We start from the raw sequence: 110,711 nt of genomic DNA on the forward strand, positions 1-110,711 counted from the left end.
ATGTACTTGCTGCCATCTAGTGGTCTAAACAAGCTATTATGTTCCTGCTGCCATCTAGTGGTCTAAACAACCTATAACGTCCCTGCTGCATTATAGTGTTTAAAACCATCTTTCTCTACTCTGACTCCTAGTGGAAAGTTTTGGATGTTATGGTGCTGTGATTGTTCTTAAAAGGATATTAAACAGTAAATAAATTATAGATATTTGTGCAAATGTGCACTGGTATTACAAGTTGAGCGCAATTCGAATGCAACCTCACATTCACATTGCATGGAAGCTTTAGACTCCAATGTGAGCCTCGTTCTGATGCCAACATACACGGCACAGAACCTAGCGCAGTGAAAGGAGTAAGTCATGCAGTGATGGACAGCACATTTAAGATATATATGTATAGACACATATTAACACATAAATATATAGGTATATAAGCATATACATATAAATGTGCAGTTTTATCAGAGTCCCCATAGACCACTATGCTTTGTGCAGTTATGCACTTCTAATGGCTGGTTATTTATTGTGCGCCTATAAACGGATGAATTTGCCCATTTATGGGCACGCTATAAATTAGAGCTCCACTTGTAATCTAGCCCTAAGTCTTTTTACTACACATAACTAAATGTTTTATATTATAATGTCAAACTATTTAGTGTCCCTTTAACTTTTATTTCATCTTGTTTTTCTATATTACAAGGAACCATTAAACAATTACACTCGCCATGTGGCTCCTGAGACGCAGTAGGCTCCAGTCAATCATTAGCTGAAACCTGCAAGCAGAGCTTACCCGCAATATTGTTACTGTGACCCTGCAACTCTACTCACTCACCTTGCATCTGATTGTTTTCATCTTGTCTGGGACTCGCACAACTGCTGGCGTGCGTTAGAGCAGACTGCCCTGGCATTCAGACGATGCTGCTGCAGAAGAACTCTTGCAGGAAGTACTGAGGAAGCCCCTCGCTAACTGATTATCTTCCTCTCTGAATGTACTAAGCTTTATATAATAAAACATTGTAAAAGGAGAAGCTAATATGAGGGTAACTACCCTGCTGGCTGATTTGCTTCTGATGAGTGATCACACAGGGATGCTTGTGCTTTTTATTCTGTATGTTTGTCAACTTACTGACAAGTTTAGTCAAGTTATAGTAAATTGATTCTGGCTGGACTTATAGCATCATCATCACTTAATCCACTAGTTTAGCGAACAGTGACCCATCTGTGTTACAGAACAACAAGAGATGTGGCAGAAATATTCACATAACTTAAAGGGACCCTAAACTTTTCTATCAAGCAAACGAAAGAGCTTTATTAATAGAGATATTTTTAGCATGAAAGAAAAATAATACAAGAAAGCTGTTTATTTTCAGCAAGTGTGTGTTTGTGCAGAGGGATAGAAGCTGATTGGCTGATAAGCAGAAGTCCCATAGCGCTACTGGTAGACTGTGACACGCCTCTAAGCATCCATTTAAAAAAAATGTTTCAGACACCATCTTTTAGATGCAAAAAATACTTTGACTACGGGATTTGTCCCTAAAATATAATAATGCTACAGCACTAACAACCTATAGGCTTAATTACAATAGATGATACAATTTTATAGTTTTGTAAATCTGTAGTGGATTTCTGGGCCAAACACTGCTCTGTATACAGGTTAGTCTAGCAAGACATTTCTTCCAAAATAGCATCTGAAAAAAAATATTTTTAAAAAGTCTGCTGGATTGAAATTGGTGAAGTCTTTGATACCAGTAGACTTGGCAAAACCAGGAATTTCAGGGCTATAAGAATGAGGGGTATTCCAAATTAAATAGGCACCTTCAGACTGTAAATTGTTCTCATGGAGATTGGGCCTTTGTTGTTTTGGGGGGGAATATGGAGCTCGGCATCAGTGTCACTTATTTCTTTGCTGTCTGTATTAGGAATGTAATTCTGATTGAGAGGGGCCAATATCAGAGTCTGTATCATTTACAGTTTAGTATTTCTCATCAACATTAAACAATCTTTTTGCCATATCTAACGTATATATCTTGCCTCAAGAAAAAACAAAAGCTGGTAGTATAATATAGAAAGATACCACAATATAAACCTAACATTGTGTAAAGCAGGTGCACCAGTGATAAGTCTCTAAACTAAATAACGTGCACAGGGCAAAATATGCAAATAATGTGTATAAAAATACGTGATGAGCAGTCAGAATATGCCTGTGTGAATGTGAAAAAGTGAAAGAAAATCATATTCTGCAATGAAAACTAAAATAAAACTTTAGTGATAAGTCCAAACTCAGTAATGCAGATCCTTGTGAGTCCATATAACAGTAAATGACGGCAGGCAGCACTCCTAAAGTGAACAATTAGCAACGATGTCCTAAAAGACAAGATGAAAGAGGCGCCTCATGGTGTGATATCGTAGGGAATAAGGTAAGTGTGGTGAGTAAAAATGACAGAATACTCACGTTCTTGCACATCCAGTGCAATAAAATGCAAGCCGAGACTTCAGAGCCGTTCGACCCACTCAAACACGCCAGCTGGAACACAAGGCCACGGTGAAAATCGTCACGAGTGACGTCTCAAATGGAGGAGAACCAACCAATCCGAAGGAACCTACAATGAGTCCATGTAGTTCAAGCAGCCAGGCAAATCTCTCATAGATGGCAAAGGCAGAGCAGGGTACAATATAAAAGTGGTTTTATTAAAACATTTGTCCAAAAAAACACAGCAACGCGTTTCTCTGCACCAGTTGCCATTTCATCAAGCTAGTATAATATAGTACAGACAACTTCTGAGCTCTTTCCACTAAGAAATATAAAATCTTACAAAAAATACTTACAATTAAAATAAAAAGCTTATTTTTTTTATTTATTATTTTTTGCTTCCCTTAGTGAGTCAGCCAATTACTGGCCAATAACAGGAAACAGCGGGATTCCCACTGGTACAATAATAACAGTAAATTTATAGGTGACAAGTAATAAATCTATAAACAATTATCAATATATACTGTTATATCAGAAATAAACTTATAAAATAGCTTTGATAAATTATTTGTTGCCAATTTATAGGTGCCTTGATGGCAATATAAGGTATGCTCAGTAGATAAAAAAAAATATATATATACAGTATATATATCAGAAAAAAAATCAAATAGCTTTTGGTTTAGTGATGCTACAAATAATAATAAATTAGCTTTGAAAAAGCTGTTGGGTTATTGATGGGTTATCAATAGCTTACAGAAAAGCTTTTCTGCCACAGAGTAACAATCTTACCTAACTGGAAGTTAAATTGCAACTGGGCAATTGTCAGGAAGGAATAGTTACTTTATTTTTTATTGTATTACATTTTAGCCCATGTGATCACTGCAATAACCTATTGCAGTGATCACATGACAAGGAACCACTATTACTGGTTGCTATACACACACCCTGCCGAGAAACATATCTTTATTTTCATCCTACAGGCCCCTCTCCCTTGAAACCCACTGTGCTATAGTGTAGGGGTCTCCCTCCCCCTATATTTAATTGGGCCGATCGCTGTGCCATAGTTTTGGGGCCTCCCTCCTCCTTTATGTTTATTTGGCCACATAGGCCTGATCCTAATATAACCTCTCCCACTTCACACATACCTCAGTCTTTACTTTGCCTCTGTTGGAGGTGGTTGAACAATGAAGATGTGTGTTTGATTCTTGAGAGAGAGGGGTTCTCAGTCTATATTGAGGCCCAGTACAGTGTCTGAGAGATGTATATGGGGTATGGTTTGTGATTCCTTTTTCAATTCATGTGAAATTTTTCATAAACCTTCCATATTTGGTCGCAGAGACTTGTCTTTTGCCTCCCTTTAGGTTTACTTGCGTCGCAGCTGTGCACGTCGGGTTAACACTGATCGGTTTAGCGCACATCGCTTTATTCTTTCTATAGTTCTTACATGCGTCGGCTGGTTTACGCACATCGGGTTAGCGCACGTTCGTCCTTGGCTATGCTCACATCGGGTTTTTGGAGAGCTAAATTCCTTATTGCTGTTTTTTTTTTGTTTTATAGGGCTCCTCTTTTTTTTTTGTTTTTTTTTTTTTAAATCTTTGCCTCCTCCTAGTGGTAGAGAAGAGTAATTCCCAGGAGTAATGGATGGTGTTCTCTAACCACCATGAAATAAATTAATTTATCAGGTAGGTATAAATTGTTATTTTACCAAAAAATCATTAGATATGTACAGATTTTTTTAAAAAACAGGTGGTGAGAGGCCACGATCCATTACTCATGGGAATTGCTCTTCTCTACCACTAGGAGGAGGCAAAGATTCCCAAACCCCAAGAGTCAGTGTGTGCGTATACATCACGTGATCTAACTGCTATCCATTTATTATACTAAAGTGACACCTCTGTTCAGTGTCACTGGCGTACGTGTGTCACTGGCGTACGTACTGAGATACGTATAGTGTGTGCGTATACAGCACGTGATCTGCTATCAGTTTATTAGACTAAAGTGACACCTATCTCTACAGTGCCACTGGCGTAAGTACTGAGATACGTATAGTGTGGGCATATACATCATCTGATCTAACTGCTATCAGTTTATTAGACTAAAGTGACACCTCTCTTCAGCGCCACCAGCGTACGTACTGAGATATGTATAATGTGTGCGTATACATCACGTGATCTGCTATTAGTTTATTAGACTAAAGTGACACATCTCTCCAGTGTCACTGGCGTAAGTACTGAGATACATATAGTGTGTGCGTATACATCATGTGATCTAACTGCTATCAGTTTATTTGATTAAAATGACATCTCTATCTTCAGCGTTACCGGCGTAAGTACTGAGATACGTATAGTGTGTGCGTATACATCCTGTGATCTTACTGCTAACAGTTTATTAGACTAAAATGACACCTATCTCTACAGTGCCACCGGCGTAAGTACTGACATACGTATAGTGTGTGCGTATACATCACGTGATCTAACTGCTATCAGTTTATTAAAGTGACATCTCTCTCTTCAGCGCCACCGGCATACGTACTAAGATACTGTAAAGGACACTGGCTACCCGATTAGGTAGTTCCGCCAAGAGGGTCCTTCTTATACCTGGAACCTGTAGCTGTAGAGCTGGAAGAAGTGATTATAGCAGAGCCCACCCAAATTACCAGACAAAACCAGTATTCAGGTGGAACCAGAACATACTTATTATGAAAACACACACACTTATATACACCCAGCTCACCTTGGTAAGGGTCTTATCAGACCCCCAGATCTCCCACCATTCCCGCCCCTCCAGCCAAGCTGGCGCCCGTCCATAGTCTTATAGAGTCCCAGGGATATAGAGGTGGTGGTTTCTGTTTGATCCCGGGGAGCAGCAACACTTCCAGGGTGTCTTTGGAAAGCCCTAGGCCCCCATATGCTACAGTCCAAAAAGCAGACTAAACCAACTGTTGGTACACTGGCGTGTCCAACTCTAAGGGGCGCTTAGGAAGCTAGATAATATAATAAATGTATATAAACAGATGTATAGGCTACTGTTATTGCTACAGCTGTATAGTAAAAAAATACTCAATATAACTAATATGGTGATATAGAAATACACTATGTAGTGCTAAAATTCACAATATGCAGTTAAGCAAATTAAAGAAAGTCTTAGCTGAGTCCTTATTGAGAACACAGAATGGGTCAAGTGAATCCCAGAGTGGTCGTCTATGATGGTGTAGTCGCGCTCCAGCGAAAAGAGTCAATGCTGTAGTCTCGGCAGCTCCTCTCTAAACAGAAAGTAAGGAATCTGGATATCACAAAAAAGAATGCACCTCCTAGTGTACTACTGCAAGTTAAACCAACAGTAGCAGATCTTGAGAGAGAAAATATACTCACAAAATGAGCAGCACCAATGTGCTAAATGACACAGGCTGAGATATCACAGTTTCCCAGCAAACTTATCTTTCTGAAGGATGTGTGGGCCCAGGGGTGCCCAAAGTAGTTGTAGTTAAGACTCTGCCTTCCAAATGATTCAGCAAACTTTTTATTAAAACCAGTTAATATAAAACCAATGGGTGTGTACAATACCCAAAGTGTCTGAAACTTTGTTTTTATACACTTTGGGTATTGTACACACCCATTGGTTTTATAACTGGTTTTAATAAAAAGTTTGCTGAATCATTTGGAAGTCTGAGTCTTACCTACACCTACTTTGGGCCCCCACATCCATCGCTGGGAAACTGTGATATCTCAGCCTGCGTCATTTAGCACATTGGTGCTGCTCATTTTGTGAGTATATTTTCTCTCTCAAGATCTGCTACCGTTGGTTTAACTTGCAGTATTACACTAGGAGGCGCCCTCTTTTTTTGTGATATCCATTCACAGATATCCGGAGTCCAAAAAGCAACATGATCTGTGGCTGGGGGCCGAAGCGGTAGCTGAGCAAACGTACACCCAGTAAGCCAAGGGGAGAGTAGGGTTGTAGAGGGGGGTCCGAAAACCCCAAGTTCCCAAGGGAGCTCCCTTCCAGTAATCACCCCACCTCTTGTCCTCCCCTCTGGGTATCAATCCCAGAAAGAGCGGAGGTCTGGGGCAAAGGGGCTGCTGGAGCGACCTGGGGTAAAGGTCAGCAGGTATTTGGGGAGGCGTGGCCGGCAAGCAGCTCCAGTAGCCCTTCCATAGAGATATGGCTGTAGTTTTTCAAGGGCCCACACCAGGGCCAGGCACTCCATCTCTACTGCTGCGTCGCCTACTTCTCTGGACAATAGTTTCCGGCTGATGTAGGTTACGGGGTGCTCGTGTCCCTCTTCATCCACCTGGCTTAGTACAGGTCCCAACCCGAACATGGAGGCATCTGTATGAACACAAAAACATTTGGACTGGTCAGGAGGGGCCAGGATGGGGGCAGAGGTTAGGGTTGTCTTGAGGCTTTGGAAGGCTGTTTCACTCTCCGGGACCATAGGACTTGTTTGGGTAAGTGTTTGCGGGTCAGGTAGGTCAGGGGTTTGGCTATGGCACTATAGTTAGGGACAAACTTGCGGTAGTAACCTGCCAACCCTAGAAAGGCTTGGACTTGGGTCTTGGTCTAGGGGGGGCAGTTGGCTACTGCCTCAATTTTGGCCGGTTCCGGCCACTGCATCCCGCAGCCCACCCGGTGCCCAAGATACTGGACGTTCAAGCGACCTATCATACACTTGTCAGGCTTGAGGGTCAGACCTGCAGCCCTGATGTGGTCTAGGACAGTACCAAGATGGACCAGGTGGTCCTCCCAGGTATTGCTATAGATTGCTATGTCATCCAAGTATGTGCAAGCATAATCCTGAAGTCCATCAATGAAGTGGTCTACCATCTTCTGGAAGGTCGCTGGAGCATTCTTCATCCCAAATGGCATGATCTTAAACTGGTATAGGCTGAATGGGGTGATGAAGGCAGACTTCGGAATAGATTCCAGCTCCAGGGGGATTTACAAATACCCCTTGCAGAGGTCTAAGGTGGTCAGGAAGTTTCCCTGGGCAATGCGGTCTAGGAGGTCATCCACCCTGGGCATGGGGTAGGCATCGGTCATGTTCCTACAATAGTCTACACAGAATGGGGTAGTTCCATCCCACTTGGGGACTAGGACCACCAGGAAAGCCCAGGGACTGTTGGACGACTCAATCATGCCTAAGTCCAGCATTTCCCTGAGCTTGCTGTGCATACTGTCTCTGACTGATTCAGGGATCCGGTACGCCAGCTGCCAGAGGGGTGCCTGCCTCTGGGTCTCCACTCAGTGCACCGCTACTGTGGTGTACCCAGGGTCAGTGGAGAACATGTCTTGTCGGCTCCCTAAGAGCTGCCTGACCGCTTTCTGCTCAGTCGCTAGCCTCTCGTCCAGCTGGATGTCCCTTACCCTGGTGGGCATCCTATTCCTCCTGGGTAGCTCTGGCATAGGTAGACACTGAGTCCTCAATTGCTGGAGCGCATATGGTGGCTATCTCCTCCTGCCTCTCCTGGTATGCCTTCAGCATGTTCACATGAAAGGTCTGGCAGACCTGTTCATTTGAGCATTTGGCTACCAGGTAGGTCATATCACAGAGTTGTTCTACCACTCGGTAGGGTCCCTGCCAGGAAGCCTGTAGCTTGTTTGTTTTTACAGGCTTCAGGGCCAGGACCTTTTACCCTATAGCTAAAGTAAGGTTAATGGCATTTTGGTCGTACCACCGCTTCTGTTTACGTCGGGCGACCTGAAGGTTCTCTCGTACCCTAGTGGCAAGGTCCTTCAGTCAATCCCGGAACTCTAGGACATACCCCACTATGGAGTGTCCTTCCTCCCCAATTGATCCTTCCCAATTGGCTCTAAGTAAGTCTAGGGGCCCCCTCACCCGCCATACACTAATTCAAAGGGGGAGAACCCAGTTGATTTCTGATTTCTGAGGCACCTCTCGGTATGCAAACAGGAGGTGTGGCAGGTAACTCTCCCAGTCTTCATGAGAGGCCGAGAATGCCCTAAGCAGTTGCCTCAGGGTTCTGTTAAACCTCTCACACAGCCCATTAGTCTGGGGGTGGTATGGAGAGCTCAGCAGGGGTCTTATCCCACAGAGCCGCCATAGTTGCTGAGTGAGCTCAGCAGTGAACTTGGTCCCTTAGTCTGAGATCACTTCCCGGGGAAAGCCCACCCTGGCAAATATCAGGAGCAGTGCATCGGCCATTGTCTCCACCTGGATATTGGACAGGGGAATTGCCTCCAGGTATCGGGTGGCATAGTCTACCACAGTCAGGTTATACTTCTTCCTTGAGGGACTGGGATGGGGCAAGGGGCCGAAAATGTCTACTGCTAACCTGCTAAAGGGTTCATCAAGGACAGGGAGGGGGTGTAGGGGGAGACCTTTGAGTGGTCTCCCATCTTGTCTACTCTCTGGCAAATGCCACAGGTCCTACAGTACTGCCTAACGTCCCCGGTGACCCCTGGTCAGAAGGAGGTATGGGTTAACCATTACCGGATCCTAGTAATCCCTAGATGTCCGGCCAGGGAAATGTTATGTCCTATGCATAGCAGGTTGTACCGGTTATTCTGGGTTACCACCATCTGCCTCCCTCCCTCCCTCCCTCCCTCTTGGTAACCCTGCATAGGAGACCCCTGTCCCACTCAAAATGTTCCCCTTCTAACCCCCCTGGGTCGGTTCCTGCCCTAGCCCGGTAGGAAGCTAGTGTGGGGTCCCTTAAGGTCTCCTAGACGAAGTCAGTGGGGGCCGGCCAGGGAGTCAGGACTGTTGTCGGGGTAGAAGTCAGGGGTTAGCAGCTTATCTGGGTCACAAGATCCTGTGTGGTGGCCTGATGTCTGGCTTGGTGACGGGTAGTAACCGGGCAAGCATCCAGGGGTCCTTCCATTAGAAAGGATGTAAGGTGCCCCAAATCATTCCCTAGTAGCACTTCTGCGGGTAGATGGCTCATTACCCCTACTTCCACGGCACGGGATCCAGCACCCCAGTCTAGGTGCACCTGTGTGGTAGGGATCCGGAGCACCTTACCCCCAGCCACACACACTGCAAGGGACCTCTGGGAGTCAGAGCTAGTGACCAGGTGTGGCTGGACAAGGGTAACTGTTGCCCCACTGTCCCGTAGACATTGTGCTTGATGGCCGTCGACCCAGACAGCCTGACGGTGGGGCAGGCGGTTGTCGCCTGTTGCTGCTTGTACAGGATCCACTTTATGCAGAACCCCAACCTCCTCTTCAACCCACTCGGCATAGTCAGCTGGGCCCTCTGATTTGAAACAGTGGGCAGTGGTTCTGTAGCCCCCCGCAGGGGCTCGGTCCATTGAGCCGGGGGGTAATTTTTGTTCTCTCCGCCGCTGGACAGTTGGATTTGAAGTGGCCCATTTGGATGCACCCATAGCACCTCCAGGGTGAGTTGGGCCCAGAGGGGCGGGCAGGTGCTGGTTGGGTCTGGGGATACCGGGGAGGCACCGGGGGGGGGTGATCGGAGGTGGTAGAGGATCGAGTCCTTAATCACAGGTCAGGGTGGGCCTGACGCTGGGCATCCAGGAACTGATTAGCCAGGACAGCAGCTTGGTCAGCTGTCTCGGGCCTATCACGGACCCATTCTCGTATCTCCGGTGGAGAGTGAGTATAAAAATGTATAAACAGGATGAGCTGGGTGGCTTCAGTCAGGGTAGTTACTTGGCATACTGTGAACCAAGAGTCCAAGGAATGGGTAAACCAGTGTGTCCACCCCGTGAAAGGCTGACCCTCTTGTCTCTTTAGTTCCCGGAACCTCAGCCGGTGAGCCTCCGGCGTGAGATCATATCGGCAAGGATGCGCTCCTTTACCCGGTCATAGTTCTTTTGGTCCCCTGAGGGGACAGCATGAAAGGCCTCTAGGGCTCATCTGGACAGCTTTCCGAGCAGTTGGGTGACTCGGTCAGCGTTGGCAACGCCCTGCAACTCACACTGTGTCTCAAACACTTAGAGGTAGCTGTCAATCTCCTCTTTGTTGTCTTTGAAGGCTCGAAAAGCCTCATGGGGTAACTTCTTTGACAGGGAAGGTGGATACAGGGGAACCAGCAGGGCTCCCCATAGACTTTTGGACCTACATCATTTTGAGCCGAGTGGTGTCGGCTATTATCTGAGTAATTACCTCCTCGGGTGGGGTGTTCTCTTAGAGAGCCAATCACCACTGGACCTCCCTCTGAATCTCGGACATTACTGTCTCCCCCTGTCGACGCTTCGCTGGGCCGCTCACTGCTCTGGTCACTATAGTACCCACCAGCCAGCTCATTAGCCCGGTCGCCTTCCATCAGCTCAGCGATGATTGCTGCCTTGGACTTGTTGCCAGCGACTTTTCCCAGAGCTTCCAACAAATCTTTGAGCATACTCTTCATGAGCTCAGCGTACTGTTGCTCCCCCTGAAGAGGGCTTCAGTTGATGGTTTCAATGTTCCAGGTAGACGGAAGCATCCCACTGCTGCCAACCAGTTGTGATGGACACTGGCTACTCCGATTGGGTAGCTCCACCAAGAGGGTCCTTCCTATAACTGGAACCTGTAGTTGTAGAGCTGGAAGAAGTGATTATAGCAGAGCCCACCCAAATAACCAGACAAAACCAGTATTCAGGTGGAACCAGAACATATTGTGAAAACACACACACTTATATAAACCCAGCTCATCTTGATAAGGGTCTTATCAGACTCCCAGATCTCCTGCCATTCCCGCCCCTCCAGACAGGCTGGCACCCCCATAGTGTCCATAGTCTTATAGAGTCCCAGGGATATAGGGGTGGTGGTATTGGGGTGATCCCAGGGGAGCGGCAGCACTTCCAAGGTGTCAATGGAAAGCCCTTGGCCCCCAGATGCTACAGTCCAAAAACCGACATGATCCATGGTTGGGGGCCATAGCAGCAGCTGATCATACACCCTGTAAGCCAAGGGGAGTAGGGTTGTAGAGTTGGGGTCCAAAATCCCAATTTCCCAAGGGAGCTCACTTCCTGTAATCACCCCACCTCTTGTCCTCCCTAGGGGGTATCAATCCCTGAAAGAGCGGAGCTCTGGGGCAAGGGGCCGCTAGAGCGACCTGGGGTAAAGGTCAGCGGGTATTCGGGGATGCACGGCCGGCAGCTCCAGGAGCCCGGCCAGCCAGCCAAAAAGAGAAGAGGTCAGGCGGCCAGAGATCAGCTCCTCTGCGAGGATGCACAGATCGCAAAACAAGCAAAACCAAGATACTGGGAGATTGCGAATGCCATGAAAATCCAATGTAAAAAGGAGTGACCTGGGTATTAGAGGGGTGGGGGTAGCCCTTGCAGCCTGGTATCAATGACAGATACGTATAGTGTGTGTGTATACATCATGTGAGCTAACTGCTATAAGTTTATTAGACAAGTGACATCTCTCTCTTCAGCGTCACCGGCGTACGTACTGAGATACGTATAGTGTGTGCATATACAGCACGTGATCTAACTGCTATCAGTTTATTAGACTAAAGTGACACCTCTCTTCAGCGCCATCGGCGTAAGTACTGAAATATGTATAGTGTGTGTGCATATACATTATGTGATCTATCTGCTATCAGTTTATTAAACTAAAGTGACACCTCTCCAGTGTCACTGGCGTAAGTACTGACATACGTATAGTGTGTGCGTATACATCATGTGATCTAACTGCTATCAGTTTATGTTTATTAGACTAAAGTGACACCTCTTTTCAGTGCCACCGGCGTACGTACTTAGCAGTTAGATCACGTGATGTATATGCCCACACTATACGTATCTATCAGTTTATTAGACTAAAGTGACATCTCTCTCTTTAGCGCTACCTGCGTACGTACTGAGATAAATATAGTGTGTGCGTATACCTCACGTGATCTAACTGCTATCAGTTTATTAGACTAAAGTGACATATCTTCAGCGCCATCGGTGTACATACTGAGATACGTATAGTGTGTGCATAGAGATGTGATCTGCTATCAGTTTATTAGACTAAAGTGACATCTCTCTCTTCAGTGTCACCGGCGTAAGTACTGAGATACGTATAGTGTGTGTGTATACAGCACGTGGTCTAACTGCTATCAGTTTATTAGACTAAAGTGACACCTCTCTCTTCAGCGCCACCGGCGTAAGTACTGAGATACGTATAGTGTGTGCATATACCTCACGTGATCTAACTGCTATCAGTTAATTAGACTAAAGTGACACTTCTCTCTTCAGTGTCACCGGCGTAAGTACTGAGATACATATAGAGTGTGTATATACATCATGTGATCTAACTGCTATCAGTTAATTAGACTAAAGTGACACCTCTCTCTTCAGTGTCACCGGCGTAAGTACTGAGATACATATAGAGTGTGTGTATACATCATGTGCTCTAACTGCTATCAGTTAATTAGACTAAAGTGACACCCTTTACATATTTCTCAAATCCAGAGGCTTGGCACACAAAGGGGTCATGCACCCATCACCAGAAGTCCCGGCTTTGTGATAAACAATTGGAGAGCATTGACATTGGATGTCATTTGCTTTACTGGGCAGAGGTCTAGTTTGCCAAGGTCGGGCTATGCCCCTGGTAAGAGAGAGTTTTCCAATGCCGTAGTTATTAGAAAGATGATATTCCCCACAAGAGTATGGAAAGGTCTCAGAGTTAATAGGCTTACAGTCAGTCGGACAGAAATTGGAGCAGAACTGGATTGTCTCACTAGAGAGAGCAAGCTGTCACTGGGTGATAATTTATAGGGGATGTATGGTCACTAAAGAGTTAAATGATGCAAGAGTCTTATACACAGGTTGTCCAGCTCTGTATTTTCCTTTATATAAATGATATCCACTTATGTACATTGTATCAGCACATATATTACACATCCACACTTTATCTGAACACTAACGTGAGAGATTTATGTCTGTGTATCATTGTGTTCCATAGATATAAAACTCGAAGTCTACTTTTATATAAAATGCTTAATTGTGTGTAGCAAAAACATATAATGTACATTTTTGTTTTGTTTTATACAGTTTAACTCTGAACATTTCAGTTTGTTCCCACTGTTGAGAAAGGCTGGAGCATCCAGCAAGATCCATATCTATGACTAGGACAGATCAGTGTAAAACTGATATCGATGTACATATGTTTAGCACTCACATTCCTGTAATTTAATTATAAGGATGATAGTTAATATGAGACATCTCAGTGGAGTTCAGAGCTGGAATTTAAAAATGAACCTTTATTGGAAATCATTAAAAAAATATTTACATACATACAAGGACAATGGTATGTATGTAAATATTTTTTTAATGATTTCCAATAAAGGTTCATTTTTAAATTCCAGCTCTGAACTCCACTGAGATGTCTCATATTAACTATCATCCTTATAATTAAATTACAGGAATGTGAGTGCTAAACATATGTACATCGATATCAGTTTTACACTGATCTGTCCTATTTGTAAGTTAAGTACATAGCACCCCTCTTTTATTTTTACCTCATAACCCAGCGATAATACATAGCTAGCTTATTCGAAGTCAATAAAATTCCTGTATCACACCAATAGTAGTGCCTTAGTAAACCTTCTCCTTTTCGTTTGATCCATATCTATGACCCTGCAATATTTCTTGATTCAGTGCTTACCTTTTCAATGATGTAGCTCATAATTAGACACAACAGAGATTTACAATTTACTAAAAATGCTTTTCAGTAGTATGTCCCTGAGCTGCAAAATTAAAAATTCACTAACAAAATAACAATCTCACTGCTTTTATATGTATCTTGTATGTAGTTGCTTTTCATATACTTTTTAGTTACTCACATATACCACGCTTTTAAAATAAAAATAAGTGCAATGCAGCTTTAATGGGATAAATACACTTTAGTTTCAAGACTTTTCTTTTATCCTGGAATAAATGAATGTACTGGCTAAGAGCTAGATTACGAGTGGCGTACTAACAGTTATGCGTGAGTGATAAGGGGTTAATTGCAGAAGTTTGCGCTTGTCTGATTTTTCACTCATATTACAAGTTGAAAGTAAACGTGAACTATTGAGCACAATTTAAATTAACGCGCTTCGGGTTAGCGTGACTTCAAAGCTCTGGTAACTGTTAGGCAAAACAAAAAAAGTGTCACAAAACGCATCAAAAATATATATAGGGTTGCACCGATACCATTTTTTTTATGACTGAGTACAAGTACCGATACTTGTTTTCAAATACTCTCCGATACCAATTACTGATACTTTTTTTTTATATGTCATGTGACAGTTTACCAAGCACAATACAGACTAATTATTTAAGATTCCTTCTTTATAATTATAAAGGACTGTAATTCAAAAGACATTATGAAATAATAAAACAGTTTTATTTGTCACAAAGTTCCCTGAACATGTTCATAAATAAAAAATATTACAATAAAATATTACATTTAAAGGGGTGATACAATTGGGTTGTAGGGCTATTATATAACATCAATCTGACATTTGTATGGAGGTTCGACTCTAAGTTGAACAGTCTTTCACTTTCCACACTACTGCATGGGGCAGAAAGATATTTTTGGGCCATTTTAGCCAGAGCTGGAAATCTGTTTATTAAAGGGACATTATACACTAATTTTTTCTTTGCATAAATGTTTTGTAGATGATCTATTTATATAGCCCATAAAGTTGTTTTTTTTAATTAATGTATAGTTTTGCTTATTTTTAAATAACATTGCTCTGATTTTCAGACTCCTAACCAAGCCCCAAAGTTTTATGTGAATACGCTCGACTACCTACTCCAGCTTGCTCCTGTTTGTGTAAAGGGTCTTTTCATATGCAAAAGAAGGGGGAGGGGGGGAGTGTCTTATTTGCCACTTGCAGTGGGCTTTCCAGCTACCTTTTCAACAGAGCCAAAGTGACAGCTTCTAAGTAAGTTTTTAAACAGTTTTATACTGGATTTTTATATCAGTATCTGTGCATATTATTCTTTATAGTAGTGTCTATTACATGCAGTTATATGAAAATGAGTGTATACTGTCCCTTTAACTGTCCAGTACTTCAGGGGTTTGTCTGAACGAGGTACAGTGATCTCTCCTAAAATAATACAAATAACAGCAATTTGTATTGTCAGAACAGTAGTAAACAATTTTAATTTAGTCTCCACTCCAGTTTAAAATGAAATGGGAACATGCAGTTTGAAAAAACACCACAAGATAGCATATGGGTAGGAAGTGGAGGTATCGGTTTAAGTATCGGTGCATTTGCACGAGTACAAGTACTCATGCAAATACTTGGTATCGGTACCAATACTAGTATCGGTATCTGTGCATCCCTATATATTACAAAGTTAAATTTACACTTATAATAACACTATCTAATAAAAATTATTAAAAAATATTATTAAAAAAGTTATAAGGTCTCAAACATATAAGATCTCAGGTGTTAGGGGGGAAAAAAAGCTTCAAACGGCTTTAACATAGAGATACATACATATAATGTACATGTCTTAAGAATGTGTATGTATATACTGTATGTATATATATATATATATAGATGTGTGTGCGTGTACATATGTATTTATATGTGTGTATATATGTATTTATTATTATCAGTTATTTTTAGAGCTGCAATAGATTCCATAGCACTATTTACAGACATATATACACATATGTACATATATAGACATATATATTTGTATTACCTATGCAGTTAAGTAGATGAAAGAATGAAAAATCATATTTATGCAATATTCAAATGTAATAAAGTGTTATACTGTTTATTTACTGTAATTATTTCACATTCCAATGTTCTGCACATAGCAGAATATGTTCTATGTATTTCTGAATAGATATTCCTATATATATCTCTATATATCTATATATATATATATCTATCTATCTATATACTGTATATATATATATATATATATATAAAAACATAAACATAATTTATGCTTACCTGATAAATTTATTTCCGGATATGGTGAGTCCACAACGTCATCAATTACTAGTGGGAATATCTCTTCTGTCCAGCAGGAGGCGGCAAAGAGCACCAGAGCAAAGCTGTTAAATACCACTCCACGTCCCTTCAGTCATTCGACTGAAGGGAAATGGAAAAAGGAATAATACAAAGGTGTAGAGGTGCCTGAGGTTTAGTTAAAAAATAACTGTCTTAAATATAAGGGGGGGGGGTCGTGGACTCACCATATCTGGAAATAAATACATTTATCAGGTAAGCATAAATTATGTTTTCTTTCCTAAGATATGGTGAGTCCACAACGTCATCAATTACTAGTGGGAACCAATCATACTGCAAAGCTGAGTGTTCTGAAACTCTCCTTGCAGAAGAAATGGCAACAAGAAACAAAACCTTCCAAAATAACAATTTAATATCTATGGAATGCATTGGCTCAAACGGAGCCTGATGCAAAGCCTTAAGAACAAGATTAAGACTCCAAGGAGGAGTAACCGACAAACACAGGCTTGATTCTGACCAAAGCCTGACAAAAAGATTGAACATCTGGAACGACCGCCAAACGCTTATGCAACAGAATAGATAAAGCAGAAATCTGACCTTTCAGAGTACTGACTGACAACCTGTTCTCCAGACCATCCTGGAGAAAAGACATAATTCTAGGAATCCTAAACCTATTTCAAGAGTAGCCCTAGAAAATTTTCAGAGTAATAGGCTTGCAAGCTTGAATCATGGTCTCAATGACCGATTCAGAAAAACCACGCTTAGACAAAACTAAGGGTTCAATCTCCAAGCAGTCAGTTTTAGAGAAACGAGATTTGGATGGAAGAAAGGACCCTGAGTTAGAAGGTCCTTCCTCAGAGGCAGCCTCCAAGGAGGCAAAGATGACATGTTCACTAGGTTTGCATCTGTTTGATACGAGCAATGACTCATGGAAGAAGAGCCAATGGAGGAAACGGCTAAACTAGACCGAACCCCCAAGGCACTGCCAGAGCATTTCAGAGCTGCCTGCGGATATCTTAACCTTGAACCGTACCTTGGAAGCTTGGCATTCTGCAGAGATGCCATCAGATCCAACTCTGGCACCCCCCACTTGAGGGTTAACCTGGAGAACACCTCCGGATGGAGAGCCTACTCCCCGGCATGAAATGTCTGTCTGCTCAGAAAATCCGCTACCCAATTGTCAACTCCTGGAATGTGGATTGCAGATGGACAACAATCGTGAACTTCCGCCCACTATATAATCCAAGCTACCTCCCTCATGGCTAAGGAACACCGAGTTCCTCCCTGGTGGTTGATGTAAGCCACAGAGGTGATATTGTCCGACTGAAATCTGATAAATCGGGCTAAAGCCAACTTGAGGCCAAGCTATCAGAGAATTGTAAATTGCTCTCAACTCCAAGATGTTTATGGGGAGAGCAGACTCCTCCTGAGTTAATAACACCTGCACCCTTAACAAGTCCTAGACTGCTCCCCAGCAGGCTGGCATTCATGGTCTCAATCATGAAGGTCTCCGAAAGCATGTGTCCTGAGACATATGTTTTTGAGAAAACCACCACAGAAGAGAGTCTGTTAACACGTCGAGATCTATCCTCTGGGACAGATCCAAATGGTTTCCATTCCATTGCTTGAGCATGCACAATTGCAGAGCTCTCAAATGGAATTGAGCAAAGGGAATAATGCCCATGGAAGCGACCATCCAACTAATTACTTCCATACATTGGGCTACAGATGGCCGAACAGTAGACTGAAGAGAGAGGCAAGCAGAGTGAATTTTGGATTTCCTGACCTCCGTCAGAAAAATCTTCATACATAGGGAATCTATTATAGTCCCTAAGAACACCACCCTTGTAGCTGGAACAAAGGAACTTTTTCACAGATTCACTTTCCATCCGTGGGAATGTAGAAAAATAACAAGATCTCTGTATGGGAGCTTGCTAATTGAAAAGATGGTGTCTGAACCAGAAAGTCATCTAAGTAAGGTGCTACTGCAATTCCCTGAGACCTGATCATTGCCAAGAGAGCCCCCAGAATCTTTGAGAAAATTCTGGGAGCTGTGGCAAGGCCAAATGGAAGAGTCACAAACGGAAAATGTTTGGCTAGAAAAGCGAATCTCAGAAATTTGTGATGATCCCTGTGAATAGGAACATGAAGATAATGGTCCTTCTGGTCTATGGTCGTTATGAACTGACCTTCCTGAACCAAAGAAAGAACGGACTGAATGGTCTCCATTTTGAAGGATGGCACCCTGAGAAACCTGTTTAGACACTTTAGGTCTAAAATGGGGCGAAAAGTTCCCTCTTTCTTGGGAACTACAAACAGATTTGAATAGAAGCCTATACCCTGTTCCTTTACTGGAACTGGAACAATCACTCCCAGAGAGGAAAGATCCTGAAAGCAGTTCAAGAATGCCTCTCTTTTTACCTGATCTGGAGACAACCTTGAGAGCCAAACCCTGCCCCTGGGAGGGAGAAAATTTAATTCTATCTTGTAACCCTGAGAATCAATGCCCACAGCCCAAGGATCTGGGACATCTCGTAACCTCTCCCTACTTGATCCGACTCCGGACCGAGGGCCGACCCATCATGCTGACTTATTCTCTGCTGAGGGTTTCTTAGATTGTTTCCCCTTGCTCCAGGACTGACTGGGTCTCCAATATGACTTGGATTGTTCCTGTTTGGAAGCGGAGGAGGAAGGCTTTTGACCTTTGAAATTACAAAACGATCGAACATTCCTTTGACGTCCCTTAAATCTAATCTTCTTGTCTTGCAGTAGAAAAGATACTTTTCCACCCGTAACATCAGATATTATTTCTGCCAGTTCAGGCTCATACAAAGTCTTATCCTTGTAAGGAAGTGCCAAAAGCTTAGCCTTGGAGGAAACATCAGCTGACTAAGACTTAAGCCACAAAGCCCTGCAAGCCAGAGAAACCAGACAGCTTGGATTCAAATTTAATAACTTGCATATTAGCATCAGAAATAAAAGAATTGGCTAGCTTAAGAGCCTTGATCCTATCCCAAATTTCCTCCAACAAAGTTTCCTCTAAAATAGATTCAGATAAAGCATTGCAGCAATAAGATCCTGCACTTGTCACTGTGGCAATACAAACTGCAGGTTGCCATTGAAGACCTTGATGCACATACATCTTCTTCAACTATACCTCCAGCTTCTTATCCATCGGATCCTTAAAAGAGCAACTATCCTCTATAGGGATCGTAGTTCTCTTAGCCAGAGAAGAAACAACCCCTTCTACTCTACTGTGTGCCAAGAATCCTTAATGGATTCAGCAATAGGAAACATCTTCTTAAAAACTGAATGTAGGCAAAACGAAAATTGTCCTCAGTGAGCCCGTGCTCATATAACAAGTATTCAGAACCATACGACAAGAAAAATGTCTCTGATGGGAGAGCAGTATGTTATATTCACAGTTGGCAACCGGTATGATTCGGCTTGGATGAGCTGCAAACTCAATCCCCAGGGTAAGGGAAAAAACTTACTTCCAATATCGATTGGGCACCTGGAATCCCTTCACCCAGTCTGCCGCATACACTGCTGCACACTAGGAGACAGGAGGTACCCTTCAGTCTGGAATGTTACCTCCTTAGCCTTTTGGGGAAACGGAGACCTTTCTCTTTCTGCAGCACATACTTCAGCCCAACCTCACTTCTTGCCGTTCCCGTGCCGTTAGCTGCAATTGACATTGCAAGGTAGGTGCCGGCCCATGTGACCACTGATCCACCAATGAAGAGAACTCAATACATGCAGGATCCCACAGGACAGGAAGGTGCTCAGCAACATAGGGAAAAGTTCCAATGAAAGAATATGAAAAGAAGCCGGCACAATCTTCTGTTTAAAAGTCCAAATTTTAATATATAGCTTATAAAGGAAAAACAGTAACAGCTGGGCAGAAATAGTCTAACGTTTTGGCCAGTGTGATTAAGGCCACAGGCCGAAACATGTTAGACTATTTCTGCCCAGCTGTTACTGTTTTTCCTTTTTAAGCTGTATATTAAAACTTGGACTTTTAAACAGAAGATTGTGCCGGCTTCTCTTTATATTCTTTCCTTAAAAGCTGAAGACGTGGAAAACGGAATCCCTGTTTTTTCCCATTCCTGCATAGTATTCTCCGTTATACGATCTGGAAAATGAAACAATTCCATAGAGTAAGAGACATCATAGAATCTATTAAGCTTACTAGATTTCTTAGGGTTAACTACAACAAGAGAGTCAGAATCATCAAAAGTAGCCAAAACCTCTTTTAATAAAACATGAAGTTTTGAAACAGGAACTTTACAATCTATTGTGTTTAGTTTTCCTCTTGCATTTTCCTAAAACAGGAAAAGCAGATAAAGCTGCAGATACCGCAGAAGATACTGTATCTGTGCAGCAAAATCTGCAGGCAAATATACCCCACCAGGAGGATGAGAGGAACCATAGGGCACTGCATGTGATGCCATAGAGGCTTGGGATGTTTGAGGAGAAGGCTGCGGCACTTCCTGAAAAGCATCATCCTGATAGACATTAGGCTCATAAGGCAATAATTTTTCTTTACATTGTAGCGTTCTAGCTAAACAAGTAGTACAAAATTGCAAAGGAGAAACAATTTGTGCCTCTAAACATAATAAACATTTATTAAAAACAATATCATCATTATCCATGTCCATAGCTAAGAAAAATCAGCCCCAGAAAATAAATTTGAATAAAGGACAACTGTCACTTTAAGAAAGATTAAAAAAGCAAAAAACGTTATCAAAAAAATTAAGTTTAACAACCTCTACACCTCAGCAGTACTGAGGTGCCTACCGCAATTCCAGGAGACTTGAAGAGGACACCGAGACTGACACGCATCTGCACATACACTGAGACAGACTGCAGCAACAACATAGAGATCTGTTCCAACTAAAACACAAGGATCACATGACCAGCACATTTGGCAAAGCGCAGACAAGAAAAAAAGGCGCGCAATTTGAATAAAAAAAATCATAGCAACAACCGTTACCCCATAAACAAACATTTGCCAAAAATTTTAAATTTAGCATCACAGGGGGCGTATCCGACCAGCGACCAAGATGGCTGCCTTTTAAATACTGTGGAACATTGGAGCTAATAAATCTGCTGTTTATCTCTCCTAAGGCCAGCAAATCTTGTTCTTTTCAAGATAAAGGTGACAAGAAATACTGTACTTGTAGAACGGATTTAATGGATTTATGTGACTTATACATATCAATGAGAACAGGCATATCTGATTAAAGTAGGTGCGCAGCAGAGGCCTTGTAACGACCTGGACCTTTCTCTACCCCCCACATTATTATGACATGTCAGTATAACCAGCCATTTGTGCTGAAGAATGACCAAAATTCTAGAGCAACTTGCGAGAAAATAGGTAACCTCTCTACTACGGTATATGGACTGAGATTTACTTTGCCCTATGCTAAATATCATTGCAAGTGCAATGATGCCTTTGATAAACAACCCAAGCTGCTCATATGCTTTGAAAGCTGTAGATCTTCTAGATGAATGGGAGTGATAGGCCTTACAGCTATTAGAAGACTATCTCAGTAGCTTGAAATAACAGCTGAAGAAACTCCTTCCAAAAATACCTCCACAAGGCTTCTATATTAGCCACATCATAACTATGGAGGATGCACAAATCCTATGGGGATCCGAAATGAACATGGAGAGCTGTGGCACTATGGAGCACTGGATCACACAAGTGATCCCAGCAGTCGGCGAACGAGAGGAGAAATATTTCTCGGCCTGGATAGAGCCTGAGGACTGGCATGGTGGCTCAGAGGAGGATGAAATACCATGCATGATATAGACCGCACTACTGAACATCTTTCCAGATTATGGAACACAATCACTGGTTCTGCTGCCTTTACAAACAGTGTGTATGGCATACGTATCTCATCTACTACAGTTGCTGATAGTGGAAACACACACACTGGGCCTGGAACTTTAGCTGTGGTGATCGATATCCAGCCTTAGGAATAAACTAAGAACCGGCATATGATAGACTCTCATGACGCAAGGTTTGCCTTAATATGGAAACCAGTTCATTTACTTACACGGAGCTGGGACAGCATTAACATTTATAATTTGCATCAATGCTGCTGAACTATCTAATGATCTATTAGGGCAGTTCGTTTTTTATTTGTTTGTTTTTTCCCCGTGCCACAGTGGTAACCACCCTCAGTTCACCATGCTTTTTAATAGTATGATTCCACATAAATATATATATATGATAAAAAGTATATTATTGTATCTCTGGTGCCCTATATAAGAAGTGTTGTGGAAGAGTATAAAAACCTAAAAGTTTTAGTGTATATTTTACAGTCTTTCTCCATTGCGACTCTATATGCAATAGGGCACACATCTAACCTTCCAATTAGGTACTTTGAAGCCACACTCGGCCTGACAACCTTAAGCTAGTGGTTATGCCACCTCCTAAATTTTGCTGATGCCTTACATATTTAATTCTCTTGTTAGTAGAGTTGATGCCCCTCTGTCTGCGGCCGGGGCAGCGGGACGCAACTGCTTTAGTGAGTGAGATAATTACAAAAAAGCACTTACCTGCAGTCTAGTTGTCCGGCAGGAAGACAGCTCACAAGGTGTGAAAGGACACAAACTCCTAACAGAGAACTGTGGAAAAAAGAACAGAGTAACCAACTCTGGCTTTCTACACTTAGGGCAGCAATATGTTAGGGAACAAAGTAAGCACCACCTTGCAACTTCCAAACTGCTTAAAAGCCACCACTACTCTGCGGCAGAGATTGACATGGACTACAGCTATACCCAAATCCTTGCTTGCAGGGAAAAACTATCCCCATTAAGGATTTCATCTCTTCAGACACCAAACTTCACCTCCTTCATTGACAGAGGCAAAGAGAATGACTGGGGATTATGGGAAGGGGAGTGGTATTTAACAGCTTTGCTGTGTTGCTCTTTGCCGCCTCTTGCTGGACAGGAAAGATATTCCAACTAGTAATTGATGATGCCGTGGACTCTCCATATCTTAGGAAAGAAATATATATGTATGTACAGTATATGTGTATATATATATATATATATATATATATATATATATATATATATATATTGTAGAAGTTAGTTTTTTTTTTCTCTCCATTGACTTCTATGGGAAATACATTATCACGCACACGATATTCTTAGTTCTGCTTTTTATGCCCATCGGATTAGCACACGAGCGATAACTGTTTACTTTCAACTCATAATATGCATGCAAAAAGCTCACTTCTAGCGCAGTTAATGCTCAAATGTTAAATAGCACTCCACTTGTAAACTGGCCCTTAATGTGAAAACTTCCTGAAAACATAAAGACCATTTTTGCTACAGTTGATTTTCAGTAGCATGACTTGCCTCATGAGTAAGAGCTGATCTAAACTTGTTCCTGGAGTACAGTATTCAGAGATTCACACACTCATTAAATTTACTAAAACTTATATTGTTTTGCACTATCTTATCCTATCCCCTCTGCTGAGCCTAATTAGCGGTTACGCTTGTGCATTTCCAGTTATCAGAATCTGAAAAAATTGATTTTCAAAGTTATTTTAATTACAGAAAAGGGCCAAAATAAATACTTAAAATTACTGAATAATAAAAAATATTCTATTACAATTTGATATTTCATGTCCCTGTATGTGTGTCTCCCACATGAAATAACATGGGAACTGGAGAGCCCTCTCTCACCCCTATACACTTATACACTATCCCCCCTCTGCACAGGAAATGTCCAGCATGTGTCCTGTGGTTTTTCTCTGCAGACGCTGCCCGGGGTCACTCAGCGCCACCCATATGCGTTTTTACCAAACTTGTACATCAGCCTCCTGTCCACTCGCTCCAGGATACCAGTCTTGTAGTAATGCCTGAAAGGATATACACCATGTTTATTAGTTAGGTGACAATGACACAATGTGCAGACTGGGACCTGATAGGTTAATACAGAGGGAGTTTGAATAGTCTAAACCATAGTTGACCCAAGGCCTGATGATCAACTACTCGCCAGCATGCAGAGAAATGACATTTTATTTGCACCTTATATTTTAGTATAGGAGAACCTGCATAGTGATATAAACATGCCTCAAGGTAAAGTTTGTGTTTCTAAAACTTTTTTTAGGGACCTCACCGTACTGACGAGACTGGGTGGAGACCTTTAGATCATTTTGCCTGGAGGAGAGATCTTTAGATCATCTTGTCTAGGGGGGGGGGGGAGATCTTTAGATCATCTTGCCTGGGGGGAGGGGGGAGACCTTTAGATCATTTTGCCTGGAGGAGAGATCTTTAGATCATCTTTTCTAGGGGGGGAGATCTTTAGATCATCTTGCCTGGGGGGGATCTTTAGATCATCTTGCCTGGGGGTGGAAGATCTTTAGATCATCTTACCTGGAAGGGAGATTTTTAGATCATCTTGCCGTGGGGGGGGGGGGGGAGATTTTTAGATCATCTTGCCTAGGGGGGGGGGGATATTTAGATCATCTTGTCTGGGGGGGTCTTTAGATCATCTTGTCTGGGTGGGGTCTTTAGATCATCTTGTCTGGGGGGTGGATCTTTAGATCATCTTGTCTGGGGGGGTCTTTAGATCATCTTGTCTGGGTGGGGTCTTTAGATCATCTTGTCTAGGGGTGGATCTTTAGATAATCTTGCCTGGGGGAGATCTTTAGATCATCTTGCCTTGGGGGAGATCTTTAGATCATCTTGCCTGGAGGGGAGAGCTTTAGATCCATAGAAAAATGAGTTACAAAGTCTATAACAAAAAAGAGTGCTTTACCCCTACAATTGTATATAGCTGACCCAAGGCCTGATGATCAACTACTCGCCAGCATGCAGATAAATGACATTTTATTTGCACCTTATATTTTAGTATAGGAGAACCTGCATAGTGATATAAACATGCCTCAAGGTAAAGTTTGTGTTTCTAAAACTTTTTTAGGGACCTCACCGTACTGACGAGACTGGGTGGAGACCTTTAGATCATTTTGCCTGGAGGAGAGATCTTTAGATCATCTTGTCTAGGGGGGGAGATCTTTAGATCATCTTGCCTGGGGGGAGGGGGGAGACCTTTAGATCATTTTGCCTGGAGGAGAGATCTTTAGATCATCTTGTCTAGGGGGGGAGATCTTTAGATCATCTTGCCTGGGGGGGGATCTTTAGATCATCTTGCCTGGGGGTGGAAGATCTTTAGATCATCTTACCTGGAAGGGAGATTTTTAGATCATCTTGCCGGTGGGGGGGGGGGGAGATTTGTAGATCATCTTGCCGGTGGGGGGGGGTTTGATTTTTAGATCATCTTGCCTGGGGGGGATATTTAGATCATCTTGTCTGGGGGGGGTCTTTAGATAATCTTGTCTGGTTGGGGTCTTTAGATCATCTTGTCTGGGGGGTGGATCTTTAGATCATCTTGTCTGGGGGGTCTTTAGATCATCTTGTCTGGGTGGGGTCTTTAGATCATCTTGTCTGGGGGGTGGATCTTTAGATCATCTTGTCTAGGGGTGGATCTTTAGATCATCTTGCCTGGGGGAGATCTTTAGATCATCTTGCCTTGGGGGAGATCTTTAGATCATCTTGCCTGGAGGGGAGAGCTTTAGATCCATAGAAAAATGAGTTACAAAGTCTGTAACAAAAAAGAGTGCTTTACCCCTACAATTGTATAGGAAAAATTCTAACTGAATAATACAGGAACGATTTAACTATTCATACTTTATCTTTATTGGTTTAACTATTCAATCATACATGTTTAAAAACACTTAAAATCTCTAGATATCAATATATAGCACAGGTGTGTGAATAATAACTCTGAGAAGCATGTATCTAGATGTGAAACATTGTAATTGGTTTGTATAATATCAAGCAGTCAGATTATCTTTTGTAGCTGGCTATTAATAAATTCAGAAATAATGTTGTAACAAGAGGACCTGTTAATATGTGGGATGTCAGATTGCGAGATTAAAGATATCCAGCTAATACTCTATCTGTAATTATAAAGTCATTGCTTGCACAGTTAACTTTAGCACAGCTGTTCAGTGTAATAGATTCCGTCTGCTTAAGCCCCTTCTAAAGCGGGGGGGCTAGATTAACATTTAACTGACTTGTTTCACTATCATATCATAACGTCTGATCTCAGAATATAATACACATTTACAAGCTATTGGCAAAAATTATTACAATCAACAATTATCTTACGGGTAGATTACAAGTTTTGCATTATGAGTGAAAAGACCTCATAACGCTGCTTTTTCACTACCGCTGGTATAACGAGTCTTGCAGGTATAACTGTACCGCACACTTTTTTGGCCGTAACGCAACGTAACTACCGCACCTTTCAAAAAGTCCTTTTTCAATGGGACTTCCATAGCGTCGGTATTAAGAGTTTGCCTGGGAGGCCAAAAAGTGAGCGGTACAGCCTATAACTACAAGATCTGTACCATAAACTGAAAGTCAGTAATTATGGGTTTTACGTTACAAATCTGTAGCATAAAACTCATAACTAAAGCGTTACAAAGTACACTAACACCCATAAACTACCTATTAACCCCTAAACCGAGGCCCTCCCGCATTGCAAACACTAAAATTATTAACCCCTAATCTGCCACTCCGGACATCGCCACCACTATAATAAACATATTAACCCCTAAACCACTGTACTCCCGCATAGCAAACACTAGTTAAATATTATTAACCCCCAATGTCGCCGCCACTATACTAAAGTTATTAACCCCTAAACCAAACCCTAAGTCTAACCTAACCTAACTTTAATACTAAACAAAAATTACTATCATTAACTAAATAATTCCTATTTAAAACTAAATACTTACCTGTAAAATAAACCCTAAGCTAGCTACAATATAACTAATAGTTACATTGTAGCTAGCTTAGGTTTTATTTTTATTTCCATGGTAAGTTTGTATTTATTTTAACTAGTTAGACTAGTTAGTAAATAGTTATTAACTATTTACTAACTACCTAGTTAAAATAAATACAAATTTACCTGTAAAATAAAACCTAACCTGTCTTACACTAACACCTAACATTACACTACAATTAAATCAATTACATTAATTAAATACAATTAACTAAATTACAAAAAAAAATAAACACTTAATTACACAAAATAAAAAAGAAATTATCAAATATTTAAACTAATTACACCTAATCTAATAGCCCTATCAAAATAAAAAAGCCCTCATCCCCAAAATAAAAAAAACCCTAGCCTAAACTAAACTGCCAATAGCCCTTAAAAGGGCTTTTTGCTGGGCATTGCCCCAAAGAAATCAGCTCTTTTACCTGTAAAAAAAAATACAAACAACCCCCCAACAGTAAAACCAACCCCCCCCAATAAAATCCTATCTAAAAAACCTAAGCTCCCCATTGCCCTGAAAAGGGCATTTGGATGGGCATTGCCCTTAAAAGGGCATTTAGCTCGTTTTCTGTGCCCAAATCCCTAATCTAAAAATAAAACCACCCAATAAGCCCTTAAAAAAAACTAACACTAAACCCTGAAGATCCACTTTCAGTTTTTGAAGACCGGATATCAATCCTCAACTAAGCCGGGAGAAGTCTTCATCCAAGCGACAAGAAGTCCTCAACGAAGCCGGGAGAAGTCTTCATCCAAGCGGCAAGAAGTCCTCAACGAAGCCGGGAGAAGTCTTCATCCAAGCGGCAAGAAGTGGTCCTCCAGACGGGCAGAAGTCTTCATCCAGACGGCATCTTCTATCTTCATCCTTCCGACGCAGAGCGGCTCCATCTTCAAGACATCCGGCGCGGAGCATCCTCTTCTTTCGACGGCTACTGAAGAATGAAGGTTCCTTTAAGGGATGTCAATCAAGATGGCGTCCCTTGAATTCCGATTGGCTGATAAAATTCTATCAGCCAATCGGAACTAAAGTTGAAAAAATCCTATTGGCTGATGCAATCAGCCAATAGGATTGAGCTTCAATCCTATTGGCTGATCCAATCAGCCAATAGGATTGAGCTCACATTCTATTGGCTGATTGGAACAGCCAATAGTATGCGCATTCAATCCTATTGGCTGATTGCATCACCCAATAGGATTGAAGCTCAATCCTATTGGCTGATTGCATCAGCCAATAGGATTTTTTCAACTTTAATTCCAATTGGCTGAAAGAATTCTATCAGCCAATTGGATTCAAGGGACGCCATCTTGGATGACGTCCCTTAAAGGAACCTTCATTCTTCAGTAGACGTCAACAGAAGAGGATGCTCCGCGCCGGATGTCTTCAAGATAGAGCCGCTCCGCGTCGGAAGGATGAAGATAGAAGATGCCGTCTGGATGAAGACTTCTGCCCGTCTGGAGGACCACTTCTTGCCGCTTGTATGAAGACTTCTCCCGGCTTCATTGAGGACTTCTGCCCACTTGGATGAAGACTTCTCCCGGCTTGATGAGGATGGATGTCCGGTCTTCAAAAACTGTAAGTGGATCTTCGGGGGTTAGTGTTAGGTTTTATTAAGGGTTTATTGGGTAGGTTTTATTTTTAGCTTAGGGTTTGGGCAAAGAAAAAGAGCTAAATGCCCTTTTAAGGGCAATGCCCATCCAAATGCCCTTTTCAGGGCAATGGGGAGCTTAGGTTTTTTTAGATAGGATTTTATTTGGGGGGGTTGGTTGTGAGGGTGGTGGGTTTTACTGTTGGGGGGTTGTTTGTATTTTTTTTTAACAGGTAAAAGAGCTGATTTCTTTGGGGCAATACCCTGCAAAAGGCCCTTTTAAGGGCTATTGGCAGTTTAGTTTAGGCTAGGGTTTTTTTTTATTTTGGGGGGGCTTTTTATTTTGATAGGGCTATTAGATTACGTGTAATTAGTTTAAATATTTGATCATTTCTTTTTTATTTTGTGTAATTTAGTGCTTTTTGTTTGTAATTTTTTTTTTTTTAATTCTTTTTTTATTCAAGGAGTTCTGGTACAGGACAAGCACAAATAGAGATACAGAACAGATAAATTATGGTAATGCACAATAAAATCAATCTGACAAGATATACAATATGAAAGAGTACATTATGCATAAACAGCGTTTCTTAAAATAAAGCAGAGAAGAGATAGAAATATGGGGTATATCCATCTCATTGTTTGAGAACAAAGATGCTTTTAGTTAGAATGGCACTTCTAGGATGAAAAGCAAGTGAGTTTACTGTGATATCCCTTAATACAAAGCACCTGAACTCCTTGTTTTTTCCAATAAACATAAAAACCAACAAAAAACAAACAAACAGACAAGCAAACAAACAAAAAAAAAAAAAAAAAAAAAAAAAAAACAGGAGTAGCCCATCCTTCAAAAGGTTATACTGAGAGTGAGACTTAGCATGTATAACAGATTGAGTGCATATTCTCCAAATCTACATTTGCAAAGAAGTTAGAACTATTCTAGACATAAGATGTAGGTCAACCGGGTAAGGTATTAAGCAATTTTTCTGACACTACTTATCCACTAGATATATACTATGTAAGTACATAATTACATTTTCAGGTGCTTCAAATTTTCAGCAGGAGTAAGTTAAAAGGGATTGATTTCGTAGGGAGTCTAAAAAAAAGTTAACAAGTTAAAGGATGTTGAGTGTGCATTCATGGGAGCCTGTGAATACCTTTGCAGGAGTGGGTAACTGCAATAAGAGGGTACTACTGTAAGAGTTTTAAGTATGGCTCTTACTCTGTAAGATGAAATGCCACCAGATGAAGGGCCTAAGATTTTCTATGCCGCTATACCTTAAATAATTTTCCAGTATACATGTATAAGAAGGTTATAGGTCTATAGTTACTTGAAATAGTCTCTTACTAGTCCATGGCCATCTTCAAGCGCCGCCCACCGGAAGTCCTTTTGTTTGTAATTTAGTTAATTGTATTTAATTCATGTAATTAATTAAATACAAACCAAAAAAAATAACCAAGGGCTGCATTGTATGGGAGTTTACCTATTATGGATAAATGTTGGAGCCCTAGTCTAGGTCAGAGTGCATCTGTGATATGGCACTAACGTACATGCAAAATTAATATGAGTAAAAATTTAAATATCATGATACATAACATGTTCAAAGTTAAGTGGTCTCTTGGCTAAAAGGGAAGGACCAATAGGTCTCAATTTTATAACATTAGTGCAACAAATAAAAAAAGTAAAACAACACAAATAGAACTGCAATGACAAAATCAGAATATAAGTCCTGATGGTAACGTTGAGGGGGAGAGGTAAAGGCTACCAGATCCAGCAGTTATCTAGACTCAGACAGTCTGACATATCAATATTGTGTGCTAGAGTTATTTAACAAACATTTTTAACCAGGGAAATTAACCATCATTAGCGTTGTGCAGCGATATACCTAAACTTTTGTCAGAGTATGTAAAGCTTATGATATAATGTGTAGGGCCACAATTCATCCAACTCCTGTAACTAAACGGGTATTACAATGCTTTTGCCAGTCAACCGAGACAGTTCCGTGGCATCCCAAGCCTGCTTGCCGCAAACTGAGTCTGCTCCATTTTGTTCCCGGTGTGTAGTCATGCAGATATTGTATACGGATGGTGGTCCTGCTGGTAATTATACTTAGTGATGGGCAGGTGTTGCAAGACAAATAACTCCCTTGTTATTCTTGTGGGAGTAGAAGTGCTATAAACGTCTCTCTCTTCACTGCTTTTTCCAGATGGGGTAAGCGCCAGAAGTGGCAGCAAGGGTAGCAGTGTGTTTCTCCCTAGAACTAGAGGTGGATCTATTGCAGGTTCTATCATAAGTAGACAGGGGGGAGTTTCCCTTGTCGCCGGTGTCGCCACTGCCTCTCCGATCAGTGATGGAATTGGGTCCATAAGGACACTACACGTCTACCGTGGGTAAGATGTGGTGTTGTTCGTTAGGTTCTGGAAAGCAAGGCCATATTGACTGGAGATGGTCTTTTTTTGCCGGAAAGATTGTTCCTTTAGCTTCGCTATTGCGCATAAGTCTGTGCAGGAAGATAGGAGTCGGTCTAGCCTAGGCAGAAACATGGCTCTTATTTCAGCCAGAACTTGAGCGTCAGTGTATGGTTCTTCAATAGTGGATATATCCATGGTATAGGATCAGTAATGAGCGCCGGTAATTGAATGTAAACTCTCTACCATTTGGCGGTAAAAAAATAAATAAAAAAAAAACGCGCCACAGCGCTAAACGTCCCTTTCAGCTTTGACTTGCTTCTCGGCGGCCAAGGGGTGGTGTTCCTCGATCCAGGAGAGTTCCCGGGCACAGATTTTGCCAAGGGATGTTAGGATGGCGAAATATATAGCCACTTGTTCTATGAGCTGAACAGAGCCTCAAGAATCCGTGGCCATCTTCAGGCGCCGCCCACCGGAAGTCCTTTTGTTTGTAATTTAGTTAATTGTATTTAATTAATGTAATTGATTTATTTGTAGTGTAATGTTAGGTGTTAGTGTAACTTAGGTTAGGTTTTATTTAACAGGTAAATTTGTATTTATTTTAACTAGGTAGTTAGTAAATAGTTAACTATTTGCTAACTATTCTACCTAGTTAAAATAAATACCGACTTAGCTGTGAAATAAAAATAAAACCTAAGATAGATGCAATGTAACTATTAGTTATATTGTAGCTAGTTTAGGTTTTATTATATAGGTAAGTATTTAGTTTTAAATAGGAATTATTTAGGTATTAATTGTAATTTTTATTTAGATTTATTTTAATTATGTTAAAGTTAGTGGTGTTAGGTTTAGGGGTTAATAACTTTATTATAGTGGCAGCGACCTTGGGGGCGGCAGATTAGGGGTTAATAAGTTTAGGTAGGTAGCAACGACATTGGGGGCGGCAGATTAGGGGTTAATAAGTGTAATGAAGGTAGCACCGACATTGGGGCAACAGATTAGGGGTTAATAAGTGTATTGCAGGTGGCGTCGATGTCGGGGGCAGCAGATTAGGGGTGTTTAGACTCGGGGTTTATGTTAGGGTGTTAGGTGTAAACATAAATTTTATTTCCCCATAGGAATCAATGGGGCTGCGTTACAGAGCTTTACACTCCTTTATTGCAGGTGTTAGGCTTTTTTTTTAGCCGGCTCTCCCCATTGATGTCTCTATGGGGAAATCATGCACGAGCACATAAAACCAGCTCAAAGCAGCGCTGGTATTTGTGTGCGGTATGGAGCTCAACGCTGCCATATTGCCCGCTAAAGCCAGGTTTTTGCAAACCTGTAATAGCAGAGATATTAAGGGTGAGCAGTGGAAATAACTTGCAGGTTAGTACAGAGCCGCTCATAATGCAAAATTCGTAATCTGGCTGATAGGGAGTAAGCAGTTAATAAACGAGAGTATGAACTCTCTGAAGCCAGACCCCTGAAGCTCACGCTTCCTCCCTATGATAATTGTTGATTGTAATAATTTTTGCCAATAGCTTGTAAATGTGTGTTATATTCTGAGATCAGATGTTATGCTATGATTGTGAAACAAGTCAGTTAAACGTTAATCTAGCCCCCCGATATAGAAGGGGCTTAAGCAGACAGAATCTATTACACTGAACAGCTGTGCTAAAGTTAACTGTGCAAGCAAGGACTTTATAATTACAGATAGAGTTTTAGCTAGATAGCTTTAATCTAGCAATCTGATATCCCACATATTAACCGTGGCCGGACTGTTATCCGACTGACGCTTGTCCGACGGACAATATTCCGAAAGACATTTATCCGGCTGCTGGGTGGGAATGAAGCTTAAAAATCACGGTTTTATAACATTTTTAATAGTGGACTGACAAAAGACAATTAAATCAACTTATATATAACATTTATAAAAATTTTAATAGTGGACTGACAAAAGACAATTAAATCAATTTATATATAACATTTATAACATTTTTAATAGTGGACTGACAAAAAAAAATTAAATCAACTTATATATAACATTTATAACATTTTTAATAGTGGACTGACAAAAGACAATTAAATCAATTTATATATAACATTTATAACATTTTTAATAGTGGACTGACAAAAGACAATTAAATCAATTTATATATAACATATTAATTATAATATATAATATTATAATTATAATAATTATATTATGTGTTAAAAGTACATCGTGAGGGTAGGGACCCATGGATAGGTTCCCAGAGGCGGTTGCGGCGCCCGAGTCACTGATTGTAACAGAAAATTTTGGATCGTATCTGCCCTCGGCCGAATGTATCTTGATTTATTTAAGTAAATCTTATATATTATGTGCTATTGCCTTTAAAAAGTCTAATCTTGAGTATTCACTGTATTTTTCTAAAACTTTCATTATCCTGTTGTTTATGATTTCATATTTTTTTTTTGGTTTTCTCAGTTCAACTCCAGAATTAATTTTTTCAATTGTTAACTCCCATTCTGCTTGTTCTTTTCTTATTTTTGAAACTAGTCTGCAAATGCTTGGGTGGGTAATAGACATTCGTTGGTCAAATGCTCTGTGCCATCCTTCTAGAGAGTTGTTTGTTCTAGGTAACCCTAGTTTTGTTCTTTCAAAAGTGTTCCACATCGTAATATCGAAAGTAGGTTTTCTTCTTGTACCTTGTTGTAGTTCGCCAATCCAGGTTTTTTCAAAATAATTTAAAAATTCAGATAAAATGTTACTGTTTTGTTTTTCTATTGATTTTACAAAGTCATTAAATGTTTCAACTACATCTTCCACTGGCACAAATGCTAATGCTTCTAAGCATTTTATGATCAGAGCATTTTTTTCATTATTATACCATATTTTTAAGCCCAAAGATTGTATTTTTCTCCACAGGCATTGGGAAAAATGGAAAAAGCATCCATAAATTATTGTATTTTGTAAAAAATTTGTCATGCAATTTGTTGCTGCTCTTTCAAAATCTACAGTAATTGATATAGGATTGATATCTGGATTTTTTTCTTTTATAATACTAAAAATTAAATTATAAGTTTCCTGATTTTTATTTTTTGATATGCAGTATACTAATGGTATGGCATGGTTATCTTCTATTAAACATGTATTGTATACAACTGAAAACCTAAAGGAGCTGAGTCAAATGTTCCGTCACAGAGCCAGTGTTGTTTTTTTGAAAGAAGATCTACATTTTGTTTAGTAGACAGAATGATTAAATTTTCACTTTCGTACATGATGAAATCTTCTCCTCTGGTTGTTTTTCTTAAATCATCATTTAAAATGTTTCCATTTGGTGTTGTTCGATGTCGACGTACCATTCTGGCAAGAGTTTCTTTTTTAGGTAGAGCTCCTGCTGCTTCAAGGGGGAAATTAGATGTGCAATTTTGTATTATGCTTGATGTTACTTCTTCTGAATTTTTAGCAACTTCTTTTATTTTTTCAATTGTTTTCATAGATAAAATTCTTGCTGCATTAGGTGGATGTGAATGATTTGATGCATCTTTTTCAATTATATCATTAATGGTTTTTAGCCTTCCTCCACAAAAACCATTTTTTTCACATCTCCAATATGTGATATTTTCTTTTTTTTTTGTCTACAATGTATGCATAACCTTCATATAACATTTTTCTTCCTCCTTTACACGTCTTTATGAACTCCATTTTTTTAATTTTATGTTTTTTTTAAATTTATTTATTTAAGTGTTTGTGTTGTTTTTTTACCTCAGTAGCCACAATATATATTTAAATTTTTCTGATGACAATTACGCAATTACGTGATTGCGTGATTGTGCTGTTCGGCGTGCAGTCGGAAGCAGTGTATTTCGGACATATGTCTGATGGACGAATGTGTTTCGGCATTTTGTCCGTCGGAATTTTGTCCGAGCACCATATTAACAGGTCCTCTTGTTACAACGTTATTTCTGAATGTATTAGTAACTGGCTACAAAAGATATTGTTTGTATCTAATCGCTTGATATTATACAAACCAATTACAATGTTTCACTTCTAGATACATGATTCTCAGAGTTATTATTCATACTCACATATGCTATATATTAATATCTAGAGAGTTTTAAGTGTTTTTAAACGTGTATGATTGAATAGTTAAACCAATAAAGATAAAGTATGAATGATTAGAAAATTGTTATTTTATTATTCAGTGATCATTTTTCCTATATAGTTGTAGGGGTAAAGCACATTTTTTTGTTACAGACTTTTTAACTAATTTTTCTATGAGTCTCCTTAGTGCTATATTGCTTCCCTAACAGGTGCTTCTTGATTACAAAAATATTTGTCACCTATAGGTACTTACCATTAGTTCTACTTTACCTACTATCTTGTTACTATAGAGATCTTTAGATCATCTTGCCTGGAGGGGGATCTTTAGATCATCTTGCCTGGAGGGGAGATCTTTAGATCATCTTCCCTGGAGGGGAGATCTTCAGATCATCAGGCCCCCCAGTGAGCACACAAGATCCCCTTGTTAGAGGGGCACAGAACCAGTGGAGGACTCTAATGGGGCAGAATGCAGACAGTATACTCTGTACCATTAAGTAAGACTGGCATGTCTGCAGGATGTGTGCTCCCAATAGGACATGAAAGTGTAAAAGGGAAATGCTGTAATATGTTAGAGAATGTATTATTACACTATATAGAACTATGTTATGAAGCCTGTAAATGGTTAAACACATAGATAAACTCAGCAGCAATGCACTACTGGGAACTAGCTGAACACATCTAGTGAGCCAATGACGAGGCATATATGTGCAGCTACCTATCAGTGGCCAGCTCTTAGCAATGCAGGGCTGCTCCTGAGCGTATCTAGGTATAATTTTTCAACAAAGGTTACTAATAGAACAAAGTAAATTTGATATCAGAAGTAAATTGTAAAGTCTCTTAAAATTGCTGCTCTTTCTGAACCATGGAATGCATTTAGCTTTTAACTGTTTAGTGACTTCAAGACACATAACTGGTACCATTTGTTAGGGTTCCTTACTCTGTCAGTAACAGTCTCTGTACTGAGCGATAATGACCAGAACATAACGCTGTACACCAAGTGATGAGTAATAATACTTATAATATTGAAGTAGCTCAGCAGGAAGCCCTGGCTGGGCAACAGACCTATCTAGTATACAAGGTGGTTCCCTCTTGGCAGAGTGTGGCCCCAGGAGTTTGTACTTCAGGAACCCACCTCAGAGCTCTGCTGAGTTTCTCGTAGTTCATCCGATCATTCCTTTTTCTTTGACCCCATATCCGTGCCAGAGCCTCAGAATTAACCACCCTGAAGATGCCCTTGTCATGGTCTTCCCAGTCCAGAATCCCTTCGTTGTCTTCTGGGGAGAGGAGAAGATCCCGGAGGAATTCCCACAGGTGGGAGCTTTGTGCACCTGGACACAGAAGAACAATATCAGAGAGTAAGTAGAAACTGAACGGCACAAAGCTCTTCCCAAGGGACTTTGTGTGCCCTGTAGCAAAACCTCCCCATTTGTAGCTAGAAATAATGCTAAACCTTGTATTTGTCAGATAAGTTACTCTATGCAGCTGATTCACTAAAGCTCCCACTAGCCTCTCTAATTTCACCACCCAGTTTAACCAGTTCCTATGTTAGGCCACTGGTTTTTCAAACCTGTCCTCAGGCCTCACTAAGAGGACCGATTTTGAGGATATCTGAACTAGAGCACAGGTAAAATAATCAGCTGATTAGTAACCATGGTTATTTACCTGCTCTCAGCCAAGGTAATCCTGAAAATCTGGCCTGTTGGGGAGGCACGAGGACAGGTTTGAGAACCAGTGTGTCAGGCTATATATCAGACTAAAGCATATTTGTTTCTTCAGTGTTTAGTGAATCGGTTGCATGGAATCACATAGCAATCACTGAGGCTGGATAGATTCCTTAGTGAAGGTAGCCCAGTGTTTGCTTCTGGTCGTTAAACATACAAGCTGTGAGTTCAGTAGTGAGTGCTCAGCGTTTGCACATACAGACTTACCTGACCGGCTCCTGGGGGGAGATTTGTGTCTTCTCACTGAAGGTGTTTTCACAACTTGTTTTTCATCATCTAAAGAATTGGGAAAACAAATAAAACCTGAAAAAAACTCCTCAGTTTCTTTGAATGAAGTAAAGATATTGGTAAATGTATCATTTTGTATCTATAATGAAGCACACAAAGGGTTAACCGATACTGACAAAAGACCCGCCAATTCTGGCCTGTAGCCGAGAGACACGTATTGCGCATTCTGCAAACCTCCAGCTGCATCTGTAACCCCAGACTCATTTTATCATCAAGTTAACAAATATGAGAAAACGGAACATTAAACATTAAAGTGATAATCAATCCTAGCGTTTTACCATTTTTTTACCCGTGGGCTGCTGTAGCAGCTAAGAACGGCGATCGGTTGAAACAAATAAAGGAGCTTACTACATGAAGTATCTTATACTTCATAAATGAAAGTCCCCTTTATTTATTTCAACAGTCAATCCTACCGTTTGTAAAACGCTAGAATTGACTTTCCCTTTAAGAATAACTGCAAAACACAAAGGCGCAACTAAGATCAATGTAGCATAAATCTTTTAATATCGCTTCACTCATGCAAAATAGAACTGCACTCACATAAAAGCTATAAAAACATTAATTTCAATGGGATACCTGTTTTTACCCCACATCTGAGGGGAAACTTCTGGTAAATAACGTCCACCAGACTATGGTCACAGTCTTACTGACACCTCCTTGATCCGCTCCTCTATCTGGCCGGCATCTGCTACTTACATGCGTCTCTAAATATGGTCATGAAATATACCATCTAATGGTAATTGGTGGAATTCTCCATGTTAATACTCCATGTATTCTTAAATCGAGATTAATCCGTACACAGAAAAATGCACCCTGAATGGCAACATTATATAATATTTACAAAATGTATATATTACACCTTTATAGTTTAAAATACTGTGACTTTCAGCCTCCTGTTATATACAGTATATATATGTATTACGGGTAAAGTAAGAAATCTTAAGATTACCTGGGTAAAACGGACATAACCCAAGCCCGATGTACTGTAACTCCCCATCTACACTATTTGCCTTCATCTGGGGGGTTCAAGGAAGGCCCCCCACCCAATCCTCATAAACCTCATTCCACAAATTTCACTTTGGGTGTATGCCAGAGGATTGGCAGGGTGCCTTCCTTGAACCCCCCAAGCGGAGGAAAATAAGATAGTAAGGATGGGAGAATCACAGTGCATGGTATATATGTTTGATGCGGTGACTCCGGACTCTGAGGGGATTTATGATCATACAATGGGCTTTACCCACAGCCGCTTGGCTAATGTCTGTTTTACATGGGTAATCCGAGGATTACCCAATATCTCACTTTACCCGCAACATATATATATATATATATATATATATATATATATATAATTTAGAAAAAGTAACATCAATTCATTCACATCCATTTAAAAAACTAGATAAAAGAAAATTACAAATAAAAAGATTGTTTTATAGATATCTTTCCTATGAATTAGAACTAAACTACAGTATTAATCCTATAGATTAGAACTGCATTATCATAAACTAGATCCTATTGATCGTTATGCTTGTTATATCTTTTAGAAGGAACCCACAGTTCGCCCTTATTATGTACTTGAATATATTTTATTGGAATGCTGCTAAGTCTAGATCTACATTGAGGCCATTTGGAACTAGAGTGTTTAAGTCATGTAGCCAAAAGGTCTCCCTTTGGAGTCATTGTAATAATCTATTTTTATTAGAAATTGGTATACAGTCTATAACCATAACACTAATAATAATTATTTATCAGAAGTTTCCCTCAGATGTGGGGTAAAAACGTGTATTCCGTTGAAATTAATGTTTTTATAGCTTTTATGTGAGTGTAATTCTATTTTTCGTGAGTGAAGCAATATTAAAAGATTTATGCTACCTTGAATCCTAGTTGCTCCCTTGTGTTTTGCAGTTATCCTTTTTATCTCGTTAGAACTATTGGAAGTGGATCTACCATACTTTAACCGACACTAGAATTCCAAAACCATTTGGGGCACTTATTTAAAGATTCTGATAGACATACGTGTATGTACTATTAACATTGGAAGTGGTGATTTTATGTGTACTTTCCCATTTAGCGTTACATACTAATGGTGTTTGTCCATTTTTGAGCATACGCTGAGTAGATGTGTATTTTTATATGCCTTTTTATGAACAAGATTATACATTAAGATATCTGATTTAGTTCCATTTTTGCTTTTTAAGTGCTTGAGAGTCCTTTCCTTCTCTCATTAAACTTGAAGGGCCAGATTACAAGTGGTGCACTATATAGCGAGTATTACAAGTTGAAAGTAAAATGTAAATTAAAATATTTACAGTACATACACAGTAACACACATTATTAAATATTTCAATTTATAAAAAAAATATTTTTCTTATTTCCAGGTATTTGAGTGGAAAGGGCTCTAAAGTATATACATATGTGTGCATATATATATATATATATATATATATACAGGTGGCCCTAGTTTTACAACGGTTCATTTTACACCGTTTCAGAATAACAACCTTTTTTTCCAGTCATGTGACTGCTATTGAAAAGAATTGAGAAGCAGTGCATTTATTAAAATAGCCAGTAGGTGGAGCTGTTCGCTTGTGTTGCAGCAAAGCCAAGCAAGCTGAACTTAATTAGTTTAACCAGACCAGAGCTATTGAACAGATTTCAAAGGAACAAGATCTTCCTGTCTATAAATCAGTCCAGATTGGAATGCATAGAAAGAACTGTTTGCAGAAAAATGCAAGTGAAGTCTGTGTTGTGTGATTATTTTATTAGGTTTATAATGCTGTTTAGCAAATGTTTTTGTTAATTTAACTTAGTTTAATAATATATTCTGTGTTGTGTGATTATTTCTATTAGGTTTATAATGCTGTTTAGCATTTAAAGTCTTCATTTCAAAGCTTTAAAAATAATGTATTAGGTGTTACTTATGACAATTTTGAGAGGGGCCTGGATCCTATCTCCCTCACTTACCATTGACTTACATTATAAACTGGGTTTCAATTTACAACGGTTTCAATTTACAACCATTCCTTCTGGAACCTAACCCCGGCGTAAACTGAGGGCTACCTGTATATATATATATATATATATATATATATATATATATATATATATATACAGTATATATATATATGTACATACATATATACACAGATAAACATAAATACACATGTATACACATTTATACATATGTATATATACACGCATAGACATATTTAGACATGTATGTGTGTGTGTGTGTGTATATATATATATATATATAAAAAAAATGTACATACACATACATACACACAAATTGTAGCCCTTCCATTCGGAACACCTTGTCATATACCATATACCTTTTTAAAGGGCCATAATACCCAAATGTTTAAACACTTGAAAGTGATGCAGCATAGCTGTAAAAAGCTGACTAGAAAATATCTCCTGAACATCTTTATGTAAAAAAGAAAGATATTTTACCTCAAAAGTTCCTCAGTAGCCACCTCCCATTGTAAAGGATATCTAAGCAGCATTTTAGTGTGTCTGTCCTGGGACAGCTGAAGGGAATGAGCATCGTGAACTCTCATATTATTTCACCAATCAGGTAAAGGAAGTTTACTATGAAATCTCATGAGAGATAAGTCAAATCTCATGAGATCACAGTAAGAGTTCATGACCTCAGCACTGCTGATGCTGATTGGCTGCTGTTCATTTCTTCATTTTTTTTATTTTTTTACCTGCAGCTGGGAGCAGCTGAGTATAACTTTTTACACAGAACTTACGCTGCTGAGCTGAGGAGATTGTGAGGTAAAATATCTTCCTTTTTTAGATAGAGATGCTCAGGTGAAATTTTCCTGTCAGCTTTTTACAGTTATACTGCATCAGATTCAAGTGATTTAGCATATGAGTATTATGTCCCTTTAACTTTTTTTTTATATAGATATATTTATATTAATATTTTTTTATCAGATAGTGTACATAGAAGTGTAACTGTTAAATTAATGTATTCATGTTTAATGCAACTAACCCTTTACACAAGGGGGCCGATTTATCAGTGTCTAGCAGACATGATCCTCTGTAGCGGATCATATCCGCCAGACATTGCTGTCAGCAATTTGACATTGCATTTGACATTGCACAAGCAGTTCTGGTGAACTGCTTGTGCAATGCTGCCCCTGCAGATTTGCAGCCAATCGGCCGCTAGCAGGTGATGTCAATCATACAAGATCGGGCGGATTGCAGACCACAGCCTCAGAGGAGGAATATGAGTTTAGTTCTTTACTGCTGTTTCCGGCAGTTAAAGGGACAGCTCGGCCCGACCGCGCCATAGCACTAAGTGCAGCTCGCTCCTGTCACAGGAGCGAGCTGCACTTAGTCTTATGGCGTGGTCGGGCCGGGCTGTGATTATACAGCTGGCCCGATGCGCTGACTAAATATAACAGACCCGCTCAGCAGAGAGCGGGTCTGTAAAAGCGTCATATTTTTAACAAATTAAAAGGTAAAAAATGCGTTTATAGCTATAGCACCTAAATAATGTTATATAATTCTGCACTATGTGCAGAATTATATAACATTATTTTTAAGGTTTACTGTCCCTTTAAGAAGGCTCGCGTGGAAACAGGGAGATTAGGGGCCATTCGGCCCTTGTTAAATCGGCCCCTATGTCTTCAGTCTTGCTAACCAGACAAGAGCAAATCTAGTTAACGCTTGTGCGGTCGCATTTCTGAGAATCTGAAAAGAGATTCTGAAAAGTTTTTTAATTTATCTCCTTGTAAAGATAGATTCTTCAATTTTATTAAAAAAGAGAAAATTGGTCCTGGAAAAGAAAATGATTACAATGCAATACTAAATTTAATAATTCCAATATAAATTCCCTCTCCCCTTCTGAAAATCTCATATTCATTTTTTTAAAGCTTTAGACACTGCTCCAACGCCACTAGTGTGTGTAACAGATGTATATAAATCTCCTGTATCTTTCAAATAGGTTACGGACCGTGTGACAAAGGGCATTCAAATTCTATCTAAGTAAATGGACACATTTGTCACTATAGGACGAGTATGGGTTCTATTTTGACAAATGTGTCCATTTACATAGATAGATTTTGAATGCCCTTTGTCACACGGTTCGTAACCTATTTGAAAGATATACAAGATTTATATACATCTGTTACACACACTAGTGGGGTTGGAGCAATGTCTAAAGCTTTAAAAAAAATGAATATTAGATTTTCAGAAGGGGAGAGTGAATTTATATTGGAATTATTAAATGTAGTATTACATTCTAAAAAATTTCTTTTCCAGGACCAATTTTCTCTGCAGCGTCAGAGTACCGCAATGTCGCCCCAACATATGCCAATAGTTTCATGAATATGTATGGGGAGAGGTTTGTTTACAGCATGGAAAGTGCTGGTTTCATTATATAGATTATATTTTTGGCATATGGGGGGGGGGGGCAGAAATTGATTCCTTAATGGTCTTTGTACAGGATTTAAATATAGCCACTAGATAAATTAAATTCAAATTTATTTTTTAGTGAGGAAAATATTGACTTTCTTGACACTGCAATTAAGAAGTGGCAAATCTAAAAGTATATCTATATAGAAAAGAGAGTGATAGGAATAGTTTATTGATGTATGAGAGTGCAGACCCTGAAAGTCTTATAAAGAGTTTACCAAAAAGGCAGTTAATGCATCTAAAGAAAATTGTATCTGATGAGAAAACAACAGAGATTAGGTTAAAAGAGATGGGGACCCATTTTTTGGCACGGGGTTACCCGAGCACCAGATAAAGGAAATTAGGGCGATAACTAGAGAATCTTCATTAAAAATAAACCAAAAGAAGAAAGGTCAAAAAGATAGATTAACATTTGTTTCCCAATACAACATTTTGAGTAGGCAAATAACAAAAATAATTAATGAACATTAGCATATTTTGAAAAATGTAAATCTATATATTAAAGAGACAGTCAACACCAGAATTTTTGTTGTTTAAAAAAGAAAGATGATCCCTTTATTACCCATTCCCCAGTTTTGCATAACCAACACAGTTATAAAAATATACGCTTTTACCTAAGCTTCTGCTGGCTGCCCCCTTATTTCAGTTCTTTTGACAGACATGCAGTTTAGCCAATCAGTGCTCACTCCTAGGTCACTTTACGTGCATGAGCTCAATGTTATCTATATGAAACATGTGAACTAATGCCCTCTAGTGGTCAAAATGTATTCAGATTAGAGGCAGTCTTCAAGGTCTAAGAAATTAGCATATGAACCTCCTAGTCTTAGCTTTCAACTAAGAATACCAAGAGAACAAAGCAAAATTGGTGATAAAAGTAAATTGGGAAGTTGTTTAAAATTGCATGCCCTATTTAAAACATGAAAGGTTTTTTTGGACTTGACTGTCCCTTTAAGGACTTTAGTCAAAGACCTATGCCAACATTTGAAAGAAGTAATAGATAAAATAGTGAGAGCAAACATAGGTCCAGGTAAAATGCAGAAACAAATCTTTTTTTTATCTACTCCAAAATTGTTTTCTTATCCATACCTGAATTGTAGCAACTGTATCAATATGATTAGGGAAGGGGGGATTTCTCTATCATCCCCAGACTGATAAGAAATATAAAATTGCAGGGTACTACACATGTAATACAGATTATGTGATATATCTAATGAAATGCCCCTGTTCTAAAGTGTAAACAGGTGAATAGAGTCATAGGGGCCGAATTATCAAGCTTCGAATGGAGCTTGATGCCCCATGTTTCCGTGTGAGCCGCCGGAAACAGCAGTTATTAAGCAGCGGTCTTAAGACTGCTGCTCCATAACCGGCCTGCTGTCTCTGAGGCTGCGGTCTGCAATCCGCCCGATTCTATATGATCGGGCTGATTGACACCCCCTGCTAGTGGCCGATTGGCCGCGAATCTGAAGGGGGCGGCATTGCACAAGCAGTTCACTAGAACTGCTTTTGCAATGTTAAATACGCTGTCGGCATTCAGGGATGTCTGTCGGACATGATATGCTACAGCGTATCATGTCGGACAGACATTGATAAATCGGCCCCATAGGGTCTGAGATTAGGATTATAGAACACAAGTCAAATATTAGACAAAGGGACAGACAGACAGGCCCCGGTGGCCAATCATTTTATGGAGGCAGGACAGACTATATCACAACTTAGATTCCCAGTGGCTGAACTCGTACAAAGACCAAGAAGAGGAGGAGAAAGGATTAAATTATTAAAAGGCAGGGAGACTTTTTAGATACATAGGCTACAAACAATTCCTAATAGCAAGAATAAAGATATTAATTGGAACCCTTTCTTAAGATGAGTTTCTAAAGTGAGATGGAATAGGTACAATAAGATACATTTGTAACCAATATTCCATAAATTGCAAATATAAACATGAGAATAGCTAGAATGGTTAAAGGGACATGAAACCCAATTTTTTTCTTTCATGCTTTAGCTAAAGCATGCAATTGTAAACATTTTTCTCAATTACTTCTATTATCAATTTAGCTTTATTCACTTGTTATCCTTTTTTGAAGGAGCAGTAATGCACTACTGGGAACTAGCTGAACACATCAAAAAACATACAATAAAGCTGTGCTTCTCCCCTTATTGGCGTAAATGGTATAGTGAACTGATTAATTAATGGGCAAACAAACTTTCTATCAGTTTGATACCAATATATATAAAATTCAGATGTCTCTGCCAAATGAGTGCATGAATAAACGAGATAGACAGTCAAAACAGTCCAAGTAGATATATAAATAAATAAAATCAGTTGTAGGAAGCAAAATACAAATAAAATGAAAATGAAAAATACTTCCCAACTATAGTTGAAATACGTGGGTGCTGCTCTGGTATGGATTTCAGAGCTGTGCTCCTGCTCCTAGGGACAAACTGTGAAAATACAAAAGAGAACAGAGTGCATTCCACTCTGAGTAATATTGTTTAATTAAGACACAAATGAAAAACGCAATAAGTTGCACGTACAAAATGTTAGAATTTAACAGGCACAATCACCACATCACAAAATTCTTAACCGGTTTCCGCTGGATCTGCAATCCGTCACCCTGTCCTTGCGCTCATCTGAGGGACTTCCGTATCCTCCACAGGAAAACTGCACCTGACCAGGGGATACGCCAACGTGAAGACCCGGTGTGACCAGGGACGTGGTAGAGCCGAAAAGAGAGTCTCTATGCGTTTCGTCAGGTAACGTCCTGACTTTCTCAAGAGTAGTATAAGAACGTTCACCGCTGATGCTGTTTAAAAGTCCCGGGCTTGACACATCTCCAGTGCTAAACGGCCCGTCATTGGGGAACTCAGGATAGGCTGATAAGTGTATAATACACGCAAAGTCTGCATCAGCGCTGTCACAACATAACACACATATCTTGTTCAGGCCTCCTCCTACTTGAGGGACAGGGACAGGAAGTAAAGGACACTTTTGTCGGCTGTGTAATGAAGCTTTTACTCCGCGAGCAGCGCCTCCTTTCTAAGATCAAACACAGAATTCACTTCCAGTCACTTCTTCGTTTGTCAAAGAATAAAAATCCTGCAGCGTACTTTATCCTCTGGGTTTGATGGATTCTTTCAAACACTAAAATCTGACCTCATTCATATACATTCATACATAGATATATACAGCTCCAGGACAGGGCGTGCACCATACATCACCCAATGAACTGGAGCCAATGACGGGCCGTTTAGCACTGGAGGTGTGTCAAGGCCGGGACTTTTAAACAGCAGTCAGGACGTTACCTGACGAAACGCATAGAGACTCTCTTTTCGGCTCTACCACGTCCCTGGTCACACCGGGTCTTCATGTTGGCGTATCCCCTGGTCAGGCGCAGTTTTCCTGTGGAGGTTCCGGAAGTCCCTCAGATGAGTGCAAGGACAGGGTGACGGATTGCAGATCCAGCGGAAACCGGTTAAGAACTTTGTGGTGATTGTGCCTGTTAAATTCTAACATTTTGTACGTGCAACTTATTGCGCTTTTTATTTGTGTCTTAATTAAACAATATTACTCTTAGAGTGGGATGCGCTCTGTTCTCTTTTGTATTTTAGCTGAACACATCGGCAAGCCAATCACAAGAGGCATATATTTGCAGACATCAATCAGCAGCTAGCTCCAATCTCCCGAGCCTATCTAGATATGCTTTTCATGAGATACCAACAGAATAAAGTAAACCGGAGCAAAGAAGTAGAAGATATGATTAAGGTTGTATAAATCTGTTGAATTTGCTTTAAATGCCCCACTACCCAGTGTTACCTCATTTGGAAAATTATTTTTATAAATTTGCTAAATTATTTTCATTAAGTAAGATGTGAACTTATAATTATGTGAAAGATTTATTTACAGGCAACAAGAGCACTAACTGCTTCTATAGAATACCAATATCAACAGTTATTCAATTAGCACTTACTGTATGTGCTGATGGATTCCTTCTCTTCTGTGGTTCCAAGAATGGAGACTCCTGAAAAAAATGAAATTTTGTATACAAAGTGACTGCCAGATGCCAGAACCTTAGAGTTCCTCCCTATACAAGACTTTACATACTTACTGTAGTCATCTTCCATCTAGTGTGCACTTGTGTCAGTTATGGGTCACTTGTGTCAGTTATGGGTCATGTGACTTTCCTACCTTAGAGTTCCTCCCTATATAAGACAATCCAACCCTACTGTAGTCACCTTCCTATCTGGTGTACCCTTTTGTTTGTTATAAGTCATTTGCCTTTCCTACCCTAGAGTTCCTCCCTATTCCAGACAATCCATCCCTTCTGTAGTCAACTTCCCATCTAGTGTACTGTGACCTTGTGTCAATTAAGGGTCATGTGACTCTCCTATACTAGAGTTCCTCCCCATACAAGACAATCCATCACTACTGTAGTCCTCTTCCCATCTAGTGTGCCCTTGTTTCAGTTATAGGCCATGTGACTCTCCTACCCATACAAGACAATCCATCACTACTGTAGCATTCATCCCATCTAGTGTGCCCTTGTGTCAGTTATGGGTCATCTGACTCTCATACCCTAGAGTTCATCCCCATACAAGACAATCCATCCCTACTGTAGTCATTTTTCCATATAGTGTGCACTTGTGTCAGTTATGGGTCATGTGACTCTAATACCCTAGAGTTCATCTCTATATAAGACAAATCCATCTCTACTGTAGTCATCTTCCCATCTAGTGTGCCCTTGTTTCAGTTATGGGTCATGTGACTCTCCTACCCATACAAGACAATCCATCCCTACTGTTGCATTCATCCCATCTAGTGTGCCCTTGTCTCAGTAATGGGTCATCTGACTTTCAAACCCTAGAGTTAATCTCTATAGAAGTTAACCCATCACTACTGTATTCATCTTCCCATCTAGTGTGTCCTTGTAACAATTAAGAGTCATGTTACTCTCCTACCCTAGAGTTCCTCCCCATACAAGGCAATCCATCACTACTTTAGTCATCTTCCCATCTAGTGTGCCCTTGTTTCAGTTATGGGTCATGTGACTCTCCTACCCATACAAGACAATCCATCACTATTGTAGCATTCTTCCCATCTAGTGTGCCCTTGTGTCAGTTATGGATCATCTGGCTCTCATACCCTATAGTTAATCTACATACAATACAATCCATCCCTACTGTAGTCATCTTCCCATCTAGTGTGCCCTTGTGTTCATTATGGGTCATGTAACTCTCCTACCCATACAAGACAATCCATCACTACTGTAGCATTCATCCCATCTAGTGTGCCCTTGTGTCAGTCATTTGACTCTGCAACCCTAGAGTTCATCTCCATACAAGACAATCAATCCTTTCTGTAGCCATCTTCCTATATAGTGTGTCTTTGTGTCACTACCTTAGAGTTGTACCCAGAGCCACAAGAGTGACAGTCCCTACCTATGATTGATAACCTGTAACAGACACAAAATGTGTAATATTAATATAATATTCTGTTTATATGTTTAAATTGATTAAATAAACTTTTCTGGTTTTAACCAACAGTCTAACCATGTGTGGCTTTATCTTGTTTTCTTGACAGTCCCTTCATCTCATTACATAGCTTCCTAGGGTTTATTATCCATCAGGAGAACTAAGGACCCCCAGTCACACAGAACTTTCTTTCTTAAAATACCTTTTGAATTACTGACACTTTGGACCTCTGCTGTTCCACCTTTGTCAGTAGTACCCCGTCTATTATGTAATTTTTTTTCTGACATATAAAACATTTTTCTTTAAAATCAATACACTGTTCATACCATGTGTTCGAATATCCTGCAGAAGGCTATAGAGGTGCTGACCACACACTCCTGCTGCATTTGTGAAGTCCTCTTTAGTCATCGTACACAGCTGCAAACCTGACACATCGAAGCAGGAGAAGGGAATGCAAGTGGCATCCAGTTTATAGCTGTCACAGCAATACTGAAGCCAGTCGCAAACATGATTCCTTGTCCAGTGTTCTGGGGGCACTGACGTCCAAAGAGGGGGAACACCTTGAGAATCAGAAGGAACAAAAGAAGACTAATTTGGTTGCGTTGTATCACTCATGTCAGCGGACTCTTTTTACAAGTTTATTTTATCAAATGTAGATGAAGATTTCTGAGTAAGGAGAAGGTGCAGTGAGATGTTAAATTTTAACATGTCAAAGCATTATGTTTATGCACTTGTTTTATGCAGGGGTCAAGTCCTACAAAATAATGTTGGAACTCATCAAGACTTTCACCCCCCTCACAATTAATATTGTTTTATACACACACACACACACACACACTGTATTTATATGTATATAATCTATACTCTGGTTAATGAAAGCAAATTAAAACCAATGAAGGGCTGAATAGTTGCCTTTGGGCCTGAGGATGGACACCCATGGTTACATTTTTACATGACATGGGTGAAATTTTTATTTGTAATTTAGGATCCAACTGATACTGAATACTGAGAAGCCAGACACACACTTGTTAGAACTAATGAAGGGGCATTTGTATATAGATGATGTTGAATAATAAAAAAAAACTTAGTAAAATTTTAGGAGATGTTTTTCCCTGGCTCTCAGGATGTGTAAGGCTCTGTAATGTAAACATCTGATATGATTTTGATAAGGTTTGTGTGTGCACTCATTCTGCAGTAAGAAACAATGATAATGGGATTTAAAGTAGAATTATGGTCACAAGGTGACAGAGTGTAATTTTATTTTACCATTAACACATATACCAAGTAAATGTGAAGCAATTAACACTGGCAGAGGAAGCAGGAGACATGAGGGCACAGTAACATTGAAAGCAAAACAGGTCACCTTGCACTTTGGGATGAAACTGGTAAGGTTGAGTCTGCAGCAAATTATTTTGAACAGGTCAGCATTCTGCAGAGAATCTGGCCTGCTAATGCTATTAGATTATGTATAGGGGGATGGGTAGTGCTGGGCTATTAAATTATGTATAGGAGTATGGATAGACTATGTATAGGGGATAGATAGTGCTGGGCTATTAGATTATGTATAGGGGGATAAATAATGCTGGGCTTTTAGATTATGTATAGGGGATGGATAGTGCTGGGCTATTAGATAATGTATAGGGGATAGATAGTGCTGGGCTATTAGACTATGTAAAGGGGGATGGATAGTGCTGGGCTATTAGATTATGTATGGGGGTGGATAGTGCTGGGCTATTAGATAATGTTTAGGGGATAGATAGTGCTGGGCTATTAGATTATGTATAGGGGGATGGGTAGTGCTGGGCTATTAGATTATGTATAGGGGTGAATAGTGCTGGGGTATTAGACTATGTATAGGGGATGCAAAGTGCTGGGCTATTACATTTTGTATAGGGGATAGATAGTACTGGGCTATTAGATTATTTATATGGGGATGGATAGTGCTTGGTTATTAGATTATTTATAAGTGGATGGATAGTGATGAGCTATTAGATTATGTATAGGGGGATGGATAGTGCTGGGCTATTAGATTATGTATAGGGGGATAGATAGTGATGTGCTATTAAATTATGTATAGGGGTGGATAATGCTGGGCTATTAGACTATGTATAGGAGGATCTAATAGCCCAGCACTATTCATCCCCCTATACATAATCTAATAGCCCAGCACTATTCATCCCCCTATACATACTCTAATAGCACAGCACTATCTATCCCTTATACATAGTCTAATAGCCCAGCACTATCTATCCTTCTATACATAATCTAATTGCCCAGCACTATTCACCCCTGTACATAATCTAATAGCCCAGCACTATCCATTCCCCTATACATAGTCTAATAGCCCAACACTATCTAGCCCCTATACATAATCTAATAGCCCAGCACGATCCACCCCCTCTATATAATCTAATAGCCCAGCACTATTCACCCTCTATACATAATCTAATAACCCAGCACTATCCACCCCCTTATACATAGTCTAATAGCCTAGCACTATCTATCCCCTATACATAATCTAATAGCCTAGCACTATCCATCCCCCTATATAAAATGTAATAGCGCAGCACTATGCATCCCATATACATAATCTAATAGCCTAGCACTATCCAGTATCCATCCCCCTATATAAAATAGAATAGCCGCCTAGCACTATGCATCCCCCTATACCTAAACTAATAGCCCATCGCTATATATCCCTTATACATAGTTTAATAGCCCAACACTATCTATCCCCTATACATAGTCTACTAGCCCAACACTATCCATCCCCCTATATATAATCTAATAGCTCAGCACTATCTATCCCCCTATACTTAATCTATTAGCCCAGCACTATCTATCCCCTATACATAATCTAATAGCGCAGCACTATCCACCCCCTTATATAAAATCTAATAGCCCAGCACTATCCATCCCCCTATACAAAATCTAATAGCCCATCACTATCCATCCCCCTATACATAATGTAATAGCCCAGCACTATCTGCCCCACTATACATAATCTAATAGCCCAGCACTATCTATCCCCCTTTGCATAGTCTAATAGCCCAGCATTATCTACCCCTTTACATAATCTAATAGCCCAGCACTATTCATCCCCCTATACATAATCTAATAGCCCCGCACTATCTATCCCTTATACATAATCTAATAGCCCAGCACTATTCATCCCCTATACATAATCTAATAGCCCAGCACTATTCACTATTCATATAGTGCTGGGCTATTAGCCTATGTATAGGGGGATGGATAGTGCTGGACTATTAGATTATGTATAGGGGATGAACAGTGCTGAGCTCATAGATTATGTATAGGGGATAAATAGTGCTAGGCTAATAGATTATGTATAGGGGTAGATAGTGCTGGCCTATTAGTTTATGTATAGGGGAGGGATAGTGCTGGGCTATTAGATTTTGTATAGGGGATAGATAGTGCTGGGCTATTAGATTATATATAGGGGGTAGATAGTACTGGCCTATTAGATTATGTATAGGGGATGCATAGTGCTGGGCTATACGATTATGTATAGGGGGATGAATAGTGCTGGGCTATTATATTATATATAGGAGTATATAGTGCTGGCCTATTAGAATATATATAAGGGGTGGATAGGGCTGGGTTATTAGATTATGTATAGGGATAGATAGTGCTGGCCTATTAGATTATGTATAGGGGATGATAGCGCTGGCCTATTAGATTATGTATAGGGGATGGATAGTGTTGGCCTATTAGATTATGTATAGGGGATGGATAGTGCTGGCCTATTAGATTATGTATAGGGGATAGATAGTGCTGGGCTATTAAATTATGTATAGGGGGATAAATAGTGCTGGGTTATTAGATTACACATAGGGGGATACATAGTGCTGGGCTATTAGATTATGTATAGGGGGATGAATAGTGCTGGGCTATTAGATTATACATAGGGGGTGGATAGTGCTGGACTATTAGATTATGTATAGGGGGATGAATAGTAACATAGTAACATAGTAGATAAGGTTGAAAAAAGACTGAAATCCATCGAGTTCAACCTATACAAATCTAAAATACTACAAAAAGCTCCAGTTAATCTTAAATAACCCCACTAAAAGGTGACTCATTTAATACTACCAAGCATATCCATGAATTTTGTTTATATACAGAAATGTATCCAGACTATTTTTAAATGTATCTAGGGTATTGGCATTCACTACCTCCTTTGGTAATGAGTTCCACAATTTTATTGCTCTTACAGTGAAAAAACGTTTCCGTTGCAGGAGATTAAAAAATCTCCTTTCCTCCAACCTTAAATTGTGACCTCTTTGTCAGAAACAATTTTCTTGGAATAAACAGAGCTTCTGCCATCTCTGAATATGGGCCTTGAATATATTTATATAAAGTAATCATGTCACCTCTCAAGCACCTTTTTTCTAAAGAAAACAGACCCAGTTTGGCTAGCCTCTCCTCATATGAGATTAATGGATAGTCTAATAGCCCAGCACTATCTATCCCCTATATATAGTCTAACAGCCCAGAACTATCTATCCCCCTATACATAATTTAATAGCCCAGCACTATCCATCCCATATACATAATATAATAGCCCAGCACTATCCATCCCCTATAAATAATCTAATAGCCAGCACTATCCATCCCCTATACATAATCTAATAGGCCAGCATTATCTACCCCTATATACTGTATATATCCTAATAGCCCAGCACTATATATCCCCTATACATAATCTAATAGCCCAGCACTATCCATCCCTTATACATATTCAAATAGGCCAGCACTATCTACCCCTATATATAATCTAATAGCCCAGCACTATCTACCCCTATATATAATCTAATAGCCCAGCACTATCCATCCCCCTATACATAATGTAATAGCCCAGCACTATCCACCCCCTAAATAAAATCTAATAGCCCAGCACTATTTATCCCCTATACATAATCTAATAGCCCAGCACTATCCACCCCCTATACATAATCTAATAGGCCAGCACTATCTATCCCCCTATACATATTCTAATAGCCCAGTACTATTCATCCCTTATACATAATCTAATAACCCAGCACTATTCATCCCCCTTATACATTATCTAATAGCCCAGCACTATCCACCCCCCTATACATAATCTAAAAGCCAAGCACCCCTATACATAATCTAATAGCCCAGCACTATTTACTCCTATACATAATCTAACAGCCCAGCACTATCCATCCCCCTATACATAGTCTAATAGCCCAGCACTGTCTATCCCCTAGACATAATCTAATAGCCCAGCACTATCCATCCGCTATACATAATCTAATAGCCCAGCACTATTCACCCCTATACATAATCTAATAGCCCAGCTAGCACTATCCATCCCCCTATAAATAGTCTAATAGCCCAGCACTATCTATCCCCTATACATAATCTAATAGCCCAGCACTATCCATCCCCCTATGTAAAATCTAATAGCCCAGCACTATGCATCCCCTAAACATAATCTAATAGCCCAGCACTATCCATCCCCCTATACATAATCTAATAGCCCAGCACTATCCATCCCCCTATACATAATGTAATAGCCCATCACTATCCACTCCCTAAATAAAAATCTAATAGCCCAGCACTATCCATCCCCCTATACATAATGTAATAGCCCAGCACTATCCACACCCTAAATAAAATCTAATAACCCAGCACTATTCATCCCCCTATACATAATCTAATAGCCCAGCGCTATCCATTCCCCTATACATAATCTAATAGGCCAGCACTATCTATCCCCCTATACATAATCTAATAGCCCAGTACTATTCATCCCCTATACATAATCTAATAACCCAGCACTATCCAGGGCCGAGCTGGGACTAAAAAACAGCCCTGGAAAAATATGAAGACCAGTCCTATTTTCTGTTGAGTCAGTAAAATGCACATGTTCCATTTTTCTCAAAGGGCGTTACTGGAATACCCCTTCCCCCCAAAAAAAATCAACATAAATTATATTACTTTGTATTAACTAAAAGTGCCAGATTATTGTTATTTAGGCATCCTATAATCCAATTGCATCCATTAATCTCTCCTTTAAATTGGAGCTTTCCAGCCCCAGCTGCTGCAGCCCACCGGGAAATCTCCTGGTATCCTAGTAGGCCAATCCGGCCTTGGCACTATCCATCCCCCCTAAACATTATCTAATAGCCCAGCACTATCCATCCCCCTATACATAATCTAATAGCCCAGCACTATCCATCCCCCTATACATAATTTAATTGCCCAGCATTATTCATCCCCCTATACATAGTCTAATAGTCCAGCACAATCCATCCCCTATGCATAATCTAATATCGCAGCACTATCCCTTATACATAATCTAATAGCACATTACTATCTATCCCTATACATAATCTAATAGCCCAGCACTATTCATCCCCCTATACTAATAGCCCAGCCAGCACTATTAGGGTACAATTTGTACAGTAAGGATGGATTGCACCTGAATGACATCAGTGCTGGTGTGTTGGGGGAAAGGTTGGTAGCACGTTTAGAGAACCTTTTAAACTAGGCAAAGGGGGGGGAGGGTCAGTTAGAACACAATAGAACAGAGAGATCAGTCTGTGAATATGTCACTCCCTTAATATCTCAAGGAAGGGGTGACTTAAGAAATGTCACATTAGAAAGTATAGAGGAAAGCACACCAAGTAGCAGCAGAAAGCACATGAAAATTAAATGTATGACAACAAATGCAAAAAGCATGACATGTAAAATGGGTGAGCTGACGCTCTTAGTTGCAGAAGAGGTCTATGATGTTATCAGTATAACTGAAACGTGGTGGGATGATCCACATGACTGGGCAGTTAACTTAGAGGGGTATACTTTATTTAGGAGGGACAGGAATAATAAAAGGGGTGAAGGAATCTACATGTATATTAAACCTAACCTTAAACCTACAATAAGGGAAGATATTTATGATACAAGTGACAATGTAGAGACCCTGTGGGTTGAAATAAAGAGTGGGGGGACAAATCCTAAAAAAATATTACTAGGAACATGCTACAAGCCCCCTAACATTAGTGACCTGGAGGAAACTCAACTACTAATGCAAATAGGCAAGGCTGCTAATAACAGTGCTGTAATTATGGGAGATTTTAACTACCCTGATATAAACTGGGCCAATGAAACTAGTAATTCAGATAAGGGGGATAGATTTTTAAATGTTCTCAGGGATAACTTCTTGTCACAATTAATAGAGGAGCCAACTAGGAGTAAAGCTATATTGGATTTAGTGCTATCAAACAATACAGATATAATATCAAACATAGAAGTCAAAGAACATTTGGGTAACAGTGATCATAACATGGTCACATTTGAAATCTCTTTTCATATGCAGTGTCTTAAAGGTTTAACTAAGACTTTTAACTTCAAAAAAGCAAAATTCAACAATTTAAGGAAATCATTAAATAATATAAGTTGGGACAATGTATTCTCTAATAAAAATACAGAGGATAAATGGATAATATTTAAAACTTTGTTAAATAAATATACATATCAACAAATACCAAATGGTTATAAAAATAAAAAATCAAAGCCGTTGTGGATAAATAAAAATGTGTTAAGAGAAATTTGGAAAAAAAGTAGGGCATTTAAATTATTCGAAGAAAATAGTACAGACTCAACATACCATATTTATAAGGAATGTAACAATGCATGCAAAAAAAGCAATCAAATTAGCCAAAATTGAAAATAAAAAATTAATTGCAAAGGATTCTAAGTCTAACCCTAAAACGTTCTTTAAGTACATAGATAGCAAAAAATCTAAGAAGGATAATATAGGTACATTAAAATGCGTGGAGGGTAGCATGATAAATAATGACAGGGAGAAGGCTGTGGTACTAAACCAGTTTTTTTCTTCAGTATACACAAGAGAGGAACCATTGGATGATACTTTGGAACAAAATAGAACATGCCAGTCCATACCATTAACTGGGTTATGTTTAGATGATATCAGGAAAAAAACTGGATAATATTAAGGTAAATAAAACTCCAGGCCCAGATGGAATACACCCAAGGGTGTTAAGGGAACTTAGCACTGTTATAGACAAACCTCTACTCTTAATTTTTCAAGACTCATTATCCTCAGGCATGGTACCCCAGGATTGGCGTAAAGCTGATGTGGTGCCACTCTTCAAAAAGGGAAGCAGGGATGATCCAGGAAGCTATAGACCAGTTAGTCTGACATCAATAGTGGGGAAGATATTTGAAGGGATTATAAGGGATTATATTGATGAGCATATTCATGTAAACAAGATTATGAGTTCTAATCAGCATGGTTTTAGGAGAAATAGAAAATGTCAAACTAATCTAATTAGATTCTACGAGGAAGTAAGTAAAAATATAGATAAAGGGGAATCAGTTGATGTGATATACTTAGATTTTGCAATGCATTTGATACAGTGCCACATGAGAGATTAATGCACAAAATTAAGGGACTGGGAATAGCTGAAAATGTTAGCTCATGGATAAATAACTGGATAAAAGATAGGGAGCAACGAGTAGTAGTAAATGGATCATACTCAGATTGGACAAAGGTAATCAGTGGAGTCCCCCAGGGATCAGACTTAGCCAAACAGAGGAGGAAAGGGATTTGGGCGTAGTAATAGATAACAAGCTAAAGATGGGTGCACAATGCAGGGCAGCGGCTTCAAAGGCTAATAAGATACTAGCATGTATTAAAAGAGGCATTGATTTAAGGGAGGAAAGCATACTTCTGTCACTATATAAAGCCCTGGTAAGACCTCACCTTGAGTATGGAGTGCCGTTCTGGGGACCGATCGCAAAAAAAGATATTGCAGAACTAGAAAAAGTTCAGAGAAGGGCCACAAAGCTAATAAGGGGATTGGAGAAATTAACCTATGAGATTAATGGATGCTGTTAGATTATGTATAGGGGTAAATAGTGCTGGGCTATTAGATTATGTATAGGGGTGCTTGGCTATTAGATTATGTATAGGGGGATGGATAGTACTGGGCTATTAGATAATGTATATGGGGGGATGAATAGTGCTGGGTTATTAGATTATGTATAAGGGATGAATAGTACTGGGCTATTAGAATATGTATAGGGGGATAGATAGTGCTGGCCTATTAGATTATTATAGGGGGATGGATAGTGCTGGGCTATTAGATTATGTATAGGGGGATAAATAGTGCTGGGCTATTAGATTTTATTTAGGGGGTGGATAGTGCTGGGCTATTACATTATGTATAGGGGGATGGATAGTGCTGGGCTATTAGATTATATATAGGGGTAGATAGTGCTGGGCTATTAGATTATATATAGGGGTAGATAGTGCTGGCCTATTTGAATATGTATAAGGGATGGATAGTGCTGGGCTATTAGATTATGTATAGGCGATAGATAGTGCTGGGCTATTAGGATATATACAGTATATAGGGGGTAGATAATGCTGGAAAAGGGTGTGTGTACAAGCGCTAAGGTAATCCCCAAGCTGTATCCAAACAGAGATCCTAACCAACCTCCAAAAAATATGCACAAGTAGTAAGAAGTGAATACAGCGCCAACAAGAGGCCAAGGGATAAATATACTCACAGAGAGATAAAAGAAGATTATTTAATGAACCATGTTAAAAAGCATCAGTAATAAAAGACTATATATAAAAAATGTAAAAAGCACATATAAATAAAATTACAAATACAGGAATATCTTACAGAAGCGGCTCAAAGGGCCAAAGCTGATAATTACAATAAAAACAGAGGTAATAACAGGTGATCAGTGTGAGTGGTACACCAGAATAAGAGTGTATACTGATAAAACAGAATTAGCCTAAGTACAACTGTAGCAAGTGCATCAAGCAAAAAACTAATAAACAATAATACAAACAATAGTGTTCAAAATTAGTGTTAGAAAAATAGTGTTCCAAAAAATAGAAAAATGCACTGCAGTGCAAAGAAAAAAGGGGGGTAGCAAAATAATTGTATAGATACAACCAAATAGTGAGGGAGTGCAAATGGATATAAAATGCTAGCTACTTAATCCAGTGAGGTTAAGATATAATTAAATAAAATACACAATATGCAATAACATAAAAAATAAAATACACAATATGCAATAACATAAAAAATAAAAAATAAAATATAAAATATAATCCAAAAAAGTGTTCAAAAAGTTGATCAACAAATGTTAGTGAAGAACAAAAATAAGTCAATCAAAACTAAAAAATGGAAAAAATGGGTGATGAAAAGCAAGGTGAAAGTGAGGAAATTGATTCCTTCCAATGTTAGTTACTTTAACAGATCCAAATTCCTGAGTGTGGTTGCTGAAGTAGCTGATTGGATCCTAGCACCTGTCAGCTGCTCCTATGGTATCCTAAAAAGTGTCCCTGTAAAAAAAAGAAATTCACAACATAGTGTATCCAATATGAGAATGAAGTAAAGATTAAAGTAATGCTTACCAATATGTCAACGCGTTTCTGCCCTCAAAAAAGGGCCTTTCTCAAGACTCTTGAGAAAGTGTCTTGAGAAAGGCCCTTTTTTGAGGGCAGAAACGCGTTGACATATTGGTAAGCATTACTTTAATCTTTACTTCATTCTCATATTGGATACACTATGTTGTGAATTTCTTTTTTTTACAGGGACACTTTTTAGGATACCATAGGAGCAGCTGACAGGTGCTAGGATCCAATCAGCTACTTCAGCAACCACACTCAGGAATTTGGATCTGTTAAAGTAACTAACATTGGAAGGAATCAATTTCCTCACTTTCACCTTGCTTTTCATCACCCATTTTTTCCATTTTTTAGTTTTGATTGACTTATTTTTGTTCATCACTAACATTTGTTGATCAACTTTTTGAACACTTTTTTGGATTATATTTTATATTTTATTTTTTATTTTTTATGTTATTGCATATTGTGCATTTTATTTTTTATGTTATTGCATATTGTGTATTTTATTTAATTATATCTTAACCTCACTGGATTAAGTAGCTAGCATTTTTATATCCATTTGCACTCACTCACTATTTGATTGTATCTATACAATTATTTTGCTACCCCCCTTTATTTTTTACACTGCAGTGCATTTTTCTATTTTTTGGAACACTATTTTTCTAACACTAATTTTGAACACTATTGTTTGTATTATTGTTTATTATTTTTTTGCTTGATGCACTTGCTACAGTTGTACTTAGGCTAATTCTGTTTTATCAGTATACACTCTTATTCTGGTGTACCACTCACACTGATCACCTGTTATTACCTCTGTTTTTATTTTATTGTAATTATCAGCTTTGGCCCTTTGAGCCGCTTCTGTAAGATATTCCTGTATTTGTAATTTTATTTATATGTGCTTTTTACATTTTTTATATATAGTCTTTTATTACTGATGCTTTTTAACATGGTTCATTAAATAATCTTCTTTTATCTCTCTGTGAGTATATTTATCCCTTGGCCTCTTGTTGGCGCTGTATTCACTTCTTACTACTGGTAGATAATGCTGGCCTATTAGATTATGTATAGGGGATGGATAGTGCTGGCTATTAGATTATGTATAGGGGATGGATAGTGCTGGGCTATTATATTATGTATATGGGATGGATAGTGCTGGGCTATTAAATTATGTATAGGGGGATAGATAGTTCTGGGCTATTAGACTATATATAGGGGATAGATAGTGCTGGGCTATTAGACTATGTATAGGGGATACATAGTTATGGGCTATTAGATTATGTATAGGGGGATGCATAGTGCTGGGCTATTAGATTTTATATAGGGAGATGGATAGTGCTGTGCTATTAGATTATGTATAGGGGATAGATAGTGCTGGGCTATAAAACTATGTATAGGGGATGGATAGTGGTATCTTGGCTATTAGATTATGTATAGGGGTGAATAGTGCTGGGCTATTAGATTATGTATAGCGGATGGATAGTGCTAGGCTATTAGATTATGTATAGGGGATAGATAGTGCTGGGCTATTAGACTATTTATAGGGGGATGAATAGTGCTGGGCTATTAGATTATGTATAGGGGATGAATAGTGCTGGGCTAATAGATTATGTATAGGGGGATGAATAGTGCTGGGCTATAAGATTATGTATAGGGGTATGAATAGTGCTGGGCTATTAGATTATGTATAGCGGATGGATAGTGCTAGGCTATTAGATTATGTATAGGGGGATGGATAGTGCTGGGCTATTAGATTATGAATAGTGCTGGGCTAATAATGCTGGGCTTTTAGATTATGTATATGGGATAGATAGTGCTGGGCTATTAGATTATGTATAGGGGATAGATATTGCTGGGCTATTAGATTATGTATAGGGGATGAATAGTGCTGGGCTATTGGATTATGTATATAGGGGTAGATAGTGCTGGGCTATTAGATTATGAATAGGGGATAGATAGTGCTGGGCTATTAGGCAATACATAGGGGGATAGATAGTGCTGGGCTATTAGATTATGTATATGGGGATTAATATGCTGGGCTATTAGATTATATATAGGGGATAGATAGTGCTGGGCTATTAGATTATGTATAGGAGATAGATAGTACTGGGCTATTAGATTATGTATCGGGGATATATATTGTTGGGCTATTAGATTATGTGTAGGGGATAGATAGTGCTGGGTTATTAGATTATGTTTAGGGTCTAGATAGTGCTTGGCTATTAGATTATGTATAGGGGATAGATAGTGCTGGGCTATTAGATTATGTATAGGGGGATGGATAGTGATGGGCAATTAGATTATGTATACATTGATAGTGCTGGGCTATTAGATTATACATAGGGGGTGAATAGTGCAGGGCTATTAGATTATATGTAGGGGGATGAATAGTGCTGAGCTATTAGATTATGTATAGGGGATAGATAGTGCTGGGCTATTAGGTTATGTATAGGGGATAGATAGTGCTGGGCTATTAGGTTATGTATAGGGGATAGATAGTGCTGGGCTATTAGGTTATGTATAGGGGATAGATAGTGCTGGGCTATTTGATTATGTATAGGGAGAACAGGATACCTAATAAAATATTACAATGAGTGAGTCTCCTGCCTGCACAGACCTGCACTGCTTATTTGTTTATGTGCAATAGGGAAAATTCCCAAACTGTTTTGTTGCTACAAATAGAGCAGCAGATGATTAATTTCTGATCACACCTGCGGATTTAGGGACGTGCAGGATGGGAGAGTCTGTTTATCCCAGGACATATCCTAGCAACAGTGCAGGAGTAGTGCACACATCAGGAGAACCCTGAAATCCATCTACTGGGGATCATATCATTTTTCACTCATCATGTGATGCATCCATAAAACTCATTCCGTACAGTGAGAGTGTGATTTACAATTCCAGTTCCCAGGCGTTGTGGAGGTTTAGGAGTTAATAGTACAGTGGGTACTTTGCGATGTGGAGGTGTGGTGGTTTAGGGGTTAATAGTGTAGATTTGTACTATGCGGTGAGCTATGTGATGGTTTAGGGGGTTTTGGCAATTTGGGCTAGTGCGTGAGTAAGCATGTTTGTTTTTTTCCACTTTTCTCCATTGAAGTCTATGGGGGTTATGTTAATGCGGTCGCGACATTCTAACATTTTTACTTTCAACTTCTAATATGTGGACTACCAGATGCAAACAAAGAGCCAAAGTCGAGAGTAGTTAGTGTGCAAGCTAAAGATTGCTACACTCATAATCTAGCTCTAAAACCATCTCATGCACCTCCTGCTAATCATGGTCCGCCATATTGATACTTATGTTACACTGCAGGTATGTGAAGGAGAGTTACTGCACTAAATACATCTCATGCACCTCCCGCTAATTATGGTGCTGCCATATTGGTACCTAGGTTACACTGCAGGTATGTGAAGGAGAATAAGTTCATATTATACACAAAATACATCTCATGCACCTCCCGCTAATTATGGTGCTGCCATATTAGTACCTAGGTTACACTGCAGGCATGTGAAAGAGAGTTACTGCACATTATACACTAAATACATCTCATGCACCTCCTGCTAATCATGGTGCTGACATATTAGTACCTAGGTTACACTGCAGGTATGTGAAGGAGAGTTACTGCACATACACTAAATACATCTCATGCACCTCCTGCTAATCATGGTGCTGACATATTGGTACCTAGGTTACACTGCAGGTATGTGAAGGAGAGTTACTGCACATTATACATTAAATACATCTCATGCACCTCCTGCTAATCATGGTGCTGACATATTGGTACCTAAGTTACACTGCAGGTATGTGAAGGAGAGTTACTGCACATACACTAAATACATCTCATGCACCTCCTGCTAATCATGGTGCTGACATATTGGTACCTAGGTTACACTGCAGGTATGTGCAGGAGAGTGACTGCACATTATACATTAAATACATCTCATGCACCTCCTGCTAATCATGGTGCTGACATATTGGTACCTAAGTTACACTGCAGGTATGTGAAGGAGAGTTACTGCACATTATACATTAAATACATCTCATGCACCTCCTGCTAATCATGGTGCTGACATATTAGTACCTAGGTTACACTGTAGGTATCTGAAGGAGAGTTACTGCATATTATACACAAAATACATCTCATGCACATCCTGCTAATCATGGTGCTGCCATATTAGTACCTAGGTTACACTGCAGGTATGTGCAGGAGAGTTACTGCACATTATACATTAAATACATCTCATGCACCTCCTGCTAATCATGGTGCTGACATATTGGTACCTAAGTTACACTGCAGGTATGTGAAGGAGAGTTACTGCACATTATACACTAAATACATCTCTTGCACCTCCTGCTAATCATGGTGCTGACATATTAGTACCTAGGTTACACTGCAGGTACGTGAAGGAGAGTTACTGCACATTATACACTAAATACATGTCATGCACCTCCTGCTAATCATGGTGCTGATATATTGGTACCTAAGTTACACTGCAGGTATGTGAAGGAGAGTTACTGCACATTATACACTAAATACATCTCATGAACCTCCTGCTAATCATGGTGCTGCCATATTGGTACCTAAGTTACACTGCAGGTATATGAAAGAGAGTTACTGCACATACACTAAATACATCTCATGCACCTCCTGCTAATCATGGTGCTGACATATTGGTACCTAAGTTACACTGCAGGTATGTGAAGGAGAGTTACTGCACATTATATACTAAATACATGTCATGAACCTCCTGCTAATCATGGTGCTGACATATTGGTACCTAGGTTACACTGCAGGTATGTGAAGGAGAGTTACTGCACATTATACACTAAATACATCTCATGCACCTCCTGCTAATCATAGATTTAAACATGGCGGCACCCATGACTAGAGGGAGACAGGAATAACCTCTATATTATTCTTGTAAAATGTATTTAGTGGTTAATGTCTCTTTAAGTAACAGTAGTGAAAATCATTAATATGTTGGGCTGAACTAACAGCTGCTATACCTCTGGTATATATCATTATCCCACACCTGGCATCAGTGGATTTGTGCTGCCCTAGGCATTGGGAACTCACCCCCATATGTGCCTCATATATTTCTCACCACACAGAGGGTCAGGCACCATCACTAGACATCCGGGGCTCACTGATTTGTAAGAAAATTAGTAAATAAAACAACTAGAGATTGTGCCACAAAGCTACACTTCCCAATCATTCTGCCCTAGGCACAGACCCTCATCCCGCCTGCCATAGTGCTCATACCTGGTGACAAATCATTGCTTGTTGGGTCAATGTCACTGCACAAAAATTCTGTCCAAGAGAAGTGAGCTTCAGGAAACACTGGAATCAATGTGCCGTAGGTAAAAGACTCTTTCATCTCCTGTAACAGAATATGTCACATGTAATTTCATCTGTAACAGAATAGGTCACATGTAATGTCATCTGAAACACAATATAATGTAATGTCATCTGTAACAGAATATGTCACGTGTAATGTCATCTGAAACACAATATAATGTAATGTCATCTGTAACAGAATATGTCACGTGTAATGTCATCTGAAACAATATGTCACATGTAATGTCATCTGTAACAGAATATGTCATGTGTAATGTCATCTGTAACAGAATATGTCACGTGTAATGTCATCTGAAACAATATGTCACATGTAATGTCATCTGTAACAGAATATGTCACGTGTAATGTCATCTGAAACAATATGTCACATGTAATGTCATCTGTAACAGAATATGTCACGTGTAATGTCATCTGAAACAATATGTCACATGTAATGTCATCTCTAACAGAATATGTCACGTGTAATGTCATCTGAAACAATATGTCACATGTAATGTCATCTGTAACAGAATATGTCACATGTAATGTCATCTGAAACACAATATAATGTAATGTCATCTGTAACAGAATATGTCACGTGTAATGTCACCTGTAACAGAATATATCACACGTAATGTCACCTGTAACAGAATATGTCACGTGTAATGTCATCTGAAACACAATATAATGTAATGTCATCTGTAACAGAATATGTCACGTGTAATGTCACCTGTAACAGAATATATCACACGTAATGTCATCTGTAACAGAATATGTCACGTGTAATGTCATCTGAAACACAATATAATGTAATGTCATCTGTAACAGAATATGTCACGTGTAATGTCATCTGAAACAATATGTCACATGTAATGTCATCTGTAACAGAATATGTCACTTTTAATGTCATCTGAAACACAATATAATGTAATGTCATCTCTAACAGAATATGTCACGTGTAATGTCATCTGAAACAATATGTCACATGTAATGTCATCTGTAACAGAATATGTCACTTTTAATGTCACCTGAAACACAATATATCACACATATCACCTGTAACATAATATATCACATGTAATGTCACCTGTAACAGAATATATCACACATAATGTCCCCTGTAACAGAATATGTCACATGTAATGTCCCCTTTAAACAGAATATGTCACATGATGTCACCTGTAACAAAACATGTCCCCTAAAATACAATGGGCTCAATGTATCTAGTGAAGGTGGACAGGGGCATACATATTTGCCCCTGTCTGCTCCAGCTCGACTCTGGCGGGCCACAATCTGCTGCTGGAATTTACCATTGAAACAGCACCCCCTGCCTGTCCGGACGAGAAAGGGAAGATTGAAATTTTCCACCTAAGAGGAGAAGAGGGTAGGAAGCAGCGGTCTGATAACCACTACTTGATAAATACTGGCTGCAGGTTCTCTTGTGAGAATCTGCAGTGGTAAGGGAGGAAAAGACTTGATAAATTGAGCCCAATATATCAAATGTAATGTCACCTGTAACAGAATATGTCACATGTAATGTCACCTGTAACAGAATATGTCACATGTAATGTCACCTGTAACAGAATATGTCACATGTAATGTCACCTGTAACAGAATATTTCTAACACCTGAGATCTCATATCTTTGACCCCTTATAACTTTTTTGTGCAATATTATTTTGTAATAATTTTTATTAGACAGTGTTATTATGAGTGTAACTGTATTGTGCAATGTATTTGCGAATGGTTTTGTGACACTTTTTTGTTTCTCAAAACAGTTAACCACAGCTCTGAGGATGTGCTATACCGACGAACGTTAACTTAAATTGCACTCAAGCGATCGCATTTACTTTCAACTTGTAATATGAGCGCAATTTAACTTGGGTGCAAATGAACGTGAAAACTCAATATCGTTTGCGCGCACACATTTGCGCTCCACTCGCAATCTAGTCCAATATGTCCCATGTAATATCACAATGCATATGCAACAAAATATATAACACTTTATATTACTTTTCTTGCAAACAGGTGAGAGAAATCTGTATAATGTTCCAGCTATTGATAACACAGGACCGGCAGTCATTGGATTCCATTTAATCAAAATAAAGAATGATGAGCAGCAGATGTCATATATTTGTCACTTATAAATCATCTAGTTCCCTCATCCAATACAGAGAAAGGCATAAGCCAATGTTAGCATCACATCCTCATCTTCACTCTGATTGGCTAGCTAAACATCCTTTGTAGCATAAAGACAAAAAGAAGGACAAAGGCGCCACATGTGTAGATCAATAAAAAACAGATAATCCAGATATGGACAAACACAGGGTACTCACAAATGGCAGATGGCACTCAGCTGTGATCACCTTGCTCAAGTGTAGCAGCTTTACCCACAGTCACATTTATATTTCTGGATCTTAAACTGAGAGTTCTTGTGGGTTTAATACTTGTCCCAGAAACAGCAGGCTGACTCTCTTTGCTGGGCTCTCCTGTTGACTTATTACTGCCTTTACTGGGCTCACCTGCCTGCTGATTACCCCCAGCCTATCTCACATTGCTGGGTTTGCTCAGTGAATAACAAGCAGCTGTCATTCTTTTTTACAGACACCTCTTCCAAAACAGATGTAACCAATAGGACCCTTCCTCTCCATACACGAGGACTGTGCTACATCAGCCAGCTGGTCTGATGCAGAATACCAGCCTGCCTCTACCGGCACAGCTGAGTGCCATCTCACTTGTGAGTATCCTGTGTTTGTCCATATCTGGATTATCTGGTTTTTATTGATCTACACATGTGGCGCCTTTGTCCTTCTTTTTGTCTTTATGCTACAGAGGTTCATCATTCCATCGGGTGAAGTCAGAGAGCTGCCTATTACGTTCTATGTTATTTTGTGGACATCCATTGGACTTTGATCACAACATCCAAAGACTGGTTATAATTATTATTTTCTGTTTGTGCTATATTATCATTTATATATTCAATTTTTTTATATACTATTTTATATTTTTTTTCATTGAGGTCATATATATATATATATATATTTATTACTTTAGTTTGTTTATTTTGTTTAGTGCCTCCTATAGGAGTCAGTGGTTTTAGAAGTTTTTTCTCTTTCACCGTTTTGACACTATCACTCCTTGTACACTAAACATCCTTGCATACTTTCTGCACGTGAATTGCACACTCTATCCCTGAATAGAAGCAAACAGATTTAAAATTGGTAGAACATTTTTTTAGTTTATTCCAAATATTTTCTTAGGTTTATTCAGAAGTCGTGGAGCCACAACTTTTGAAAATTGTGTGCATAAAAGGCACCAATCCCAATAAGTTGCCTGAGGAAGCAGTAAGAGACTTGCAGAAACGTCTGCCTTCCTACAGCCCCTATGATTCATCTTCATGGTCCAGCTACTAATGACATAGATGAGTCAGATAATGGTGCTAGTTGTTGATGCACCCATGTTACTGGAGATAAGAAATTATATAATCTTCTGGAAGCCAATGCTGAATCATTTCTTATTATTGCTAACCATAAGAATCTACTATCCACCAAATCCTCTAAATAGCTAAATCCTATTCAGGTTTGCTGGGTAGTGTGCTTTGTTTATTGATTTATGTTATGTTCTTATATTTCAGGTTGAAAGAATGTAAAGCAGATGCTTTGTCCAGACATGATTATAAACCTATAGATAAAGAAAAAGAAGGGCATCTCATTAGCCCACAATCCATTAACAGGAGAAATATGTGAGAGTAGGTAAAATAAAACATCACTTTTAATCATACTATGTAAAAAATATATTGATTAACATAAGGTCAATTAAAATGGTAAACTGCTAAATTAATATGCTAGGCGCTGGTGGTGTATAAAGAAATATACATTTTATCTATCATTTACTACTATATATAATTAAATATGATGTATTGTAGTGCATAGATGGAGCTCAGACCAAACATTAAATCCAATCAAATTTAATAGAACTATCAAACATAATCCATTTGCGTTCACTTGCAGCAGTCTAGGATTGGGCATGTTTGTTTGTTCTATTGACTTGATTCGATTTAATGTTTACCTGTGTTTACACAGGTGGGTTATGTCTTGAGACCTTTTAGGTGAATGTAATGGTTGAGGTTCATAGATGGAAAATATAGATTAAGCCCATTTGAATGTCCCTAAACATTAGTTCTTGCTGTGTGGTTGAAGTAACCACACAGCAAGAACTAATGTTTACAGAGAAACCACAGGATGACACACAGAGGGTCAATTTCATTACCACGTATTGCCCACAATTAAGAAACATGGGGGCAGCACTGAAACAACACTGGCATGTAATTAAGAGCGATGGATCCCTCCCGTATGAGCTATACGGACCCCCAAGAATGGCATTTACACATGGTAGGAGTCTACTTGATATGCTGGTACTAACAGACCCCCAACACTGCTACAAAAAGGACTCATGGTTACAGACCACTAAGAAGGGATCATATAGATGCCCGAGTTGTGTAACTTGCTATTCTATGATTCAGGGTAATAACTTTAAGCACCCCCATATGAATAAGCGATTCCAGATCAAACATTTCCTGACATGTACTACCCCATATGTGATCTACATGCTAAGCTGCATTTGTGAGTTATTTTATATAAGTAAAAGACCAACCGGTGGCAAGGCACTTTTTCGAGCAAGGACACACTGTGAAAGATTTACGATTCCAGTCCATTGATCATATATCTGCCCTACGTAGAGGGGGGTGATAGGAATAAACGGTTGCTGCAATTGGAAGCATGATGGATCTTTAAATTGGACACGATACATCCTAAAGGTTTGAATGCAGGAGTCGACTGGCACTGCTTCCTGTGACAGTGTATTTTTCAATGTTTTACATGGTTTCTTGTAGGTACTGTTGATGCGTATCTTGAGCTATGTGACATGGTAGTCATTGATATGTATTTTCCATTCTGGACCTATTGGTCGGGCTCACTAAAGGTGTTATGCGGCCCCATATATGCTGTGTAATATAACTGAGCGAGGCATGTTCCATTTCCTCTAGGCTTGCTAAGTCTGCGTGTATTGTGGTTGAGAGGCATATTTATACTGTTATATTTTTATATGTATAGATAAGTTGTTTTATAGGATACAGTACTACCCATGGCCCTTCCCTTGTTTGTACACATATCGCTAACATAGTACAGTACTTCTGCTATCTAGTTTCCCCAAAGAGGGCTACTGAGGATAGGCGATATATGTTATCATATGCTTAGTACTGACCAGTTCTACCTCTGATCCTGTCCCTTGTTTAGTGACATTTGCATAGGTAGACGATATGCATCACTAAGGTATATTTCCTACGCCATATATGATATTTCTATATGTACTGAAGTGTTTCAGTAGTTTACCAATGCTTGTAACACTTTAAGTTTATTGTAACAAGTTTAATAGCCACGATCACATTAGGGGCGTGGCAATGACATCATTGGGGGCGGATACTCTCCCTCTATTTGCATAAATAAAAAGAGAGAAGCGCTCAACCAGGGAACGAACAATAGCATAATAGTTTGTTCTATGGCTAGTTACCACCCAAGAAGCAGCCTCTTTTTGCTCAACATGTGCCTTTCACAGAGAAGAACTTTCCTGAAGCATATCAGTCCGATCCTGACTTCACAGTACAGTCCAGCCCCGAAATACCAGGCAATCCCTCTCTGAACGAGAGAAACAGCAAAACCACACTAGGCCAAAATGTACGTTTGGAGTTTTGACGTTCAGGGAGGGATTACCTGGTATTTCGGGGCTGAACTGCACTGTTGGGTCAAGATCAGACTGATATACTACAGGAAAGTTCTTCCCTGTGAAAGGCACATGTTGAGCAAAAAGATGCTGCTTCTTGTGTGGTAACTAGCCATAGAACAAGCTATAATGCTATTGTTCGTTCCCAGGTTGAGCGCTACTCTTTTTTATTTATGCAAATTATGACACTTAGGGAAGTCTCCCTAAGTGTGATGCGGCAATCCAGACGTGGACCCGTTGCTCAGTGTGCCTAGAGGGATATGGCTACACCTCACTGACGAGGCCCACAATAGGCTGAAACGTTCCCAGGTTGAGCGCTTCTCTCTTTTAATTTATGCAAATTATGACATTTAGGGAAGTCTCCCTAAGTGTGATGTGGGAATCCAGACGTGGACCTGTTGCTCAGTGTGCCTAGAGGGATATGGCTGCACCTCACTGACGAGGCCCACACTAGGCCAAAACGTACGTTTGGAGTTTTGCCGTTTCCCTTGTTCAGGGAGGGATTGCCTGGTATTTCGGGGCTGGACTGCACTGTTAAATCAGGATCAGACTGATATGCTACAGGAAAGTTCTTCTCTGTGAAAGGCACATGTTGAGCAAAAAGAGGCTGCTTCTTGGGTGGTAACTAGCCATAGAACAAGCGATTATGCTATTGTTCGTTCCCAGGTTGAGCGCTTCTCTCTTTTAATTTACTCTCCCTCTATTTACCTGGCAGGCTGCATGGCCCCTGTAACAGAGCCAGTGATTTTCTTGAGCTTACCAGCGTAAGTACACTACAATTATCTAATTAAGTGATTTGCTTCATTAGCCTTGCTAGTCTCTCAGTACTTGTGAGCCACTCTACATTAGGCATTAGCATGATTTAACTACATATAGGATTTTCAGCGCTAACAGTGGTGTCCTTTGCCTAATGTGCAATACAAGTAAGATTTTGATACACAGAACTGCTTTGTTTATATCCATATCTAAGACAGATTGTTGCATATTTCACTCAGCGCTAAGAATGGGTTATGTATATATTGTATATATTTTTTGTATGATACACATAGGGTATATTGATTCACCTCTACTGTACTTATTTGGTATGTGTTTTATATTTTTTAACAGGTGTTTTATTATTGGGGGTGTATGTTGCCAGGGTAACCCCTTGGCAGATTTTCTGGTAGTGGGAGGGGCCTAATGCCTTTATATTGTTTGTCACTCTATTCACTATTGTTGATGAAGGGGTGAACATCCCGAAACGTCACTGCAAATAAACTCAAGTTTGAATATATTTCAAGACCAGTGAGTGCTTTCCTCCACGTCTACTATCTACCTGCTTCTTAGCACCCTGGCATTTGAATACAGTTAGTGTGAGTGCACGTAACCTACCTCCTATATACATATATCTATATATACACACACACACACTTGGAGCCCTTTCCACTCAAATACCTTAAAAAATGAAACATATTGTTATTAAATTTTAATATTTTAAAATGTGTTTACAGTGTATTTACTGTAAATATTTTACATTTGTGTTCTTCACATAATAGAAAATCTTATTTGTATTTCAAATTATATATATATTTTACACAGCAAACATTAAGAGGAGGGGTTTGAACCCCATTCCACATGCTGCTGATCACATCTGTAACCTGCATTTTTCATTACACCACATATGGGGTGTTTGACACATAACATAAATTACCACAATCATTTTCTCACACTAACATTGCTAATAGAAAAGAACTATTTTTCTTTTAACTATAGGCTGGTTTCTATGATCAGTACATTGCAATAAGTAACTATGCAATTATTAAATCGTGTTCCCATATATTCATTCTTGCTGGCATTCAGCAAGAGTAGCGTATTTGTGTGTTTTTAATTACCAATTAACTAAAAGCCAATAGGATTACTGTATCTTTATTTTAAATAGCAGTAGCAAACACAGCACTATAGGCTATGACTACGGCTTAACACCCGAAATGCGTAAGCCCAGTGCTGCGTCTACTCTGCAAAGCTGCTGATCTCTCCATCGTTGTAACATTTTAATACAAGAATAAAAGTCAAGTTTTAATTTACTTTGGCGTGGATCGTATACTTCTTTTTGATGATCTGTATCTATATATATATATATATATATATATATATATGTTCTTTTATGTGAAGAACATTGGAATGTTAAATATTCATAACTCACGTTTTGGGTTGGTCTAATGCAGTGTTGGTTTAGTGCATGAGCGATAAGTGGGTTTTGGTTTTTTTAGAACGCGCTAAATTGAAGTCTATGGGGCAAATGTGTTAGTTGCGATATCTGAAGTCCTGAAATTAGCGCTCATCGGGTTTCATTTATGCACAAACATTTTACTTTCAACTTGTAATATGTGTACAAACATTATCCACCAAAATCAGTTATTTGTACAAACTATTTCTGCGGAATCACAATTGAATCAAAATGCCTTATCAGTAAATGGCAGATATCAGCTATTTCTACAACATACTAATTATCAATAAATGGCAGATATCAGCTATTCCTCTAACATACTAATTATCAATTAATGGCATACATCAGATATTCTTGTAAAATGTACTAATTATCAATAACTAGCAAATAGCTATTCCTAGAATATGTAATAATTATCAATAACTGGCAGATATCAGCTATTCCTATAACGTACTGATTATCAATAACTGGCAGATATCAGATATTCCTATAACATACTAATTATCAATAACTGGCAGATATCATATATTCCTATAACATATACTAATTATCAATAACTGGCAGATATCAGCTATTCCTATAACATACTAATTATGCAATGTTAGTTTAGTGCATGAGCGATAAGTGTTTTTTTTTCTTTCAGAACGCGCTAAATTGAAGTCTATGAGGCAAATGTTTTAGTCACGATATCCGAAGTCCTGAAATTAGCGCTCATCGGGTTTTGTTCATGCACAAACATTTTACTTTCAACTTGTAATATGTGCGCAAACATTATCCAACACAATCAGTTATTTGTACAAACTATTTCTGTGGAATCCCAATTGAATCAAAATGCCTTATCAATAACTGGCAGATATCAGCTATTCCTATAACATACTAATTATCAATAAATTGCAGATATCAGATATTCCTATAACAAACTAATTATCAATAACTGCCAGATATCAGCTTTTCTTGTAACACGTACTGATTATCAATAACAGGCAGATATCAGGTATTCCTATAATATGTACTAATTATCAATAACTGGCAGATATTAGCTGTTCCTATAACATGTACTGATTATCAGTAACTGGCAGATGTCAGCTATTCCTATAATATCAATAACTGGCAGATATCAGCTATTCCTATAACATGTACTGATTATCAATAACTGGCAGATGTCAGCTGATCCTATAACATGTACTGATTATCAATAACTGGCAGATATCAGCTTTTCCTATAACAGGTACTGATTATCAATAACTGGCAGATATCAGCTATTCCTATAACATGTACTGATTATCAATAACTGGCAGGTATCAGCTATTCCTATAACATATACTGATTATCAATAACTGGCAAATATCAGCTATTCATGTAACATATACTGATTATCATTAACTGGCAAATAGCTATTCCTGGAACATATAATGATTATCAATAACTGTCAGATATCAGCTATTGATTTAATGTACTGATTATCCATTACTGGCAGATATCAGCTATTGCTATAATGTACTGATTATCAATAATTGTCAGATATCAGCTATTGCTATAATGTACTGATTATCAATAACTTGCAGATATCAGCTTTTCCTTTAATGTACTGATTATCAATAACTGCCCAAATACAAGAGGACAACACCCGTAATTTATAATTAGACCACATGCTGCCAGGTCTGGCACAGCCTCACATGACATATGTAGGGCCTGTTTCCTTAAAATTCACAGACCCTATGTGCTGTCCCCATAGAAAGTAATGACGCTCACTACCTGGGTTGATGGTTGGAGCCAAAGAAGCAAAGGAGATGCATAGCAGGAATTTTGCACTCCACTCGTAATCTGGCCCTTAATGTATTAGCAGCTCATATTAAACCTCTGCATACATATACACATACATATCACATATGCCTTTAACACATATATGCCTTTAAGAGTTAAGACTTGTTTGTCTTTAAAAAATGTTACTTTTGTTTTCACTCTGCTGAAGCAGATGTTCAAGAAATAGGAGGATGTGAAATTCTAGTGACTGATAGTGCTAGGCACTAACATGAGAATATTTGCTTGTTATGAGAAACACTCTTATTTTGCTAAAACCCTTGCTAAATGAAATGATATGATTGACATAACGTTAGACACGACTTATAAACTTAAAAAAAAATAGGTTTATTTGGGTAACACTTGGAAAAAAGTCTCATATACAGCTCCTGTGGAATGTTCCACTGAATGAAGACTCTCAGCGCATGCATGCTATTACCTTATACCAAAATAAGTAATGCGTTTATAGTTTATTCACTGCCTTGTGTTACTATATTTTAATTACTCAGTGGTGATACATTTATAAGATGATTACTGATTTGTGTTATTGCAATAAGTTCATGATAAACACTGTTATTATTATACTGTATTTTGTGTGATTTTCCCTTTTCTAGTAATATAGGGGCCAATTTATCATGGCCCAAATAGGGCCAGATACATCTTTTTCCGCTGAAACAGGCGTTAAGAAGCAGCGGTCTTAAGACCACTGCTCCTTAACTCGTACACCACCTCTGATACGGCGTACAGCAATCAGCCCAATCACATACGATCGGGTTTATTGACACACCCTGCTAGTTGTCAATTGGCCGCGAATCTGCAGGGGGGGGGGCAATGTTAAATGTCGACAGCGTATGCTGTCGGCATTCAGTGATGCCGGGCGGACATGATTGCTACAGAGGATCATGTCCGCTAGACATTGATAACTAGTGTGCATGTCCCCAGCACCAGCACATAACAGACAGGCCAGAAACAGAATTGCTAGGGTCTTCATGAGAACATAACCAAGTACTTAAAGGGAGACACAGATGACATTTTAACACATCCCATTCAGTTTTGGCACCAAAGGTTTAGCGGAGGTCACTTCCGATACAGAAAATATAAATAGTGCTAACCTAGTGCACACAAAATTGCTTACTAAGCAACACCAAAGGCTTCCTAGCATTGCCCAGATCACTTAAAGGGACAGTCTACACCAAAATGTTTCTTATTTAAAAAGATAGATAATCCCTTTATTACCCATTCCCCATTTTTGCATAACCAACACAGTTATATTAATATACATTTTACCTCTGTGATTACCTTGTATCTAAGCCTCTGCAGACTAAGACTAAGACTGAGGAAAAATCCACATATGAAATAACAAAACATGGTATAAAACATATGAAAAATCTACATATGAAATTAAAAAAAATGGTAGAAAACATGAAAAATCCACATATGAAATAAAGAAAAATGGTAGAAAACATATGAAAAATCCACATATGAGACTTCCGGTGGGTGGACCTTCTGGGTGGAAGTGAACGGCAAGAGCTCTGTGAAACAAGTACTGATAAAAGTCGTTTTAAGGGCCGTTTCACCTAACCCAGATACCCACACAACTTGTCTTGCTGTGAGAACCTGTCTTGGTCATCGAAAGCCGACTATCACTCGGTGAGGGGCACTACATCTGCCCTAGCTCCCGGGAGTCATGACCGCATCACGGAACCCACGCGGACTGCCACATAACCGCATCTTCGCAGCGGATAGCATCTGCCTAGGGGTATCGTGACTGCTGGGTACTGAAAGTCAGTTTAAATTCAGCCTGAGATTGACTAATCGCGCCTTGACTGCACTAACAAAATCTGAAGTGCAGCCTAGCGGATCCTGCGTGCCTCTTTTGCCACGCACTTTAGGGACTCTGTATTGTGGTGCTGAAGCTGGACACTTGGGCCTCAATCCGATATGCAGCGTCGCCCGCAAAAGCCGGCAACGCCAAATTTTGCGCTGGTTTGGTATCACATATACGGCGTAACATAGAAGTTACGCTCATATATTTCTGCCTTCGGCCGTAGTTTTTTGGCACATAGACAGGTGTACCAAACCAGCGCAGTTTGGTATCCAATATACAGCGTAAGGACTTACGTGGCAAAAATGGAGAAATCTTACGCCATTTTCACCTCGTCACAAATTGCAGGCGTAGTAAGCCTTACACTGTGTATTGGAGCCCGTAACTCCCTAAACTACCTGCAAAATAAAACCTAACACCTAATGCATGCGCAATGTCTATCTACCTGTCAACCGCGATCCCCCGCCGCAATCCCTAATAAAGTATTTAACCCATAAACCACCACTCCCGGACCCCGCCGCCACCTACATTAACTACCCCCTAATGTGAGCCCCTTACTCCAACACCACCTACATTACCTACCCCCTAATGTGAGCCCCTTACTCCACCACCACCTATATTAACTACCCCCTAATGTGAGCCCCTTACACCGCCGCCACCTATATTAACTACCCCCTAATGTGAGCCCCTTACTCCGCCGCCACCTACATTACCTACCCGCTAATGTGAGCTCCTACCCTGCCGCCAGCTATATTAAAATTATTAACCCCTAATCTAATCCCCCTACCCCGCCGCCAGCTATATTAAAATTATTAACCCCTAATTTAATCCCTCTACCCCGCCGCCAGCTATATTAAAATTATTAACCCCTAATTTAATCCCCCTACACCGCCGCCAGCTATATTAAATTAATTAACCCCTAAAATACTAAAATATCCCTACCACTAAACCTAAGTCTAACCCTACAAATAGCCCTGAAAAGGGCTTTTTGCATGGCATTGCCCCAAAGTAAACAGCTCTATTGCCAGCCCTTAAAAGGGCTTTTTTGCGGGCCATTGCCCTAAAGTAACCAGCTCTTTTACCAGCCCTTAAAAGGGCTTTTTGCGGGGCATTGTCACAAAGTAATCAGCTCTTTTGCCTCTAATCTAAATCCCCCTACACCGCCGCCACCCATATTAACTATATTAACCCTAATTATATTAGGGTTAATATAGTTAATATAGTTATTATATTATATATATTAACTATATTAACCCTAATTATATTAGGGTTAATATAGTTAATATAATAGTTATTATATTATATATATTAACTATATTAACCCTAATTATATTAGGGTTAATATAGTTAATATAGTTATTATAATATATTAGGGTTAATATAGTTAATATAGTTATTATATTATATATATATTAACTATATTAACCCTATCTAACTCTAACACCCCTAACTTAATTATTATTAAAATAAATCTAAATAATATTAATAATATTAACTAAATTATTCCTATTTAAATCTAAATACTTACCTATAAAATAAACCCTAAGATAGCTACAATATAATTAATAATTACATTGTAGCTATTTTATGGTTTATACTTATTTTACAGGCAACTTGGTATTTATTTTAATTAGGTACAATAGCTATTAAATAAGTAATAACTATTTAATAGCTACCTAGTTAAAATAATTACCAATTTACCTGTAAAATAAATCCTAACCTAAGTTACAAATACACCTACACTATCAATAAATTAAATAAACTACAAATATCTAAACTAAAATACAATTAAATACACTAAACTAAATTACAAAAAACAAACAAACACTAAATTACAAAAAATAAAAAAAGATTACAAGAATTTTAAGATACTTACACCTAATCTAAGCCCCCTAATAAAATAATAAAGCCCACCAAAATAAAAAAATGCCCTACCCTATTCTAAATTAAAAAGTAACCAGCTTTTTTTACCAGCCCTTAAAAGGGCTTTTTGCGGGGCATTGCCCCAAAGTAATCAGCTCTTTTGCCTGTAAAAAAAAACACAATACCACCCCCCAACATTACAACCTACCACCCACATACCCCTACTCTAAACCCACCCAAACCCCCCTTAAAAAAACCTAACACTAACCCCCAGAAGATCTCCCTACCTTGAGTCATCTTCACCCAGCCGGGCCGAACTCTTCATTCAGATGTGCTCATCCATCCCGGCGATGTCTTCATCCAAGCGGCAAAGAAGAGGTCTTCCATCCCAGCAATGTCTTCATCCAAGCAGCAAAGAAGAGGTCTTCCATCCTGGCGATGTCTTCATCCAAGCGGCAAAGAAGAGGTCCTCCATCGGGGCGAAGTCTTCCTCCAAGCGGCATCTTCAATCTTCTTTCTTCCGACCTCCGACGCGGAACATCCAGCTGGCCCGACGACGAATGAAGTATCATTTAAATGACGTCATCCAAGATGGCGTCCCTCGAATTCCGATTGGCTGATAGGATTCTATCAGCCAATCCGAATTAAGGTAAGAAAATCAGCCAATCAGATTGAGCTCACATTCTATTGGCTGTTCCGATCAGCCAATAGAATGCAAGCTCAATCTGATTGGCTGATTGGATCAGCCAATCAGATTGAACCTGAATCTGATTTTCTTACCTTAATTCCGATTGGCTGATAGAATCCTATCAGCCAATCGGAATTTGAGGGACGCCATCTTGGATGACGTCATTTAAAGGATACTTCATTCGTCGTTCAGTTGTCGGGCCAGCTGGATGTTCCGCGTCGGAGGTTAGAAGAAAGAAGATTGAAGATGCCGCTTGGAGGAAAACTTCGCCCCGATAGAGGAGCTCTTCTTTTCCGATTGGATGAAGACATCGCCGGGATGGAAGACCTCTTCTTTGCCGCTTGGATGAAGACATTGCTGGGATGGAAGACCTCTTCTTTGCCGCTTGGATGAAGACATCGCCGGGATGGAGGACCACATCTGGATGAAGAGTTCGGCCCAGCTGGGTGAAGACGACTCAAGGTAGGGAGATCTTCTGGGGGTTAGTGTAAGGTTTTTTTAAGGGGGGTTTGGGTGGGTTTAGAGTAGGGGTATGTGGGTGGTGGGTTGTAATGTTGGGGGGTGGTATTGTGTTTTTTTTTACAGGCAAAAGAGCTGATTACTTTGGGGCAATGCCCCGCAAAAAGCCCTTTTAAGGGCTGGTAAAAGAGCTGGTTACTTTTTAATTTAGAATAGAGTAGGGCATTTTTTTATTTTGGGGGGCTTTATTATTTTATTAGGGGGCTTAGATTAGGTGTAAGCAGCTTAAAATTCTTGTAATCTTTTTTTATTTTTTGTAATTTAGTGTTTGTTTTTTTTTGTAATTTAGTTTAGTGTATTTAATTGTATTTTAGTTTAGATATTTGTAGTTTATTTAATTTATTTAAGGTTTATTTTATAGGTATGTATTTAGATTTAAATAGGAATAATTTAGTTAATATTATTAATATTATTTAGATTTATTTTAATAATAATTAAGTTAAGGGTGTTTGAGTTAGATAGGGTTAATATAGTTAATATATATATAATAACTATATTAACTATATAACCCTAATATAATTAGGGTTAATATAGTTAATATATATATAATAACTATATTAACTTTATTAACCCTAATATAATTAGGGTTAATATAGTTAATATAGGTGGCGGGGGTGTAGGGGGATTAGATTAGGGGTTAATGTATTTAATATAGGTGGCGGCGGTGTAGGGGGATTAGATTAGGGGTTAATACATTTATTATAGGTGGCGGCGGTGTAGGGGGATTTAGATTAGAGGCAAAAGAGCTGATTACTTTGTGACAATGCCCTGCAAAAAGCCCTTTTAAGGGCTGGTAAAAACATAATTTATGCTTACCTGATAAATTTATTTCTCTTGTAGTGTAGTCAGTCCACGGGTCATCCATTACTTATGGAATATATCTCTTCCCCAACAGGAAGTTGCAAGAGGATCACCCAAGCAGAGCTGCTATATAGCTCCTCCCCTCACATGTCATATTCAGTCATTCGACCAAAACCAGACGAGAAAGGAGAAACCATAGGGTGCAGTGGTGACTGGAGTTTAATTAAAATTTAGATCTGCCTTAAAGACAGGGCGGGCCGTGGACTGACTACACTACAAGAGAAATAAATTTATCAGGTAAGCATAAATTATGTTTTCTCTTGTTAAGTGTAGTCAGTCCACGGGTCATCCATTACTTATGGAATACCAATACCAAAGCTAAAGTACACGGATGAAGGGAGGGACAAGGCAGGAACTTTAAACTGAAGGAACCACTGCCTGAAGCACCTTTCTCCCAAAAATAGCCTCCGAAGAAGCAAAAGTGTCAAATTTGTAAAATTTTGAAAAAGTGTGAAGTGAAGACCAAGTTGCAGCCTTGCAAATCTGTTCAACAGAGGCCTCATTTTTAAAGGCCCAGGTGGAAGCCCCAGCTCTAGTAGAATGAGCTGTAATCCTTTCAGGAGGCTGCTGTCCAGCAGTCTCATAGGCTAAACGTATTATGCTACGAAGCCAAAAAGAGAGAGAGGTAGCCGAAGCCTTTTGACCTCTCCTCTGTCCAGAGTAAACGACAAACAGGGAAGAAGTTTGACGAAAATCTTTAGTTGCCTGCAAATAGAACTTCAGGGCACGGACTACATCCAGATTATGCAAAAGTCGTTCCTTCTTTGAAGAAGGGGTAGGACACAATGATGGAACAACAATCTCTTGATTGATATTCCTGTTAGTAACTACCTTAGGTAAGAACCCAGGTTTAGTACGCAGAACTACCTTGTCTGAATGAAAAATCAGATAAGGAGGATCACAATGTAAGGCAGATAACTCAGAGACTCTTCAAGCCAAGGAAATAGCCATCAAAAACAGAACTTTCCAGGATAACAGCTTGATATCAATGGAATGAAGGGGTTCAAATAGAACGCCTTGAAGAACGTTAAGAACTAAGTTTAAGCTCCATGGCGGAGCAACAGTCTTAAACACAGGCTTAATCCTAGCTAAAGCCTGACAAAAAGCCTGAACATCTGGAACTTCTGCCAGACGCTTGTGTAGAAGAATAGACAGAGCAGAAATCTGTCCCTTTAACGAACTAGCAGATAAGCCCTTTTCTAAACCCTCTTGTAGAAAAGACAATATCCTAGGAATCCTAACCTTACTCCATGAGTAACTCTTGGATTCGCACCAATATAAATATTTACGCCATATCTTGTGGTAAATTCTTCTGGTAACAGGTTTCCTAGCCTGTATTAAGGTATCAATAACCGACTCCGAGAAGCCACGCTTTGATAGAATCAAGCGTTCAATCTCCATGCAGTCAGCCTCAGAGAAATTAGATTTGGATGGTTGAAAGGACCCTGAATTAGAAGGTCCTGTCTCAGAGGCAGAGACCATGGTGGACAGGACGACATGTCCACTAGGTCTGCATACCAGGTCCTGCGTGGCCACGCAGGCGCTATCAGAATCACTGATGCTCTCTCCTGTTTGATCTTGGCAATCAATCGAGGAAGCATCGGAAATGGTGGAAACACATAAGCCATGTTGAAGACCCAAGGGGCTGTCAGAGCATCTATCAGCACCGCTCCCGGGTCCCTGGACCTGGATCCGTAACAAGGAAGCTTGGCGTTCTGGCGAGACGCCATGAGATCCAGATCTGGTTTGCCCCAACGATGAATCAGTTGAGCGAAGACCTCCGGATGAAGTTCCCACTCCCCCGGATAAAAAATCTGGCGACTTAGAAAATCCGCCTCCCAGTTCTCCACGCCTGGGATGTAAATCGCTGACAGGTGGCAAGAGTGAAACTCTGCCCAGCGAATTATCTTTGAGACTTCCAACATCGCTAGGGAACTTCTGGTTCCCCCTTGATGGTTGATGTAAGCCACAGTCGTGATGTTGTCCGACTGAAATCTGATGAACCTCAGAGTTGCTAACTGAGGCCAAGCTAGAAGAGCATTGAATATTGCTCTTAACTCCAGAATATTTATTGGGAGGAGTTTCTCCTCCTGAGTCCATAATCCCTGAGCCTTCAGGGAATTCCAGACTGCGCCCCAACCTAGAAGGCTGGCGTCTGTCGTTACAATCGTCCAATCTGGCCTGCGAAAGGTCATCCCCTTGGACAGATGGGGCCGAGAAAGCCACCATAGAAGAGAATCTCTGGTCTCTTGATCCAGATTTAGCAGGGGGGACAAATCTGAGTAATCCCCATTCCACTGACTTAGCATGCACAATTGCAGCAGTCTGAGATGCAGGCGCGCAAATGGTACTATGTCCATTGCCGCTACCATTAAGCCGATTACTTCCATGCACTGAGCTACTGACGGGTGTGGAATGGAATGAGGGACACGGCAAGCATTTAGAAGTTTTGATAACCTGGCCTCCGTCAGGTAAATTTTCATCTCTACAGAATCTATAAGAGTCCCTAGGAAGGGAACCCTTGTAAGTGGTAATAGAGAACTCTTTTCCACGTTCACCTTCCACCCATGCGACCTCAGAAATGCCAGAACTATCTCTGTATGAGATTTGGCAGTTTGAAAACTTGACGCTTGTATCAGAATGTCGTCTAGGTACGGAGTCACCGCTATGCCTCGCGGTCTTAGTACCGCCAGAAGTGAGCCCAGAACCTTTGTAAAGATTCTTGGAGCCGTAGCTAATCCGAAGGGAAGAGCTACAAACTGGTAATGCCTGTCTAGGAAGGCAAATCTTAGGTACCGATAATGATCCTTGTGAATCGGTATGTGAAGGTAGGCATCCTTTAAGTCCACTGTGGTCATGTACTGACCCTCTTGGATCAAGGGAAGGATGGTTCGAATAGTTTCCATTTTGAATGATGGAACTCTTAGGAATTTGTTTAGGATTTTTAAGTCCAAGATTGGTCTGAAGGTTCCCTCTTTCTTGGGAACCACAAATAGATTTGAATAGAATCCTTGCCCGTGTTCCATCCGCGGAACTGGGTGGATCACCCCCATTAGTAAGAGGTCTTGTACACAGCGTAGAAACGCCTCTTTCTTTATTTGGTTTGCTGATAACCTTGAAAGATGAAATCTCCCTTGTGGAGGAGAAGTTTTGAAGTCCAGGAGATATCCCTGAGATATGATCTCCATCGCCCAGGGATCCTGGACATCTCTTGCCCAAGCCTGGTCGAAGAGAGAAAGTCTGCCCCCCACTAGATCCGTTTCCGGATAGGGGGCCCTCTCTTCATGCTGTCTTAGGGGCAGCAGCAGGTTTCTTGCCTGCTTGCCCTTGTTCCAGGACTGGTTAGCTTTCCAGCCCTGTCTGTAACGAGCAACAGCTCCTTCCTGTTTTGGAGTGGAGGAAGTTGATGCTGCTCCTGCCTTGAAGTTACGAAAGGCACGAAAATTAGACTGTTTGGCCTTTGATTTGGCCCTGTCCTGAGGTAGAGCATGGCCCTTACCTCCCGTAATGTCAGCTATAATTTCTTTCAAGCCGGGCCCGAATAAGGTCTGCCCTTTGAAAGGAATATTAAGCAATTTAGATTTAGAAGTCACGTCAGCTGACCAGGATTTAAGCCATAGCGCTCTGCGTGCTTGGATGGCGAATCCGGAGTTCTTAGCCGTAAGTTTGGTTAAATGTACGACGGCATCAGAAACAAATGCGTTAGCTAGCTTAAGTGCTTTAAGCTTGTTCATAATTTCATCCAATGGAGCTGTGCGAATGGCCTCTTCCAGAGACTCAAACCAGAATGCCGCCACAGCAGTGACAGGCGCAATGCATGCAAGGGGCTGTAAGATAAAACCTTGTTGAACAAACATTTTCTTAAGGTAACCTTCTAATTTTTTATCCATTGGATCTGAAAAGGCACAACTATCCTCCACCGGGATAGTGGTACGCTTAGCTAAAGTAGAAACTGCTCCCTCCACCTTAGGGACCGTCTGCCATAAGTCTCGTGTGGTGGCGTCTATAGGAAACATTTTCCTAAATATGGGAGGAGGGGAAAAAGGCACACCAGGTCTATCCCACTCCTTGCTAATAATCTCTGTAAGCCTTTTAGGTATAGGAAACACATCAGTACACACCGGTACCGCATAGTATCTATCCAACCTACATAATTTTTCTGGAATTGCAACCGTGTTACAATCATTCAGAGCCGCTAATACCTCCCCTAGCAATATGCGGAGGTTCTCAAGCTTAAATTTAAAATTAGAAATCTCTGAATCCAGTCTCCCTGGATCAGATCCGTCACCCACAGAATGAAGCTCTCCGTCTTCATGTTCTGCAAACTGTGACGCAGTATCTGACATGGCTCTCACATCATCCGCGCTCTCTGTCCTTAACCCAGAGCTATCGCGCTTGCCTCTTAATTCTGGCAATTTAGATAATACTTCTGTTATAACAGTAGCCATGTCTTGCAAAGTGATTTGTAAGGGCTTCCCTGATGTACTTGGCGCCACAAAATAACGCACCTCCTGAGCGGGAGGCGAAGGTACTGACACGTGAGGAGAGTTAGTCGGCATAACTTCCCCCTCGTTGTCTGGTGATAATTTCTTTACATGTAAAGATTGACTTTTATTTAAAGTAACATCAATGCAATTAGTACACAAATTTCTATTGGGCTCCACATTGGCCTTTAAACACAGTGAACAAAGAGATTCATCTGTGTCAGACATGTTTAAACAGACTAGCAATGAGACTAGCAAGCTTGGAAATACTTTTCTTTTTTTTTTTTTTTATAATTTTTATTTTTGTTGAGAGAAACAAAGACAAACAACTGTTTTGCTCACAGAACAGAAAATTAACAAAACACAAGTTCTTCTGTAAATTACAACATGAAGGGTACAATTCTAGGTGAGCAACTCTGACACTTCCTCAAATTTTCTTGTTTTTTTCCCCCAGTCCTCAGTTAAACAGTAGAGGCCTCTTCAGGGCCATAATGAAACCATCTAAGTTGGGGGTTCGAACTGGAGATAGGTCCCTTATGGACCCATCTTCAACACTTACCCTCCTATGGCACACGGACCTCGGGTGGGTCCCAGAACAAATAATAAAACCCCGTAGGGTGCGGGAGGGCACATGTCTATCTAATTCAACATTCACAGTGGAAGGCTCAGTAACAAGTTACTGAACAGGGCAGAGACTACTCAACTCTGCCAAATTAACAGAGCTTGGCAAAGGGAAAGCAATCATAAATCAATATCATTATAGGTGGGTAGCTGCGCAAATCGTTTGTATACTATGCGAAGGTCTGAACACATACTAGTACTAAACATGTTAGGATTCGTGAGTCTGTAGGTATGCTCTAGGCGACCTAGGGCTGCTCTTGTCAAATAAAAATGGATAAATAAATAAAATAAATACATACTAAATCTAACTATAGCGGGCATCAGGGCATCCATGTTACTCTTCTTACCAATCTAAATGGGTCTGAACATCATTATATGGATATGGCAAACCTGCAGAACATTATATATAGTTATATATCGTTTAAACAATCGAACTAGTTAACATATAAGCATAAATATTTAGATTCTGCTGTAGCATGCACACCAGTATTCAAAGGCATGTTGTCTAACAAATAATAATTGAAACCCCACTAGTTAACCCTTCTATACAAGAAAGCTTTAGGGTATGGTAATAGGTAGATTATAGTAGATGAACAGGATACTTAAAACATAGGCAATTTCTTCAAGATAAACACAATCATGTAATAGATTATCAGACATAGAGTCTTCATTAATCTGGCGGCAAGATGAGGGGCACAGCACTGCGTCCAACCACACGGAAAAATTAGTAAGAGAGCCTCAGTAGTAAGGCTACTGCGCAGTAAGCAGTGTAGTCAGGACCCCACTACCGTGCACCACACATCCTGAAATAAACTCTCAGACTCATCCTACTCCTACTTTTGCTAAACCTATTGCATACAAGTCATCCAAATAAACCCCTGTGGATGGGGTTCTCATGCAGTTTTGTGCACTTAACAGTTCAGCGTGAATTGACTGATACGGTATGTCCAGTATCCTTTTAGTCCCAGACATTCCTGGTCCCTTAAGTCTGCTTTGTCTTTTAAACAACAGAGACCTCTTGTGCATAAGTCTCTTTGTGGACCTCCGGTGGTTCAGCTGCTGTAATGGTCGCTTTGTAGTTACGGTACTAGAGGGCCTCCGCGCTAGGGCGATCACTTCAGTGTGCACTCGGCTGCTACTTAGCTCACTTTGAATAGGCCGCCTTTTCGCCGCAATCATTCTGTGAGGTAAGACTTCAGCTGTGGCATGGGAGGTTGCGCCTTCGGTATCGCAGTGCTTATCTTGTAGTGGTTCCGTGTATCGCTGACCTTTAAGTATTAACTCGATGCGTTGCTCTAGCCTGTTGTAGTGAGACCGCAGTAGCTCCGCCAGAGCGTCCCACGTCAGGCTATAGGTCCGGGCCATAGTTAACCGATAGGCTTAGAAGGCGGTTCACGGCAGAGTGATAGCCAAGTATGCTCTCTGGGCTTCCCTTTTCACTCTGTGCACGGCCCCTTAACCCAGGTAGCCGGGGGGGAGACGTCAGGCTCATGCGAATAGGCCGCAGCCTTCTGAGTCTTAAGTTAGAAGGACTTTTAATGTGGCTAAAGATGTGCTCCTGTTACTCGCCTTAAGCTCATGCTTCTTATAGGAGAGATCACCGCTGTAACTAAAGTCCATAGACAGTAAAATCAGCCCATCAAAAAAAAATTCTTAAGGAGCTGCAAATTGTGCGTCCTTCCATGATAGTTGCTTGGCCACGCCCCCTGGAAATACTTTTCTAAATAAATTTACAAGCAATATAAAAAACGCTACTGTGCCTTTAAAAAGCACAAAAAGCTGTCACAGTTGAAATAACATTGAACCAAATTAGTTATAGCAACCAATTTTTCACAGTAAATGTATTAAGTTAGCAAAGGATTGCACCCACTAGCAAATGGATGATTAACCCCTTAATACCCAAAAAACGGATAACAATTTAATAATTAACGTTTTTATCACAGTCAAAACACACTGTCACAGGTCTGCTGTGACTGATTACCTCCCTCAAAATGAATTTTGGAGACCCCTGAGCCTTCTAGAGACGTCCTGGATCATGGAGGATGAAGTAGGCAGATTGTGACTGAATTTTTTCTGCGCAAAAAAGCGCTAAAATAGGCCCCTCCCACTCATATTACAACAGTGGGGAAGCTCAGTTAACTGTTTCTATGCAGAAAACCATGTGGTAAAAATCATGCCCCAATAAGTTTTATCACCAAGTACCTCACAAAAAACGATTAACATGCCAGTAAACGTTTTGAACATACATTTTAAAAGTAATGAAGCGTTATTAATAAGCCTGCTACCAGTCGCTTTTACTGCAGTTAAGGCTCATACATTACTTCAGTATTAACAGTATTTTCAGAGTCAATTCCATTCCTTAGAAAAATACATTCAGTGTACACACACTCATCAGCCTAATACCAGTCGCTATCACTGCATTTAAGGCTGAACTTACGTTACATTGGTATCAGCAGTATTTTCTCAGTCAATTCCATTCCTCAGAAAAATAATTTACTGCACATACCTCGTTTGCAGGGGGGCCCTGCATGCTATTCCCCTTTTCTGAAGTTACCCCACTCCTCAGATGAGAACAGCCAGTGGATCTTAGTTACGTCTGCTAAGATCATAGAAAACGCAGGCAGATTCTTCTTCTAATGCTGCCTGAGAACAAACAGCACACTCCGGTGCCATTTAAAATAACAAACTTTTGATTGAAGAAATAAACTTAGTTAAAAAACACCACAGACCTCTCACAACGACCTAACTTTAGTTAGGTTGCAAGAGAATGACTGAATATGACATGTGAGGGGAGGAGCTATATAGCAGCTCTGCTTGGGTGATCCTCTTGCAACTTCCTGTTGGGGAAGAGATATATTCCATAAGTAATGGATGACCCGTGGACTGACTACACTTAACAAGAGAAAGAGCTGGTTACTTTAGGGCAATGGCTCGCAAAAAGCCCTTTTAAGGGCTGGCAATAGAGCTGTTTACTTTGGGGCAATGCCACGCAAAAAGCCCTTTTCAGGGCTATTTGTAGGGTTAGATTTAGGTTTAGTGGTAGGGATATTTTAGTATTTTAGGGGTTAATTAATTTAATATAGGTGGCGGCGGTATAGGGGGATTAGATTAGGGGTTAATAATTTAATATAGGTGGCGGCAGTGTAAGGGGGTCAGATTAGGGGTTATTATAGTTTAAATAGGTGGCGGCGGGGTAGGGGGCTCACATTAGGGGGTAATATAGTTAAAATAGGTAGCGGCGGGTCGGGGGCTCACATTAGGGGGTAATATAGTTAAAATAGGTAGCGGTGGGGTAGGGGGCACACATTAGGGGGTAATATAGTTAAAATAGGTAGCGGCGGGGTAGGAAGCTCACATTAGGGGGTAATATAGTTAAAATAGGTAGCGGCGGTGTAGGGGGCTCACATTAGGGGGTAATATAGTTAAAATAGGTAGCGGTGGTGTAGGGGGCTCATATTAGGGGTAATATAGTTAAAATAGGTAGCGGCAGGGTAGGGGGCTCACATTAGGGGGTAATATAGTTAAAATAGGTAGCGGCGGGGTAGAGGGCTCACATTAGGGGGTAATATAGTTAAAATAAGTAGCGGCGGGGTAGGGGGCAAACATTAGGGGGTAATATAGTTAAAATAGGTAGCGGCGGTGTAGGGGGCTCACATTAGGGGGTAATATAGTTAAAATAGGTAGCGGCTGTGTAGGGGGTTCACATTAGGGGGTAATATGGTTAAAATAGGTAGCGGCGGGGTAGGGGGCTCACATTAGGGGGTAATATAGATAATGTAGCTGGCAGCGGGGTCTGGGAGCAGCGGTTTAGGGGTTAATAACTTTATTAGGTGCAGTGGTTTAGGGGTTAATACATTTATTATTAAGAGAGTGAGGGGGGATAGCGGATAGAGGGGTATACATGTCGGGCTATGTTGGGAGGCGCGTTAGACAGTACGGGAGATTTAATACTTTAGTCAGTTTTTGTAGGCGCAGGCAGTTTCTAAAGTGCCGCAAGTCACTGGCGACTCCAGAAATTTGTACTTACGCAGATTTCTGGACATCGCTAGTTTGTCAGACTTACGGCACTTTAGCATCTGACGGCGCCGTATATAAGATAGCTCGAGTTGCGAGCTGAAACTACGGGCGGCGCAGGTTTCCACGCTTGCGCCGAAACCTGCGCCGTATATCGGATCGCACCCTTGGTGAGTACATTGAAGTGGATATTAATTAGACTGCACAACCCCACATAATACTTAGAGTCACTCGATAAACTGCTTACGGCCACATAACTCTCACCTTGATCATCGATATGGTGGCCTGGGAATCTTTGGCCTGCACGTTAGCTAATTAACTCCTTCACTGAATTAGGCCTCAGATACATTGCATTGGGGAAAAAGGCACACCAGGTCTATCCCACTCCTTGCTAATAATCTCTGTAAGCCTTTTAGGTATAGGAAACACATCAGTACACACCGGTACCGCATAGTATCTATCCAACCTACATAATTTTTCTGGAATTGCAACCGTGTTACAATCATTCAGAGCCGCTAATACCTCCCCTAGCAATATGCGGAGGTTCTCAAGCTTAAATTTAAAATTAGAAATCTCTGAATCCAGTCTCCCTGGATCAGATCCGTCACCCACAGAATGAAGCTCTCCGTCTTCATGTTCTGCAAACTGTGACGCAGTATCTGACATGGCTCTCACATCATCCGCGCTCTCTGTCCTTAACCCAGAGCTATCGCGCTTGCCTCTTAATTCTGGCAATTTAGATAATACTTCTGTTATAACAGTAGCCATGTCTTGCAAAGTGATTTGTAAGGGCCTCCCTGATGTACTTGGCGCCACAAAATAACGCACCTCCTGAGCGGGAGGCGAAGGTACTGACACGTGAGGAGAGTTAGTCGGCATAACTTCCCCCTCGTTGTCTGGTGATAATTTCTTTACATGTAAAGATTGACTTTTATTTAAAGTAACATCAATGCAATTAGTACACAAATTTCTATTGGGCTCCACATTGGCCTTTAAGCACAGTGAACAAAGAGATTCATCTGTGTCAGACATGTTTAAACAGACTAGCAATGAGACTAGCAAGCTTGGAAATACTTTTCTTTTTTTTTTTTTTTATAATTTTTATTTTTGTTGAGAGAAACAAAGACAAACAACTGTTTTGCTCACAGAACAGAAAATTAACAAAACACAAGTTCTTCTGTAAATTACAACATGAAGGGTACAATTCTAGGTGAGCAACTCTGACACTTCCTCAAATTTTCTTGTTTTTTTCCCCCAGTCCTCAGTTAAACAGTAGAGGCCTCTTCAGGGCCATAATGAAACCATCTAAGTTGGGGGTTCGAACTGGAGATAGGTCCCTTATGGACCCATCTTCAACACTTACCCTCCTATGGCACACGGACCTCGGGTGGGTCCCAGAACAAATAATAAAACCCCGTAGGGTGCGGGAGGGCACATGTCTATCTAATTCAACATTCACAGTGGAAGGCTCAGTAACAAGTTACTGAACAGGGCAGAGACTACTCAACTCTGCCAAATTAACAGAGCTTGGCAAAGGGAAAGCAATCATAAATCAATATCATTATAGGTGGGTAGCTGCGCAAATCGTTTGTATACTATGCGAAGGTCTGAACACATACTAGTACTAAACATGTTAGGATTCGTGAGTCTGTAGGTATGCTCTAGGCGACCTAGGGCTGCTCTTGTCAAATAAAAATGGATAAATAAATAAAATAAATACATACTAAATCTAACTATAGCGGGCATCAGGGCATCCATGTTACTCTTCTTACCAATCTAAATGGGTCTGAACATCATTATATGGATATGGCAAACCTGCAGAACATTATATATAGTTATATATCGTTTAAACAATCGAACTAGTTAACATATAAGCATAAATATTTAGATTCTGCTGTAGCATGCACACCAGTATTCAAAGGCATGTTGTCTAACAAATAATAATTGAAACCCCACTAGTTAACCCTTCTATACAAGAAAGCTTTAGGGTATGGTAATAGGTAGATTATAGTAGATGAACAGGATACTTAAAACATAGGCAATTTCTTCAAGATAAACACAATCATGTAATAGATTATCAGACATAGAGTCTTCATTAATCTGGCGGCAAGATGAGGGGCACAGCACTGCGTCCAACCACACGGAAGTGAAAAATTAGTAAGAGAGCCTCAGTAGTAAGGCTACTGCGCAGTAAGCAGTGTAGTCAGGACCCCACTACCGTGCACCACACATCCTGAAATAAACTCTCAGACTCATCCTACTCCTACTTTTGCTAAACCTATTGCATACAAGTCATCCAAATAAACCCCTGTGGATGGGGTTCTCATGCAGTTTTGTGCACTTAACAGTTCAGCGTGAATTGACTGATACGGTATGTCCAGTATCCTTTTAGTCCCAGACATTCCTGGTCCCTTAAGTCTGCTTTGTCTTTTAAACAACAGAGACCTCTTGTGCATAAGTCTCTTTGTGGACCTCCGGTGGTTCAGCTGCTGTAATGGTCGCTTTGTAGTTACGGTACTAGAGGGCCTCCGCGCTAGGGCGATCACTTCAGTGTGCACTCGGCTGCTACTTAGCTCACTTTGAATAGGCCGCCTTTTCGCCGCAATCATTCTGTGAGGTAAGACTTCAGCTGTGGCATGGGAGGTTGCGCCTTCGGTATCGCAGTGCTTATCTTGTAGTGGTTCCGTGTATCGCTGACCTTTAAGTATTAACTCGATGCGTTGCTCTAGCCTGTTGTAGTGAGACCGCAGTAGCTCCGCCAGAGCGTCCCACGTCAGGCTATAGGTCCGGGCCATAGTTAACCGATAGGCTTAGAAGGCGGTTCACGGCAGAGTGATAGCCAAGTATGCTCTCTGGGCTTCCCTTTTCACTCTGTGCACGGCCCCTTAACCCAGGTAGCCGGGGGGGAGACGTCAGGCTCATGCGAATAGGCCGCAGCCTTCTGAGTCTTAAGTTAGAAGGACTTTTAATGTGGCTAAAGATGTGCTCCTGTTACTCGCCTTAAGCTCATGCTTCTTATAGGAGAGATCACCGCTGTAACTAAAGTCCATAGACAGTAAAATCAGCCCATCAAAAAAAAATTCTTAAGGAGCTGCAAATTGTGCGTCCTTCCATGATAGTTGCTTGGCCACGCCCCCTGGAAATACTTTTCTAAATAAATTTACAAGCAATATAAAAAACGCTACTGTGCCTTTAAAAAGCACAAAAAGCTGTCACAGTTGAAATAACATTGAACCAAATTAGTTATAGCAACCAATTTTTCACAGTAAATGTATTAAGTTAGCAAAGGATTGCACCCACTAGCAAATGGATGATTAACCCCTTAATACCCAAAAAACGGATAACAATTTAATAATTAACGTTTTTATCACAGTCAAAACACACTGTCACAGGTCTGCTGTGACTGATTACCTCCCTCAAAATGAATTTTGGAGACCCCTGAGCCTTCTAGAGACGTCCTGGATCATGGAGGATGAAGTAGGCAGATTGTGACTGAATTTTTTCTGCGCAAAAAAGCGCTAAAATAGGCCCCTCCCACTCATATTACAACAGTGGGGAAGCTCAGTTAACTGTTTCTATGCAGAAAACCATGTGGTAAAAATCATGCCCCAATAAGTTTTATCACCAAGTACCTCACAAAAAACGATTAACATGCCAGTAAACGTTTTGAACATACATTTTAAAAGTAATGAAGCGTTATTAATAAGCCTGCTACCAGTCGCTTTTACTGCAGTTAAGGCTCATACATTACTTCAGTATTAACAGTATTTTCAGAGTCAATTCCATTCCTTAGAAAAATACATTCAGTGTACACACACTCATCAGCCTAATACCAGTCGCTATCACTGCATTTAAGGCTGAACTTACGTTACATTGGTATCAGCAGTATTTTCTCAGTCAATTCCATTCCTCAGAAAAATAATTTACTGCACATACCTCGTTTGCAGGGGGGCCCTGCATGCTATTCCCCTTTTCTGAAGTTACCCCACTCCTCAGATGAGAACAGCCAGTGGATCTTAGTTACGTCTGCTAAGATCATAGAAAACGCAGGCAGATTCTTCTTCTAATGCTGCCTGAGAACAAACAGCACACTCCGGTGCCATTTAAAATAACAAACTTTTGATTGAAGAAATAAACTTAGTTAAAAAACACCACAGACCTCTCACAACGACCTAACTTTAGTTAGGTTGCAAGAGAATGACTGAATATGACATGTGAGGGGAGGAGCTATATAGCAGCTCTGCTTGGGTGATCCTCTTGCAACTTCCTGTTGGGGAAGAGATATATTCCATAAGTAATGGATGACCCGTGGACTGACTACACTTAACAAGAGAAAGAGCTGGTTACTTTAGGGCAATGGCTCGCAAAAAGCCCTTTTAAGGGCTGGCAATAGAGCTGTTTACTTTGGGGCAATGCCACGCAAAAAGCCCTTTTCAGGGCTATTTGTAGGGTTAGATTTAGGTTTAGTGGTAGGGATATTTTAGTATTTTAGGGGTTAATTAATTTAATATAGGTGGCGGCGGTATAGGGGGATTAGATTAGGGGTTAATAATTTAATATAGGTGGCGGCAGTGTAAGGGGGTCAGATTAGGGGTTATTATAGTTTAAATAGGTGGCGGCGGGGTAGGGGGCTCACATTAGGGGGTAATATAGTTAAAATAGGTAGCGGCGGGTAGGGGGCTCACATTAGGGGGTAATATAGTTAAAATAGGTAGCGGTGGGGTAGGGGGCACACATTAGGGGGTAATATAGTTAAAATAGGTAGCGGCGGGGTAGGAAGCTCACATTAGGGGGTAATATAGTTAAAATAGGTAGCGGCGGTGTAGGGGGCTCACATTAGGGGGTAATATAGTTAAAATAGGTAGCGGTGGTGTAGGGGGCTCATATTAGGGGTAATATAGTTAAAATAGGTAGCGGCAGGGTAGGGGGCTCACATTAGGGGGTAATATAGTTAAAATAGGTAGCGGCGGGGTAGAGGGCTCACATTAGGGGGTAATATAGTTAAAATAAGTAGCGGCGGGGTAGGGGGCAAACATTAGGGGGTAATATAGTTAAAATAGGTAGCGGCGGTGTAGGGGGCTCACATTAGGGGGTAATATAGTTAAAATAGGTAGCGGCTGTGTAGGGGGTTCACATTAGGGGGTAATATGGTTAAAATAGGTAGCGGCGGGGTAGGGGGCTCACATTAGGGGGTAATATAGATAATGTAGCTGGCAGCGGGGTCTGGGAGCAGCGGTTTAGGGGTTAATAACTTTATTAGGTGCGGTGGTTTAGGGGTTAATACATTTATTATTAAGAGAGTGAGGGGGGATAGCGGATAGAGGGGTATACATGTCGGGCTATGTTGGGAGGCGCGTTAGACAGTACGGGAGATTTAATACTTTAGTCAGTTTTTGTAGGCGCAGGCAGTTTCTAAAGTGCCGCAAGTCACTGGCGACTCCAGAAATTTGTACTTACGCAGATTTCTGGACATCGCTAGTTTGTCAGACTTACGGCACTTTAGCATCTGACGGCGCCGTATATAAGATAGCTCGAGTTGCGAGCTGAAACTACGGGCGGCGCAGGTTTCCACGCTTGCGCCGAAACCTGCGCCGTATATCGGATCGCACCCTTGGTGAGTACATTGAAGTGGATATTAATTAGACTGCACAACCCCACATAATACTTAGAGTCACTCGATAAACTGCTTACGGCCACATAACTCTCACCTTGATCATCGATATGGTGGCCTGGGAATCTTTGGCCTGCACGTTAGCTAATTAACTCCTTCACTGAATTAGGCCTCAGATACATTGCATTGGGGTGTGTGAAGTGTTAGGCTCTGACATTGGGATATAAACTGTCTCTAATAAGAAGCACCTGCCTTATACCCTGTTCTCTCAGAAAATCTTTTGGGGATTAATTTGAACATACTGAGCCTCAGTACTGTGTGGCTACCTCCCTCACTCTTATACAACCACAACCTATTCTCATGAGAGTAGACCTATATTTTCGCAAAATCTTATCCACTCATACTGACATGCTGAGTCATAAATTAAAAGCTGCTGAAAAAAAAACACGCCAACTGATAGACTCGCAGATGGACATATCTCCACATTCTGATCAACAAACACCCCAACTTGGGGATCACTCATCTCTAATGCAAGAATTGAAATCTTTCTTCCTGCCCAGAATAGACTCTTTGCAGGCGGACATGGACAGTGAGGTCAGGCAGTTCTCTACACGCCTTTAAGCAGCAGAGGGTCACATTTCGGAAGTGGAGGATAAACAATCCAGCGCTTATATTTCAATCAAACAGATTGTAAAGCAGAACCAATACCTCCTAGACCGTGTTGAGGACCTAGAGAATAGGAGCCGCCGCAACAATCTGTGCATAGTGGGGGTGCCTGAATCGGTCGGAGGTAAAGCACTCATGGAATTCGCAGCTGTCACTTTCCCTAAACTCTTGGGGATATCCTCGGATCACCTCCCAATTGTTGTAGAGCGTGCTCACAGAGTGGGCCCAGACATCCTACCAAATGACAGAAGTAAACCAAGGCAAGTGATCTTCAAATGCCTGAATTTTCAGGAAAAAGTTTTCCTCCTCCAAGCCTACAGAACACAGAAAACGGTTGAATATGACTCCGGCCGCCTCCTACTTTTTCAAGATTATTCGATGGAGGTTACTAAGAGAAGGAAATATTTCGCCCCACTCTGCTCAAAGTTGCATGAACAGGGCCGTCAAGTGGCCCTCTTGTACCCTGCTAAGCTTCGGCTGGCAACCCCTGCAGGCCCAAAATACTTTCACTCACCACAAGCCTTGAAGGCATATCTCACCACAGAAACCAAGAACCAACAATCACCCAAGGCAGGCAATAGAGATTTGGGCTGATCCCAGCGACAGATCTAGAGGCTGAGGCTTTCATCTGGAAAAGATATGTATACTGTATTTGTTCACTTTGGGCATATTCTCCCTAGGGATTTGAGACTGACACTCACCTGGGTGTGGATTCCGGGGGACCTATTGCCTCAAAGTGGCTTTGTAGTTTTATTTGTTATAGATTTGTTGATGTTTATATTTGTTTCAACAATGCTACAATCCCGTCTCCAAGGTGATGTATGTCTATTTTAGTCTGCTGGTACCCCTCAACAAAGGGAAAATGTTTCAACGCAACTGGTTATATTTGTTAACATTGATGTTTGGTTTTATAGTTTTATTTTATTTTAGTTCTGTCTATAATTTTCTCAGCAACACTGTATTCTCGCTTCCAATGCTATGTATTTCTTTATGTATCCTACTTATACCCTGTAAAAAAGGGGAAAATGTCTTTTTTTTTTTGCCTAAACTGCTGCTAAATATGTTAGCTTATAGGAAACTACAGTTCCCTCTGCATAGTATAGTAAAATGACCAGCCCTGAATAGACCTAACTATGACAGCCCAATTTGGGCACATTCAATAACCACGTTTAGCTACTATAACTGGCTATCCCTTCTGCTTAAAAATCACATAGAGGAGTAGATCATTTGACTTATAAACATCTACGTATATGTTTCTATGAAGTTTATAAACCCAATACTCGCTGTTGTCCACTACCTCTTTGATGGCCCCTCTAGCGCAGGATGGGCGGGGAATAATTGATACATGATTAAGAGCCTGTTTAGGCTTGAAACGTTGTAATTTCTACTCAGGACCCTATATGAAATAAAGGTCTTTTAAAGAAATTGGAGGTTGGAATATTCTTTATACAGGGAATAATTAAAAGGATAACAAGGTTTATGAATGTATTGCTTAACACCTTTTCTTTGCAGGTGCTGGTCCCCTGTGACTTAAATACTCGAAGTGAGATTTATTTTTTATTTTTTTTCCTTCTCCCCCGCCCTCTCGGCCCCCTAATTATATCTAGCTATGGTACTTAAATTACTTTCCTGGAATGTGGGTGGTATCAATTCCCCCATAAAGCGCGAATCTATCTTAACCCACCTGCGCAGATTTAAAGCTGACATAGCCTTTTTACAGGAAACGCATTTAGAGGATGGGGAACATGAAAAACTGAGACATGATTGGGTGGGTAGGGTACTATATTTGTCGTATAATTCCTCTAGCAGAGGACTAGCAATATTGCAGGCTGAGGTACATAACACTGTTGTTGATCCGGAGGGCAGATTTCTTATAGCACAAATTTCTATTGACACAATCAACTATACACTGTGCAATATATATGCGCCCAACCTTAAAACAATGACCTTCTGGGATACCCTAACACAAGATTTAATCCCATTTGTAGGCTCTAACCTGGTGATTGGAGGTGATTTTAATTTATCCCTGCAGCCTCTTCTAGATAGGACCTGAGTGCAGGAAGTTCCCTCAGCAAAACAGTTACAAAATTATAGGGGGAGATTTGAAAATAGAATGTTCGACCTGTTAACTAATTCATTGGCCGTGGTGGATATCTGGCGTAGGAGATGCCCTGAGAGTAGGGATTATACTTGTTTGTCCAAAGCTAACTCCTCACTATCCCGTATTGATCTTTTCTAGTAGTAGACGCTCTTATTATGCAAACCATCCATGACATAGTGATTTCAGACCACGCCCCGATAGAGATTACCCTAGGAGATTTCCATTGACGTCCTGGCAGGAATTGCCTGTGATTCCCCTCGTATCTGGTCACCTCTGAACCATTTCAGAAAACACTCACACACGTATGGAATGACTATTACACAGACAATCTAGTACACTTGGATAACCCTCAGCTGTTTTGGGAGACTGCCAAGGCAGTACTCACGGGACATATCATATCCTACGTAGCAGATCTTAAACGTAAAACCCAACATACCTACAATTCATTACAGAACACAGTGTGTCAAACCTACTTGGCCTACTGCACATATAAAACACGTACCTTGTATGATTCGTATATTGCGGCCAAACTGGAGCTATACACCTTTGTCAGGCAAAAGACAGCAGCTGGTCTCCTAAAGACTGCAAGTAAATTCTACCATTTTGGAAATAAGGCAGGTAGACTTTTAGCTACTCTAGTAAAAACCCACTGTACTAAGAAAGATATAGCAGCACTTAGATTTAAGGGAAAAACCTATACTTCACCCGCAGACCTTGCACACTGCATGATGACTTACTATGCACACTTGTATACCAGCCAACCACCAGCAGACCCAAACGCACATATACATTTTTGGAATTCCATTTCCTTACCAAGACTCTCTACAGAGCAATTGGAAGCCCTGAATACCCCTATTTCCCCCAAGGAGATTCAATTTACCATCAAATCCCTTTTATTAGGGAAGACACCAGGCCCAGACGGCCTTCCAGTGGAATTTTTCAGACTCCTATCCCCCCAAGTATCCCCCATCCTTTCGAGGGTTTATAATGCGGTTTTCCTAGAAGATACGCTTCCCTCTAGTTCATTTGTTTCAGCACATATCACTTTAATCCCCAAACCTGGAAAGGATCACTTCCTCCCAGAACCATACCGCTCAATCTCCCTGTTAAACACTGATTATAAGATCCTCATGAAAATTCTTGCTAACAGACTTAAAAAATGTATTCCCTCTTTGCTGCATCCCGATCAAACGGGATTTGTGGCGGGTAGAACATCCGTAGTTAATATTCGTAAGGTCCTTCATGCCGTCAATCACTTCTGGTCATTTACGGGGGTTCAACGAAAAGATGAGAATCAGGAGGCCTTCCTGTTGTCACTAGACGCAGAGAAGGCCTTCAACAGAGTGGAGTGGCCACATTTATTTAATACCCTTAGACAATTCTAATACGAAGGTCCATTTCTCAATTTTTTAGGCAAAATGTATTCCTCCCCCACTGCACATATTCTGGTAAACAGACTTCTTTCCCCCTCCTTCAATCTGCAGAGGGGCACCTGTTAGGGATGCCCACTATCTCCCCAGCTCTTTGACTTAGCTCTGGAGCCTCTTTCCCTTAAGTTGAAGCAAACATATCCGGGAATGTCTCTGAATGACCAGGTGCTACACATGGCTTTGTATGCAGATGACATGCTTCTTTTTATTACAAATCCCTCCATACATACCCCTAAGATTATAGACATATTAAATATCTTTGGAGACTTTACGGATACAAAATTAATATGAGCAAATCTGAAATCCTCTGGCTAACTGATCTCAAATCCGATAAATCCCAATTCCCTTTTACCGTTCAGCCCAACACTCTGACATACTTGGGAATTGAACTGCATCGAAACCCAAACAAAATATATGAACTTAACATTACGAAACGATGTACTCATTTACAATCTCAATTAAAGACCTGGACTAAACTTCCTATTGGCTTATCTGGTCACATTAACCTAGTAAAAATGTCTATTCTACCTAAATTATTATACCCGTTATTGATGCTGCCCTTCCTCCTTACCAAAGGAGATTTAAGAATGACTAACAAGGCAATACAGTCGTTCATCTGGAGGGATAAGAAAACTCGTATTGCGGCCTCAAAATTGCAACAACCCTACCTCAGTGGTGGCTTGGCGCTTCCAAATTTAAAGTGGTACAACTGGGCAGCGTTAATACGCCTAACACTGGACTGGCAACTTCGTACTGCACACTTTACTGATCCCTCCTTGGAGGAATCTATTGTAAAGCCTCACTCTTTAGCGTATTTACCTTACATCCCTCTTCGGGAACTTCCGCCAGAACTCAAACACAACTTAATGTATAAAGACATAATAAAGGCTTGGTGGTTGGCTCTGGGTTACTTGGGTGGGAAGTTCCCATCTCCGAAATACTTCCCTCTGACGGGTAATAGAGATTTTCCTGCGGGGACTGAGACAACATTATTTCAATTATGGAAATCTGTGGGCATTGACTCTGTTGGCGCTTTACTGAACCCATTATTGCACACCGTCAGGACATTCCAAGACCTGAGGAGTAGGTTTGACTTACCCAACACCCATTTTTATGCATACCTACAGTGTAGACACTATGGCCTAGATTTAGAGTTCGGCGGTAGCCGTCAAAACCAGCGTTAGAGGCTCCTAACGCTGGTTTTGGGCGCCCGCTGGTATTTGGAGTCAGTGATTAAAGGGTCTAACGCTCACTTTTCAGCCGCGACTTTTCCATACCGCAGATCCCCCTACGCCATTTGCGTAGCCTATCTTTTCAATGGGATCTTTGTAACGCTGGTATTTAGAGTCGTTTCTGCAGTGAGCGTTAGAGCTCTAACGACAAGATTCCAGCCGCCTGAAAATAGCAGGAGTTAAGAGCTTTCTGGCTAACGCCGGTTTATAAAGCTCTTAACTACTGTACCCTAAAGTACACTAACACCCATAAACTACCTATGTACCCCTAAACCGAGGTCCCCCCACATCGCCGCCACTCGATTAAAATTTTTAACCCCTAATCTGCCGACCGCCACCTACGTTATACTTATGTACCCCTAATCTGCTGCCCCTAACACCGCCGACCCCTGTATTATATCTATTAACCCCTAACTTGCCCCCCACAACGTCGCCGCAAGCTACTTAAAATAATTAACCCCTAATCTTCCGACCGCAAATCGCCGCCACCTACGTTATCCCTATGTACCCCTAATCTGCTACCCCTAACATCGCCGACCCCTATGTTATATTTATTAACCCCTAATCTGCCCCCCACAACGTCGCCGACACCTACCTACACTTATTAACCCCTAATCTGCCGAGCGGACCTGAGCGCTACTATAATAAAGTTATTAACCCCTAATCCGCCTCACTAACCCTATCATAAATAGTATTAACCCCTAATCTGCCCTCCCTAACATCGCCGACACCTACCTTCAATTATTAACCCCTAATCTGCCGACCGGAGCTCACCGCTATTCTAATAAATGTATTAACCCCTAAAGCTAAGTCTAACCCTAACACTAACACCCCCCTAAGTTAAATATAATTTTTATCTAACGAAATAAATTAACTCTTATTAAATAAATAATTCCTATTTAAAGCTAAATACTTACCTGTAAAATAAATCCTAATATAGCTACAATATAAATTATAATTATATTATAGCTATTTTAGGATTAATATTTATTTTACAGGCAACTTTGTAATTATTTTAACCAGGTACAATAGCTATTAAATAGTTAAGAACTATTTAATAGTTACCTAGTTAAAATAATTACAAATTTACCTGTAAAATAAATCCTAACCTAAGATATAATTAAACCTAACACTACCCTATCAATAAAATAATTAAATAAACTACCTACAATTACCTACAATTAACCTAACACTACACTATCAATAAATTAATTAAACACAATTGCTACAAATAAATAAAATTAAATAAACTATCTAAAGTACAAAAAATAAAAAAGAACTAAGTTACAGAAAATAATAAAATATTTACAAACATAAGAAAAATATTACAACAATTTTAAACTAATTACACCTACTCTAAGCCCCCTAATAAAATAACAAAGCCCCCCAAAATAAAAAATTCCCTACCCTATTCTAAAATACAAATATTACAAGCTCTTTTACCTTACCAGCCCTGAACAGGGCCCTTTGCGGGGCATGCCCCAAGAATTTCAGCTCTTTTGCCTGTAAAAAAAAACATACAATACCCCCCCCCCAACATTACAACCCACCACCCACATACCCCTAATCTAACCCAAACCCCCCTTAAATAAACCTAACACTACCCCCCTGATGATCTTCCTACCTTGTCTTCACCATGCCAGGTTCACCGATCCGTCCTGGCTCCAAGATCTTCATCCACCCCAAGCGGGGGCTAGACATCCACTGAAGAAGTCCAGAAGAGGGTCCAAAGTCTTCCTCCTATCCGGCAAGAAGAGGACATCCGGACCGGCAAACATCTTCTCCAAGCGGCATCTTCTATCTTCTTCCATCCGATGACGACCGGCTCCATCTTGAAGACCTCCAGCGCGGATCCATCCTCTTCTTCCGACGACTAGACGACGAATGACGGTTCCTTTAAGGGACGTCATCCAAGATGGCGTCCCTCGAATTCCGATTGGCTGATAGGATTCTATCAGCCAATCGGAATTAAGGTAGGAATTTTCTGATTGGCTGATGGAATCAGCCAATCAGAATATAGTTCAATCCGATTGGCTGATCCAATCAGCCAATCAGATTGAGCTCGCATTCTATTGGCTGATCGGAACAGCCAATAGAATGCGAGCTCAATCTGATTGGCTGATTGGATCAGCCAATCGGATTGAACTATATTCTGATTGGCTGATTCCATCAGCCAATCAGAAAATTCCTACCTTAATTCCGATTGGCTGATAGAATCCTATCAGCCAATCGGAATTCGAGGGACGCCATCTTGGATGACGTCCCTTAAAGGAACCGTCATTCGTCGTCTAGTCGTCGGAAGAAGAGGATGGATCCGCGCTGGAGGTCTTCAAGATGGAGCCGGTCGTCATCGGATGGAAGAAGATAGAAGATGCCGCTTGGAGAAGATGTTTGCCGGTCCGGATGTCCTCTTCTTGCCGGATAGGAGGAAGACTTTGGACCCTCTTCTGGACTTCTTCAGTGGATGTCTAGCCCCCGCTTGGGGTGGATGAAGATCTTGGAGCCAGGACGGATCGGTGAACCTGGCATGGTGAAGACAAGGTAGGAAGATCATCAGGGGGGTAGTGTTAGGTTTATTTAAGGGGGGTTTGGGTTAGATTAGGGGTATGTGGGTGGTGGGTTGTAATGTTGGGGGGGGGGTATTGTATGTTTTTTTTTACAGGCAAAAGAGCTGAAATTCTTGGGGCATGCCCCGCAAAGGGCCCTGTTCAGGGCTGGTAAGGTAAAAGAGCTTGTAATATTTGTATTTTAGAATAGGGTAGGGAATTTTTTATTTTGGGGGGCTTTGTTATTTTATTAGGGGGCTTAGAGTAGGTGTAATTAGTTTAAAATTGTTGTAATATTTTTCTTATGTTTGTAAATATTTTATTATTTTCTGTAACTTAGTTCTTTTTTATTTTTTGTACTTTAGATAGTTTATTTAATTTTATTTATTTGTAGCAATTGTGTTTAATTAATTTATTGATAGTGTAGTGTTAGGTTAATTGTAGGTAATTGTAGGTAGTTTATTTAATTATTTTATTGATAGGGTAGTGTTAGGTTTAATTATATCTTAGGTTAGGATTTATTTTACAGGTAAATTTGTAATTATTTTAACTAGGTAACTATTAAATAGTTCTTAACTATTTAATAGCTATTGTACCTGGTTAAAATAATTACAAAGTTGCCTGTAAAATAAATATTAATCCTAAAATAGCTATAATATAATTATAATTTATATTGTAGCTATATTAGGATTTATTTTACAGGTAAGTATTTAGCTTTAAATAGGAATTATTTATTTAATAAGAGTTAATTTATTTCGTTAGATAAAAATTATATTTAACTTAGGGGGGTGTTAGTGTTAGGGTTAGACTTAGCTTTAGGGGTTAATACATTTATTAGAATAGCGGTGAGCTCCGGTCGGCAGATTAGGGGTTAATAATTGAAGGTAGGTGTCGGCGATGTTAGGGAGGGCAGATTAGGGGTTAATACTATTTATGATAGGGTTAGTGAGGCGGATTAGGGGTTAATAACTTTATTATAGTAGCGCTCAGGTCCGCTCGGCAGATTAGGGGTTAATAAGTGTAGGTAGGTGTCGGCGACGTTGTGGGGGGCAGATTAGGGGTTAATAAATATAACATAGGGGTCGGCGATGTTAGGGCAGCAGATTAGGGGTACATAGGGATAACGTAGGTGGCGGCGGTTTACGGAGCGGCAGATTAGGGGTTAAAAGTGTAATGCAGGGGTCAGCGATAGCGGGGGCGGCAGATTAGGGGTTAATAAGTGTAAGGTTAGGGGTGTTTAGACTCGGGGTACATGTTAGGGTGTTAGGTGCAGACGTAGGAAGTGTTTCCCCATAGGAAACAATGGGGCTGCGTTAGGAGCTGAACGCTGCTTTTTTGCAGGTGTTAGGTTTTTTTTCAGCTCAAACAGCCCCATTGTTTCCTATGGGAGAATCGTGCACGAGCACGTTTTTGATGCCGGCCGCGTCCGTAAGCAACTCTGGTATCGAGAGTTGCATTTGCGGTAAAAATGCTCTACGCTCCTTTTTTGGAGCCTAACGCAGCATTTGTTTGAACTCTCGATACCAGAGTTAAATTTATGGTGCGGCCAGAAAAAAACCCGCGGAGCGTTAACAGCCCTTTTACCGCCGAACTCTAAATCTAGGCCCAAGTAAATACCCTAATATCCCAAGATCCTGGTTTCTGGGATCTTTTCCCTTTCGCTATCATACATATAGCCTTTAAATTGGGTCAATTTTCCTTATCCTCCGATATATCAGAGACTGCTCAGGCACACTGTGGAAACTACTATGGCCAACATCATGACTAGGATGAGAAATGAAGGTATGACTGACATTACCACTGACGACATTAAAAACAGTCTGCTTATGACAAAAAAGGCTAGCATGGCGGTTCCACATAGAGAAATGCAAATTAGAGTACTTCATGGTGACTACATCACTCCGGCACACTTAGCGCACTGGAATTCTTCACATCCAAATCGATGTATCAAGTGTAGTTTACCCAAGCCCACAATTGGCCATTATTTTTTCAACTGCCCATTTGTCAAACGCTTCTGGGGACAGGTACGATATTGGATCAAAATCACATTTCATTTTAACATAGTCCTTGATTTGAAGGCAGTTCTTTTATTTATGTGGGAGGGGAGTAATAGTACCAAGCACTCTATCCTTATACTCTGCATCATTTTGGCCCGTCAGTATATCTTGGCCCTCTGGATCACCAACAAACCCCCCCCCCCCTTGTTATCTCAGTTTAAACAAAGGCTATTCAAGCAACTTTTTATAGAACAACTTGATACCAAACTAGACATAAAACGCAGACTTAAATTATTCCTTAAGAAGTGGCAGTGTCTTATAAACACTCTCCCCTCTCCTCTACAATGCTATATCTTACATCCATTCTCACAGCATGAGTTATTCTTGGAAATGTCCCTTAGGGGAGACTGGAACGCTTTAGACTTTAAACGCAAAAGAACCGCACAGCCATATGGGTGGGAGGAAGTGTTGATTGAGAACTAGTAACAGTATCGTGCAGCTGAAGTAGGGGCCGGAGGGGCGGAGGGAGACCCCCTCTCCCCCTTTTTTTTTCTTTTCTTTTTTTCTTCATTCCTTCTTTGTTGCTGGACTTAATTAGTTGTTTAATAAGGTTGTAGGTTTAAGTAAATTTTTATTTGAAAAATGTGAAAATGAAAGGTGATTTTTGGAATCTCACAGGACTCTATTTGCTTACTAATCTATCAACGGAACCCGACTTCTGCCTGGAAAAGGCTACGCACTTAAAGACTTACAACTTTTGATATTTCCTTATATGTATATGTATGACCCCTGTGCGGGCCATTTATTTCTGACGTATTTGCATAATTGTAATGCTTTCAATTTTCCTGTGAACCCAAATAATAAAAAGAATTTGAAAAAAAAAAAAAATCCACATATGAAATATAAAAATGTTTAATTTCCTGTAGTTGTAACAAAAACATTGTACAGAACATAAGTGTTTGTGTAATCCAAAATAAAAATGTTTAATTTACTGTTGGTGCATTTTCCTAGCATTACCCTCCTAGCATTACCCGGGTACAGTCCAATGTATGATTGTATTAGCTTTATCCAGAAGCGTTTGGGTAACCCTAGGATTACCTGGGTAAAGCCCAAAGTATGATCTTACATTGGGCTTTACCCACAGCCACTGGGTAATCCTAGGATTACCTGGATTTCTGGCTTTACCCATAACATATATATATACAATGGATATAAAAAGTCTACACACCCCAGTTAAAATGTCAGGTTTCTGTGATGTAAAAAAATGAGACAAAGATAAATAATTTTAGTACTTTTTCCACCTTTAATGTGACCTATAAACTGTACAACTCAATTGAAAAACAAACTGAAATCTTTTAGGTGGAGGGAAGTAAACAAAAAACTAAAATAATGTGGTTGCATAAGTACTTTGTTGAAGCACCTTTTGATTTTATTATAGCACTCAGTTTTTTGGGGTATGAGTCAATCAGCATGGCACATCTTAACTTGGCAAGATTTGCCCACTCTTCTTTGCAAAAACACTCAAAAGCTGTCAGATTTCGAGGGCATCTCCTGTGCACAGCCCTCTTCAGATCACCCCACAGATTTTTTTATCTGAATTCTGGTCTGGACTCTGGCTGGGCCATTCAAAAACTTTAATCTTTTTCTGGTGAAGCCATTCCTTTGTTGATTTGGATGTATACTTTGGGTCGTTGTTATGCTGAAAGATGAAGTTCCTCTTCATGTTCAGCTTTCTGGTAGAAGCCTGAACGTTTTGTGCCAATATTGACTGGTATTTGGAACTGTTCATAATTCCCTCTACCTTGACTAAGGCCTCTTTTGGAATTTTTGCCAAAAAGTTCAACCTTGGTTTCATCAGACCATAAAGCCTTTTCCCACATGCTTTTAGGAGACTTCAGATGTGTTTTTGCAAAATTCAGCCAGGCTTGGATGTTTTTCTTCGTAAGAAAAGGCTTTTGTATTGCCCCTCTACCCCATAGCCCGACATATGAAGAATATGGGAGATTGTTGTCACATGTACCACACAGCCAGTACTTGCTAGATATTCCTGCAGATCCTTTAATGTTGCTGTAGGCCTCTTGGCAGCCTCCCAGACCAGTTTTCTTCTCATCTTTTCATCAATTTTGGAGGGACGTCCAGTTCTTGGTAATCTCACATATTTTCTCCACTTGATGATGACTGTCTTCACTGTGTTCCATGGTATATCTAATGCCTTGGAAATTCTTTTGTACCCTTCTCATGACTGATACCTTTTAACCAGTGACGTGCAGTGACATCAGAGGCTGGTGAGCCAGTGGCAGGATACGCCTTCATTCTTTAGATATCATTTGTTGAAGAAATAGCAATGCACATGGGTGAGCCAATCACATGAGGTATCTATGTACAGCTACCAATCAGCAGCTACTGAGCATATTTAGATATGATTTTCAACAAAGGACATCAAAAGAATGAAGAAAATTAGATATTAGATATAAATTGGAAAGTTATTTAAATTTGCATATGGGTTTCATATGGGTTTCATGTCCCTTTAAATGGTGTCTTGGAAAACTGGTCAACTTAGTAAACATCTGATTTTAGTCTAAAAGGATTGTAACAGAAACTCTTGCCAGATAACACAATGCTTGCTCTGATTATGAGATCTAGAAATCCATGCCCATTAAAATATGTTTAAAACATAATTTTTACTTTAATGCTGCAAATTATGCTTATAGATTCTTTCATTACATAAGGGATGAGAGTCAGAGGGGGAGGAAGAGAGACAGAGAGAGAAAGAGACCATGGGGGAGAACAACACATAAGGAGAGAGATGGCTAGATATATAGAGAGAGACACACACACACACACACACACAAGGGGGGAAGAGAGGGACCACTGCATTTTAAGTAATAAAACAGCAGAGCTACAGAGAGTTCATAAAATTAGTCTATAATTTAGTGTGAAGTACAGAGGCAAGCTGCTAAGTTAGTGGGTGTAAAGTTTGAGTAAACAAAATACAAAAACGACCCTGCTGTAAAAGAGTAAACAAACACTAAACCACATTCATTAAATTATCTTTTTCACTAACAGAATCCCTTTCAGTAAAATCTTACTTTAATAAGATGTGGTTGAAACACTGCTCTCTGTGCCTCTTTTCCTGCTCTGTAAGGATTCAGGAAGTGACAGTGGCACATTCCACTGCACTTAGAGGGGAAGAACAGAACTCTCTTTTTCACTTTAGCAAAGCTAGCAGGTTCACAGGACAGCAACAAAATATATGAAATTTGTTTTTTTCCGTTTTTGTTTTGATTTATATGATTTAACATCCAGCCCCAACCCTATGTTCCACTTACTAATGCCTCTCGTTGGATTGGTTCAGTCCACATAGGACTGCCTCAAATAAGCAGTTAATGGGCCATGCAATGATCTTAACCACTTGCATCCAGTAGGTGGCGCAGCATGTTGTGTAATGGTGGGCAGACCTGCTTGTGCCTCTCCATTGCACAACATATAGCTGTGAGAAAAAAAAATGCTGGGAAAAAAAAATTACAATTTTTTTTTTAAAGCCAATAAAAAAAAAAATATATTTTTGCCCATATGAGAGGTGAAGTACTGCCTCACCTGCCTCTAGTGACTGCACATCACTGCTTTTAACAATGAGATCCATCTGATGCTTTAGAAGCTCTTTGTGGACCATGGCTTTTGCTGTAGGATGCGACTAATAAAATGTCAGGAAAGACCTACTAGAACAGCTGAACTTTATTTGGGGTTAATCAGAGGCATTTTAAGTTATGGCAGGTGTACTGACTCTTGTTTAACATGATTTTGAATGTGATTGCTTAATTCTGAACACAGCTACATCCCCAGTTATAAGAGGGTGTGTACAACTATGCAACCACATTATTTCAGTTTTTTTGTTTACTTCCCCCCACCTAAAATATTTCAGTTTGTTTTTCAATTGAGTTGTACAGATTAAAGGTCACATTAAAGGTGGAAAAAGTTCTGAAATGTTTTATCTTTGTCTCATTTTTTTACAGATCAGATTTACAGTTCGGATTTTTGCGCTAGTCTGGTTACTGCTTATGCAAAATATTTTTTTTTTAACTTTTAATACAAGCACAATCTGACTAGAGCAAAAAGCTTAACTCTAGCGGAGTTTTCATGATTGCGAAAATGCAATATACCGCGCCCCTTGTAATCTAGCCCTTTATACCTTTTACATCTCCGGAAAACACATTCATTCCTTTTTAAAGTAACATTTCTTGGCAGTTTATAACAGAGGTTTTGTACACGCTCAGTTCACAAACACAATAATTGAGTTTATAAAATTATACAAATATAAGGAAAGTGCATTTGATAAGAGAAGTAAATTGTGTTTAAAATCATGTGATCCTTCTGAATCATGAATGTTTAATTTGACTGTTCTTTTAACTTTTGTTTTGTGCAAAACAAACTGACATTAACCATCCACACAGGATAACATTAGGAAGCAACATCACTAAATAGATATAGACGTTACCTGATCAATCAATTACAGTTAACCCATTAATAATAAGTACTTTTACACTAATAACACAACAAACACACATGCTCACTGAACCCATACTGTTCAAACCCCTGAAAGACACACACACGTATTTCTATGGTTTTGTAGCACACAGGTCACCATATATAAAGATCTAAAAGTGATGAATCAATATATAGGCCCTTCACTTGTGATGTGATCGCTAAACTCCTGCAGTCGCCAATTTCTCTGTCCCTATTCCTGCACTTATGGTTTTAGGTAAGAAATTCAGGAGATTAGCAACAAAGATAACAGTTTTGTGTTGTTTTTGGATGTTACTAATTTAACCTTCAGGGTTATTAACAAGCATTTTAGGAATGTGATCACTGTAAAAACACACAGACCGTACCAGCTGACTTCCAGAAATTGTTATCTACCAAACACAAGTGAAAGATTGTGATCAGCCATTTAATTAGCAGCCTCTTCTTCAGAGACGGTCAATGAAAATCACACAACACGCCTGTTTCTTACAGTTTTTGTCTGTACTAACGTTAAGAAAAGCTTAGGAAACAAATCCCTCACTTGGCAAATGGTGATATTACTTGTGAACTCTGGGCTGGAGCCCTGGTCACTGAGCTGCACCAAGCATGGAGGTTAATGATATTCCTGCTAAACAAGTACATAGGATATGTGATAACATTAGGAGCATACTCCTCATACTGTTAGTGAGCCTGGAAGGAATCCCTGGTTAACCCTTCACTGCCTGTGTCCTGTTGTTAGACCCCTGGCACTGAGGAAGATGCTGACAAGACACAAACAGACAGATGCTCACCTTACAGAAGCTGTTGCTAGCTGCTCCCTGGTAACAAAAAGTAAGTGTGCTGTGTGGTGATCGCAGCAGCCTCTGGCCAGGATGATTAACTGATACAGGTTAGGGCTGTTCTGCCTGTTTAGATACACACCCTCCTGTGTGTCAGGCACAACAGGTAGTTGCTGCATCTAATGGTCCATATTGTGTGTCCAGAGCATCCCATACATATTGTGATGGTGAGAGTATGAGAGGCTGTGTCACTTATTTCCTCTGCAGGAGCATGACACAGTCACTGAACATATAGATTCCCTGAGAAACCCAAAGCCAAAATGTAATTAAAAACCCACAGCCTGGGAAGTATCTTACTGGTATAATGTTATTTATAACCCATAGCCTGAGAAGTATCTTATTGGTACAATGCTTTTTTATAACTTACAGCCTGAGAAGTATCTTATTGGTACAATGTTGTTTATAGCCCACAGCCTGAGAAGTATCTTACTAGTACAATGTTGTTTATAACCCACAGCCTGAGAAGTATCTTACTGGTACAATGTTGTTTATAGCCCACAGCCTGAGAAGTATCTTACTAGTACAATGTTGTTTATAACTTACAGCCTGAGAAGTATCTTACTGGTACAATGTTGTTTATAACCCACAGCCTGTGAAGTATCTTACTGGTACTATGTTGTTTATAACTTACAGCCTGAGAAGTATCTTACTGGTACAATGTTGTTTATAACCCACAGCCTGTGAAGTATCTTACTGGTACAATGTTGTTTATAACTTACAGACTGAGAAGTAGCTTACTAGTACAATGTTGTTTATAACCCACAGCCTGAGAAGTATCTTACTGGTACAATGTTGTTTATAACCCACAGCCTGTGAAGTATCTTACTGGTACAATGTTGTTTATAACTTACAGCCTGAGAAGTATCTTATTGATACAATGATTTTTATAACCCACAGCCTGAGAAGTATCTTACTGGTACAATGTTGTTTATAACCCATAGCCTGAGAAGTATCTTACTGGTACAAAGTTGTTAATAACTTACAGCCTGAGAAGTATTTTACTGGTACAATGTTGTTTATAACCTACAGCCATTCAATCAGTTAAAGGGATAGGAAAGTCAAAATTAAACTTGCATGATTCCAATAGAGCATGTAATTTTAAGACACTTTTAAAGTCACTTCTCCTTTCAAATGTGCTTTGTTCTCTTGGTATCCCTTGTTGAAAA

The 110,711-nt window shown here is 39.9% G+C and overlaps 2 protein-coding genes across 2 annotated transcripts in view; one reads left to right on the forward strand and one right to left on the reverse strand.

Moving 5' to 3' along the window:
* Positions 1 to 1,027, forward strand: part of CAT (catalase) — a 345,988-nt gene extending 344,961 nt beyond the window's left edge. The window contains exon 13 of the mRNA XM_053720531.1: positions 695 to 1,027. Coding sequence (XP_053576506.1) covers positions 695 to 742 — 48 coding nt within the window. The 3' untranslated portion in view covers positions 743 to 1,027. The remainder of the gene's footprint in view (positions 1 to 694) is intronic.
* A 22,860-nt stretch (positions 1,028 to 23,887) lies between these two features.
* Positions 23,888 to 109,571, reverse strand: ELF5 (E74 like ETS transcription factor 5). The gene is made up of 7 exons (XM_053688931.1): positions 109,498 to 109,571; positions 63,870 to 63,987; positions 48,494 to 48,727; positions 46,667 to 46,717; positions 37,194 to 37,262; positions 36,398 to 36,593; positions 23,888 to 24,220 (listed from the first exon to the last, which is right to left on the reverse strand). Exons 2-7 carry the CDS (start codon positions 63,982 to 63,984, stop codon positions 24,136 to 24,138), a joined length of 750 nt encoding a protein of 249 aa, XP_053544906.1. The 5' UTR covers positions 63,985 to 63,987; positions 109,498 to 109,571; the 3' UTR covers positions 23,888 to 24,135.
* Between the last annotated feature and the right edge of the window lie 1,140 nt (positions 109,572 to 110,711).

The sequence above is a fragment of the Bombina bombina genome, chromosome 7 (genome assembly GCF_027579735.1).
Source record: "Bombina bombina isolate aBomBom1 chromosome 7, aBomBom1.pri, whole genome shotgun sequence".
In the NCBI taxonomy this organism is placed as follows: domain Eukaryota; kingdom Metazoa; phylum Chordata; class Amphibia; order Anura; family Bombinatoridae; genus Bombina; species Bombina bombina.

What these genes read in the sequence shown, in the direction of transcription:
- ELF5 (XM_053688931.1), bottom strand. Translation starts at nt 63,984, where the DNA reads ATGAAAGAGTCTTTTACCTACGGCACATTGATTCCAGTGTTTCCTGAA. An exon ending in AAGCAATGATTTGTCACCAG is followed by an intron (nt 48,728 to 63,869) that starts GTATGAGCACTA and finishes CTGATTCTCAAG; the next exon opens with GTGTTCCCCCTCTTTGGACG. An exon ending in AAACTCAGCAGAGCTCTGAG is followed by an intron (nt 24,221 to 36,397) that starts GTGGGTTCCTGA and finishes ATATCCTTTCAG; the next exon opens with GCATTACTACAAGACTGGTA.